The sequence below is a fragment of the Lycium barbarum genome, chromosome 5 (genome assembly GCF_019175385.1).
Source record: "Lycium barbarum isolate Lr01 chromosome 5, ASM1917538v2, whole genome shotgun sequence".
Classification (NCBI taxonomy): Eukaryota; Viridiplantae; Streptophyta; class Magnoliopsida; order Solanales; family Solanaceae; genus Lycium; species Lycium barbarum.
The window spans coordinates 405766-549944 of NC_083341.1; the positions used below are offsets into that span (position 1 = coordinate 405766).

The 144179-nt window shown below is 35.7% G+C and overlaps 9 protein-coding genes and 1 pseudogene across 12 annotated transcripts; 6 read left to right on the forward strand and 4 right to left on the reverse strand.

The window, feature by feature from the left end:
- The first annotated feature begins 323 nt into the window (after positions 1 to 323).
- On the forward strand, positions 324 to 15358 carry LOC132639993 (uncharacterized). Its single transcript, XM_060356390.1, has 12 exons — positions 324 to 480; positions 2320 to 3626; positions 4423 to 4430; positions 7394 to 7569; positions 9296 to 9356; positions 10143 to 10241; positions 11897 to 11991; positions 12632 to 12745; positions 13595 to 13662; positions 14088 to 14198; positions 14361 to 14595; positions 15097 to 15358. The coding sequence occupies exons 2-12, from the start codon at positions 2368 to 2370 to the stop codon at positions 15205 to 15207; spliced, it is 2337 nt and encodes a 778-aa protein (XP_060212373.1). The 5' UTR covers positions 324 to 480; positions 2320 to 2367; the 3' UTR covers positions 15208 to 15358.
- A 481-nt stretch (positions 15359 to 15839) lies between these two features.
- Positions 15840 to 20745, reverse strand: LOC132639994 (uncharacterized). Its single transcript, XM_060356391.1, has 4 exons — positions 20588 to 20745; positions 17202 to 17724; positions 16894 to 17125; positions 15840 to 16762 (listed from the first exon to the last, which is right to left on the reverse strand). The coding sequence occupies exons 2-4, from the start codon at positions 17670 to 17672 to the stop codon at positions 16290 to 16292; spliced, it is 1176 nt and encodes a 391-aa protein (XP_060212374.1). The 5' UTR covers positions 17673 to 17724; positions 20588 to 20745; the 3' UTR covers positions 15840 to 16289.
- Positions 20746 to 32448: 11703 nt separating this feature from the next.
- LOC132639995 (uncharacterized) lies at positions 32449 to 40266 on the forward strand. Its single transcript, XM_060356392.1, has 5 exons — positions 32449 to 32659; positions 35670 to 37703; positions 38678 to 39111; positions 39822 to 39891; positions 40025 to 40266. Exons 2-5 carry the CDS (start codon positions 35839 to 35841, stop codon positions 40086 to 40088), a joined length of 2433 nt encoding a protein of 810 aa, XP_060212375.1. The 5' UTR covers positions 32449 to 32659; positions 35670 to 35838; the 3' UTR covers positions 40089 to 40266.
- Positions 40267 to 40585: 319 nt separating this feature from the next.
- Positions 40586 to 50001, reverse strand: LOC132639996 (T-complex protein 1 subunit gamma). Its single transcript, XM_060356394.1, has 13 exons — positions 49752 to 50001; positions 48716 to 48777; positions 47651 to 47723; positions 47496 to 47563; positions 47211 to 47280; positions 45694 to 45762; positions 45546 to 45617; positions 44787 to 44860; positions 42753 to 43415; positions 42550 to 42675; positions 42347 to 42451; positions 42189 to 42263; positions 40586 to 41033 (listed from the first exon to the last, which is right to left on the reverse strand). Exons 1-13 carry the CDS (start codon positions 49774 to 49776, stop codon positions 40842 to 40844), a joined length of 1674 nt encoding a protein of 557 aa, XP_060212377.1. The 5' UTR covers positions 49777 to 50001; the 3' UTR covers positions 40586 to 40841.
- Positions 50002 to 54175: 4174 nt separating this feature from the next.
- On the forward strand, positions 54176 to 58367 carry LOC132639997 (thioredoxin F2, chloroplastic-like). Its single transcript, XM_060356395.1, has 4 exons — positions 54176 to 54330; positions 55351 to 55619; positions 57818 to 57917; positions 57999 to 58367. Exons 1-4 carry the CDS (start codon positions 54304 to 54306, stop codon positions 58131 to 58133), a joined length of 531 nt encoding a protein of 176 aa, XP_060212378.1. The 5' UTR covers positions 54176 to 54303; the 3' UTR covers positions 58134 to 58367.
- A 1808-nt stretch (positions 58368 to 60175) lies between these two features.
- Positions 60176 to 69567, forward strand: LOC132639998 (biotin carboxyl carrier protein of acetyl-CoA carboxylase, chloroplastic-like). Its single transcript, XM_060356396.1, has 7 exons — positions 60176 to 60443; positions 64942 to 64995; positions 65088 to 65224; positions 65298 to 65613; positions 65743 to 65814; positions 69072 to 69137; positions 69237 to 69567. Exons 1-7 carry the CDS (start codon positions 60252 to 60254, stop codon positions 69258 to 69260), a joined length of 861 nt encoding a protein of 286 aa, XP_060212379.1. The 5' UTR covers positions 60176 to 60251; the 3' UTR covers positions 69261 to 69567.
- A 1669-nt stretch (positions 69568 to 71236) lies between these two features.
- On the reverse strand, positions 71237 to 81462 carry LOC132639999 (U1 snRNP-associated protein usp106). 3 transcript variants are annotated; one of them, XM_060356397.1, is made up of 13 exons: positions 81180 to 81462; positions 78084 to 78136; positions 77300 to 77468; positions 77114 to 77177; positions 76567 to 76646; positions 76268 to 76421; positions 75316 to 75377; positions 75079 to 75141; positions 74128 to 74186; positions 73708 to 73789; positions 72485 to 72528; positions 72156 to 72389; positions 71237 to 71482 (listed from the first exon to the last, which is right to left on the reverse strand). In XM_060356397.1, the coding sequence occupies exons 1-13, from the start codon at positions 81324 to 81326 to the stop codon at positions 71464 to 71466; spliced, it is 1230 nt and encodes a 409-aa protein (XP_060212380.1). In that variant the 5' UTR covers positions 81327 to 81462; the 3' UTR covers positions 71237 to 71463. The 3 variants fall into 3 exon arrangements, with proteins under 3 accessions (XP_060212380.1, XP_060212382.1, XP_060212381.1); XM_060356399.1 differs by lacking the exons at positions 71237 to 71482; positions 72156 to 72389; positions 72485 to 72528 and adding an exon at positions 73948 to 73995 and having other exon boundaries at positions 73707 to 73789; XM_060356398.1 differs by lacking the exons at positions 71237 to 71482; positions 72156 to 72389; positions 72485 to 72528 and adding an exon at positions 73948 to 73998 and having other exon boundaries at positions 73707 to 73789.
- Positions 81463 to 110567: 29105 nt separating this feature from the next.
- LOC132640002 (uncharacterized) lies at positions 110568 to 118435 on the forward strand. Its single transcript, XM_060356402.1, has 8 exons — positions 110568 to 111084; positions 114020 to 114231; positions 114723 to 115004; positions 115206 to 115328; positions 116176 to 116326; positions 116455 to 116684; positions 117661 to 117697; positions 117792 to 118435. Exons 1-8 carry the CDS (start codon positions 110742 to 110744, stop codon positions 117908 to 117910), a joined length of 1497 nt encoding a protein of 498 aa, XP_060212385.1. The 5' UTR covers positions 110568 to 110741; the 3' UTR covers positions 117911 to 118435.
- A 1404-nt stretch (positions 118436 to 119839) lies between these two features.
- Positions 119840 to 126066, reverse strand: LOC132640000 (uncharacterized). Of its 2 annotated transcripts, XM_060356401.1 has the most exons (6): positions 125819 to 126066; positions 125557 to 125718; positions 122930 to 123889; positions 121385 to 121794; positions 120271 to 120340; positions 119840 to 120138 (listed from the first exon to the last, which is right to left on the reverse strand). In XM_060356401.1, the coding sequence occupies exons 3-6, from the start codon at positions 123718 to 123720 to the stop codon at positions 120075 to 120077; spliced, it is 1335 nt and encodes a 444-aa protein (XP_060212384.1). In that variant the 5' UTR covers positions 123721 to 123889; positions 125557 to 125718; positions 125819 to 126066; the 3' UTR covers positions 119840 to 120074. The 2 variants fall into 2 exon arrangements, with proteins under 2 accessions (XP_060212384.1, XP_060212383.1); XM_060356400.1 differs by lacking the exon at positions 125557 to 125718.
- Positions 126067 to 127298: 1232 nt separating this feature from the next.
- Positions 127299 to 133304, forward strand: LOC132642098 (E3 ubiquitin-protein ligase WAV3-like; annotated as a pseudogene).
- Positions 133305 to 144179: the final 10875 nt, after the last annotated feature.

Genomic DNA, 144179 nt, shown 5'->3' on the forward strand with positions numbered 1-144179 from the left:
ACAAGGGCTCTCATAAATCGCAAAGTTAAGAAGTATATTTACACCTTTTCCCTTCTTAAAATTAACAAGTTTCACCTTTCTGTTAGTCACAGTTAAAAACCTAACAGAATATTCACATGCAATTTCATGTGGATTACATTAATCGTGTAACTTTGACTAACGGAAGGATTAAACTTGTTAATTTTGCGAAATAAAAAGGGTATGTTCTGCTCATCATAATACTTTAAGGATGTAATTTAAGCCGTAGGTACAATTAAGGAATGTTTTTGGCCAAAATCGAACAAAACATATAACTAAAATGGGCTTATAATTTAGCCGTAGGTACTATTACACCCTTGAGAACTTTGTGCTCTAAATCAAGAAATTTTCATGTGTCATAAGAGATATAAACTGACAAAAAAAGATTCAATTTTTTCTCCTTTGTTTTGCTACTAAAGTTGTGTTTTTGCTGGCATTTTAGGTCATCTTTTCTCTTACAAGGTAACCAAAGTTCATGACTCTGTCTTTATTTTTTGGATTTTCTTGAGTTTTGCTGTTTTGGGTATATGTAATTAGATTCAAAGCTTTAAACTTTTTGCTTATCTGGGATTTTCTTGATTTTTGCTGTTCTTGGTATGTGTAATTAGATTTAAAGCTTTAAACTTTTTGTTTATTTGGGTTCTTTTTCTGATTAAAAATGCTGAAGAATTGTCTTCTGAATCTTTACTTTTAATTCTTTTGAGATATGGAAAACCTCAAATTTTCTGAAAAAGACATTTTATTTTTTGGATTAGAGTGAAATTGACAAACCCAACTAATTTGGGAGTGAGCAATAGTTGATTTTCTTGATTTTTGCTGTTTTGGGGGTGTGTAATTTAGATTCAAAGCTTTAAACTTTTTTCTAATCTGGTTTCTTTTTCTGATTTAAAGTGCTGAAGAATTGTCTTATTAATCTTTCCTTTCAATTCTTTTGAGATATGGAAAACCTCAAATTTGCTTGAAAAGGCATTTTTTTTTTTTGGATTAGAGTGAAATTGGCAATACCCAACTAAGTGAGCCATAGTTGATTTTCTTGGTGTTTAAAAATAAAATAAAATATATTTATAGAATCTGGGTTCTTTCTGATTGTGAATGTTGTGAAATGGAATTTTGTAGCACATCTTTTGTTATGAAAGCCGAGGGTCTATTGGAAACAGCCTCTCTACCCCTACAAAGGTAGGGGTAAGGTTTGTTTACATCCTACCCTCTCCTGGCTCCACTCGTGGACTACACTGGGTATGTTGTTGTATCTTTTGTTCTGAAAAACTTTCTTTGGTACTTTGGAATTGGCAATTTTTGTGGGCGATAAGCTTTTAAATATTAATCCTTTGTGATATAGAGAGCCTGAAATTTGCTTGAAAAGACAATTTTTTTTAGTATTAGAGTGAAATTGGCAAACCCAACTGATTTGGGAGTGAGTCGTAGTTGATTGATTAATGAATGTGGTTTTTGTTGTAACTTTATTTTTTTGCATCTACTTTCCCTTTCTTTTTAGTTGATGGTGTGTTGCCCCACATTGTGGGATTCAACTGGGTATGTTGTTGTTGTTGTTGGTGTGTTGATTTGTGATGGGTATGTCTATAGAGGGAAGATCATTTACTACTTGCTCGAACGAAATGGCAATGCTGGTCAGCAATTATTTTTGCTCATTATTATATCAAATTTTGAAGCTTGTAAGCTTGGTACTAACCAAAGCTAGAAAAGACGATATCTGGCCTTTAATTGAATTCACAAAATAGAAAAGAGATCTATGATGCCGAGTCCCCTAACTGATATCGTGGAATTTTTGTTAGTGTTAGTCATGAAGCTGGCTTCGAGAGTCTGCGACTTGCAGATCTTCACTAGCAAGTGAATGTTATTTATAAATGGCTTTGCATTGTTAAGCTGTTTATGGATTTGGTGAAAAGTTTATTACTTTGTGCCTGTAGTTGGTTTTCGTTGTTAATTTTCTCAGCATAACCCGACCCGCCGAATTCTTGCTAAGTTTGATTTCTTTGTTTGTTCTTTTATAAATTTTTAAGTACCTAATGAATCTATATATATATATATATATATATATATATCAAGCAAATCAAAGTGTTTTTGAAAATATTTTGACAAGGTTTCTATTGGTTAATTTGGGCTAAATATAAGCCCATTTTGGTTACATATCAGCCCAACTTTTAGATGGGCTAAAATGGGCTGAGCTAATAAATTGGCAGGTCAATGACCCACTCAAACTTGAACGGGTTGCGTGAGTCATGTTTTTATGTCTAATCTTGCCACCCCTAATGATATTCATAAGGTTTTAATGTTTTGCAGGTTGTGTTTCTTGAGGTTCCTTAATTTATATGCTGAAAAAGCCAAGATATGAGTGGTACTCCGAATAAAAGACCACATGAGGATGGTGGAAATGGTGGCAGTAGTAACCATAGTTACTCTTCTGCTCCAAAGTACTCACATGATGACTCCGGTGCGTTTCCCAAGGTGATGAGCTCGGGAACACCCGAATATCATGCCTCTTTTGATGTGGGCCAGAATGCTCGGATGCCGAAGATTCAAAGGACTGAATCATCACGAGATGCAGATAGAAGATCTCCTGTTCTACCAATGTACCGTGTGTCATCATGTCCAATCGTTTCACAGCCTGATCATTCTGTTGCTTCAGAAAATAGGTTGGAGCCCAAGGAAAATAATAACAAGGAGGTCAAGGTTGAGAATCGTGATGCAAAAATTGAATTAAGGGAGTTGTACCAAGGGGCTAAAGCTGACAAGGATGATAGATTTGAGAACCGAGCTGATGATGGTAAGAACATTAGGCATGATAGGGATACTTATCCTGAATATAAGGGAGATATGAAGGCAGATAAGGACAGGTTCAGTGCGGTGAGTTGGAAAGATTCTAAAGAACAAAACAGGGCGAAAATTCTAGATCCATGGAATGCGCCAAGAACCCATGGTGCGGCCGAGATAGGAAAAGAAGTCTCAAATTCTGAGAACAGGGATTTTGCTAAAGTGCGTGAAGCCGTTGCTGAAAATAAGATGGATTCAAAAGGGGATGATAAATACAAAGATAAAGATAGAAAAAGGAAAGAAGGGAAGCACCGGGAATGGGGAGAAAGAGATAAAGAAAGAAATGATTGTCGGAACAATTTACAGCTAGGGAATAGCACTTTTGATAACAAGGAGTTGCTTAAAGAGGAAAGGGAAAAGGAAAGAAATGATCTTTCGAAGGATAAGGACAGACCAAAGGACTGGGAAAAGGACCATGTGAAGAGGGAAGTAGAAATAGTCGATGTTCCTGGGAAAACAAATGAGCTAGAAAATTCAACAGTGGAGCAGAAGAAACAGCAGAAAGATGATGATAGCTGGAAAAATACTGACAGAGATGGAAGTGAGAGGAGAAAGGAAAGAGATACTGATTTGGAAGGAGAGAGGCCCGAGAAACGTGGCAGGTGTCATGATAAAGAATCAGAGGAGGGAGATTTGGATACTGAAGGAGGTGGAGAAAGGGAACGAGAAGCTTTTAATTATGGAGTTCAGCAGCGCAAGAGAATGTCGCGGCCAAGAGGGAGTCCCATGGCCAACCGTGATCCTCGTTTTAGGTCACACACTCATGAAAATGAAGGGTATGCCTTTTCCTTTGTTGATGGACTTGACACTATCTGATGCTTTACCCATAAATGATGAGCCATAGACAATCTATAGCTAACCACTAACAGACATGATGGCCCATTGCAACTCTAGATAGACGTCATCGACCCTGTCTGCTACAATCCTAGAGTTTGACGCTGTTAGAACTGTTGTATGTCAGAAAATACATGTCTTCATACATGTCTTAACTCAACGAAATTGAATAAGGAAACAGAATAGAATTTTCTATAGGATATCTTATGATATTCTGTATTAAATTTTAGAATATTAACTTACCTTATAAGCATAGAGAATGCTTACCTGTCATATTGTGCATAATTTTAGACTCTTATATATGAGTTCCTCTTGTAAATAGTTAAACAACTAGATCAATAAAATGTTTAATTTAATTTTCACAAGGTATCAGAGCCTTTATTATTTTTTCTTTCTTTATGAAGAAATTCAATTGTATTTTGTAATTCTTCCATTTCCCTGTCTTGAAAGTTCCTCCTATTAAGCACTTCAACTAGGTTTTGATGAAGCGTTTCAACTAGGTTAGCATAGACTTAATTGTTAATAAGTAATATATGGAATGTGTTTAGTTCATTTTCTTGTCTAGCAACTACAAATTACTCATTTTCTCGCCTAGCAACTTCGAATTACTAATGTGTTGAAAAACTTCCTCTAAATTATTTATCCTGGTAATTTCATTCATTTTTCCACTTTGATGATATCTGGACATAAATCTCTCTTTGTTGTGTAGTGTAACTCTTCTTCTCTCTTTTTGTGCAGATCTCAAGGTAAACTGTTGAAGTACTTATCTTGGACTTGTCTCAAATTTGTATCATCCAGGAGGGAGTTGTCCTTGTCATTCATGTTTGCAGATTTGTTGATCCTGAAAAGTTGCTAAGTTAACAAATAAGAGAAACCTTGATCCCATCTTTTATTGATTGAGATAGTTTCCATGTTAGGAATTGATGCTCTTCTGGCCGGCATTCTTCAAAATTTACCAGCTGTTTCTGCCTTAGGTTGCCAGATATGCCTATATGCAAAATCATAGGCTCACATGTTCCTGCTCTTTTGTTCCGCTTTTCATCATACTGCTTTCCGCGTCTGTCTATAGTTACATGAATCTCCTTCTATAGAAGTGTTATACTTGAATTGTTTTGAATGACTTGTTGGTCATTACTTTTCCAGTATGCAGAGAAAGGAACTCTGTAGATGTCCTGGTTCATTCTTTTCTTTCTGCATCTCGTGTGTGGCATGTAGTTTTCTTCCTTTTGGATTTACACCATTGATTGCTGGAACTTGTCTGCATAATATTTCCAGATACTCTATATAGTCTTAACTATCTAAAATTTCATATTACTTTGGTCCATGAACTGTAAACTTCTTGCCATTTGTTTGAATTCATGTAACCTTTATAACTGCCTCTGCAGTTATAAAGTTTTCTGGTGCATTAAGATAGTGATGCAATGATCAAATTTCTGTTTGTAGTGGCCAAAACAATCCGTTGTTTGATCTTGTGGGACTAGTCGAGGTGCGTGTAAGCTGGCCCGCACACCATGGCTATAAAAAAACATTCAGTAGTTTGTGACCAAATTGAGAAACTAGATTAGAGAGGAAATAGAATGACTTTGACAAAAATATCTTTGGTTCCTTTGTACTCGTAATACTCTAGAGCTTTTTGAAAACAATCCATATGTGCAATCTACGATTAAGCTAGGAACTAAAAAATGATTATACACGAAATCATGCCCCGAAGTTAACCAAAAAAATCCACCAAAACAACGAGTGGGCGAGATTTCTAACAAGTCATGGTATGATTATCTCTTTCTTTGGGAATATGACTTTCCCATCTTGTGTTTTTGCCTTTTCAATAGAAATGTGAGTTGTATTAATCTCCTTTCTAGTCTGCTATAATTACAGAGTCCTCCGTCTGTATTCTTAATCTGATGCACTAATATTTTATTACAAATTTACAAATTCTTCCCAATCCCGTGGCGAATCTAATCTAAATCGAGGAGGCCAAAAATACTGCAAAAAGATCCACGAAAATTAGTAAATTGAAAAGGTTAAGTTAGTCATAATCAAGAGAAAACGTGCTATCTTCTGTTGTGTTTTTAGGGAGAAATTAAGGAAAATGTCTCCTAATTCTTAAGTGCTGTTCAAGAAAAAAAAAATATAATCTAGAATATTAGCTTAACCTCGCACAGTAAAAAGAGGTCAGCATAGCTACTTAAGCTCAATTTGTTATCTACATTTGTATAATCTTGTTATAATGTCACACATTGTTTGAGGGAATGAACTATTGTGTGCTATGTCCTCAGGCCACCTCATGAGCTGGATTTTGCGATCGAGTTAGGCTCGAGGTTCATTTCCTTTAGATGGTATCATAGCCAGAGCTATCCCTATTGTCTACACTCCAAATGCTCCTTTGGGTGTGTGGGGTGGGGGTGGGGGGGAGGGGCTGAGAGATTGTTGCCTTCTCATATGTTTTTGGGCAACCTAATATCATGAGCGAGCCTTCGTGGTTGAGTTAGGCCCTAGTTCCATTTTTTAAAAATATGTTTGACTATTTTAAACATGAAATATTTCTATTTTGAATTGGACAAGCGATATCCACGCATTACTGTAGATTTTCTTTTGTAGTTTTTAGGATTTTTTTTTTTTACGTTGTCAAAAAAATATAGAGTGATAATTATTTCATTTCACATCAACACTAGGGAACTGGATAGTTAATTCAAAGATTCGGATAATCAGCCACACTGCGTGCAAAAACCAACTTATAACTTACAGTTGTGGTTGGACATTTGTGCAACTTGTAACACATATTCTATTAGCTGTCAAATAACATCACAGATTCGCATGTAATCTTTTTTCTTTTTGGACAATTGCTACATGTAAATTCTTTTAATTCTAGTAACATCTGCTATTTCCTCGTGTGATCCGTAGTACATCGAATGCTGAAGTTGCGGATTTGACATTCGTAACATATGCAAATTTTTCCCATCCATTAAAGTCAGATCGGCATATCTACAGATCATATTACTTATTTTCTGGCTATGGACGGTGTTAGGAGAGGTAGAGGTAGGCCGAAGAAGTATCAGCGAGAGGTGATTAGGAAGGACACGGCTCAGGTCCGACTTATTGAGGACATGACTTTAGGTAGGAGGTTATGGAGGACACGAAGTAGGGTAGAAGGTTGAGCGTTACCTTTTGAGCGTCGTCATACTAGTAGTTGTAGTATAATTCTTGTAGTTTCGTGCCATTCGATTTCTGATACTTTTGTTGTTTCTTGTACTTTGGTTATTGTATTAATTTGTGGTAGTTACGACCCCTTCCTTTCATACATCTTTATCATGCTTTTATAGTATTTTTCCATGACTCTTTATACTGCTTTGAATTGCCTGTTCTTGTGCCGAGGGTCTACAGCAAACAACCTCTCTACCTCCCAAGATAGGGGTAAGGTCAGTGTATATTCTACTCTCCCCAGAAACCACTTTGTGGGATTTCACTGGGTATGTTGTTGTTGTTGTTTGTATTGAAAATTTAGTCATCATTCATCAGTAGGTTAGGACGTTTTTCCAACTGTTTCATCCCAGTATGCTTGCTGCTGCTTTTGTACAAGAAATTGACCAATTATAGTACAATTACAGAGCATAGGTTTTTCATAGATAAGCTGACTAAATGGGATGCAAATATTGTTGTAACTTAGAATTCATGCATCATATATGAAGAAATGTTTCCTTTTTCTTTGCAGTTAAGCATGATGTGTCTGCTGTCAATTATAGAGTTGGTGAGTGCATGCAAGAATTGATTAAATTATGGAAGGAATATGAATCATCCCAAGCTGATAAAGCATCTGATAGCTCTCCAATTGATCCTACTCTAGAAATTAGGATTCCAGCTGAACACGTATCAGCTACAAATCGGCAGGTATGATTATTCATTTTCTTCTTTTTGTGTCCTTTCGAAGATAATGACTTATTAATTTAAATAATAGCTCTTTCGATACTCCGTTTAAGGGTTTTCCTTTCTGATCATTGAAGAAGAAAGGGGTTGGTTGTTGTAAGGTCCGCATACATCCTACCCTCCCCAGACCCCACTTGTGCGATTACACTGGGTATGTTGTTGTTGTTGTTGAACAAGGAAGGGGTTAGATGATAGGTGTCTCTAAATACTTATGATAAATAGATTTACGGATAAGATGTAAAGCACATACTATTGTACAAGGTTTTGATTTCTTAATTGCAAGTTTGTCTTAATAGTTAGATTTCAGAGGATATCCTTTTACTGGTTGAATCAAATCTGTTGCTTGGATCTGTGGATCTGCATTAGGAAAGTAATTGTTCCTTGGTGGAACTTGTTGGTTGAGGTTTCTATCAATGCAGTGCCTTTATCTAGAGGAAGTTTTGTTCTTCCCTCAGCAATTGTAGTTTTGGTTTAATTTTATGTTTAACTATGCACTTCTACTTCCCATGCTTCCACTTGTTGTATAAGAAACGTTTATTCATGCAATTTGACTTCCTTCAGTGTATCTAGGATTGATAATTGTTTTTATGGAAGGAGGAATACCATGAGTTTGCTTAGGTAATTTTGTGCATAATATGTGAAGAATTCTTCATGCATATGTTTGGCTCTCTCTCTCTCTCTCTCTCTCTCTCTCTCTCTTTTGATAATGATATAAAGTCGTTCATTAATAAACAACCCCAAGATGGTACCAGAGCCTCTTGACAATGGTATCAGAGCCTCTACCATCTGAGTGCAGTCTCGGACAACACGGTTATTCAAAAAAAAAAGGAGGGGCTCCTTATAGAGGAGTATAACCTAACAAGGTAATTAATTAAATATATATATCCTAAGACATCCTATATATTATTCCATAATAATGTTCTTAATTACTTCAATAAATTTAGGCATGTGTTAATGTAGCACATACATTATTATTTAGAGCCCGTTTGGAGTAAGCCAGCTAACAGTAGTTGATAAGCATCAATTGCTGAAATTAATAACAAGTAAATTGTATGTTTGGTAACAAAAATGCTTATTTATGCTAGAAAGGACTAATAGCGGAAATAGAATGGAGGAATTAGGGATTTAGTTTTGGGAATGGTACTTCAACGATTACAAAAAACAATTAGGATGAAATAGTAAAATTTTGGTTGAAGCAAAAGTGCATTGTAAGCGAAAAAGTCATAAGTTGGGGTGACCAACTTATAGCTTTTGGCTGATTTTGACTTACAAGCACTTGGCTTATAATAAGCTCTTTTGGTGTTTGTCAAGCACGTAGATAAAGCCAAAAAGTGCTTGTAAGTTGGTTTGACCAGTTTATAGGCTTAACTGAATGCACCCTCTTAATCTCTGACCATTCAAAAAATCTGTGTGCAACATTATACTGGTGATAATGGACCAAATTTAACTAGAATTGCAATAGAAGAGAGCTTGTGAATTCTTGCGCATCTCTCTCTTCCTCATTGTTCTGCGCGCATAAAACTTGTTCAACAAGCACCTTCCATCCTTTGTATGCATATTTCTGCCACTAATCCATGATACACAGTTTTGGCTAATTTTACATCGTTATCCCAGTCTTATCGCTTGCGGTTGCAGTTTGGTTTTGTCTGATCATGTTATCATTGTCATTTGAGGACTATGTCATCTGCAGGTGAGAGGTGGCCAACTATGGGGAACAGATATATATACCAATGACTCAGATCTTGTTGCAGGTTGGTCACTTGTGTTCAATAACAATAAGGCTCCATTGTGCACGTAGTATGTATAAAGTGAAGGGCAAAATAAGAAAAGCAACTTAGCTTAGCTCACTGTAGTTCCCAATTACAACTTTCTTGTTCTCCTTGTGTATTGTGGGAGCAGCTTGTGTATCAAGGAAATGCATATGCCTCAATGAGTAAAAGTCAGTTCTTTGAATCTCAGCTTTGAGAAGCTGGATTTGCCGATGTTGATTTTCCTGGCTATTCAAGAACTATGCCCCTTAGTCTCAGGCCTTTTAGGAACTGTCTGATTGAACTTAATCCACAAAAAAAAAAAAAAAAAAAAAAAAAAGGCTGTCTGGGTTGAACGGAACTGAATCTCTTGATCCATAGATCTATTCACTCCTACAGGATGCTTGTAGAGACGTGGAATTTCGAAATAGATGGTATCTTCTTTGGAGTTGGAAGGTGTATGATATTTATTTTCATTAATGTTTTGTTCAAGGAAATGTGGTTGGTTTAGGAGTTCAGGATTTTCTCAAAGAGGTCTAAACTTGTGTTCAGAACTTCACTTATTGTTGATTGTGCTGCTGGTTTCTGTTTGTCTCCTCTTAAAGAGGCAAAAATATGTGGTCATATCATATCAATAACCATCAACTTATCTGCTCGTCCATTCGGGCAAACTCAGAAAAACTGTTTAGCCTTGTACCTCACAAGAACTTCCCCATGTACTTTACCTTGTGATGCAGGGACAACATAGATTATGATATCTATTAACTACTGGTTTTCTTGTTTCTCCAGTTCTTATGCACACAGGTTACTGTCGTACGACTGCTTCTCCTCTGCTGCCAACCATTACGGAGTTACGTGCTACTATCAGGGTGCTACCTCCACAAAATTGTAAATCTCGTGAAACAACATCTTGCTTCAATAATACTATTATTAGAAAACAAAGCCTGTTCTACAAATGGTATAACATTTTAAAATTTGTCTTTTAGTAAGTTGTTTTGAACTTCCTGTAGCCCTAAATTAAGGGGAACCTTGGAGCAACGATAAAGTTGTCTGTGTATGACCTATAGGTCATAGGTTCGGGTTGTGGAATCAACCATTGATGCTTGCATCAGGGCGGCCCATCCCCGGACCCTGCGTGAATGCGGGATGGTTCATGCACCAGGCTGCCCTTTTTTCTGTAGCCCTAAATTTTACATATAGCCCCAATTCTATTTGGGTTCTCGCTGCTTTTGTTTATTAGTACCCTTAGTGTGTGATTTGGCGCCGGGAAGATCGAACATGGGCTACAACACTTTTGGGGTAGCTGAAATGATAAGGATTTCTTCCATTCATATTGATGTCTGGGATTCCAATTAAAGAATTTGATTACTCAAGGCCAAGATAATATTTATTAAAAGCTTGTGACTTGGTGAAGCTCCTTGGTTCCCCCTCCCTCAGCCAAGACAAAAGAATTTAGAAAAGGGAAGTGTACTTCATTTAAATCCTATGCCAAGTGCTATATAAATGAAGTGAATCAATGCATGATCTGATGAGAAATGATTTGTGGCCTAGTGCCTCCTTTAGTTATTGAATAGCCGTAAAGGTGCACCTATCCAGGAAAATGAAAGAACAATTGTGAAGCAGAAAATCTCTAAATTATGTGTTGCACTTGCAGAGTATTTTTTTGAATTTATGGCAATTTTTACATATCCCGTGAATCATCTAAAAAAACTTGTAGTTCTAAAAAATAAAGAATCAGTTAGGATCTTTGTTGCTCGGATTCTTCACATATTCCAATGGGTGCGTGTCGGATCCTCCAAAAGTAGGGCATTTTTGGAGGATCAGACACGGGGGCAGCAAATTTTTTGGAGAGTCTGAACAATATAGGTTTAGATAGCCTCTTGTAGGCGCAACCACAACCCCCCCCCCCCCCCCAAAAAAAAAAAAAAAAAAAACCACCCACCCAAAGGGTTCAGGATCATTTTTTTTTTTTTTCATTCTCTCTCGCTCTCTTTCCTCTTTGGTACTTACCTCAATAGTTGATTTTGAATCTCTCTGAAGATTTAAATGCAGTGAAGGCCTGGAAGTATGCATATTCTTTTCCGCAGTGTCAACTAGTTTGTCCCTTGTGGAGATTCCCCCACCGAGTTTTATACAATATTGCCCTAAACTTTCCTGGTCCCTATGTTGACGAGTTAAACTGATATAAAATCCAAGCTTCTGCAAGTTGACAAGTCGCTGATCCCTTGAAATGTGCATCTTATTTCAACAGTATTAATTGATTATGGTAAAAATGGAGAAACTATGACCCGCAGGAGTGGCCGTGTATTTGTTTGTTTGTTCTTCTTTTATGGACATCTTGGCATTCAAATCTAGTAGGCGTTATACTCTCATTATGCCATTTCTTTACTAATGGGCGAGCAAAAGGATACCTATTGACTTGCTGTTTAGAACCTTAGAATCTATAACATGACTTCTGTGAGTAAAACCATAAATCTGTTCAACTAAGTTGTTGCATCCTGATCCATTGCATTTCTGATGTTTTGTTGTTGAATTTATTGAAGGCTACATATCTACTCTGAGAAACAATGTGCGGTCACGTTCCTGGGGAGCTGCAGTTGGCTGCAGCTATCGTATTGAGCGGTGCTCTGTTGTGAAGGTGTGGATTACATTCTTCATTCCTTCCCTTACGTTCTTTCTGGATAATGAGCAAAAAAAAAAAGTATTTATTTGATAAGGTAAATAATTTTATCAATAATGGGAAGATCTCCCGTTTACAAGCAATATGCCAAAAAGTAGATAATCTACATCAAAATGTCTCTACGGACGGCACCCATTTTTCTATACAAACTGTAACCTCATGGGTGCACCAAAAAGAAACTAGAAATGAGTGGTTATTCCTCAAATGTCCATATTCATTCATTCCCCTTGAAAGCTCTCCTATTTCTTTCTTTCCACCGGACCCACATGAGTGCTAGTGGGGCAAAATCCAGGCTCTTCTTTGAATTTTCTTTCTAAATTTCTAGTTGGAGAGCGTCTCCTTAACTTTACCTACTTTCTTTATATACCACACTTTGTTTTGCCAAACTTTTAGTTTACATTAGATGATTGTATAAACTTTCTGGGATGGACTTAAATTTTACCAGCTAATCTTGTCTAGAGTACAAATTTATGCTGCTTAATGTAAACTGTTTGTATAAGGACTGAATGTGCAGATATATATATATGTGTGTGTGTGTGTGTGTGGACCTTGTACTGACTCCTGTATAACCTTTCTGATTATTTGTATTGCCCTTCAGAAAGTAGGTGGAACCATCGATCTTGAACCTTGTCTAACACAGTCCTCAACCTTGGAGCCTACTCTTGCTCCGGTGGCAGTAGAGCGCACTATGACCACTAGAGCTGCAGCTTCGGTATTGTTTCACTTAAGTTGAAGTTCTTCTGCTTTGCACAGTTGTTAATGTTTTAAGACAAAAATTCTTTGCTCACTTTCCTTCTCTGGTAGCCTGAAATTGTTTATAATGCTGCTGCTTATCATTTGGCTGATAACTCTCTGTTCTCTATAAATAGCATAATCAGCTGAAAACCATCTAGACTGTTTCTCTTTTCCATTTCTGTAGGCTACTGCTAAACCCGTTTTTACACAAACTGTCAAACGAACATCTCAATCCTATTCATTTAAATAGTCCAACAGAAAGATAAAAAGATAGTGGATTTTGGTTTATTCGTGTGAACATGATTTTGTATCAACTAATGAGGCAACTGTATCTCTAAAGAAAAGCTAAACTTTAAATGCTGAAACTTGAAAATTTCCAGCATGTATACCTTCTTGGAGTGATCCAATTACTTCTGTGATTCATTGTGTAAACAGCCTTAGTACATCACAATTGAATTCAAGAAAATAATCAATCTTTATACATCATTTTATAAAGATGCATTATGCTGCAATTATTTAGGAATAAGAGAATGAGCTCTGTCCGAACTTTGAGCTTCTGCTTGACCCAATGGTAATGAAGAACTGCAAATAACCAACTTAAAAATAGATATGATAGTCTATTTTAGGTTAATCACTGCGATCTGATGATCCTCTCTCTATTTTTTTGTATTGTTTTTGTTATGCATATTTGCTTAAGATACTGAAAAGAGAAGAAGATTTAACACTATGCCTTCTCTTTTAATTTTTGTTGTCGTGTGTTGTGGTATGTTAATGTTCCAATTAACTTAGCCATCAACTTTTTTGTTGGTCATCTCTCTCTTTGTAGAATGCACTACGACAACAGAGATTTGTACGTGAAGTGACAATTCAGTTCAACTTATGCAATGAGCCTTGGTATGTAATGATTCTCTGGATCAGCTTGCTCTTCAAATAAATGTTTTTTCCCCTTTCCTTAGATACAAAACTAGTCAGTTATGCATAGACCCTTTATGTGGTATAATTTCTGGATCAGCTTGCTGTTCAAACTATTTTTCTTCTCATTGTGGTTTTTCTGTTGGGTTTTGTTCATAACAAAAGGAGTAACTTTTAATAATTTCGGCAAATATTTTACGAGGAGAAACTTTTTCTTCTTTCGTACTTTCTATGGTTTATCTAAAGAAAGCCGGTGGTTTGATCGATATCCTTGAAGAAAAAAAGCCCACTTTACAGGCTCATTTACCTTGAAAGGTTTTCTTTTTTGATATGTTAGCCTTATGAGCTGTTGCCTATGGTTTTATCCTGTCTTCTATTTACTTACTGTTGCTCATTTCTTTCTCCAGGCTTAAATACAGTATTAGTGTTGTTGCTGACAAAGGTTTGAAAAAGGCCCTTTTTACATCTTCACGCCTGAAAAAGGGAGAAGTTCTTTATTTGGAAACTCATTCTAGAAGGTAACTGCTGGCTTCACTCTTCTCTTCATGTGTTCTCCGACAGGAGGGAAAAGAAAAATAGGAAGGAAAAGGAAAATCGATAAGGAAGTGATCGAAATGTGATCTTTACATTTTTTACTGTCTCGTTTTCCTTCACTGCCTGACTTGTTAATTAATCTGAAGGTATGAGCTCTGCTTTAGTGGAGAAAAGATGGTAAAGGCTACAACATCTCAGATGAATGAAATGGATGCTGACAAGCCTCAAACTCACAACTTGCACATGGCAAATGGAGAAAAAAATGGAGTGAATGGTGAGAATACGATGGTAGATATGTTCCGATTCTCCCGTTGTAAGAAGCCCCTACCTCAGAAACTTATGCAGTCACTTGGAATTCCTTTGCCCCTTGAACATGTTGAGGTATACATCCTTGTTTCTGCCCCTATTATATGTTAGCAATATGAATAATCTATGTTGTTCGGACTCCTCAAAAATGACGATGAATGCGTGTCAGATCCTCCAAAAGTAGTGCATTTTCTGAGGATCCGACACGGGTGCAAAACAATTTTTGTAGAGTCCGAGCAACATCTGTAAACTAGCAACACTATGTGATAATGGCTCACACTTCAGAGCGTTGCTGGGACTCTTCAGAAATGTTGACGGGTTCGTGTTGGATCCTTCAAAAGTAGTGCATTTTTGGAGGATCCGACACGGGTGAGGCAACATTTTTGGAGAGTCTGACAACATATGTATAATAGCAACACCACGTGATGATGGCTCACACTTCTGAGCATGATGAGTAGATAACGTGTGCTGTGAACACCAAGATGCTACAAACCCTTTATAAGAAAATAGACAGCTGTCTATTTTATCTGGTCTATTTTTACCTTGATTGTCTAACAATGTTGTTATTTTTGGAAGGTTTTGGAGGAGAATCTGGAGTGGGAAAACATTCAATGGTCACAAACTGGTGTTTGGATTGCTGGAAAAGAATATCCTCTTACTAGAGCACATTTTCTTTCCCCAAATTAGGCCAATGCTTTGTATGGCGAGCTATAGGTTTTGGATATAGTTTATCTAGACAAAGATGTACTGGAATTGATACTGATTGGAATCTAAATTGTTGAAGTCATGAACAATGTTATGCATGTAAGCATTATGCCTATGTTGAATTCTTCGTCCAGATTCTCTGTTTTTCCTTTCTCTTTCATTTTACTTTTCCTTGATGGTTTTCAAGTTTTACTTTCCGTTTAATCACAGTAGATCTTAAATCCCATATGGTCTTACAAAATGCAGAATCAGTATGTAAAGATGTAAAAAGAAGTGTATTCATTTTAGTTAAAATTTTCTTCCATAAAACACACAAGAAGAGACATTTTGTTGTCCCATTTCCGGATGTTCACACACAGGCAAGAGGTTTACCCAATATGAAGCATCCTTTTAGAAGTCAGTCAAAACATGTATGCCTTAAAAATCATGTTGCTCAAACTCTTCAAAAAAGCCATCAAATATCCTCCAAAATTAGTGCATTTTTTGAAGGAAGTTTGCACAAAAACTGCAAAAAGGGCCAGAAACAAGAAAGACCATGATTCAAACCAATAGCACCAATAAACAGCACTTTTTTAAAGTAAAAAACTTTTTTGCTATTATCGAGGTTGACAACGTTAAAAGATACTATCACCAATACATAATTGATGGCAGAAACAGATGACATCTCAAAATTCTGGCACAAAAGAGGAAAAAAGGATGATTCTCAAGTTGAATGATCAATGCTATCTTGCTATTACAACTTACTATTACAAAGCAAAAGATGAATGCTTCTCTCTATGGTATGCACCAAATCTACCTTTTCCCACTGATATCATATCCAATAATCTAGTCAGGTCCAAACATTCAGCATCTAGTATCTTACATATAAGGTTCTAAATTAGATTACCCCCGCTACCTGTGCTGGTGGGACGCAACACGTACCTAGTGCAATTAGTCCAGGTGTGCCGCAAGCTAGCCCAGACACCCCGTCATAAATTACAAACAAAAACAAAAAAAAGAAAAAAAAAAGAGAAAAAAAAGTAGATTGTGAATATGGGGTATAACTTTTCTCCAAGAAGCATGAATCACCACTCATCCCATTTACTGATAAAGTCATTCCACATTGCTGCTGTAATGGAATCTCTAAACGCGGAGGCACTCTGTCCTTGTATCTGAAAAGCCAAGTGTGGATCAGAATTCTCATCTAAATCAGGCAACTCTTCTACATATCTTCCTTCAATTTCTTTAAACAACCAATCACTCTTGTCCTCACGCCTGATGTGATTGTGAATAACACATGCAGCTATAACAATGTCCCTCTGTGTGTGAAAAGCATATTGAGGAGCAAGTTTGAGAATTGGAAATCTTGTTTTCAGCACATCAAAAGATTTCTGAATGGCATTTCTAAGTGATGCATGCCGGTGGTTAAATAACTCGTTTGCGTTTCTAGGCAATAGATTAGCACCTCGATATTCAGGCAGATGATACCGAATTCCTGGAAATGGAGCAATAAATCCATCCATATTTACATAACCTGTATCAACCAGATAATATTTCCCTGCAACAGGCAATTTGTTGATAAATATCAACGAGTTGTTTGAGTATGTGTAGAAAAGAAAACGAACTAAAGTAAAGACAAACTATTCTGTTAGTAAAGACAAACTATTCTGTTTACTAATTATGAACAACCTTCAGGAATTGGAGGGAAGTTTTGATCAGGATCATCTAGAACTGCTCTCAGGACCCGTGAATCTGTAGCTGAGCCTTCCCAACCAGGGTAGACAAATATAAATTGGAGATCAAATGTGCAAGCTGCCAATACATTTTGTGTCAAAATACCCTTCTTATTACGAAATCGAGATTGATCCTTCGCTGGCACATGAGCAGGGATACGCATGCCATCGATCACACCAATGCAATCCTGAAATAAAAAAATCAGGTCAATAAGTCCAATCTGCAATGAAATGGAACAAGAAAGAAAGGGGCCGGAGGCTAACCTCAAAATACGGGTAGAATCTATTACTTTCAAGGATCTGGAGAGGAGTGCTGACTGGAGGAAGTTGAAGGAACTCGCGGGATAATGACTTCACTGCCCTCAATACATTATTAAAATGCCTGCTTATTGTTTCACCAGAGTGCTGATAACGCTCTTGTATTACCCTGTTGCGTTCATTGTGGCCAATAATGTTCAAAAAAATTGCCAATTGCTCCTCTATCATAACACCAGCAGTGTCACGTAGCATGCCTCTTTGTCGAAGGATGTCACATAGCTTCTGAAAAACATGCTTATCCATCCTTAACATTTCCCGACACACATCCTCGTCGGCACTGAGCAGTTCGCTCAAGAACCCAGATCCTTTAGGAGTTGAACTACGAGAAGGCTGCCTAGTTATACTCTTATAATAGTGGTAACCAGCAGCAGCAGCAACTAATTCCAGTTCATCCAATTCTATGTCGACATCATCCATGCTTTGGTGGATATATCTCCAAATGGATTTTAAAAACTATTAAGAGAATGTCCTACATGATGTCACATTTGGTCAATGGATCGTAAATAATGATCAGATCAATTTGTTAAGCTGTCACGTAACTTAAACAACCAAGATGAAGTTTAAACCGATACATTGAAAAACCAAATGTGTGTGAAAAAACCATCAATAATGAATTAAGACTATATATACAGTCAACAATAATAACTACGCCTCAATTTTGAATAATAACTGACCATGTCTCTCTATTTAATCTGTAACTCATGTCATCATCAAACCAAATAAAAACAAATTTGAAAAATAAAAAATAATATATGTATAAAGAATAATGACAATAGTATTAAAAAGTTTTCTGTAATTTTACTCGCATATGGATCAATTAGGTCAAAATGCTCCTAGAAAAGCAATAGGTTCAAAATGAACGTACTAACAAGACTAAAACCGATTCTCAACTAAAAGATATCACCTATATGAATCCTTTTCTTCCATTGTGCCCTATCGTAAGCTAAATCTGCATTAATTCTAAGAAGTTGTAGGTCTTTCCAGACAATTTATTTCCATGTGATTTTAGGTCTACCTCGTCCCTTAACACCTTTACTCGTCATAGTTGCACACCTATGGACTGGTGCATATGTAGGTCGATGCAAGACGTGACCAAGCCATCTCAAGTAACCTTCTCTCATTTTATCCTCAATGTGTGTTACCTGCACCTTCCGGCGAATGTGATCATTTTTAATCTTAACTAAAGATACAGTCTAAATCCAAGAAAATCTCCTATGTAGAAGCCATGAACTTATTGAAAAGCATCAAGGCCTTAGATTTCACCAGTTGGCTGCACTTGAGGAAGTGTTAGACTTGGTGCTGCAACCAATGCAAACATTCTCAAGAGAGATGAGAGTTTCTCTAGCACTTGGATTCTCAATTATATCCAACGAAAAAATAGACACCTTGATCAATGGCTTTCATGAAATCTAATACTTTTACACATTTGCTTACAGCAACTCATTCCTCATAATGGCAGCTTCCACATTCTTAATTTCAAGTTTGAGGGCATTGTTATTATTATAGACCAGGATGTCAGGAAGATTGAAACACCTAAACAGGTTGCAACTTGAATCACCATTAATAGGCTTTTGCCTTCACTTACATTCATGACAAAATTATGTTTATGCAAAAAGCAAGTTCTTTAAAGGAGGATGTTTAACGAGGTTAGACAAAAGAACAATAATTTCAAGAAAGAAACAACAACGAAGAAGGTTCTCGAGAAAGAAGCAGTTGGATCTTTTGGAGACGGAAGAGAAGACATAGAGTGTGGGATGTTGCTCCTCTAGCACTTATGTGGACAGTCTGGAGAGAGAAATAGAAGAGCCTTTGAGGGTATCGAGAGAGACTTTGTACAGATGAGGAGTAGCCACTTAACCCTTATTTCTTTTTGGTGCTCCCGCGAAATTCCTGTTAGCATAGAAGATTGGGTGCTATTTCTGGAAAACCATATTTGTTTGTGAGTTTTCTACTTCTTTGGTATGCTCCTTGTAAACGGGTGTTATTCTCCCTTTTGGTTAATAAAATTTGATCACTTCATCAAAAAAATATAGCTTCACCCTTATCCAGCATTTGTAAGCAAAATAGCAGGACCATGAGGTACTTGTTTTCCTCGTAACACCACCTTTGAGCTCTGTGGATTCCTAACATCTCTTTTTATGAACTCAAAAATAGCAGACAGGGAGAGGTTATCCGAGGCCTAAAGCTAACAGGATTCGTTTACCGGAAAGAATGTGATATACTAACCAAGGTAGAGTCTTAATAAAAAAAAAACACTAACAGAGTAGAGGACAAGGAGTATCAAAATTATATCTTTAATGGAAAAATTAGCACATCTAACAGAAAAATAACAGAGCCATTTCTAAAAGATATTACTAGCATTTATTGGTACAGATCTCTATGATTTTAGCTTTTCTTCCCTTTGCCATAGCTAAATCAAGAATCAAATGAGGGTAAGATAGACTCTAAGAAGCTCTGAAGAAAAGTAAAATGCTTCCTCCAACAAAGAAGTGACACTTAAAACAACATTGGACATGGTCTCGCGCATCAGATGGTATACAGAAGACGACATTCAAAGATAACAAAAATACACCGAACAGTTTATCAACAAACAATGTTCATAGTTTTTTTGCAGAAACAGAACTCAGAAACAGCAAAAAAAGAAAAAAGCACACCTCCCTCATTTTCATAAATATGTTCTTTTATCTCACAAAAAAAACCCAATTTGCATTCCCATTTCCTTATCACATTTCATTGCCATATACAACCAACTAGATACAACAACAACACACCCAGTATGATCCCACAAGTGGGGTCTGGGGAGGGTAGGATGTATGCAGGCCTTATCCCTACCTTTGTGGGGCTGTTTGCGCTAGACCCTCGGCTCAAAAGAAACGTAATCATCGCAGGAAAACAACCAAACAGATGAAAATATGCAACAAAAAAGTACATTTAAGATAACATGAGTTATTTCAAAAAGTATCCCCAAAATCCAAAAACAATACAATTCAATGACCATAAAAAAGAAAACATTTTTCAGACACCCACTAGGCAAAAAAACAAGAATCACCCTCCCCCCACCCCCACCCCCACCGACACCGCCACCCCACCCCCACACCCACCCATGGACAAATGTAGCTTCCAACACCCCTCTTGCCTTGAATTATATCTAAAGTTAACAAATTTTTAAAGATGCAAAATTTCAAGAAAGGTATATAAATGGCATTTTGCTATAACAATCATGAATTAGAGTGTAAAAAGTGGCATATGTAAGCTAGAAAATAGCAAAAAAAAAAAAAAAAAAAAAAAAAAAAAGGAAAAAGAAAAGTAAACAGAGAAGGGTTTTGAATTACCAGAGAAGAAGATCGTATTGGAAAATCTAACTATGTAAAATTTGAAGTAAAAGAAGCAACTTTTATATGAGAAAAATCCCAACTTTCTTTGGGGTTTTAGGCCAATTGAAGGGTTTAAGAGTTGTTTTTGAGATTTTTTTTTTTTTTAAAAAAAAAAAAGCCCCAAAGGGTTCTTTACTATCTTTTTGGGTTACCTCAAAAAAAGGAAAAAAAAAAAGGAATATTTATATGTGTATTATATTTGATCGTAATAAATGACTTGACTTACTTAGATGCCTAACACATACATATATTTACTCGTAATTAATTACTGTATTATTAATACGGATAAGGCTCAAATATGCTCCTAACCTTTGCGAAATTGTACACATTTGCCCGTCGTTAAAAGGTTGGTGCAAAGATGCACTTCACGTTTTTTTTAGCCATATATGCCCTTGAGTTAACGAAAAATATTGGAGGGCATATTTGTTTAGTTTCGCAAACATTAGGGGCATATTTGAGCTTTTGCCGTTTCTGAATATTATGGCACAAATATTTCTTAGATTTTTTTGGGGAATTCACTTTATGCTAGTCAATGATTTATTGTAACTGCATTTTGAAACTTCACACTTATCGTACAACCCCTCACTTTTCTCTCTTATTCTTTCACTTGTTTATGAAATGTCAGAAGCTTCGAGTTCTTTAAATAGCTGTGGAAGGGTTTGTGGATGTGGAGTTGTGGAAGGGTTTGTGGTCGTGGAGTTACTGCACTCCATCTCACTTATGGACTTCAAATAATTCTACTAAATTTCGGTTATGCGTAAAATTCGCGAAAGGGCCAAACCACATTGAATGTTATGTAAGAAATCGTATAAATGCTTAAAATGTGATACTCTTTCTATTATTATTATCAAAATTTTGAGCACTGCGGGAGACATTTTTTCATGTGTCATAAGTCTAATGTAAGTTATCTCCTTTTTTATGTTTATGTTTTATTGCGACAATTATTACATTCATTATCGTGTAGATATTGAGACTGAGAAGACGAAATATCTAGAAAGAACTATCTAGATCATCAACAAATTGATAAATAAAAATGGTATTATCATTAGTAAAAAAAAAAGAATCTTTTGAAAAGGGGAAATGGTGCTTTTATTTGTGAAAACAGTCTTTAAAAGATGTTTGTAATTGCATCTGCTCTTTTAGTTGTATAATTTTGATGTAATGCAATGGTGGATGTATTGTAATTACAAATGTTTTTTTATGTTTTGGAATGCAATAATATTTTGTGCCATAATATTCAGGAACGGCAAAGGCTCAAATATGCCCCTAACGTTTGCGAAACTAAACAAATATGCCCTCCAATATTTTCCGTTAACTCAAGGACATATATGGCTAAAAAAAACGATAGGGGCAACCTTTTAACGACGGACACATGTGTACAATTTTGCAAAGGTTAGGGGCATATTTGAGCCTTACCCGTTATTAATATAATTCTAACCAGCTACCCCTGGAACCGCCTATTTACTATTTAGTCCATGGGACTTTCTTTCTCCTTATTTTAATTTTATTTATTTTCCTTGTGCTGGTTATTAAAAGCTTTCTTCCATGAACCTGAACCTGAACCCGTACACAGTTGAATTTTATTGAATAATAATGGAAAAAGTTCATTCCTTTAAAGTGGTTTTGCCATTGGTGGCACTGGGAGGAGTCGCCCTTTGGATAAATTATTACTACAGGAAAAGACAAGAGAGAGGTATGTGCAAATTCATACTCTTTAACAGCTTGTTTGGATGGTTGTTAAGTAGATGGTTGTTAAAGTATAGTTTCATAATGCATCGTATTGTATCATATTATTATGGTGAATATAAAGTCTTGATACATTGTATCGTTTTCCGTTATTCCATAATATTGTACTATATTTTCCGTTATTACATAATGTCGCACATCCGAAGGATAAACCTACAATATTATAGAGAAAAGTGTTCGTTATTATTAAAAAAAAAGTAGAGCAAAGGGTAAAATAAGGTTATTAAATAATAAGCAAAGACAAAATGATGAAAAAAATAAGGTAATGACGCGGCCCCGCCAAATCACCAAATTGGTAGATTCAACAATACGATACAATAAAATTTAATATTGTATTTGAAGTAATAATACAATACAACACAATAGGGGTAACAAAACCATCCAAACAAGCTGTAACTATAATATATAAATTTTCTCCTTAAAGTGGATGTTTGCTGGTGCTTTAGGTGGATGATGCAAAGAAGGATTATTTCAGTCAGCTACCAGATGATGTTTTGTCATCCGTTCTTAGAAATTTGACAGTACGCGATGCTGCTAGGACGAGCATTTTATCTACAAGGTGGAAATATGTATATGCCTGTATGCCTACATTAAAATTCAGATGCCTTAATATGGTCGAGGTTGACTCTTACAGTCACAGTTGTTGCCCTTACTATCAAAACAAATTCTTGAAAGGATTAATCCAGTTTTTACAACTCTATTCCGATCGTAGAGTGGCTCACATTGAAATGAGATGTTGCTTTGTGAGAGAGATTTCTAGTGGATTTGACCATTGGTTGCGTTATATTTCTAGATTAGGTGTTGAAACATTAGACCTTAACTTTGATTGCTTTTGTTCTTAACCCACCTGTGAATTTTCTCTTGAGATTCTCTCTCAAGCAGCCTCATTGAAACAATTTTTTTGTCCAATTGCATTGTGCTATCAAGTCCCATAGTCCGTTCTAATTCCCCGATGACCTTTTCTTTGAGGGATGTTGTGTTAGCAAGTGTACGTCAAGAGGGTATTCTGTCCTCTTGTTCGAACCTTAAGCAGTTAATTATTCAGTATTGTACGCTTCCTTATAAGCTACGACTCGCTAGTACAGTAACAACTGTTGTTATTTTGGATTGTGACGGAGGGGAAGAGATTGATCTTCATGCTGCATATCTTCATACCCTTGAGTGTATTATGAATAATTACAACAATGTAAGATTCTTATTCTCATTTGTTCCCTTGCTGGAAAATGTAATGCTTTTTATTTGTGGACCTGCTTCACTTTCATACATATTTGGTGATTTGCAAGAGATTTACTTGATCACGTTAAATCTTTAACCATCAAATCTCTTCCTTATAAGGTATTAATTTAACTTTGTCTTGTCTTCTCAAAGTTTTCAGAATACTTTGCCTTTTGATGACCCTAATCGCATTAGTTTTTTTCCCCTTATATTCTTCATTTCAGTTAAACTACTTCCCAACAGAGATGAACATTTTCTTAGGACATTAAGCTTGATACTTCATACTTGTGATCACAAATGACTCTTTTAAGATAGTCAAACTATCCCCAATCTTGGGTGCTTGTCCTCTTCTTCAATATTTGAGTTTCGTGGTGAGTTATCCATATTCATGATCTTCTTCTATTCATCTTAGTTGTGTAAGGTAAATGACAGCATAAAAAATTAATCTGATCATTATTCACGATCCATTGACCATATATATCCACCAAAGCATGGATGATGTCGCCATAGTTTGTATTTACTTTAGTTCATTTTCTTTTCTACACATACTCAAACAACTCGTTGATCTTTATCAACAAATTGCCCGTTGCAGGGAATATAATCTTCACTACAACAAATGCCATTATCAGTCACGAATTATTTTGTCACCTAAAATTCATATTTCGTCACAAAAAACATTGTGTGAAGGAAAAAAAAAAAGACGGAAAACAATTCGTCACAAATTGGGTATATAATTAGTGACGAAATAATGTGTCATGGATAGCTTAAAATTCGTGGCTAATGTTATTCAATAAATGGCGCCAGCTCAATTTTTGGAGGAAAACTTTAGTGGACAAAACTTTGCTACGAAATTTTATGGAAGAAGATGGTCTATTGGAAATTATTGTTGCTTCGGTGGTGGGGAAGGTTGGCGGCGGTGGTGATTATGGAGGTGGGGGTGGTATGGTGATGGTCGAGGCAGTGGATATGGTGGCGGTGGTGGTGGTGGTGGGGAAGGGGGGGGGGGTTTAGTTGGGTTAATTTAAGTGGGGTGGGGGAAGAGGAGCGGGTGGAGGTGGGGGGATTTCAGTTGGTTTGATTTAAGTGGGTGGGGGAAGAGGAGTTGGTTGGGAGCGGTGCATTTTTATTTTATTTTTTAAATGTATATTATTTTTATTTTATTTTTAATTGTATATATATATATATATATATATATCAGCGGATTCACCTTTTTGTGTTCTTTACTTTTTAATTTTTTTTTTTACTACGTCAGTATTTGGGGGTTATATTTAACGAAGATGAAAGTTGTTTAGAGAGATATTTAAATGCTCATAAAGTTTAGTTGTTAAAGTAAATTTTCGTATCAAGTTGGGGGAGGGGGATGATGTCTTTTGTCTATTTATTTTGGGAGATCATTCGTGTATCTTTTTTTGTTATGTGCACAGTTTATCCTTTTGATTTGTAAAACTATCCATTTATGAAAAGGTGCATGACATCATGAATGCTAATGTCAAATATCGATGAATGACATTGATGTCTTTTTATAAAAATAAGAAAAAAGATATCCTAAGTCACTTTCTTTGTAACTAATAAGACAACTTAATATCCAAAATTTCTAATTTTTAATTATATAATATCCTTTCTTATATCAGTCTGTAAGATAAATTTATGAGCTTTTTTAAAAAGAAAAAAAAATTGAGTTCCAATTAAATACTATATGCGATTTAGACTTCTTATTAATTACGTAAAACCTTACTCTTGACAGTATTTTTTTATTTTTATAAAAAAATATTAGGTACTCTTTCATGTGTTAATCATAACCATGACTCCACGATCGTAAACACTCCATTAGAACTATATATAATCATCATAGTTCGTTGGGCCTTGGGATAGAGAGCCATGTGTTAAAGGTGTTGCAGTCCTTTGTGCATATGTCTCTTCTTCTTCGTCTTCTTTTTTCTCATGGTTTATACGAGATCATTGCTTTTGTAACTTCAATTAATTTATTAGAATGCAAAGATACAAAATCAACTTGAGCGATCCGCACCAACCCTTTTTCTTACTCTAATTAAAGTACCTTTTCGATTACCTATGATGCGGAGAACACTATTCGCCCTGGTTCAAAAAAAAAAAAAAGGTGGTAATCTGAGCGTGTTCAAGTTAGTAGCGTGAATCTGCGACGTAAAAGACCCAGTTCACTGCACTCGAAAAAGGCCAGTGTCATTCATTTCTTTTCGCTCTTTTCGTTTCCGTTCAGAGCTTTGATATATGTTCATGATTCTATTTTTTATGTGTTTAAAATGCTTTTCACTTCGAGTATTTCTCATTATATATTCTTGTAAATAAGTAAATGACGAGTACTACTACATATTCTATCATGGACAACAACTAAATCACATAAAGAGCACTTCGGAGTAAAGAAGGAAAAAAAACAAAAGCCTCTCATAGACATGTTTTATAATTTATATATTAGTGAAACAGAGAATCTTAATCATGTTTTCAAACAAAATATACTTAATATAGGGCAGTAATCTTAATGTTAAAAAAAAAAAAAAAAAAAAACACAAGCATTTATAAAATTATCTTAAATGTTCTGCTCTTCTTTCTGTGTATATTGAATTTAGATATTCTTTTTCTAATGTCTTTTCTTTCTTTTTGTTTTCATGATTTACCGGAGTCATGAGGAGTTTCATTTTGAAACTCGATGCTGCTGCCAGATTTAAACTTGCATCCGCTTTACCCGTCTCTCTCACTCCCACTATACCTCCAAGATGAACGAGGGGCGATGAAGCCTCCATCCGTTATTATTCATTTATGTTCTAGTTTTTGCCTTTATTTAGTTCTGTTATACCCTTCAGCGTTCTGTTATACCCTTCAGTGTTTACTTGTTAGGTTGTGCTTTGAATATTTTGGTTCTCTTAAAGGAATAAGGCCTAGAATAGTGCTAAATTAGACCGGGTAGTTGATATAAGGGGGAAACCAATAGTTAACCTTTTTCCTATTTTAACGTCCTTTATGATAGTTACAGAGTTACAGTGTTGTGGCGTTATGAAAATTTAAGTATATATTTGTAATTTTCTTACTTCACTGGTAACTTATAATGTTTTTGATGTTCTGAAATTCAAGTATATAGTGGCAACCCTTTTTTATTTATTCACCGATAATCTTGCAAAGAAGAAAAAATGTGATTTTATTTAGACCTAATGCAAACTGGTTTTCAGAATCTAAACAACTTCTTTTGAGTTAATAAAAAATGATTTTCTTTATGAAAGTTTTCGAAATACTAATTGAAAATGGTGTTTCTTTGTTTAAGTTTAGAAATTCATTACGCTATTATTTGCAAAGTTCTCTACTTAATTACTTAGTTATGATTAACTTATAAGATATTAATAATGAGGCGTCCTAATTCACCATAAAAATAATTAAAGAATGGAGTTTAGTGTAGTATTACCTTAATTTATAATGAGGTGTCCTAATTCACTATAAAAATAATTAGATGGTGACTCCTTAAGTTAAATAATATACGAATCACCAATATGTTATACTGCGTTTTAACTCGGATAAAATGAGGTATAACACTTGAACATTCCTTCCAATTTGTTAGTGAACTGGCTGCCACACTCGGTCTTCAACTGTAACAATAATGGGAAACTTCAGCAGATGATACCAAAGAAAAGCAGAAACAGTGAAAGTTTTTTATTCTCAGATGTTCACAGATTAAATTAATTCTCTATCATCCTATTTTTACATTTTTTTTTATGATACTTTAGTTTAGTTTAGTTTTTTATTTTTGTTACGTCACTTATACTGAAAAAATAAGGGTTACATCCCTTAAATATCTCAAAATTAAAATATTGTTAGAGAAGTTTTAGACTGTTCAAATCCAAAACTCATATGTTTAGCACTTTTGATTATTTTAATTATCTTTTGTCTCAAACCATCATTTAATAATAATAATAATAATAAAAATAATAAATTACTATTATACTTATCTATATGTATATATAAAAAAAATTCTGGTCAACTTTTTATCTCTTTTTCTCCTTTCCACTCGAGTTTGGGAGAGCGAATACACTTCCCTTGTCATATCATCTTTTGAGTAGGTTTTAAATTCACTTGAAAGTTTTCTAGGGAGGTAAAGAATCACCGGTAAATTTTAATTGCTAAATTGAGTTTTCGGTACAAGTTTACGGGTGATTTTATGTCTTTTCTCAATTCAAATTAATAAGATATTAGTCATGTGTTTGTGATATATTACCTTGGATTTGTTGTAAGAAACTTTATTTACTACCATGAAGATTTGAGTACTTTAATTCCAAATTCTAAAATATTTCTGTTGTTAAAAAGGAAAAATATCTTTCACTCTGTTTTATTACAAAGATTTTATGCTTTTTTACTTTAATATTTCCTAAACAAAAACAAAATCATAAATCTACTAATAAACATGTATCTCATATAATCCTCATTAATTTCTTTTATTCTCAAATTCAAAATCATAATGAAGACATCTTACTAATCTCACTAATCATCCCAATGGTTATGACTTATGGAACAGTTTCTTTTTATCAAAAAAAAAATTAAGATATTATGATAGAATTAAATTGCCGTAGGAGTTGATCGCAGCTCTTCAAGATAAGAACAAAATAGACACTCCACCTCGACTAAGGAATCAATTAACCTTTTTATGGGGACAGTTCTTTTTCAACAACACAAAAGACATTTTGGTTAATTTTAATAAAGGTAGCATGCCAATGTTGACTTTCCAACTTCCAAGTAGGCACAAACAAATTAATTATGGCCGTGTGGGAACCCTCTTTTCCCAAGCCTCACATAAACAAAATAAAAAATAAAAATTCACGGGCAATTTGCAAGATTGTCCTTTGCTGGGGCGGTCTTTAATTTTTACCCCTCAAAATGATGGTCTTTAACTTTTGTCTTTCGAGTAATTTCTGCCTTAAGGTAAAATTCAGCCCTTAAAAGCAGAATTTGTAAATTTCTGCCGTAATTTTTTTTAATTGAGCTGAGATTCAAATTTACAATCTTGTTATATTAGGCGAAGAATAAAACTTAAAAGACCACCAATTTAAAGGTTAAAAGTTAAAGACCACCCCAAATGAAGGGCAATCCGCGCCCAAAAAAAAAAAAAATCACCAGTAGTCGAGGCATTGACATTTTTCTGTTTTTTTCACCGTTTTAGTGTCCAACTCCAAGGAAAACAATAATAAAAGGGAGAATAACACTAAAATTTTAATTTTAATTCTTTATAATATCTGATTGAGTTTGAAATGTGCATCTTTTATCAAATTATTCGTGTATATTTATAAATTTACAATAATTATTAATCGTTTCGTCACTTAATTTCTCACATGTTATGTTAAGTTTGTATTATTATTCCATAATTATATTGACAGTAATATAGTTCTAAAAATAGTTCAAATACAACATATATTTTACACAAATGGACTAAAAGCATAAATTTTGATTAATTGAAGTTCAAAAATGCTTCGTCAGATATCACAAGGATCAAAATTAGAATATACCTATACGCAACTCTCTTCGTTTCAATTTATATGACATTTTTTCCTTTTTAATCAGTAAAAAAAATGACACTTTTCTATATCTAAAAACAATTTAACTCTAAAATTCTCAATTTACTCTTAATAAAAAGATTTCTAGTCACAAAAGTTTTTTAGCTTGTTTTAGACCATAAGATTCAAAAGTCTTTTTCTTTCTTTTTTAAACTTTATATCCAGTCAAATACAGAGAGAGCATTATATTCGACGGTAATATAGTTCTAAAAAGAGTTTAAATTTTACATATTTCTTACCTAAAAGACCAAAAGCACGAATTTCAATTGATTTAAGGTTAAATATGCATAATATCATACTAAAAACATAATTTACCAAATAACGACAAAAATGCTAGTACTATATATTATCCGAATAATAAAATATCAATTTGATTGTACTTTCTTCTTCGTCTTTTTCTCTCTATTTTCTTCTTGCCGGAGATTCAATCGGAAAATTAACAAACCGTTTATGGATTGCCGGAGATTCAAATGCTTATGAGGGCAATCAGTGAGATAAGAAGCTTCTTCTTTAGTATGATCATTATTCCCCAGTTGTTTAAAGGAGAACAATATCTTTTTTTAATTGGATAATGATCATGTCACATAAAGGGGGTTTTGAAGCAACAATAAAATTATTCTTTTGTGATCTATTATAGGTTAATAAGCCAATATATTTGTGTCAGGATAGGCAGCCTACATCACATTCCCTTGGAGCAACGGTAAAGTTTTTTCTGTGGTTTGATCTATTGGTCACGGTTCGAGACGTGAAATAGCTACTGATGCTTATGTCACGATAGGTCATTTACATCACACCCCCTTAAAATAAGACCCTTTTCGAACCCTGTATGAATACGGAATACTTCATGCACCGAACTGTCATTTCAATAATTAAGTCACAACACTCTCACAAGTTCTCGGCCTCAGTGATATTTTCTTTTGTCTGTAACCTCCTTTCCCTTCTTTGTTTTTTCCACCTGCCAGTCCGGCTTTGGAAATATTAAACTCAAAGAATTTGAAGTACAATTACAATTAAGGCTCCTTACTAGGATTATATCATTATTTTTGCGGAAATTAATAAGATATGGTTGTTATGTGAGAAGAGGATAAAGAAAAGTCAATCTCCGAATAGGGAATGCTTTTTGTGATCTTACGCATGAAAAAGTCAAGTATTATGTAAAGGATGAATTATCGGAATGTTTGCTTCATGAAATGCTTTTTAGCTAGAAATTTAAGCACATATAGCTTTATTTGACAATTAGTTGGAAGCCGTTCAACATAAATAAAAGCGTTGGGTATATTAAGATTTTCGGATATGAATTCAATTCTAACTCGAAAATGCCATAAATAGGATATTATTACATAATCCATCAATAAGAGTATTATGTGTATACCGATTACTTAAAGCATTTTTTTAAATCTTTCGGTTGCATTCTATCGTACATAAAATAAGATACATATTCTTGCATTACCTATGCGGAGTTTAATAAATCCAACTACGTGTTGTATTAAGTTATGCGGCGATTATTTTTTCTTATACAACCAACCAATTAGAGAATTACTTCAATGAAATTTTATGCTAGAATTATTTTGTTAGTGTGTGGAAAACCAAACGAGCCCTTAATACCTTTTCGTAACTCCAACTTTAAAAAGGTGCATGCAAAGATGATATAGCCACTTTTCATAATGTTTTGCATTGAATGAGATCAGAAAAGGTTGTCTTTTTTTAAAAGACGCTTTAATACAATTATTCATCATCTTTTTTATCACATTCCACTGAAATTTTCACCATAAGAGTGGACAATGGACGAATAATTGAAAACCATATGATTGTTTTCTCCACTTCGCCAATTTTCACTATAAACTGAAAATATCATACTAAATTGAGTAACATATGATATGATAATCCTCAAAAACGATGTATAGAGTTTTTTTTTTTTTTTGGTCGAAAGATAGAGAATAAACACAATTGTCAACAATAATATGAAAGTGTTAAAAGTTTCGATTATTAATAGTGGGAACCCTTTAATATTCATAATCAATTTAACGTTCGTTCATAATAAAAGATTGTTATTTTCTCCATTTAGTAAAGACTATCTTTCACGTATAAATTAGTCAAACGCCAAAATGTTATTTGTCAAGAATATATTTTTCGTCATATCAAATATACTCTAGCCAAAAGGAGGATGCACCCCCATCGAATTAATGATCATTTTCTTTTCTCTCATCTAAAAATAATATTCTAAATGTTTGCATAAATAATAATAAAATTATGATCACGGGAGCTTCTGAATTGTTGAAATTAAACATATTTGAACCAATTATAAACAATATTTGATTGAAACATAATCAATAAAATTTCACACGTTTTATGTTTACAAATTCAATACTACTATATAACTTCATGGCATTTCTTCGGTACCTGTCTTCTCCTCTTCTTACTCGCTAAAAGCTTAATTTTCTTATGCAAAAGAATGAAAAACAATAATAGAGGTAAAAGCAAGAAAAAGCTTCTCACAAAAGCTAAAGTTAAGAAAAAGAAAAAGGCTTAGAGATTTTGACAATACGTTGGCCAGACATGACCTAAAAGTAATGTATGATGTTATTAAAAATAATAATTAAGTATATGAAAAGTTAGGCATTTATCCTCTCCACATAGGCATCTTAGATATGGTTTTTGGTTCCAAATTTTCCAAAAGTGTCATCACAAGTGTGCTATTACCCATCATTTCTTGTGTATAATTCCTTATTATATTGACAGTAATATAGTTCTAAAAATAGTTCAAATACAACATATATTTCACACAAATGGACTAAAAGCATAACTTTTGATTAATTGAAGTTCAAATGTGCTTCGTCAGATATCATAAGGATCAAAATTAAAATATACCTATACGTAACTCTCTTCGTTTCAATTTATATGACATTTTTTCCTTTTTAGTCCGTAAAAAAATGACACTTTTCAATATCTAAAAACAATTTAACTCTAAAATTTTCATTTTACTCTTAATAAAAAAAATTCTAGTCACAAATTTTTTTTAACTTATTTTATACCATAAGATTCAAAAGTCTTTCTCTTTCTTTCTTAAACTTGATATCCAGTCAAATACGATGAGAGTATTATATTTGACGATAATATAATTTTAAAACGAGTTTAAATTTTACATATTTCTTACCTAAAAGACCAAAAGCACGAATTTCAATTGATTTAAAGTTAAATATGCTTAATATCATACTAAAATCATAATTTACCAAATAACGACAAAAATGCTAGTACTATATATTATCCGAATAATAAAATATCAATTTATTATATTCTTCTCTCTCTCTCTCTCTCTTCTCTCCTATTTTCTTCTCGCCGGAGATTCAATCGGAAAATTAACAAACCGTTTATGGATTGCCGGAGATTCCTTTCATCCGCCGTCTCCGCCGCCGTTAACAACCGATCTCCGATCTCTTTATTCACTCCTTGGATACGATATCTCCGGTTCAGCTTTTCCTGATTTTTTCGTATTCCTAACAAGGTATATTGACTAGTTTACCCTTGGATCATGCTTATATATGTTTACTGCAACTATTTTTCTTAAATTAAAGTAGCTAAAAGTTTGAATTATTTACTGTTTAGGTTTAATAGCATTTTTAGTCCCTCAATTATTGATATAGTCTAACTTTGATCTAAGCACATTTAACCTTTTAATTGAAGGTATATTGACTAGTTAACCCTTGGATCATGCTTTTATATGTTTACTGCAACTATTTTTCTTAAATTAAACTAGCTAAAAGGTTGGATTATTTACTGTTTAGGTTTAATAGCATTTTTAGTCCCTCAATTATTGATATAGTCTAACTTTGATCTTGTGATATCTGACTAAGCATGTTTAACCTTCATATTGACTAGCTAACCCTTGGATCATGCTTATATATGTTTACTGCAACTATTTTTCTTAAATTAAACTAGCTAAAAGGTTGGATTATTTACTGTTTAGGTTTAATAGCATTTTTAGTCCCTCAATTATTGATATAGTCTAACTTTGATCTAAGCACATTTAACCTTTTAATTGAAGGTATATTGACTAGTTAACCCTTGGATCATGCTTATATATGTTTACTGCAACTATTTTTCTTAAATTAAACTAGCTAAAAGGTTGGATTATTTACTGTTTAGGTTTAATAGCATTTTTAGTCCCTCAATTATTGATATAGTCTAACTTTGATCTTGTGATATCTGACTAAGCATGTTTAACCTTCATATTGACTAGCTAACCCTTGGATCATGCTTATATATGTTTACTGCAACTATTTTTCTTAAATTAAATTAGCTAAAGGTTGGAGTTGTACTGTTTAGTCCCTCAATTATTGATAAATTCTAATTTTGATCTTGTGATATCCTATGTTACTCGGACTCTTCAAAAATGAACACGGGTGCGTGTCGGATCCTCCAAAAGTAGTGCATTTTTGAAGGATCCGACATGAGTGCGACATCATTTTTGGAGAGTCCGAGCAACATAGGTGATATCTGACTAAGTATGTTTAGCCTTCAATTAATTGAAGGTATATTGACTAGTTTACCCTTCATTCCTGCTTATACATGTTTTTTTTTCTTAAACTATTAGCTAAAGGTTGGATTATTTACTGCTTTATCAAAAGAACAATAGAAAGATTGGAGTTTTGCTGTTTCTGAATGGTATAAACGTTTTGTAATTTGTAAAAAATTACTATTAATTTAGTGAAGATGATTTTTGTTGGTCATTGATCTTTGTAGCTTTTCTTAAATTTTAGCTAAAGGGTGGATTTTTACTGCTTAAAAAAATGGTTGGATTTTTACAGCTTCTGAGTGATACAAAGTTTTTGAAGTTGTTAAAAATTGTACTCCTAAATGTTACTAAAGGTGGATTATTGTAGGACGTTAACGTTTCGAACAGGATTATATCTTAGTTATAGTTGTCCTAAAATTTAGCTAAAGGTTGGATTTTTACTGTTTAGGTTTACTAGCATTTTTAGTCCCTCAATTATTGATATAGTCTAACTTTGATCTTTTGATATCTAACTAAGCACATTTAACCTTTTAATTGGAGGTATATTGACTAGTTAACCCTTGGTTCCTGCTTATATATGTTGACTGCAACCATTTTTCTTAAATTAAATTAGTTAAAGGTTGGATTATTTACTTTTTAGGTTTAATAGCATTTTTAGTCCCTCAATTATTGATATAGTCTAACTTTGATCTTGTAAGCACGTTTAACCTTTTAATCAAAGGTATATTGACTAGTTTAGCCTTCATTGCTGCTACTGTAACTCTTTTTCTTAAATTGATTAGCTAAGGGTTGGATTATTTACTGTTTAGGTTTAATGGCATTTTTAGTCCGTCAATTAGTGATAAATTCTAATTTTGATCTTTTGATATCTGACTAAGCACATTTAACCTTCAATTAATTGAAGTGAATTGAAGGTATATTGACTAGTTTACCCTTCATTCCTGCTTATATATTTTTTTTCTTAAACTATTAGCTAAAGGCTGGATTATTTACTGCTTTATCAAAAGAACAATAGATAGATTGGATTTTTGCTGTTTCTGAATGGTATATAGGTTTTGTAAATTGTAAAAAATTAGTAGTAATTTAGTGAAGATGATTATAGTTGGGCATTGATCTTTGTAGCTTTTCTTAAATTTTAGCTAAAGGGTGGATTTTTACTGCTAAAAAAAATGGTTGGATTTTACAAAGGTTTTGAAGTTGTTAAACATTATACTTCTAAATGTTACTAAAGGTGGATTATTGTAGGACGTTAAGGTTTCGAACAGGATTATACCTTAGTTATAGTTGTCCTAAAATTTAGCTAAAGGTTGGATTTTTAATGCTTTATATCTAACCTCCAAAAAAAGAAAGAAAAGGCTGAATATTTTACTGCTGCCGAGGTTTCAAAGTAGTTAAAAAAAATTAAAATTTTACTGAAGTTGATTATTTTAGGACGTTAAGATTTCAAACAGGAATATATGTTAGTTTTTGTTTTCCTAAATTCTTAGCTAAAGTTAGGTTTTGCTGCTTCTGAATGCTGCAAAGATTCTGAAAATATAGAAAGCCAATGTTTTTGCTGAGGTGATTGTTGCAGGAGATAAGCTTTATAAAGATGATTGGTTTTAACTTCTATGTATAAGTGCAAAGGTAAATACCGTACTGCTTTAAACTGAAATTTTTGTTCTTCGAGTGTGGCTGTAGAACTTAGAGAACCAAAATAAAGTCTTAATGGGATTGAAGATCTAGAATTAATTTGTATAAAGATCGACTGACAAAAGGTCGTAAGGGGAAGATTACGTTGGCAACCTATGCTTGTGTCCTTGTGGGTTGTGCAGGCTATTTGTTAAATTGGTCGAGGTGCGCATAAGCTAGCTGTTAAACCATAGAATTAAAAAGGGAAAAAATGTAGACCGAGTCTAGAATGAATTCGGACCCTTCAAAGTTAGACATTAATTTGTAACCAGCCTTATATTCTAGTATTAGCTTTTGTTTGTAATTTAAGTTTTAATTTTCTCTGCAGTTTAAACTCTTTCAGTAAAGCTATCATTTTTTCCCAAAACCCGGAGCCGGAATTTAAGCTTGAATTAAGGAGAAGTGGTGGTGTGGCGCTTAAAATGATTTAAGTGCTTTCTATCTCAACTTAAAGATGGCTGCTTCTACTGAGTGTGACAAGCCCTCTACATAAGAAAATGTCTGGGAGGAAGGATAAGACTTCTGAGGTGTGTCAAAAGCTCAAGGAAATCCATCCATGGGCTGATGACACCTTGATTGTGGATGTCATGGCTGGCGTAAATGATTTCAGTACGGCCTTAACATTGTTGGAAGCAATGGTGTCTCCCGATAATGGATTTGATATTGACAAACCCTTGTCTGGTTGGGCTGCATTTGACCTTAATGAGAGACTGAAGCAACAAGATATTGAGCCAGAGCCTGAAAGAGAAACCTTCCCTCACTTATCCGTTCCTGCCACTTCATTAAGTGATCCATCTCAAAGCATTGGAGCAATGCTGGAGAAGCCTTTTCCATCCATGCTGGTACCATCTGTAAGTTCTCCATCTTTAATGGCTAATAAAGGGTCTGATGCAAATCTTATACAAGTTGGCAATTCTCGTCTCAGCCAGAGTGATGGTTTTATCAAAGAAAGAGATTTTCATGAGGTGTGTCAAAAGCTCAAGGAAATCCATCCATGGGCTGATGACACCTTGATTGTGGATGTCATGGCTAGCGTAAATGATTTCAGCATGGCCTTAACATTGTTGGAAGCAATGGTGTCTCCCGATAATGGATTTGATATTGACAAATCCTTGACTGGTTGGGCTGCATTTGACCTTAATGAGAGACTGAAGCAACAAGATATTGAGCCAGAGCCTGAAAGAGAGACCTTTCCTCACTTATCCGTTCCTGCCACTTCATTAAGTGATCCATCTCAAAGCATTGGAGCAATGCTGGAGAAGCCTTTTCCATCCATGCTGGTACCATCTGTAAGTTCTCCATCTTTAATGGCTAATAAAGGGTCTGATGCAAATCTTATACAAGTTGGCAATTCTCGTCTCAGCCAGAGTGATGGTTTTATCAAAGAAAGAGATTTTCATGAGGTGTGTCAAAAGCTCAAGGAAATCCATCCATGGGCTGATGACACCTTGATTGTGGATGTCATGTCTAGCGTAAATGATTTCAGCATGGCCTTAACATTGTTGGAAGCAATGGTGTCTCCTGATAATGGATTTGATATTGACAAATCCTTGACTGGTTGGGCTGCATTTGACCTTAATGAGAGACTGAAGCAACAAGATATTGAGCCAGAGCCTGAAAGAGAGACCTTTCCTCACTTATCCGTTCCTGCCACTTCATTAAGTGATCCATCTCAAAGCATTGGAGCAATGCTGGAGAAGCCTTTTCCATCCATGCTGGTACCATCTGTAAGTTCTCCATCTTTAATGGCTAATAAAGGGTCTGATGCAAATCTTATACTAGTTGGCAATTCTCGTCTCAGCCAGAGTGATGGTTTTATCAAAGAAAGAGATTTTCATGAGGTGTGTCAAAAGCTTAAGGAAATCCATCCATGGGCTGATGACACCTTGATTGTGGATGTCATGTCTGGTGTAAATGATTTCAGTACGGCCTTAACATTTGTCATGTCTGGTGTAAATGATTTCAGTACGGCCTTAACATTGTTGGAAGCAATGGTATCTCCTGATAATGGATTTGATATTGACAAATCCTTGACTCCAAAAGAAGCAGATACTCCCTCCATGCAAAAGCTTAGAGAAGTAGACACAGATACTGAAGGAGTGAAGTCTAGTAATAAGGATTCTTTTACGACCACTAGTAAATTTGCTGCTACAGACAGCATGAATCTAGACGAATTGAGCGATGCACTTGCTAAGTGTCTTCAGAGCAACAGTCGAGAACTAATGAGCAACTGTGTTTCTCATGAGAACAAACTTCATTTTGATGGAGCAATGGGGAGTATGATGTTTGTACCGGTTGAGCCTGAGTGGGAAGAGGATGATATTTACTCGATCCATCGGAAGGACGCCATGAAGATGACAAGGTAGGTTTTACTTGCACTTGTCCATAGGCGTTTACCTTTTGAATGGCTATTTCTTTGCTTCCGTGCTTTTTATTTCATTTAAGATTGCAAAGATAGTTTATACTGAAGACAAGGACAAAATATACTAGCAAAGGGTCAAGCATTGGCTGGGTTTTGTTCAGGCCAGTAACTTGATTGAGAAACCAAAATCATTATGATTTTCACCAAATGATTAAAACCCTGATTCAAAAATTTGAACCATGCCCCAATTTGAGGAGTCAAAAAGAGATAAGAAGACATCCGTGACAGGAAAAAGAATTCCAATACCCTTTCCATCTACCCCTTCCTTTCTTTTACCGATAATCGGTATTAACTCCTTTTTCGAAGTAAATAGAGAAGTAGGAAAGATGGGATGCAGACAATTTATAGCTAAAGCACAAGGATAGGGCATAGTCTAAATCCTCCACTAATTAAATATCAAAGATCTCATTCATCTATTGGTGCAGATACTAATTGGGGCAGCTAAGACTGGTACATTAAGTGTGTTTTTCACAAAAGGGTATTTAGTATCTTTTATTTTACATACGGGGGAGACAGTGGTAGTTGGTGAACGTTTCTTTTGTTCGTGATTTTTCTGTATTTGAAGTGATATTCCCTCTAAGATCCTCTGAACAAAAGATATCTTCTCAAAGCTCTGCTAGGTTTGGTTCTTAAATAAAGATAATTAATTATATCTGGCCTACTTGGAGATGGCATATTTTAGTATGAAACATTGGGAGAAATTTTAGAGGCCAAACGACTTCAACAGCAGATATCGACTTTTAAACAAAGTAAGTTATGCAACAGTATTGTGATGAAACAAATCATCTTCGTTCTTTCTTATATTATCATTGCAGCCGTAATATTATTAGAAGTTACATGGTTTTGAACGTGTTAAGCTCTTATCCTGGTTATTATTTAATCGATTCTGAAATCCTCTTTTCTTCTATAAACAGGTCAGCAGCTCAACATTCTAAGGCTGCCAGTGAGGCCTATCGCAGAGGTGACCACGTATCTGCCCAACATTTTTCTCTGAAAGCCAAAGAAGAGCGGGTTGTTGCTAACAGGTTAAATTCCCAGGCAGCAAAGAAAATTTTGATTGCCCGCAACTGTAAGAATGATCAATGGACATTGGACTTGCATGGTCTTCATGCAACAGAGGCAGTTCAAGCCTTACAAGAACATTTGCAAAAGATCGAATCTCAGATGACACAGAATCGTGCTGTCCATGTGAATCAAGTGAACTTATTCGAGTCTACAGGCCGTAATGTGAACTTATTCGAGTCTGCAGGCCATAATGTGAACTTATTCGAGTCTGCAGGCCATAATGTGAACTTATTCGCGTCCCTATTGAATAAGCAGCGACCAGCTTTCTTGGAGGTCATTACAGGTATATTCCTCTTGAAAAATGTTTCTTCAAGGATATGATGCATCCTACAAGTCAAGATGTATTCACCAGCAATATGTCTTCAATGTGGTTGTAGATATAAGTTGAGCATGTTTAAACCTGTTCTTACTCACGGGCGGAGGCACCGCTATAGTTATTGGTTCGACAGAACCCAGTAGCTTTGACTTAAGACATATATTTGTGGTAAGATTCAATTTAATATGTATAAATAATTGACCCAGTAAGCAGAAAGTTGTATAATCCAGAACCCATAAATATCATGGATCCGCCTTTGTTCTTATATCTATGTGGATGTCTAGCTCTTCACCATTCTCTCTATTTATTTAGCTCTAGGAATTCTGTAATCTGGAACCGTCATGAAAATGGTGCATTTTTGCTTTTAATAGGAAGACTGAGTAGCCTGCTGTGACTTTCTATGCTTGATAGTTGATACCTAATGAATCATATTCATGGAGCTCAATCTCTTACATGTTACCTGATCATAGCGTCATGCATATATATTAGCTTTCCTATAATAACACATACTTGTTTATATTTATCATACTTTCCAGTGTGGCATAACTTCTCATGGATCGTAGCTTGGTTTTTTAGTTTTTCAATTTGAGCCTCTTTTGCTACTAGTGCATCATGGATTGTCTCTTTGCTGTCCATTACCTGACTAGTGTGAAGCGTTGTTGTATGCAATTTCGCAGGTAAAGGTATTCATAGCCGGGGACAACCTGCCCTTCCAACGTTTATAAGAAGCTTTCTCATGGAGAACGGGTATTTTTCTCTTCCTTTTCGACATATAGGTCCTCGAAGTGCTGTTTATACGCATTTGCTAAGTCAACAGTTAGCAAATGCTCATTTTTCCCCGTCAATAACCTAAGTGAATGTTTAATATCATGTTCTGCAGATATCATTATGAGGAGAGAAGGCCTGGAGTGATCACAGTTAGACCCAAGCTCCGACCACGATAAATACATTTATATGATATATTATCTATTCTATTAACTTTATTGAGAGATCTTTAGTCTTGAACTGGTCGGAGACCAAAATCGTGCTGTGGTCATTTGTATATCCTATTGAATAAATTCATGGCCTAACATTAGTGTGTTACAAACTTACAATTATATGTTTGATCACTCGTGGACACAACTGCTAAAGTTTTATCCTCTTTCAAATTGTCAGTCAAATAAGTAAAAGTTGAAACTGTATTTGGACAAGAATTTCACTTAAAAGTAAGCTTAAATAGTTGTGAATGAAAATCATTATTTCTTCTGAAATACTCTTTAAACAATTTTTTTAATATACCACCAGTACTTCAAATACTAATGTTCAGTATTTGCAAATAATGAACTCAGCATTTGCTTCCATAGAAGCAGCTCAGTTGAATGACTTTGCCCTACATGATTTAATAACCACCACATAGAGCGTCGTTCTTCAAGACCAAAATTAATTAATAGAACCTCAAAACTGAAGAAAAATCGATTTCAAATAAACACGAATATTGACAACCAACAACTGCCACTAGTCAAAACAGCAGAAGTTACATGTCAAGCACAAAAATTTCGAACAATCCTAGTTAAAACAGCAGATGTTACACGTCAAGCACAAAAAATTCGAATGTCAGGGGTAGCATCTACTAAAGTCCCTATTAGATGACAACTTCAAATGTTTTCAGCTGCAGTCTGAATTTCCAAAGCATTCCAGTGCAGCATGGGGTGTCATGTTCATTCTGGAATTAGCTGATCATTGTCTGCATCGCCTTCTTCGTCGATTTTTGGTTTTGATGGACCTTGACCTGCTCCAGGGGCCTGCTTCTTCTTTATTCCACTCACAATATCATCAATTCTCAGAAGTAAGCAAGCAGCTTCAATGGCAGTTTTAAAAGCCTGTGCTTTTACTGCATAGGCATCCCATATCTGGATATCAAAGTTTGTCGAATTAGTATAAGATCCTAAATTTTATTACTCATAATTCTGCAGAGTTGACCGCAATAAAAATTTATTCTAACATAATGAAGAGCAAGGTTTAGTGACTCAATTATAAAGCCTATTACAAAAGCACTCTCTATTTAAAGTTAATCTCTTACTCCTCGGTTTCAATTTGTTTGTGTTACTTTTCATTTTAGTCTGCTTTAAAAAGAATGCTCTTTCCTAATTTGGCAACTCTTTAATTTCAACATCCCACATGGCATGTTTAAGACCACAAGATTAAAGGGCATTCTGTCCCGTTATACATAACTTTAGTTTAACACCAAATTCAAAAGTCTTCTTTACTTTCTTGAACCCCATGCCCAGCCAAACTACTAGCCTGTTTGGCCAAGCTTATTTTTCCCCCAAAAGTACTTATTTTTATAATAAGTGCTTATTATAACAAGTGAGGTGTTTGGCCAAGCTTTTGGGTAAAAATAAGTGCTTTTGGGGAGTAGCAGAAGCAGCTTTTCAGAAGCTAAAAAAAATATTGCCCAGAGTGCTTGAAAAGTACTTTTGAGAAGAATACACTTAGAGCCCGTTTGGATTGGCTTATATGTTGCTAAAAACAGCTTATGAGCTGTTTTCAGCTTTTTTGAGCGTTTGGCTGGCCAGCATAAAGCCATTTTATGCTTAAAATGAGCCCAAAAAAATAATTGAGCCCGTTTGGCTTAACTTATCTAAAGCAGCTTATAAGCTGTGCTGCTTTTTTTAAGCCCATCCAAACAGGCTCTTAGAAGCACTTTTTAAAAGTATAAGCATGGCCAAACACTAATTGCTGCTTAAAAGTACTTTTTAAATTAATTGGCCGAACACAAACTGCTTTTAGCCAACAGTACGTACTTTTGAAAAAAAGTACTTTTTAAAATAAGCTGAATTTAAAAGCTTGGCCAAACAGGCTATAAGACATACAGATTGAAACGGAGGAATTTCTATCTCACTATCCGATAATTTTTTAGAACCAAACATATATTTACTCTTCATTCACCTAACAAAATCTAATTTTACAACTTTTACACATACAAATGTGTACCCCAAAGTTCCTTGTCTAGTTCTTATGCGAGCAGGAGGTTGGAGTATATGAGGAAGAACTTAATATCATACCTTTCGCTCTTTCATGTCAGCAATCTCACCGGTGTTTCCGTCTATGCCTATCCATGCATTCTCACCGCTTCCATGCTATATGTATATGAAAAGAATTAGATGAAGAACACAAATATATACTAAGGCAGCATATCCACCTCAAAAATGTAAATTTGCACCTTTCCTTGAAGAGCGGTCATAGTACGAATCACATTCACACCACAGTTCTGAGCTAATGTTCGTGGTATAGCTTCAAAAGCAATTGCGGCAGCTTCATAAGGCCACTGCATATATGACAATGGAAGGATGAAAATTTTAGCATCCGTTTGCTTTTTTCAATTTCCACAAAGAGAATAGCACTAACTTGAAGAACACGACTTACCTTTTCTATGCCTTCAACAGATGAACTTTTCTGCTTTAACATGGCAGATACAGTTAACTCTGTGGCACCACCACCGGGGACCAGTTTAGGACACTTGATGATGTTTCTAGCGACAGACATGGCATCCTGCAAAAGCATATGGAACAGCTCAAAATAGTGTGATTTATAAAGATCCTGTTAAACCAGTGGAGTGGAGAAAATACCTGTAGATTTCTTTCTACTTCATTCAGTAGATCTTTGCTCGCACCCCTTAATAGTATAGTACATGCTTTGGGATCCTTGCAATCAACAATGAAAGTAAAGAATTCATCCCCGATTTTTTTCACCTCAAACAGACCAGCACCAGTACCAACATCAGATTCTTGCAACTCATCAGGTCTATTAACAATAACTGCCCCACATGCCTTGGCAATTCTGTTATTGTCTGTCTTCCTTAGCCTTCTGATTGCACTGACACCAGCCTTGCTCAGATAATGGCATGCCAGATCGCTAAGCCCCTTTTCAGTAATAACCACGTCTGGTTTGAACTTGAGTATCTGTGCACACATGTTCTCAATGTACTCTTCTTCCATTTTCAAGAGGACAGTCCAATCCTCCTCTCTAAGGAGCTCTGCATTGGTTTGGTTCTCGCCTTTCTTGTACTCTAAAGGACTATCAAGAAGAATGATGCGAGGGTTTACGATCTTTCTCCTCATTTTGCCAGGGGCAACTATATCTTTGTTCATCATTACTCCTTTAAGCACCACAGAGTCTTCCAACTGCCCACCGGGAATCTTCTCAACCTTGATGTACTTCTTGATGTCCACCTCGCGCAACCCTTGGCCGAGTTCCACGCCAACCATTCGTGTGGCATCAATTGATAAATCCTGAGATAATAAAGATCAGATGATCAACATTAAATACATGACCTGTTCAATCCTATTGCAGTAAAGGACTTCTTGAAGGGAAGACTTCTTCAATCAGAAATCCGACTATCTCTCATCAATATATTAATCAACTATGACCAGTGAAAACTTGATCTATTGGTTATCAAACCAATGTGGAGGTGCTGGAACCAAGAGATCTGAAGTTCAATTTCCATCACATTATGTCCCTCCATAAAATATGTATACACAAAATACGTCAACTATGTCTCAGTTCCAAAAATATCTCAATCAAATCACCAAAAGTAACTTCTAAAATCATTATAATAGCACGCTATGGAGAGGAAAACAACCAATATATCTATATAACTATAAGAAACATTAGTAGTCAGCTAGTCTTTTTGTTTGAATAAGTTAGTACTCAGCCAGTATTAATGATAAAAAAAATTAGCAGTCAACTAGTCATGCATGTGTTTCTTCTTGATCTTCAAACAATTAATTCTTTAATGTGGGGTAAAAGAACTCAGCATAACTATGATATTAATAGTCAAGGAGTCATATATATGCATGTCTTTCTCCTTGATGTTCAACCCATGGTTACTTTTCATGTAGGGAAATATAACTCGATAAAGATATCTACGGTTGTAGGTTGTAGTACATACATACCTTCTACAAGAAGCTATCTATACAAAATTAAGATGCAATACTAAGCCCGTTTGGCCATAAGAATTATTCACTTTATTCCGGAAATTTTTTTCACTTTTTCCCGGAATCAGGGTTTGGCCATGAGAATTCCGAATACAACTTCAAGTTGAAGTTGTATTCCGAAATACCAAAAACTCAAAAAACTTGTTTTTCAAAAAACAAATTCACTTTTTTACAACTACATTTCACCAAAAGCTACAATTTCACAAAACTATGGCCAAACACAACTCCAAAATTCCAAAAAACAGTGAAATTTTTTTTGGTATCTATGAATAAACGGGACCTAAGTTAAACAAATAATTTTTTTAGCATTTGCAAGGCTTTAGTTGATTGAAGAAAACTGAGAGCACACTACTGCATTGTTTCATTGCTAGGAAATAGTGCAGAACTAAGCTTTCTTGATTTTTTTTTTTGAGATGGTAACAGTATACTTCCTCTCTTGAATTGCAACGATTAACTTTATGAAAGAAATTCCCTAGGTCAGCAGAAAAGAGACTTTCTTCCAAAGATAGTCAGAGATATATGGAAACAGCTGTAAAACAAGTATATATGGACATTTCGCTCCAAATACCTACCTACCTTCAGATGAAAGTTTTTCAATTCATTTCTTCATAACCTTTTTTCTGGGCTGGGGGGTAGGGGTATAAGAAATAAATTACTATTACTTACTGCAATTAAATCCCCAAATTGACTAGTAAATTTTGTGCCGATGCAACTCTTCACCAGCCCCAACATTGTTTCACCTGCCACAGTTAGCAATTATTTTGAGTAATAATGCATGTTACAGAACATTTAGAAAACTTATATATGAGCTACAATGCATAAAATCTACTCCTGGAAAATATCAGCACGAAGAATTTTAACTTGCAAAAGAGCAGGAAACAACGAGAAAATCAAAATCCAAGATAAGGAGGATTAAGTTAAACGAACCGCACAAAAGGCTGATCTTAAAAGTCCCCAGAAATTTGATCATCCAACATAAAAGTAAAGCTTGTCCAGAGATGAGATTATCATACTCCAGTGCTCTTTAATTAGTAAGTGTGTAACTTCCACATACTCAATTCAATGTTAGTAACAAAAAGCTATTTCAAGAATTTATTTGAATAATGTTGTTTCTCTGCTTACGGTCCCATTTCTAGACCCATCAATCCCAGCATCCATACCAAATCAAGTTCTCTTTGGCACTAAAAAGAAATAGCAAATTCAACTAATTTCTTTTTTCCGTTTTAGCTTAATTTACCTGAAACCCAAAAGCAACTCATCATGGGGCAAAAATGAGAAATTACAAAAGATCTAGAAAAGACATCCAAAAAATTTAGCAGTCTTGTATTTATCTAATCCATTTGGGTATGGAACTACTACAATAGAGAAGTATTCACAATGAAGTTATGAAAATATAAGGAAATGTAAGAAGCAATGGGAACTTACGATCTTCAACGTCAATTGTCATTGCAATTTTGTCAAGCACGGCAATAGCATCCTCGAGAGCTTTAGCATAAGCTGGTCACAAGAGTAAATGTATTAATCTCAGAGAACTTGGGCTGAAGGATATAAAACCTTAAGGATCATCTGTTACCTCGACATATTACAGTAGGATGATACTTTTTGTCAATAAAAGCTTCCGCAACATGGAGCATCTCACCAGCTTCAAGAATATAGATAACATAATCAATATTGTAAAAAGAGTAGGCAGCTGCCACCATAGATATTTTCGATACACTTCCCACCATGTGCCAGAATTTAACTCTGTTTTATTAATTCAAAATTAATTCACGAAAAAATAATTTTAAAATAAATTAATGGTCCAATTTTCTCCTCCCATTGCCTTGAATGCTCTTCTGTTTCTCTCACGCCAAGTAGGGCCATTATTATCTGGTTTAAACTGCAATTACAGCTTGTACCATTCCAGTTCAGTCAATCAGGCTAATTGTTTACAGAACATGCACTGCTTGAGGCTTTAGAAAAGAGTTTTAGAATAGAACATACTGATGTACTTCGTTGAATTTCCTATCAGGTTGTTTGGCAGATCTAGAAAGAAAGCAAAGGAAGAAACTCTGTAGTGAATTCTCCCAGAACACCTCTTTCAAAGTGGGCAGTGGCAATCATATCAAGTTTTGGAAAGAGAAATAGTTAGAGGGACCATCCTAACAATGACCTTCCAAGCCTTTACCAGTTAGCCGATGATCAAGACTCCGCCATCTCTCAGAATTGGCAAGACAACTCTTGGCACGTTCATTTCAGGAGGAACATTCAGGATTGTGAACTACCAAATCTGCTGAATCTACATGCTATATTGAAGGACTATTCAGTCAGGGAAGATAGAGGGGGAGCCTTTGGAGCAACGGTGAAGACCGTTGTCTCTGTGTGACCTATTTCTCTGTGTGACCTATATGTCACAGGCTCTAGCTGTGGGAGCAAGTTACTCTCCCTTGTGCTCCCGCAATGAGAGTACTGGATGGCCTTGGAAGCATATCTAGAAAACAAAACTACCTACAAAGATCATAAACTCCAAAGATGGTCTCTCAACTGTAGGAGCAAGTTACTCTCCCTTGTGCTCCCGCAATGAGAGTACTGCTAGATGGCCTTGGAAGCATATCTAGAAAACAAAACTACCTACAAAGATCATTTGTTTCGGCTGGATAGCCTTAAAACTGAAGTTTGATTAACCCAGAATAACCTAAGCAGAAGAAACATCCAGATTGTCAATAGATATTTCATGTGCCTACAGCAGCACCGCCTCCCCTCCTCCTACACTGTCCAGTTGTTACAGATAGGAGCTGCGTAAAATGTTTGCTATTGATCTGAATGAATCTGGTGGCTTATCTATAAAGAATTTAGGCAAACTGAAACTTAAGATTGCTGAAACCACCAATTGTACAACCCCTCAAACAATTAAGTGATTAACAGTTGGATAATATGAATCAATTGATTAAGCTTTACATAAATAACCGTTAGATACCTAACAAATATTTTTTTTTTATAATGAACAGTTAGATACCCCATATAAAGAGGTGAGTGTGTAATGAGTTGCATGACAATGATTTAACTGATAAAACCAACCACCTAAATGACAGAAAGTTAATAGAGCCATACCAAGGACAATGACTGATGTTGTTCCATCTCCTACCTCCTCGTCTTGGGTGCGGCTTAGTTCAATCATTGACTGCAGCAGCAGAAAGATGTAACCAATATGAAAGCTTAAACAAGAAAGCAAGCACGCAACAACGTGACCACAAACATATTCCTTAGTAGGCATGTAATAAAAGATTAAGACAACCAAAACAAAAATATATGAACCAAACAATGAACACACACACACTCATGCGTGTAGAGGTCGGCAGGTGGAGAGAGAGAGAGAGATAGAGATAAAGCATATACCTTTGCTGCAGGGTGAGCAAGATCTAGCTCACGGAGAATTGCATTTCCATCATTGGTTACTACAATTCCTGTAATTATTCAATAATATTCATGTCTCACACCAAAATTACCAAGTAAGAGGACATGCCCATGACATATGTGTACAAATTTTTTACCTCCAGAAGCATCGAGGAGCATTTTTAACATGGATCGTGGACCCAAAGTAGTGCGGATAATGTCAGCAACAGCCTGGCAGCAAAACGAAACATAAGAGAACTTACGTACGTACTAACACGAGCAGTGAAAATAATTATAAACTCTGAGAAAATATACAAATATATATAATTCCCTCGTTCCCACTTTAATTTTTTATGATGGTAGTGTCCAAGCCAGCTTGCGCGCACCTCGACTATTCCACCAAGTACCCACTACCTCCCACCAACACAGGTACCGCGTAACTTTGGCCACCAAAGATTGGTAGATGGTGAGAAACCACTTGTAAGATTTGAAACTGAAGAAGGATACAAATCCCTTGTTTCTCCAATGTATTCTTTAATAATTTTTATTTTTATTTTCCATGCAGTTTGTTGTTTTAAGTTGGAAGCAGCAACTCAAAGAAATGCCTAGAAAATAGACTAGCCTCCTAAAACTTCAAGAACACCCAAAATACGGCTAAGAATTCTACAATATCTCATTCATTCCTGTATAGTGTTGATACTGCCCTAGGAAAATTATCAATACCAAAGCTTTTGAGGATTGCTTAGTCAACATAATGAGAAGAAGAAGGACCCTATATAACACACATTCAACTCAGTAAATTCCACTTTTAGGAACACCTGTCAACATGCATTTTAGTGCAACCTGCGTAGATTTGTACAAGATAACCACATTACGCAGGTTGACTGATGAAGCCACAGCAAATAAATGAAAGAAGAATATCAGCAAGTAATTAGCCAAGTCAAATCCAAGTCAGCATGGTTGAATAAGCAAGTGAACTATCCTTAAAATGCATGACAAGAACTCAAACTAGTAGGAAACAGAAACATAGCAATTTCAAAGGACCAACAATTTCTTCCTTCATTAAATTTCACAAGAAGGAACATCACTCTTTACATTAGACAAACCATTTTAACGGCTAGTAAAAACCAGGTATATCAGCAAACACATCAAACAATACAAATTCTTTTTGTGTTTACTTATTCTAATAAATAGACAGAGAAGAAATGGGCAAATAAGCACACCTTTGCAGCTTGGATATTCGCCCGCTGTACCTTGCCACCTTGCTCTCGCTTCATAGAATCCTCTGCTCAATACAACCATTGTAAGAAAAAAAACGAAACTAAAACATTAACATAAAAGCTCAAAACCTTAGCAAACACTACATTCTCAGAGACCCTTTAGAGGCATCTTACATTCTTACTCAGCCCATGTCTAAAAAATCAATCTTGCACTAAAAGACCTAGCTTTTAGGAGGAGGACATAGGTCCTAGAAAATAAAGCATTGACAAGAAATCACAAAACCAGAACAAACGCTACATCCTCAAAGACCCCTTGGAGGCATCTTATATTCTTACTCAACCCATGACTAAAAAAATAAATCTTGCACTAAAAGACCTAGCTTTTAGGAGGACATTGGTCCTAGAAAATAAAGCATTGACAAGAAATCACAAAACCATAGCAAACACTACATCCTCAAAGACCCTTTGGAAGCATCTTACATTCTTACTCAACCCAACAACAACATACCCAGTGAAATCCCACAATGTGGGGTCTGTGGAGGGTAAAATGTATGCAGACCTTACCCCTATCTCGGAATATAGGGAGGGTGTTTCCGAAAGACCCTCGGCTCAAGAGAACATTCTTACTCAACCCATGACTAAAAAATCGATATTGCACAAAAAGACCTAGCTTTTCGGAGGAAAAAATCGTGTCAATCAAACAATCAATTAGTTCAACCCAAACATGTCGGGGTCGGCTAAATATATATTCTCCACATAAATTTCAATCCACTCAACCAAATGGATCAATCTATCAATCAACTACACCTCAAACCCTAACTTTTTCGGATCTCACTACATTAACCATCAAAATCCATTTCACCCCATTTAACATAAAAACGAAGAAAAGGGTATACATACATAAATTACATTAAAATGAAAAACTATGCCTCAAACCCTAACTATTTCGGATCTCAATACATTTACCATCAAAATCCATGAAAAACAACGAAATGGGTATACATAAAATACAAGAAAATGTGAAAAAAAAAATACTTACGCATAACAACAACTGGGGCATGCATCTTGTTGATTTAAAATAGAAAACTATTTTTTGCTATTTGGGGTTTGCTAAAGGGGGCTAGGTTAAGAAGGAACACTATAGTATGATGATCAAATATTAGAGATTTCAGTTTTTTTATTTTTTCACTCAAGAATGAACACTCTCTATTTGAAACTTGTAGAAAACCCTTGAAGGGTTTTGGGTGATTATCAAGTGTGTCGCTGTCTACGTGTTTATCCTGAGTACCTAGTGATATTTTGTCACTTGGGTTTTTATACTTCGGTGTAAACTAAAAAGCCTTTTTAAAAGACAAAAAAGCCCATTACCATCAAGTTTTTTCGCGGATTGTCCTTTCTATGTACTGGTTTAATTTTGGTCTTTAATTGCCTGTCTTTAATTTTTGCTCTAACTTCTCATTTAGGTCCCATTTGTCCATAGAAATTAAAAAAAAAAATCACTTTTTTTGGAATTTTGGAGTTGAAATTGGAGTTAGAGTTGTGTTTGACTATAGTTTTTGAAATTGTAGTTTTTAGTGAAATGTAGTTATAAAAAAGTGAAAATTTTTGAAAAACAAGTTTTTTGAATTTTTGATATTCCGGAATACAACTTTAAGTTGTATTCGGAATTCTTATGGCCAAACGCTAAAAAGTAAAAAAAGTGAGAAAAAAATTCTGGAATAAAGTGAATAATTCTTATGGCCAAACGCCTACTTAATAAAAATATGTGGACCAACAAATCTTTATTCGCTGATATACGAAATTAAAGATTTTGAATTCAAACTCAGTAGAGTTTAAAACAAAAAAAAAAACGCAAGGCGAGATTTTATAGAAACTATGTCTATTCGGGCAAAGTTATCTATAAACTATGCCTTGTCTAGCATAGTTCTGTAAAAATTAAGTTATCCTATAGAACTATGCCGGAAAAGGCATAATTTCTATGTAACTTTGTCCGAAAAAGCATAGTTTTTATAAAACGTTGCCTTGCAATTTATTTTATTTTTTATCTGCTGGAGTTCGAACCCAAAATATCACGAATATTTTCGATCACTTTTTTATTACTTAAAAGTGTCGAAGGACAAAAATTAAAGACCAACAATTTGAGAGACAAAAATTAAAGACCGCCCCAAGACGGGGGCAATCGTGCGAATTGCCACGTTACCATTAGCACAAGATTATAAGTGTCGAGAAGAAATTGCACGGTTTGTCCTAAAATGGGTTGGTCTTTAATTTTTTACCTTCAAAATTGAATGTATGCCCAACGGGCATAAAATTTAAAGGCGGGGACATAACTTCTGAAATATTATAATGTAAAAATATAAATTTATACCGAATGAGGAAATTAGTTGTCTTGAGGAAAAAAAAAACTAAAGACCATCACAAAAAGACAAAAGTGCAAATGACATTGGTTATACTACGGTGTAAAATGAAAAGTCTAGACAAAGCCCATTACCATTAGCACAAAATTATACTAATCTACTCTAATTAGGAGTTTTTTTTTTCCTTGTCAAAATTGATTTGAAATGTTTTACTTGAGCTGAAGGTTTACCGGAAATAATTTCTCTACCATCACAAGATAGGAATAAGATTTTTGTACACACCATTCTTCCAAATTCCACTTGTGAAATTGTACTGAGTATGTTGTTCTTGTTCCAATAATTAAGAAATAAAATATAAATAAGAGATATATGTTATGTGTTTATTGATTTGATACAAAATTTATCGCAAAAATAAATGTGTGCCCCTAGATCTTCAAAATTTTCCATGTTATTAGTGATATTGAATTGTATTTCCACTTTTTAGTTTAATAATCATTTTTTATGAAAATTCTTGCGGCCGTAATAATGATCACCTTCTTTAAAATTCAAGGGAAAATTAGATCAATGTTATAATTGTATAGTATATTTGACTCTAACTGTTAATAAAAGGTAAATTTGGTCATTTCACAAAGTTTAACGGCATGTTGGACATTTTCTCATGTAGGTAGTGTTATTTATTTTTTTATCGGGAAAAGGTTTAAATTTGCTTTTGAACTTTGCAAATTGATCTTTCCCCTCTGTTAATAGTTGGGTCAGATCTACCGACAAAGGACTATATTTTGCCCTTATTCACTAGCGACAAAGGCTTTTCAACACGTGAACCTTTTCACGATTGAAAATGTTCAAATTTGCCTTCAAAATATAAATAATGGTCTAGGGTGGTCTCTAAATTTTGTGAAATGGTTCATATTCCACTTTCTCAATTTTTGTCCTTATCCCTCCAAATCGACTATTACCACGACAATTGGTTCTCTTTGCTATAAAACATACCACCTAAAAATCATTGTTACTCCACCATTTCACCGTCACAATACTCAAATAAAGAATAAATGAAAATTTCACATAAAAACCACTTTATTCAGGTAGTTTCTCTCTCACCTCCATCTTTATCATTTTACTTTATATAAAAGACCACCTCAACCCTTATAACCCTGTCTTGATCACTAGGATGCTGCTACACATAATTTAGGAGCTTAATATGTGTGACTGAATTTGTTTTAGTGTTAAAAATTTGATATAGAGTTTGGCATCGTTATTGATCATTTAAGAAGGATTGTTGATATGAATTTATGTCAATGAGTCTTGACATAAGTGAGAACTTAATATGGTGATGCGTGATCATTGTTTAAGTTCTATTTGTGATGATTTGAGGCATGCGGGTGGTTAATTTAAGCTTGGGGATTGAGACGTGGTTGTTGGAGTTTTTTTTAGTGCTTAAGAAGATGGTATTGTTTTTGCCGTAATAACAATATGGTTATTCAAAGTTCAAGCACAAATTTGGACCATTTCACATAGTTAAAGCTAGTTTTGATCATTTTTTATTGTAAGAAAATCTCACATATTGGAAGCCTTCGTCGTTAGTCACTAAGACCAAATATGATCAAATTTTTATAACAATAGAGATAAATTTGACCGCAACTATTAATTAATGGCAAATATAAAACCATTTAACAAATTATAGAAGCAACATTGGACTTTTGTCTTGTTTTTGGGGGAGTACGGGGGTTGCATCACAAAACTTAATAGTAATTTTAATGCAAAAAATGACATTTTTGAAGTATTATAGAAATTTTATTATTTAAATAATATTTGCTATTAAAAATCAAAATAAGAAAGATAAAGTTTCGACAGATATCTAATCTACATATAAATCTAATCTCAAACCTATACGTAAAGGTCAGTGTTACTATAAATAAAGTTAAGTTTATAAGATTTACTATGAGAAATACAATAATAATGACTTAATCTCGATTAAGCTGGAGTCGATCAGCTATATGAATCTGTGACAATCTTGTTGCTCCATGTAAGTTGATCTCTTACTAATATTATACCTAAATAAAAGCACTAGAGCAGTAAAGCTTGCTATGTTTTCTACTGGCATATAAAAATGTGACAAGACTAAAAGGCTTCAAGAAACGAAGGATCCAAAATAAATATACCAACATAGATATATTATGAACTAAGTAATTGTACTACCTTTATAGATTTTTAAATCGTCTTATATTTTGTCTACTTTTCGCTCGGTCTCCATGAGTTTAAAGAGATCGATTGCGGGTCTTTTGAGATAATTTTCTTCGATGTGATTTTATCTCTACCTCTTATGGTTGCAATACCTTCACCAATGATTTCACGCATACAACAACATTCTATCATTTTTATCCTCAATGTGTACTATTTTTACTTTTTACTCAATATAGTCAATTGTAATCTCATAGTATGATTTTAACATTCACCTTTTTCTACTACCATCTTGTGAATATGTTCAATTTTAGTAATCCAATTGTCTCTGTCATATAACATTGTTCATCTTATAACTGATCGACATCACTTATCTTTTCCTTTGTCTAGACATATCATAAGGGGTCGTTTGGTATGCGGGACGAAATAAAAAGATTATTTTATCTCATCTTCTATACAGGTTAGTAATTCCATCATTTTACTATAAATGGTGGGATAAAATAATCACGAGACTAATTAATACCCGTAACCAAACACTAGAAAAATAATCCACATCTTATCTGAGAATTATTATCCTTATCCTACCAACCAAACGACCTCTAAAAAATAAATGATGTACTAATTTATACCCATACAATACAAAATGGAAAAAATATACTTTCCACAAGAAGATAATGAGAATATAAAGCATTAATTTTTTTCCAGAAGAAAATAAATAAATATCAATTTATATGGACCAACGATTCCACGTTGCCTTTCATCATTTTGGACTCATCCATCAAATGCAGTCTCTACCACAAGATCATATCCCCCTAAAATGACCAAAACAACCTTCAATAGAATATCACAAAGACTAAATAAAATAAGAAAAAGAATATCTCAATGAACAATTTTGTAATTAAATGACCCCAATTCTTTCCTTCGACCTTCAAAGGCCTCTGCCATTTCTCACACACACTCTGCCCCCCTCCCCCCCTCTTCTCTCTCTCTACAACTTTCTCTCTCTACCTATACATACAGAGAGAGAGCTTTACATACAAACTTGACATAGCAAAAATGGCTCTACAAGTTCAAGTAAATCAGGTACCATTACTCCATTAGACGTGTTAAATGGTTTGGTTGAGCTGAACTTAAGCGGGTTGAAATGAGCTGAGTTAATAAAAAGACCCGTCAGAACTTAGAGCCCGTTTGGATTAGCTTATAAGTTACTTATAATTTATTTTTAGTTTTTTTTAAGTGTTTGACCGATCAACTTATAAGCCATTTTGTGCTAAAATAAGCCAAAAAAAATTATTTTACCCGATTAGTTTAGCTTATGTAAAGCATAAGTTGGGTTATAAGCTGAGAACTTATAAACAACTTTTTTTAAGCCCATTCAAACAAGCTCTTAGTTGAGCTGAGCTAAAAAAAAAAGAGGGGGTCAAAATCAATCCGTTCAATTCTTATTAAATTTTAATTGCTTTACTTTTATACTCCTTCCGTCTCAATTTATTTGTCTTAGTTACTATTTAGGCCTTAAAAGGATATTTTTTTGACTATAATTCTTTTCAACTACTTTTTTATATAGTTTCTAAATATGTAAATCTAGTATCTATGTCCGAATTTTCACCGAATATTAGTTAGTTTGACCCCAGAATTCCGAACTAAGAGAAATAAATGGGGACAGAGTGAGTAATTTTCAGTGTCTAATAATAAAATTATTATTTTTGTTTATTATGGCTATATACATATTAAAAAAAAAGACATTTTGAAATATTTTGATAAGATTTCTCATGAAATTCTAAATATCAGCCCAAATTTTGATTGGCTGAAATGCGTTGGGTAGAGTTAATAAATAGGCGGGTCAATAAGCTCAAACTTAGGCGGGTTATGATTTTAATTTCATGGACTAATTTTGGGGATACTTACATAAATATACACTTCGGACACTTAGTTTACCAAACATGGCCTAAGTATACACTATACACTTCGCCGGTATAGATAGTGTATAGGAATGTATATTATATGTATATGTTATACACTACTACTGTGTGCTTATTTTGTAAATTAGATGACGGAATGGTATTTGAATGTAATTTTCCCCTAATTTTGCCACCTCTACAGGTACCACTGAAGCCATCAATGGCGCCATCGTGGAGGTTCAACAAGCAATCAGTGGTCTGCGTTGCAAGAGATTATGGTTTTTTCTCGGGTAGTGTTTTGAGGAACAGAGGATTGAGCTCACCGAAGGTGAAGTGTAGTAGTAGCTCGGATGCTACTGTTACTACGACTGCGACGGTGGGAGAGGTGACGGAAGTTTGTAAGGATACCTTTTGGCCGATTGTTGAAGCTGCCGGTGATAAACCTGTTGTAGTTGACATGTACACACAGTGGTAAAATTACATATACTCTCTCTTAATTGTAATTTATTATTAAGTTAAGGGGTCGTTTGGCAGCTGGTTAGAGTTATGCAGGTATTAGTAATATAAGGATTCGTTATGCGGGAATCTGTTGTATTATTTCATGCAAGGATTAGTTATGCGGTGTTTAGTTATTCATTTATTAGTGATTCCATCACATAGACAGGGGCGGAGCCGAGTGGTGGCTAGCGTGTTCACCCGAACCTCCTTCGGCCATAAAATTACCATGTATACACAAGGTTAAGATTATTTTTTATGTATAAATAGTAGATGTTGAACCCCTTTGGCTTCCTTGTTTCTTACTCTTTTATATTTTTGAACCCCTTAGTGAAAAATTCTAGCTCCGCTACTGCACATAGATTCCCTCATAACCTATACATGTATTATGCGAGTTTCTAAATTGCAAAACGAACACCTTATTAGATGTGCTGAATTTTATACATAGCAATTAAAAATGCTACCGAACATGGTATTAGTTATAAAACCGTCATACTAGATATGTACACACAGTGGTGAAGTTACATATACTTCCTATTTCCAATAGATTTATAACATTAGTGCTTAATTGTGATTATTACTACGATGTCGTGGTAATTGTGATTTAATATTTTCTGATGCTTTTTTTGTTTCTGCTCAATATTAGTGTAGTCCTGATAACTCTGCCTTTGTGAACTTCACAAAGCTGAATTGAGATTCTATTCACGTTCCTGAATAGAACAGAATAGATTGTAAATTAATGAATAGAACAAATTAGATTAATAGGATCCATGTGGCCCGACGCAAGTCCATTTGGGGTTAAGGTGTGGTGGTTGATTGATAGAATCCCTATCTGCTTAGAAGGAATGCAGTTGCCAAGTCAATAACCAGATATTCACGAGGAAATTATTTGAACTAAAATGGTGCTGGTTTCATGTCACTAGTTGGAAAAATAAGGCAGTGAAAATAGAACTGATTGATGAGAATTCTGCTTTACTACTGTAGTTTTGGGAGATCCTGGAGTAGGAGAATGGATTAAGATGCATATAGTATTCGGTTTTCAAATTGGTAGTATCTTGATTGTATGGTTCTATTTGTGGAAATCCTGTTTGAGAGATGAACCCTGCTATTGGACAATTTTGGAGAGGAAGTTTCCAAAATCCCATGGTTGGCTTGGATTAGCCCAAGTAGTCTCACTTCAATCATTCTTTCCTAAAGTAAAGTGACCATTGAAATCAATGTCAATGGATAGTTCAGAACAATTATGATCTAAGTGGAAAATGAACTTAAAAACAGTACGAATGGGCTACTGTCACTTTGCTTGTCTTTCACTAAATATATTGATTTCTTGGCTAAAGGAATTTCACTCTACACTGCTTTCTCATGACCTTATGGCATGTATATGAAAATCTTATCTAGCTGTCACAGGAAGAATGTTAACAGGCAGTTCTGTAAGTTTCTGTTGTTGCCAAAATTGTTTCCAAAATGGGACAGATTCTACCAAGGTGGGTAGTTGGTGTTAATTCACACAACTGAAGTTGCTCACATCCATAGCTCTACACCCTGCAAATGAAGCTACACACCCTCCACTTCTTGTGCCAACAGATACAGATATAAAGGGAGAACCAAATCACTGCAAGTTATCTTGATGTTGATCATCATCAAAAGAATATTTATGTATTCATCTGAAAAATAAGTAGGCGGGCATACATTCTGAATTACCTTTGTGCTATGAGTTATCGCCTTATAGGTGTCAAGACCTATACTTTCAAGCATGTGGTCTATTCAACTTTGAGTAACATAAGTTTTGATCAAAATGACAATTTATGTTGAATTGTACTACAAACGGAGCAACTGTGGCAGACTATAATGCTATAAATAGTCAAGTGATTGGAGGACATGTTTTCATGCTTTCAAGTGTAGGGTTTAAAGAGTGATCTATGACTCTATGTATAAGGGGATTAATCATGTCCTCCTGTACTTTCCATGCACTGTCACCTATCTGATATGTCGTTACATGATTGAATGTTTGTTTTCGTTACATGATTGAATGTCTGTTTGAAGTTTGAACTGGTTGTTTTTGCACCTCATTTTATCATCAATATTACTTGGTCACTTTTGTGCCTCTGGGAACAGCTTTGCTACAGGGTCTTCTCCCTTTTCGTCTTGGTTTTCTGATTTCAATCCACCTGCAGGTGCGGTCCTTGTAAAGTGATCGCTCCAAAGTATCAAGAGCTATCGAAGAAATATGACGATGTGGTCTTTCTGAAGCTGGACTGTAACCAAGATAACAGGGTATGTATTCTTTAAACCCCCTCGTCTAAGCAATAAACACATACACACACCTGAATTGATCAATGTGAGAATTTTTGGCAGCCGCTAGCCAAGGAACTAGGCATAAAGGTGGTTCCGACATTCAAGATTCTGAAGAACAATAAGATCGTTAAAGAAGTCACTGGAGCAAAACTTGATGATTTAATAGCGGCGATTGAGGGTGCTCGGTCAAGTTAATATTCTTTTTCTATTATTTCTTCTGTTCGTTTGTTTATAATGAAGCAGATAATATGTCTATCATGTCGTAATTAGTTCTAACTAAATTCAGTGTATAGCTGTGGATGATGAACTTTCATTAGAGAAGTTGGAAGTATTGTACTTGTATGCTGCAATAGATATTGTCTTTAAATCTCTCAATTGACAATGCTGTATTTTGCCTCGGAGAGTAATCAAGAAAGCTAAATATCCGTATTCGTATTTCACATTCTATTATGGAAAAAAATAAATACATAGATTCTGACATAAAGCATGCCATAAAATGAGAAGTCTTGTTTCATAGTTGAGCTAAAAATAAGTTGTCGTCCATACCTTATTCTCGGTTCCTTTATTTCATAACCAGAGCTCGGTTAAGAAAGAGATAAGAGGCCTTTATGGAAAGTGGTCAGAAATCCATAAGAGAGTTCAGGTATGAAATTATAATAGTGTTGACATTTCAAAAGAGATTTAACTCGAGTTCACAACCTTTTCTTTTCTTTGAAATCAACTTGTAATATATTTGTTTGTTATGTAATCTCAAATATTTACATATTACTTTTGAACAAACAAGAAAACATAAAAAAAAAAAGCCCAACTCCACTAATTTTGTGAGTTTGAAAGCAAAATCTGAATGATGTGGTTCTTAAATTATTAATAAATTTTGCTATTGGTCCTTGCGATATATGATTTGGCATATTAACCTCTTATTAATAAAAATGTGTATATTTGGTCCTTAATGTGAAAAATTATTATTATATTTGACTATTTATAAACTATATTACTGTCAAATATGAAGTAACAATATAACTTCAACATATTACATACATAATTAAGTGGCGAAACGATTAGTATTTATGGTAAATTTATAAATATTCATAAGTAAGGAATACAAAATACATAATTCAATTAGTTGAAGGTTTAATATGCTTAATTATATATTAGGGACTAAGAGCCCGTTTGGATTGGCTTATAAGTTGGCTTATAAGCTGTTTTCAGTTTTTTTGAGTGTTTGGCTGGCCAGCTTAAAGTCATTTTATGCTTAAAATAAGCTCAAAAAAATAATTGGACCCATTTGACTTAGTTTATCTAAAGCAGCTTATAAGCCAAAAAAAAAAAGTTGGACTACCCCAACTTATTTTTTTCAGCTTATAAGCTGCAAACAGCTTTAAGCTGTAAGCCAATCCAAACGGGCTCTAAAACTAAAATTAATCAATACCAATGGACCAAAAGTAATATTAACAACCAAAAAAATCAATTTCTTTCATGTGCCACGTCATCCAAATTTGGTCCTCCAAAGGGCCCACTTGCTGACTTGTCTAGATCAGGCTCTTCTAAACCCAAAACGACATCGTCTAAAGCACTTCCCTCATTATCTCCACACTCTCTATCTCTCTTCTCTTCCCTCTATCTGCGAGCAAAATGATGACGTCGTTCTGAACAACAGCAAACCCTTTGATGGGTTGGGTTTTAATTTATTGGGATTTAATTTGAGAGAAATAAATATCTGCTTAGTCGACATGTAGGATAATACAAAAGTTGGATGGAAAAAGTAAATATATCAAAAAAAAATAAAAATAAATAAATAAGGGCAAATATAACTTATTTGAGAGTATAGTATAGCAAATATGACATTTCCGTATATTATGTAGGCGTTTGGTCATAGATATAAAAAACAAATTCACTTTTTTTGGAATTTTTGAAGTTGGAGTTGTGTTTGGTCATAGTTTTTGAAATTATAGTTTTTGGTGAAATGTAGTTGTAAAAAGTGAAAAAAGTGAATTTTTTTTGAAAGATAAGTTTTTTGAGTTTTTGGTATTTCGGAATACAACTTCAAGCTGTATTCGAAATATTTATGGCCAAACGCCCAAAAATGAAAAAAAATTTCGGAAAAAAATGAATAATTTTTATGACCAAACGGCACCTTAATTTGTCACTTGATCTGTACACTCCTAAAGGGGCCCACATGCTGACTTGTCAAGATTAGACGCTTCTAAACCCAAAACGACATCGTTTAAATCACTTCTCCATTATCTCCAACACAACACTCTCTTTGGATTCATCGAGCACACTCTGTTTCCCTCTCTTCTCTCGGCGAGCCAAATGACGACGTCGTTTCAAACAACGCCGACTGCCACGTCAACGCCGGCGTTATTTCCTTCCAAAAATGCCCCGAAGTCATTGACTTTATTACCATTTTGCCATCATCATCATCATCATCGCCATTACAATCATTTACATAACAAAGTATCATCACGGTTCTCTATTACGCCTAAATTCCAATTCTCTTGTAAGGTATTAATATTTCTATCCACTTTTGCCTCCTCATTTTACTGATAATAGCTTTTTGGTTCATAAGTTATAGTTATATTCTGATTTTAGTCCTTGTTATATATGACGAAACACATCTAACCTTATATTAATTGAAATGTGTGATAATAGCATTTTTTGGTTTCTAAATTATAGGTATATTCTGATTTTAGTCCTTGTGATAACTGACGAAACACATCCAACCTTATATTAATTGAAATGTGTGATAATAGCATTTTTGGTTTCTAAATTATAGGTATATTCTGATTTTAGTCCTTGTGATAACTGACGAAACACATCCAACCTTATATTAATTGAAATGTGTGATAATAGCATTTTTGGTTTCTAAATTATAGGTATATTCTGATTTTAGTCCTTGTGATATCTGACTGACGAAACACATCTAACCTTATATTAATTGAAATGTGTGATAATAACATTTTTGGTTTCTAAATTATAGGTATATTCTAATTTTAGTCCTTGTGATATTTGACGAAAAGCATCTAATCTTCAATTAATCGAAAATGCCTGATTTTCGTCCTTTTACACAAGAATTCTGTTGTATTTCAACTACTTTGAGAACTATATTCCATCAAATATGGAGCAATAATACTAATTTTATTCTGTCAAATATGGAGTAATAATACTAGCTCAACATAGGGATTACAACATTTTTGGTCCCTAAATCATAGGTATATTCTGATTTTAGTCCTTGTGATATCTGACAAAACACATCTAACCTTATATTGATTGAAATGTGTGATAATAGCATTTTTAGTTTCTAAATTATAGGTATATTCTTATTTTAGTCCTTGTGATATCTGACGAAACACATCTAACCTTATATAAATGGAAATATGTGATAATAGCAATTTCGGTTTCTAAATTATAGGTATATTCTGATTTTAGTCCTTATGATATCTGACGAAACACATCCAAACTTATATTAATCAAAATGTGTGATAATAGCATTTTTGGTTTCTAAATTATAGGTATATTCTGATTTTACTCCTTGTGATATCTGACTAAACACATCCAACCTTATATTAATCGAAATGTGTGATAATAGCATTTTTGGTTTCTAAATTATAGTTATAATCTAATTTTACTCCTTGTGATATCTGACTGACGAAACACATCTAACCTTATATTAATTGAAATGTGTGATAATAGCATTTTTGGTTTCTAAATTATAGGTTTATTATGATTTTAGTCCTTGTGATATCTGATGAAACACATTTAATCTTCAATTAATCGAAATGTTGTGTTTTAGTCCTTTTATGTCAGAATTCTGTTGTATTTGAACTAGCATTTTTGGTCCCTAAATTATAGGTACATTTTGATTTTAGTCCTTGTGATATCTGACGAAACACATCCAACCTTATGTTAATTGAAATGTGTGAAAATAGCATTTTTTATTTCTAAATTATAGGTATATTCTGATTTTAGTCTTTGTGATATCTGACAAAACACATCTGATCTTCAATTAATCGAAACGTGTGTGTTTGTAGTCCTTTTATGTATGAATTCTGTTGTATTTGAACTACTTTGAGAACTATAAACATATCTAACCTTCAACTAATCAAAATGTGTGTTATTAGTCCTTTTATCTAAGAATCCTGTTGTATTTGAACTTTTTCCTCCTCATCTTACTTTGTTTCAAGGGATAAATAGCATTTTTGGTCCCTAAATTATAGTTATAATTATGATTTTAGTTCTGGTGATATCTGACGAAACACATCTAACCTCCAATTAATCGAAAATGTGTGTTTTTAGTCATTTTATGTAAGAATTCTATTGTATTTGAACTACTTTGAGAACTAAGCATTTTTGGTCCCTAAATTATAGTAGGTATTTTCTTATTTTAGTCCTTATTATATCTGACGAAACACATCTAACCTTCAATGTAAGAGTTCTGTTTTATTTGAACTTGAGAAATATATTACCGTCAAATATGGAGTAACATAGTTATGTTCGATTCTCCTATAAGGTATTAATATTTCTATGCTTTTTTGCCTCCTCATTTTACTTTCCTTCAATTAATTTTGTGTTTACAACACTCTCATTATGGAAATATGCAAGATTTATTAAATTATCAACCTCAGCTTCACCGGAGATTTTTAATGCCAAAAATGCCCTAAAGTCATTGGCTTTATTACCTTTTTGCCATCATCATCGCCATTACAATCATTTACGTAATAAAATTATCATCACGGTTCTCTATCACGCCCAAATCCTGATTCTCTTGTAAGGTATTAATATTTCTTTGCACTTTTGCCTCCTCATTTTACTGATAATAGCATTTTTGGTCCTTAAATTATAGTTATATTTTGATTTTAGTCCTTGTGATCAGGAGGTCACGGGTTCGAGCCTTGGAAACAGCCTCTTGCAGAAATGCAAGGTAAGGCTGCGTACAATAGACTCTTGTGGTCCGGCCCTTCCCCGGACCCCGCTCATAGCGGGAGCTTAGTGCACCGGGCTGTCCTTTTTTTTTTTTTTTTCTTTTAGTCCTTGTGATATCTGATGAAACACATCTAACCTTATATTAATCGAAACGTGTGATAATAACATTTTTGGTTTCTAAATTATATGTATATTCTGATATTAGTCCTTGTGATATCTGACGAAACACATCTAACCTTATATTAATCGATATGTGTGATAATAGCATTTTTGGTTTCTAAGTTATAAGTATATTGCTGCCATGTGACCAGGAGGTCACAGGTTTGTGCCGTGGAAACAGCCTCTTGCAGAAATGCAAGGTAAGGTTGCGTACAATAGACCCTTGTGGTGTGGTCCGGCCCTTCCCCGGACCCCGCGCATAGCGGGAGCTTAGTGCACCGGGCTGCCCTAAGTTATAAGTATATTCTGATTTAAGTCCTTGTGATATCTGACAAAACACATCTAATCTTCAATTAATCGAAATGTGCGCGTTTTTAGTCCTTTTATGTAAGAATTTTGTTGTATTTGAACTACTTTGAGAACTATAATAAATATTCTAATTTTAGTCGTTGTGATATCTGACGAAACATATCTAACCTTTAGTTAATCAAAATGTGGTGTTTGTATTCCTTTTATATAAGAATTCTGCTGTATTTGAACTTTTGCCTCCTCATTTTACATTGTTTCGAGGGATAAATAGCATTTTTTGTCACTAAATTATAGTTATATTATGATTTTACTCCTTGTGATATCTGACGAAACATATCTAACCTTCGATTAATAGAAATGTGTGTTTTTAGTCCTTTTTATGTAAGAATTCTGTTGTATTTGAACTACTCTTACCTCCTCATTTTTCTTTGTTTCAAGGGATAGCATTTTTTATCCCTAAATTATAGGTATGTTTTGATTTTAGTCCTTATGATATCCGACAAAACACATCTAACCTTCAATTAATCGAAAATGTGTGGTTTTTAGTCTTTTTATGTAAGAATTCTGTTGTATTTGAAGTACTTTGAGAACCATATTACCGTCAAATATGGAGTAATAGCACAAGCTTAACATAAACACATCGGTAATTGAGTGGTGGAACGACCGTCCCATTATGGAAATATGCGCGATTTGTTAAATGTATAAATTTTTGGAAAAAAAAAAATCCACTTATAGATATAGTTATAGTCAAAGGTAATGTGTGCTTCTGCACTCTCACGTGATCTGAGAACCTACTTAAAAGAAGTGAATTTTAAATGCAATGAATGTTAGCAAATTAATTGGTGTAAAGGTTTCATCTTTAGTAAATTTGTGTGAAGGTTTTCTCTTTTTATGCTATTCTCTCTCTCTCTCTTTTTTTTTTTTTTTTTTTTTTTTTTTGAAATTGGTTCTCTTTTCCTCTTTGTTGTTAATATTGAGGAGAAAAGAGTACTAGAGAATTTTATTATTGATTTTGCCCGGGTCAAGGAAATTGACAAAGTAAACAGCTACAAAAACTATTTTAGAATTGTTTCATGTTTTGAGAAAACCTAGCATATTTTGAAAAATAATTAATAAAAAGGAAGAAGGTGAGCCTTGGAGCAACAGTAAAGTTGTCCCGTGCGTCCTATAGATTGCGGGTTCGAGCCGTGGAAGTAGCTACTAATGCGGTAGGCTCTCTACATCACACCCCTTGGGGTGCGGCCCTTCCTCGGACCCTGCTAACGCAGACTGCTTTGTGCACCGGGCTGCCCTTTTTTTACAAAAAAATTATTAATACAACTGAAGAACATCACTTTTATTATTGTTTGAACATTGTCATTGCAGCAGCGTCAGAATCTAAACATTTACAGTCAGTGGATACAAAATGTTTCCTACATACATACAAGCATAAACTTTTTCGCATACGTACTAATGATCGAGCCAAAGCAATGGGTCCAGTTGAATCCATTCAACCACTATGGACGAACCAAAGTGCAAATCTCCATTTCCCAAAGATGCCTGAGATGTTTGGCCATTTTTATTAGTACCAGAGAAAGAAGACTGTTGTGGCTATAACTTCTTTTTTTCGTAGGGTCTGCATTCTAGTTGGAATCATTCAGCTGTAGGAAGAGCCCAATTGAATGAGGTATGATTTTTTCAAATGGTTTTTTGGAGCATATTCTTTCAAATGTTGTGTCCTTCGTGAAAAACCTTTTGGATCCATCTGTTGCCTTCAAGGTTGCTGTTGGTGGATCTTCAAACGATGCAGCTACTCCATCAGAAGAGGTGAAATCACCAAGTGAAACTTCATATGCAACTTCGGTGTCAGAGGAAACAATATCTAACTTTATTAGCCAAGTTTCAAGCCTTGTCAAGTATGCATTCCATTTGTTTTCACATCTCTGCAGACTTTTTATGAATAGTCATGATGGTCTGTCCTTTGCGCAGGCTAGTTGATTCTAGGGATGTTGTGGAGCTGCGGTTAAAACAACTTGATTGTGAAATTTTAATCCGTAAGAAGGAGGCCCTACCACAACCTCCTTCTCCTGCTCCTGCACAAATTCCAGTTTCACAATCATATCATGTGTCATCTGTACAACCTAGCGCACCTCCTGCACCTGCAGCTGCTCCTCCTCCAATTCAAACCCCTGCACCTCCTCCAGCCGCAGCAAAGTCAGCTGATTCATCTCTTCCACCGCTCAAATCCCCAATGGCAGGGACATTCTATAGAAGTCCAGCACCTGGTGAACCAGCATTTGTGAAGGTACTCTATATCCGTCTTTTATGTAATAAGTTCAAATGTCGAAACCTGAAAGATAAAAAAATAATTAAAGATTCTGGTTTGATGTGCTCTCTCTAATGCATTTGGTTTCCATGATATGCATTACGACAGGTTGGAGACAAAGTGCAGAAGGGTCAAGTTCTTTGCATTATTGAGGCAATGAAATTGATGAACGAAATAGAGGTAACTTTTTCCTTTTTCTATTGCCATTTCTTGCTATATTGTTCTCTTGTACTTATACGAGACCTCTGTTTCATGACTTCTAACTATTTTTAAGTATATGCATCTGCTGTTAAGTTGATGACAAAAAATTGTGTTCTTACCTGCACAACTTTTAGAAAGGCATTGAACCAAACTGACATCATGATTAGCAATTGTTTGCGCATCCATCAAAGAAAATATTTATTGCTTCTGTGCTGGTTTTTCCACTGTGGAATCAAAGTAGCATCAATGCATCATAACAGTAAAAAAGATGCAGGAACAAAGATTGCATTTGGCTTCTAATGTGTAAACCTGCTTTCAACATAGACAAACAAGAAATGAGGTCTCCAAGAGGATGACCTAATGGTTGAGGCATGAGAGATCCCAGCCATTCTAGCTACCACATTTGTGTGACCCCATGCTCCAGCCGTGTGAGTAGGATTACCTTGGCAACCTAAACTTGTGGGCGGGCCAGGCTGCGCGATGGATTAGTGGGGGTGTGCACAAGCTAGCTTTAGACAAAAAGCTTTGGGTTTGTCATTGTACCATCTAATGACCCCTTTCCAAAAATGATGTCCATTGGTTTTGATAGAGCTTGCAATCTATGAAAGAAAAATAAACAAGAGAAATATTAAGTATCTTGAAATTATATGTTTCTAACTCTATTAGTCCAGACCACTTCCAAGTTCCAATATATATATTGGGCAAAATATATGTTTCTAGTCTACCAAACAAATTAAGAAATTTTTTCTTAGATTATTTAATGATATCAGTAGAAGTAGTAAAGGAAGATGCCCAAAGGATTCTGAGGCTTTCAATGTATGGTGCGCAGGCTTAGATTTGTGTTCTTGCAGTGTCACTTCTGGACTTGTGGACATCGTGTTGTTTGGGGATACTGCATCCTTATACTTTGTTGATCTTTTTCTTTTCGATCATAAACTTAGGGGATCTAGTTTGGACATGTAAGGTTTGCTATGAAATGTACATAATGTATGGGAATACCTCTTTCTACGGTTGAGGTTCATCTGGTAATTGGGATAGCAACATTTAATAGTCATTTTAGACTTAGAAACATCCTTTGGTGTTATCCTAGATTATGTTCTTTAATTTATTCTAAAAACCCCCTCTGTTTTTTTATTATTTATTTTGGTACTGCATTATTCTCTTCATTTTTATGTATTAAATATATGCTTTCTTATTAGCACTTCAATTTAGAATACACTCAACTTTATTCTAAAGTTCCCCTGATTGGGGCTATGAGTGATATTGTAGTTTCACAATTGTCATAGAATTCAAAATGGAAGAGGGATTAATTAGCAATTGGCATCTGTTAGAGGGATTAGTAGATCAGTGAGGTCTTCTTTTCATAAAATGAGTAGAGTATGTGTCTTAACTGGTCACCAAGGTCCTTATGGTAGGAAGTGAACAAAGTTCCTAGCAATTAGCTAGTCAGCTCAGGAAGCCACAGTTAAATAAGTTGAGGGGCGTTGCTGTTCCTTGAAATGGTTGAAGCTGGTGGATTTTAAAAACAAGAGAAAAATCTAAATCTTGTTAGAGAACCATCACCTCTTTATTTTATTTTTTGAAAAAAAAAAAAAAGCCTAGGAGTGTATGTGGAGCAGACACTGGTCTGCCAAGATGGCATTCAGTGTTTATTATCGTGTAACTATTCTGGGAATCCCTAAGATCATATATTCCATAACCCCCTCTCCCTTCATTTTCTAACATGTTAGAAGTTTTATCTCTGCTGAAATTGTCATGTAGATGATCTCATACCAGTTTCAATAAAATGCTCATAAATACAGTTTGTGCTTTCTTACAGTGTGCAAATATGTCGAGGGGTATAGGCTATGTTGCTCGGACCCTTCACTTTTGCCGCCGTACCCGTGTCCAACACGACACGGGTTTGGGTACGGAATTCGTGTCGGATCCGGTCAATAGAGATCGGATACTTTGACCGAAATTCATGACCAAATTAAAGAAAAATTTTGAGATTATGATTTCTCAAGATAACAAAAAGTAGAGATTTGAAGACATGAGATGGCATACCTTCAATATTATGTAGAAAATTTAACTAGTTTCTCGGAGCACATAGTCTAGCACCTAGTAGAATGGAAGATTGAATCACATGTCTGGTACAAACTACATGTAGGTGCTTCCACAAAAAGCTCTCATAATCTAGGCATATTCTTGTAGCTATATTATTAGAATTTTGAATTATTTTTGCCGAATCCCCGCACCCGGATCCGTACCCACGAATCTTAAAATTTAGATCATGCCGAGTCCGACCTCTAGATCCATACCCGTATCCGACACCCGCACCCGAGTCCGAGCAACATAGGGTATAGGTCAGTAGTATGTCTATCTGCTAATGCTTTTAGCATATTTATCAACATCGAACCTCTAAACAAGTGGCAGATATTTCATGTTTCCTTGCCCTCATGTTGCAAACAAATCCATTCTTATCATCTTACCTTATCAAAAAAATGTTGCAGAGAAATCCTTTCTTGGCGACCTGATGCAATTTTGTGGAAAGTGGAAACTAGTGGTAGTTATGACTGATGTCGCTAATTTTGCCTGTGCTATTTCACTATGGACTAATAGCTACATAGAAGTTTGTTCCTTTGTATGTGATACTCGGCTGACATCAGAGAGTTGCAATTATGGTAGGAAACCTTGGGTAATTCTGTTGAAGCATTCAGTTGTTGCTTCGCTCAAAGACAACATTATGTCCATTAACTCCCTGAACTTGCCTCCTACTTTTGCACTATCCTCGGCTTTCTAGCTCCATAGAAACCAATTTAGGATCAAACATGTTTTTTAATTTTAGTTTGTTATTGTAAAGAAAATAGGCATGGGCCTGACTAAATCTCAAAAGCTAGTTTAAGAGTTGAGGATTGCACAACATCATATAAGGAAACAATAGCTCATTCCTATAATAAATGTAGGACATTCTAACACCCTCCCCCCGCGTGCTCAAGCTCGGTTAACTGGAGCATGAATAACGTAAATCAGGGCTCGACATTAGTTAAACCTAGGAAAAGGTTTGAGTCTGGCTGGGCTCTGATGCCATGTCAATGAAATGGACCTTGCCGCTAACTCAACCTCTAAAATTAGCTCATGTGGTGTGGATTCACCAAGACCATATAAGATTACAACATTCGCTCAGCCAATGTGGGGCAATTTTAAAAATTATCCTTTGCTAAACTTGACTGCTATGCTCTATCTGTCTCCTTCAGGCTGATCGGTCAGGAACCATCGTTGAGGTTGTTGCTGAAGATGCAAAACCTGTTAGTGTTGATACTGTGAGTTTCTTGACTATCCTAATCCAACTATTCAGTTTATCTTATTATTTACGACATAATACCATTTCCTTCTAATTTTCTATATTTATCTCTCTACAGCCTCTGTTCGTCATCAAACCATAGAATTGTTCGAGCGAGACACGGTAAACATTATGCGGAGAAACTTGGACGGTGTTTACTTTGGTTTTGTGAAATCTTGCAGTATTTAGTATGTTTACATGTTGCAATGACTGGTAGTGATGGAATAGATGATTCTTGCTGAAACTCATTAGGAGAGTTTATTTAATGTGAGGTATTCTTTTGCATTTTATGGACAGTGGCTTGTTTTTTCCTGTCTTTTAACATATCATGTGAGGTTTGTGCCTCAAAAACAATCTCATCAAGTTGAGGTAATTAAGAAATTAAGGATTGTATGCAGTTGAATTATTCAGCCCTGGTCTTTTCTTCACTGTTTAACCATCTGCCTGGAAAAAAAACCGTAGCAACTGGCTATTGGGCAATTTGCACGATCTCCCTTGAAAGGCGCTGGTCTTTAATTTTCCCCCCTCAAATTGCTGGTCTTTAATTTTTGCCTTTCGCTTAAAATACCTCGAGGTTCTGGGTTCGAACCCCGGCTTAGGAAAAAATAAATTTGCAAGGCATGGCCTCACGAAAAAGTTTGTCTTATGCGGCAGAGTTTGCCTTAAGGCATAACCAAAGTCTGCCGAAAGATACAATCACTACAAACTGCTACTATATCTGATATAGTTAAACTAGGGACTAAAACATTTTGGATCAGACTACTGAAAATCGGTGTGGGGTGTTTTTGGCAATTGTTTTTCTTCCTTGATATTTCTAAAGCCATGAGAAAAATGATAAGGCTTTGGACCACGTAAATCCAAGTTTTCTAAAGAGCTCAAGTTTTATTCACAGACCGCGTATAAAGTATTTTCATCAGGTCATTCAAAAGATAATTATATGTAATCCTTTATGAACATTGAAATTTATAATCTTGAAAAGAAGACAAGTACGTGCTATATAGATTAATGTTGAACGAAAGCAAGGATTTCTTTCTCTGCGTCTGCTGCTATTGATGTGTCTACTCCCATTGACTCTTTTTGAGTAAGATCAGTAGGCGATAAGCTCACATCCGGCTCCATAGAAGGAAAGAGAAAATCTTAACAGTTACATCCAATCACAAACTACACGAAAGTTTTCCCTTTTTTATGGAGATTTACCGATCACAGTGATGCACAGAGGAAGAGAACGAACTTCATATATCCCTTTTCTACTCAATCCAGAAACAAGATCGGACGCTATCCTGGTTGATAGGTAAATTTCTTTGGACTGGTGGTGTATGTAAGTTGAACAAACTAGTATGTTAAGCATCAAATATAACCTGATGAAGATGATTCTTCACCTGTTATTACGCGTCAAACTATACTAAAAGCGTAAATACATATCAAACTAAATTAATAGCGTAAGAAATATTTGCACCTATACTAATGGCGTAACAACACATCAAACATTCAAACTACATTAATAGCGTAAAAAAAGGTACACCACAAGATATTCAAGTCCATTTGTGAGAAGCTGTTTTGATTTCTTTAGAGACTTCTCTCAAAATATTTCCAGAAAAATATTCGAGCACCTTTTGAATGTACCCTAACAGTTGTCTATACGGAAACAGTCAATTAGATTTCTTGATTATTGGTTCGTGTATCTTACACTTGAATAGACAGAATGATAAAGAAATTATAGGTTATTCGTATAATATATTTTCAAACGTCAAATAACTCTTATGACTTTCATTTTTTGGGGCGAACTTTGTTATTCTACAATAAGGCATCACCCCCCCGCCCCTAAAAGAGAAAAAAGGGGACCTAAGAAAAGAAAAAAAGAATGTCGGAATTGAATTACTTCGTTATATTTTCGTTAGGTACTCATTAGTGACATGCCAATCAAACACAATTTTCCCACAAATAAATTGCCCCATCAAAACACATTACGGCCAAAAACAACCCTGGGGATGTTTGTTTTCCTGTTCTCCTTGTCAACTGCTTTAATTTAATTTTTAAATGAGTTCTGATCTCCATATGAGACGCAATCTGAAAGGGTGGTACACAATAAAAAATTCAAAACTTTGCATTGTCACAACACTAGCTAGAGCATAAAACGTACATGCAGTTTTAAAGATCAAATATCAAACTTCACCTACCCCTGCAGAATCCGAAACTGGAATAAAAACGACAAATATATGACATCGTCTCCTAGATACTACAAAGTACCAAACATCCACCAAGTCGAGACACAACATTTCAACTCTCCATGCCACAGCAGCCGTCACCTAGTAGCGATCGTAACGCCTGGAGAAAGAAAAGAAACAGTCAATATCGAATCCCTATTACCTGCAACGGGTGCACTCAAATTAGAACTTTTCTCAAATGCATACTAAGAAGAAGACAATAGTGAGTGCATCACAAAAAACATACCCAGTATATTCCCACAGGTGGGGTCTAGGGAGGGCTGGGTGTACGCAGAACTTACCTCTACCATTGTGGGGTAGTGACTAGTGAATGCACCAAATACCTATATTTGCTAATCAAGGTGATAACTCTATTGACACTACAGTTGTTCACGTATACAATCAATTTGACATTGCAAGTGCCTCCAGTCAAAGGAAGTGGACTCAAAACTCATACGGTTCTATAACATAGGCTAGAGCATATTTGCTGAATCCGAAAGATCCAAATAACATACCCGTGGCATAAAGTACTCCATGTATTCCAAGGCTTTCCACTACAGATTCATTGCTATGCCATGGTAATTAGCTATTTTGTGATTTGCCCAAATGTTGAAGTGATGGATAATTGAAAGTCAGTGCTGCACAAGTTAGGTGCTTCACATTGCTTAAGCAAACAATGTACACTCGCTACCTCTATCTTAAAGACCGTTTCTTCACAAAATAAACACATATATAATGCAATATGCTTAGCCCAAAAAAAAAAAAGAAGAAAAAAAAAGAAAGAAAGAAAGAACCTGTGGCGATCATAATCCCTTGACTGTTCTCTCGACCGTTCTCTTGACCGTGACCGTGATCTCCTGTGACTTCTCGAATCATAGTTCCGAGAGCGGTCTCTGTTTCTGTCACGCTCGCGATCGTAGCTGCGATCTTTACTCCTGCGATCATGATCTCTCCCTGCTTCACGGTTATCACCTCTATCCCTGCTTGATTCTCTATCAAGCCGTTCCCTGCTTTTCCTTTCTTTAGATCTGCATAATAATATTGAACACTTGAAATTATAGTAAAAGCAAAAGTAGATACAGTAAAGAATGCTGAATAAGCATTTCACAATACGAGATCCAACCTCCTATCTTCTTCTATGGCCTTCCGTTTCTTGTTTCTTTCTTCCTGGAAATTCATCATTAAGACAGCACAATTGAAGCATGTCACGAACTCCCACAGTTGCACCAATGAGATTACAATGAACACATTTTCAAAGAACAAACTTGCGAAGTACAGAATGATAAGCCCTATTTTCTTCCCCCCTTTAATCGACAAGTCAATTTCAAGTGGAAGAAAAACTTAAATCAAACATCGACCTAACCCAAGTCTTACCCAGTAGCATCCTCATCAGTACAAATTTTATAAATGAATCGGGAACACACACATTAGTTCTTATGCTTCAGCAATGAAAAACAAAAAGATACCAATTCTTCAAACAGGAAAGAAAACAAACTTAATTCCCTAGCAAATAATTGTGAAGCATATTCACATGCTTTATATAGGAGAACATTAGAATAGCAAAAATTGAATAGCTAACAGATATTAGCAGCTATAAATTATCGGCACAAAACAAAGTTTCATCCTTATAACACAGGGCTGGACAATATAGGAGTTTCACTGTATTCTGTTCATAAAGGAAGATACAGAAAATGGGAAGACCTAAAATTACAGATAATATTTTCATGCATGCATTAAATAATTGATTCTACTCACCTTTGTGATGAGGATCTCCTTCATAAAACTACCAACTCTTTCCAGCTCTTAAAGAAAATCAAGCGGAAGTCTCTTATTCAACCATTCTACCCGGTCTTAAATTCTACACTAAAACGGTTCCATCAAATATATTTGTAACTCTATGCACACCATTCATATGTCATTATGAACCTCAAATTAAATCTGAGGTGATATGAGGAAACTTATTTCCATATGAACCCTGACAAGATCAGTAAAAGACAAGATACACTCTTCTCTGAGAATAGAAAAACTCCAAATAGCAATAGGGCATACATTTAGTGATTTAGAAAGTGTCTACATAAGAAACTGAAACATTAACCCAGGAAAGAAATAAAAAAAAATTCAAATTACCAATTTAGGCACTAAAAATAAAATGAGTTCAAAATTCTAAGCAGACGAACAGCTCTGCAGAAGCCAGTAAATCAGGGATCATCTTATGCAACCAGATAAATGATGAAACAAGCACATATATCGATAAATATCACATAGCAAAGTGCCTGTCATACTTCCAATAACAGAACCTGCGCTGCAACATTATAAGGAATCTGCAAGTAGATATCTTATCTTTACCTGAAGTTCAGCTAATTTCTCACGGATTTGCATATATCCCAAATGAAGCTTTCCTCCAAAATGATCAGCTAAGCGACGATCACTGGAAGGAAAAGAAAAGTAAGAATAACCAGATTTTATAAGTACTCTATCCAATAGCTCTAAGAAACAAAATTGTGTAGATAATAGCAAATGAAGTTGCCCCCATAACTTTCTGGCTAAACATAACATGATTGAAAAATTAACACAGAAAAGACGCACATTATTTAGCGGCAAAAGTTTATCCTCGAAAAACTGGGCCCAAAAAGCCTGCTGGTGACAAGGAGTACAATGGCCATGTCAAAAACTGAAGCTCACAATACTTCAAAGTAGCTTTTTGTTTTCCCTAAAACAGCTACTTGGCAAATATTCCAAAAGATGAAACGGAAAGGGAACATTTACCTGTCATAAACACTTAAGAAAGCTCCACAAATATCGCAGACGCGGAGCTTCTGATCAGTCTGCAAAAGTTATAATTTACATGTCAGGGATAGTAAATTCATATCAAGACCACATCCTGAGATTCATCAGAGCAGGAATATATGTAAGAACAGCCACAGACAGCACCCTTTGCAAATTCTGTCTGCTCATTCATATACATGTGCCCTATTGAGGCAGTAATTTGGGTACTTCAAAGTGCAGCTAAAACACACTCCAGTTCTTTATTTAACTTAGGTTCTTAAGATATTCTTGAGAGTTCGTCTGTTTTAACAAAATGCTAGCAAGCCGTTTCATTAGCATCAGGAAGTATGAAGATAGAAGAGAGTGTTTTAACAAAATGCTAGCAAGCTGTTTCATTAGCTATGAAGATAGAAGAGAGCTTCTTCTTCTTCTTCTTCTTCTTCTTCTTCAATGCTAGCAAGCCGTTTCATTAGCATCAGGAAGTATGAAGATAGAAGAGAGCTTCTTATTGACTTGTTAACAGCTAGAAAAGGCTCCTTATGCAGGCTTAGGCTACGAACAATATGGTAGGTAATCATTCTCCAGGCTTTGGAAAATAAATTGTTGCCATCAAAACCTCAGTATAGTATTACACAATCGAAAAAAGAGGGGTTAGAATTCTTTCTTCCAGAGGTCGCTACTAAATTGGCAAAAGAATGACAGAAAACCAAGATTTATAGAAGGGTGTTGGTAACTATAAAGAAGATGGTGTCAAGTGTCAGGCAACATACAGGAAGAACCTATTACCCACTACCCAACCATGCGTTCAAAAAATAATCACATTTTGGCCCTTTTTTGTTTCAAGGGATCATCTGAATAAATTTTAAAATAAGATTATCACTCACTTAGATTAAAATAAGGAGAAATGACAAACAACAAATAATGGTTATCAGAGCTAGAAAAATGACTTACAATCCGCACATCAACTGCAGTGTACTTTGAAGAATCCTGAGCAGGTTCTTGCCTCACAGGCAGCTGAATGAAGTAGATAGGCATATCAAGTAGAGAAGTGTTAAATGCAGTCGAACTGGAAGGGGAAGTGTTTTAAGCCCAAAAACAACAACAATAGAGAAAGATAACATGGGCAAATTGAACACTAAAAAGGTATGATCAAGAACAATTGAAGTACAGACAGAACTGTTTGGCAACCTTCTTAAGAGCTTCCGCCTCTTCCAATGCTTTCTGAGCTTCATCAACCATCCCTTGTTCACCTAGATACCAGAGTAGATGGAAAATTGTAAGATAAGAAAGAAAAATTTGAGCAAAACCAAACCATGCTATACAGCCCGCCTTTTTTTAATAAATTAGGTAACTTCAAAAAAATTAAGTGCACCAAGATGGTACGAAAAAACTGTAAAAGGTGCATAATTCAGCATTGAGCTCCCAAAAATTTGGGTATATTTTCTTTGCCTAGATAGAGCAGATATATAAAGTAATCCTGGTGTAATACATTTTGAGGCTCAAAACACAAAAATGCTTTCCGTCTTTGCTTAAATCAGTTCTATGACAACTTCTATTAATGCAGTCCTTTACTAATCAGAGAATATGTGCAGATGATTTTCTCTTTGCCTCCCATTACATGCATTTTCATCAGAAAATTGAGCTCAGAGTAACAAATCATACATAGAGATTTGACAATGATCCCTCAATAAGGAAGCCAAATAAATTGGAATGGACATAGATTTATTTCAAACTTTTGCAGCAGAATATGGTTTCTCTGATATCAAGGTACAATTGTCCAGCAATGATGTTAGAACAAATCTTTTCATATTTGCAGGTAAAAGCACAAGCATCATCTCCCACTTCAGTCATATAATCACCCTGCCATTTCCCATGTATTTACCCATGACAATCTCAAGGTTGTATTAAAACCCAAGCTTAACTCATTATTTTTTCCTGCTGTTAGTTTCCTTTTCGACTGCGCATAAGTACGTGCATGGACATAAACCAAAATAATGAGAATACTATATCCAGAAAGAGTCAACATAATAGATTAATAGAGCATATCAAAAGTGAATTATAATTCTTGCAGAAGAAAAAGTGGAAGAGTTGTAAAGCAACGCCAATTTAGAGCTATATAGAAATTTAGATTTCAACATACCCAGATCTTCTGCTTTCTTCAGTTTCTCATTTATCATTTCCTGTATACGAGGATCTGGAGTAGATGCAGGCAAGGGTGCTAACTGTGGAGCATTCTGAAGTGGCTGCGGCAAAGATGCTCGATCTTTGTTGAATGCATCCAAAAGGAGCATCGACTGCCATTGGATAAAAGAAGACAGCTATGAGTTCTGACCAGAAACACTACAACCATGTGAACGATTAAGTACAGCAATGTCATTAATTTTCGCCTATGTTGACTAATTGGCAAAGTCATTCAATGTCTCTAAATTCCCCTGATACCTGTTTGTCGGCTCTCTTAGTTCGGAGCTCTTCAACCTCTTCCAAAGCTCGAATTTTCATATCTGTCTTGCCTTCAAGATCTGCAAAGAAGTTAGATTGTTCAAGAACTTGGCCAAATCAAAAAGAAGCTTTCAGCTTTTTTCATCAGATAGAAAATTCCATGAAATAGTAGCACTTCACACATTTTGTTCCTCCAAAACCTCAGTTTGATCAAATTTACCATGACTCATATGTTGAGTTCGTATCACACCAACCTAACAATGAAACTAAAACCCATTACAGCTTTAAAATCCAGACGAAGTGACTATGAATCTTATCACCAGCAATCATCAAGTCTAATTTACCCCTTAAACTCTGTATGCTAAAGCAGTATATAGATTAGCAAGCCAACTCATCATTTTTGTGTAAATGCAAAAAAAAGTAAAATATGAGCAACCTTATAATGCCAAATAACAAATCAAAACTACATAGTCATGCTTGCGCGACTTGTTGAAGGTACTTTCACCCAGCATTCAGGTATAATCAGCAAAATCTAAAAGTAACTTACCGTGTACATCAGCTTCTTTCAACTTCTCTTTAATTTGCTTTGACAACTCATCAATCTCGGGCGTCTACAATTTAGGGAGTTGAAAACAATTGTAACAAGGATAGCATACAAAGGAAGGGCAAAGAGGAAGTGCCAGTGACCAGCAAAAGAAAATAATGAGCTTGGAGACCAACACTTAACAATTACCAGGGTAACTTCAGATACTGATATGGCAATAGCAGCTTTGGCATCCTCCTCATCAAGCCTTTTAAGGGCTCTAGTTATTTTCCTGTCACACTCAACAATCAGCCTATCTATTAAATCCTCCAAGTCCCGGTCATAGTTATCCTGACCTTTTGCTTTTGCTTCTTCATATCTTAGACAAGTTAAGGTAGGACAAGAGGTACTGGAGTTTTACTGATTGAAGAAGCAATATTGATCAAAGAATACAACATCTCTTGTGCATTTATTTATTTATTTTGATAAGGATGTCTTTATCCATTTCTCTCTCTTTTTTTGTGGTTTAGATAGGATTGCAGGGGTTTGTGACAGGGAAGGAAGGCAATGATCTTCAGATGAAATCCTTGTTAAAAACTACCATCATACACTTGACAGACATCAAGTTGATCATCACTTCCAGCTACTAGGTAGCCTGTCAGTCCCAATTAACTTTTTTATGACCGAGAAATCCGTCCGAGTCCCCGGTAATATTGTAAGCTGTAACAGCTTCTATCATCATAAGACCTTTTTTTTTTTGACAATATCATCATTAGACCTTTAAAAAGGATAGTTATCCATTGAACTGTAAAAGGATCATCAGCAGGCTCTGACAACAACCATCCTATCCGGCATATTATCAAGACGAGAAAAACTGCTACTTTTACTTAATATCCCAGAGCCTTGCCGTGCTACTAATTCTCCAAGTTATTATGGGCACAAAACATGAGTACCGAACACTGAAAATCAAAATATACACATCAAAGAAGGATACTCTTTTCTTAGCTGCAACGAATGCACCTTAGGGCATGGCCCCATATCCATTTTCTGCACAAGAAGAAAGAAATTAAAACAAAAAATCAGTGCACAAAATATATAACCAAACAAGGAAAATGAAGAGGAAGGCGATTTGGGACAAAACTGAACCACTCCGCCCCCCCAAAAAAAAGGATTTCCAATAGTGTATCCTTTAAATTCAACAATATGGATAGCATGTAGTTTGACTCTCTAATGCTGATCGGTTTCGCCTTATCAAAAAGTATCGACTAATTTCACTTGACAAAGATTGTTGCCATTAATACAGCTTGATATTAGATGAGAAATATTATCATTTTTTATCCTACAAGTATTGAGCGATACTGATTATTAACTTGTATTTTCACTGGCTCGCATCTTCATACTTGTAAGTATTTTCCCAAGTAGGAATCAAGAACAGGATTAGCTTATGAGAGTATGGGTGATGACGAGAAAGAAAGTCTAAGAGGTACTTTTCCAATCTCACGAATTTATGGAGCTCCAATTAGGCAAAACATCACATTGACAGAGTCAGGTGCCCTGCACTGATGCGAACACTGAATGACAACTTTCTCAATGAAGTCATCTACCACAGGCTCTTAAAGGGGTCACAGAGTTCAGACATCTTCCCATATGGAACCCAAGAGCAGTGTTATCAAAAGCGAAAAGCGCAAAAAAGCTCCAAGGTCAGCGGGGGCTTTAAGCGCAAAGCACAAATAATGTGTGGGCTTTAATGAAAAAAGGCGCAATGGTGCAAAAATAAAAAACATATATATGTTTAGCCCAAGACTAGTAATAATAAACATGAATAACAAATATATGGACAAACAAATTGTAAAAACATAACAATAAAGTGAAATATCAATTATCTAGTGTCATCTCTTCAAGAGAGGCTCATTGGCAAAGAAAAGTATGTCTTAGAGCACTGAAGCGCACATAAAGCGAGGCGAAGCACTCAACATGTTTTGAGCCTCGCTTCAGGGCTTAAAGCGCGCCTTTGACAACACTGCCCAAGAGCTCCAAGGAAGGGTTACTCTTCACGTGGTTGACTGCTAAAAGGTCAATTCTAACGGGGAAAAGGAAGAAGAAATAAACACAGCAGTCGGTACCGAATGGGCAAACTATAGGGATTGAATCACCTGGGCTTCCTGCCAATTTTATTTCAAAATATATCCAAAATCTAAGGTCCTTAAACAGCAGAGAGCTCCCAATGCCCATGTTTGAATAAAGTTTTTTCAACCAAAGCGTCTTAGAGCCTGTTTGGATTGGCTTATTTTAGGTGCTTTTAAGCCAAAATAGCTTTTAAGCACTTATGTAGTGTTTGGGTAAAACTAAAAAAGTGCTTTTAAGCACTTATTTTTAAGTCAAATTGACAAAAGTAAGCCAAAAGCCATAAGCTAGAATTTCTAACTTATGACTTTGGCTTATAAGTCAAAAGCCATAAGCCCATCCAAATGGGCTCTTATTATGATTTCCCCCACTTTGTGAGATTGCACTGGGTATGTTATTGCTGCTGTCGTCGTCTTATTATGATTTCATTTCAGCGATTATAAAACAAAACAGCTGTTTCAATTCCAAAGCACCAAAAATGCATAGTCTACTCATGCAAACATAGATCAAGGAGTAAACTAGACTAGTTCTCCTTTGGTGTCCTCTAAGTCAAACCATTTCTAGGCACACAAGCAGCTGCACAAATGCAAGGGGAAAGCTGCACATAGTATGCATTCACTCTACCACTACCCTGCAGTAGTCCTATAACACTTCATTGTATAAGGTAAGATCTCTATCGAGCAACAATGTTTCAATCTATTGCTTCAAACACCTTTTGACGCCAAAATGTTTTTTTTTTTTTGAACTATCAAAAATTGAAAATAAATAACCTAGGGATTCAAATACAACCACACATATGAGGACACATGTAGACTTAGAGATAGAGAGAGCGGTCCCTTGCATTATACATTCACTCTTGTCTATCCCGCAGTAGCCGGACAACACGTCATTGCACAAAATAAGATCTCTATAGAGCAACAACGTTTCAATCTATGACTTCAAATACTTCTCAATGCCGAAATGAGTATTTTTAATTGTCAAAAAACGAAAAACAAACAGCCTAGGGTTTCAAATACAAACACACACATATGAGGAAACAGGTAGACATATAGATAGAGAGAGCGGTCAATACTATACATTCACTCTCCCCTACCTTGCAGTAGTCCTATAACACTTAATTGCACAAAGTAAGATCTCTATATAGCAACAATGTTTCAATTTACAACTTCAACTATTGTTCGACACCGAAATGAATTTTTTTAATTATAATAAAAAAATAACCTAGGGATTCAAATACAAACACACACACACACATACGACGAACAAGTAGCTTATAGATAACACTTCATTGCACAAAGTAAGATCTCTATACAACAACAATGTTTCAATTTACAACTTCAACTATTGTTCGACATCGAAATGAATTTTTTTAATTATAATAAACAAATAACCTAGGAATTCAAATACAAACGAACACGTAGCTTATAGATAACACTTCATTGCGCAAAGTAAGATCTCTATAAAGCAATAATGTTTCAATTACAACTTCAACTATTTTTCGACGCCTAAATGAACTTTTTTAATTATAAAAAAAAAAAAAAAAAAACTAGTGATTAAATACAAACACACACACAAAACAACGTTTCAATATACGATTTCAACTGTTTTTCAACACCGAAATGAAATTTACTAATTATCAAACAAAAATAAATAAATAAATAACCTAGGGATTCAAATACAAAAACACACACAACAACGTTTCAATCTACGACTTCAACTATTTTTCGACGCCTAAATGAATTTTTTTAATTATCAAAAATAAATAAATAAATAACCTAGGGATTCAAATACAAAAACACACACAACAACGTTTCAATCTACGACTTTAACTATTTTTCGACGCCTAAATGAACTTTTTAATTATCATTAAAAAAAAAACGCAAATAAATAAATAACCTAGAGATTCAAATACAAATACACACACATCTAATTGCTGTGAGAGATAACGGTGTTAAAAGTAACGTACAGTGAGCTGGAAGAGTTCGTGAGGGCATAAACCGGCGAGAAATAACCGGCAAACTTCACGGTCGAAGTACTTGCGATCCACTTCCGTTACATCACCGTTACGGTTAGCTCCCATTAACACATCTAATTGCTTCCTTATGGCGTCCATTTATAGATGAACGCTTTCAAATTCGCTTCAATTTAAGCTCAGGTTTGCTTTCCTCTCTCTCTATCTATCGATGGAATGGAAGGGTTTTTTTTTCGTTCCAGTTCTCACACTGTGTTTTTTATAGGGTTTGGCAATTTGGTCCTTTTCCATTTTATTACTTTCTTATATACAGTAAGGTATCAAATATTTTTCATTTTATTTAAAATTTTGAAGTTGTTATTATTTTTTGAGGGCCACACTTTTGTAATCCAAAAAAAAAAAAAAAAAAATTGGAGCAAAACTAACCCATTAAAAAAAAAATCAAACTAGGCTTCACGCACAGATTCTCTGCGTGAAAGGGCCAAAGTGTACATTTACATTTTATCCCTTTCACGCACAGAATCTGTGCGTGAAACCCTCCCTTGCCTGAAAACCTGAACCAACCTTTATTCTTTCTATTCTCTTTCTCAAAAATTAAGGTTTTTTGCGAACTTTGACAGAAGGTTAGTCACGTTTCAAAACACCGGAATATAAATATTTTATATAGAACTTAATATTTTTTTTAGTGTACAATAATCTCATTACCTCAAGTATACATATACATTTTGATTGTCGTTTTAGGGGTTGTAAAGTGCTCCGAAGTACGTTTGAAAACTTGTTATATTTAGGTTTAAGTGCCACATTTTATAGGGTGCAGATTTTTTATGTCTTTTTTATTTTGTTATTGTATTGTGTAATCCGCACTTTTTAAATGTGCAAAAATAAATATATTATTTAAAAATAATTCATCCAATACGAGAGGTTCATAATAGTTGAAAAATATTTCATTCCATTAGCAATGAAATACATCATTAAATTACAATAGACTTAAAAAAAATCGAGTTCTAGACACTCTTCTACTTCCAGATCTGCTGCCACCACGAGAGTTTTGCCCACATGAACGCTTATCATGCCCAAATTGCTTACATGTCGAGCACTTGCGAGAGTAAGTCTTTTCGCTAACATCCATTTGATTGTGATAACGGGTTAGCTTATTTTTTCCCAATTTACGGATATGGTTCTTGTTCGCAATCATAGAAAACGGCGCGGCTAGCCAATAAGCTTGATCACCAAGGGGACGGAATATGCTTTAAGGCATTTTACGACCTTATATTCCTCCGCCACATAATCATTTACATTTCTGGCCATCCTCTCAAAGCACCTGACTGCATGAGAACATGGCATGTGGTACGTTTGCCACTTACCACAAGTGCATGATTGTGTACGCTTAGTAACGATATGTTTGTTTCCTCATTTGCCGCCACAATAACCCATTCTAACTTCATATACTCGTTGAACGACGTCATATTCGGTCATTTGGTGACCCTCTGCCTTTCTTCTATAGTGCTCCATTTTTTTGTAGGGCTTTGGCATCCATGTTCCCTCGTCGGCTAATATAGCTATGGCCTGCCTTGTCCTATCCACAAATCGCTCCACGACCTGCCTGAAAGTTAGTCTTACCATTGCGGTGACAGGTAGTCCTCGAGCAGATTTGAGGAGTCCATTGAAAGACTCTGAGCTGTTCATTGTGAGCATGCCCCATCTCCTTCCTCCATTAGCATAAAGAGTCCATTTTCAACTTCTAATTTCATCAACCAGCATATGCCTCTTCACTCACTTCCCTTAGCAGCTCCATTTTTGCAGCCCATTTTCTTTATTGATGTTGCATCGCAGCCCCCTACATCAATTTATTTACAATGCCATTTCCAAACTTTATTTGCAAATTGGCCTTTAGGTGCCTTAAGTAATATCGATGGTAAGCATGTGGAGGCTGCCACCCTTCCATTGTACGCATATTGTGCAATATGCCTTTATGACGATCCGATAGGACACATATGCCCTGACGACCCTTAATAACATAAGTTTGTAGATGAGTCAAGAACATCCCCCATGTTTTGTTGCTCTCGTTGGCGGCAATTGCGAAAGTAAGAGGGAATATTGACCTATTGGCATCCATACCTACTGCAATTAGGAGATTTTAATGTCATATCGGTCATACACATGGGTCCCATCTATCGATATCACATTCTTGCAGTGAGCAAAACCATCAATACTTGGTTTGAATGCCCAAAAGACGAAGTCGAAAATTCTGCCCTCTAAAAGCCGCCACTGTACAACAATGCCAGGATTAGCATATTGTAGAGCTGCCATACACCCCGGCAACGCCTGAAAAGAGGATTCCCAAGTTCCAAAGATCGTTTCAAAAGCACGTCGACGCCCGAGAAATCCCTTTCTCTTACTTATCATTTTACCATATTTTGAGTGGACCATGCCAATACAAGTTTTGATAGGCATCCTGCATAAGTTTAAACAAACAACATTTAGCAATGATATTTTAATTGCTATAAGATATATAATGTAAACCGTCAGATAAATTACCTTGGAGTTTCCTCAATGTGTTTAAGTAACACATGAGCAATCATGTTTATATCTAGATTACAATGATCTGCTCGACTTTTTCCCATATCACAAGTGTGCTTCGAGTGGCATTTTGTGATTTCCCACAGACCATCCGGCTTAGCAATTCCCCGAAGCAACCACCGACAGCCTTGAGTATGTCGCCTACAAATCAACCTCCATACCGATCTGTTTGAGTCATCAACCTTAAACTCCTTCGTACCCTGTACACAATACATTCTGACAGCCCGTTGCAACATCTTTTTTTATATGAACTGCATTCCCTTTGCAATGACGCATTCATCAGTCATGGGATTTTTTTGTTCAACCATGTTTTTGGTGACTTTGATAATCATCTCTTGTGAAGACAAATGCATCCTTACGACCTTGGAGACTGTCAAGATATGGAATATAGTCAGAATGCCATTGCATTGCGCTGTCAGGAATTGGGTTTTCGGCCATCGGAGGTGGTACGTGATGTTGAGTTGGTTCGGGTTGGTTTTGGGGACTACAATGTGTATCTTCATCCCCTTCACTATGTTCATCGTCGGTTACCTCTGCATTATTAGCTGGTTCATCGCCATCACTATCTGATGTATCCATATAACTTGGACAATCAGCGCCATCTAAGAAAGGCCTCCTCCTACACGATAAAAAGCATATGTTAAATTCCAAATTCACAAATATATATATTTAGCATCTAGGAGATGAACCTACACATACTGATTATGAGCATGGTGTGGAGAATGATCAACTCCACCAAACTGAGAGGACTGCCTTTCATCCACAGTTGGTACCACTGGCGAATTTTGGTAATAATCAGCTGCACCGAACTGGGAATTATTATAATAATCAGCTCTACTGAACTGAGAATTATTGTAATAATCCGCTCCACTGGACTGAGAGTTCTGATAATAATGACTTGCTCCACTAAATTGAGATGATTGCCCAATATTACTCGTATCAGGTCTATAACCCCTACAAAGATTTAAAAATGGTTATTTATCAATACATACAATAAACACGTGCTACTGCACAAAATAATAATATAAGAATGCATATTTACCAAGTTTGATTAAATTGTTGGGTAAGATTTTCGAGCAGCACTTGGCCACTCAAAATACCCCCGTAAGAACTAAAATCTCCATACGTGTTAGCTTGACTGGGCTGTTGTTGCGGGACCTCTCTGGGTATCTTTTCAACATACATCTCCAGAACATTAAGGGCAACTAAATGTTTTAATTCTTCTGGCGCATTCAAATAATCCCTTAAAGAATCATCATCATTGATATAATGCCTACCATAAAGCACTATACTATTGGAAACTGATTGTGGATATCTGCCTGTTATAGAGATTTCATACTCATCTGGACTAATCTTCATTTTTTCACATATGTAAGTGACTAGTGATTCATAAGACATTTCAAGTGGAAATTTAACATGAACGTTTGGTCTTTTATTGTAACGAACTGTACTATTGTCATCAAGGATAATACCATCCCGATGTATTGAAACCTTAACTGGTGGAATATCTTGAGCCATTTTTTGTATGACTTAAGATAGGTTTTTTTGAAAGAATTTAAGAGACTTAAACTTATGAAATTGAAGAGTTTTTACCTCGTCCAACATTCTTCTTAAAGAGATTCATATTCACCCCTATTACGCAAAAGAACATTGCGTAATATGAATTTAATTCAAATAAACGGTCAAAAATTCAGCATTGTGTTGTACAATCGGTCCTTTAGGTGTCATAAAAAAGCTGAAATTGCCATGCATGGTGTGTTGTCAAATCATGTCCTATTGCGCACAAGAACATTGCGTAATATGAATTTAATTCAAATAAACGGTCAAAAATTCAGCATTGTGTTGTCCAATCGGTCTTTTAGGTGTCATAAAAAAAGCTGAAATTGACATGCATGATGTGTTGTCAAATCATGTCCTATTGCGCACAAGAACATTGCGTAATATGAATTTAATTCAAATAAACGATTAAAAATTCAGCATTGTGTTGTCCAATCGGTCCTTTAGGTGTCATAAAAAAGCTGAAATTGGCATACATGATGTGTTGTCAAATCATGTCCTATTGCGCACAAGAACATTGCATAATATGAATTTATTCAAATAAACGGTCAAAAATTCAGCATTGTGTTGTCCAATTGGTCCTTTAGGTGTCATAAAAAAACTGAAATTGGCATGCATGATGTGTTGTCAAATCATGTCCTATTGCGCACAAGAACATTGCGTAATATGAATTTAATTCAAATAAACGGTCAAAAATTCAACATTGTGTTGTCCAATCGGCCCTTTAGGTGTCATAAAAAAGATGAAGTTGGCATGCATGATGTGTTGTCAAATCATGTCCTATTGCGCACAAGAACATTGCGTAATATGAATTTAATTCAAATAAACGGTCAAAAATTCAGCATTGTGTTGTCCAATCGGCCCTTTAGGTGTCATAAAAAAGCTGAAATTGGCATGCATGATGTGTTGTCAAATCATGTCCTATTGCGCACAATAACATTGCGTAATATGAATTTCATTCAAATAAACAGTCAAAAAATGCAGTATTATATATAACATGATTGACAAATAACTAGTATTCACTTTAAAACGAGTTATCATGACATTCTACAACCAATTTGGAAATCTTGATTCTATTACATGTTTTACCCCAGCAAAAATATTTGAAGCAATAGGTAGGATATGGGAAATAGATGATGATGATTTTCATTACTCAAATAACCCTAACAAAAGATTCAATCAAGAATACAATAAAACAACGAGAGAGGAGTGAAATTGGCGTGTTAGGGAGGCTGGAGCATTAGAGCAAAAGTTAGCTTCAATACGGCTTAAACGCCCAAAAAACGTGCTATGTCAATGCCTCGCGGAACTCTACAAGAGTTTAATTTTGCTCTTAATCGTTTTCGCGAAGAGAACAATCGGATGCAAATACGTTACCATAGGGTAGAATATGGTATACACGGTAGCACAAGATTTAGATCCAAGTGGGATTCGAACTGTGAAATGTCCGATGAAGATTAATATTTTTCTTATAATAAGGTAAGTAGGTAGGGTCATAAATACCCCCCCCCCCCAGGGTACTTGGGGGTTTGCAACTATATAAGTATCCCTTTCTTTTGTTATTAGACTACACCATATTCAATGTCGAGTAGTAGAAACTCAGCTTGGTCTTTACTCCTTCCAAAAGAACCAAATAGCAGTGATGATGAGAGTTCAAATCATAGCAGTTTTTTGAGTAATACTAGTGATTTCAAACTAGAAGAGCTAAATCTGCACCTTTTTGTAGAGCGAAATGATGATTTCTGCAGTGTGAAGTATTCAGATCCGCGGGAATATTATTGCGGTTTACGCCGATAATGGTCACATCGGATTGCCGAATCAGAACGTCTTGTTCGTGACTCGAAAAATCTCAACGCTCCAATCCCAACAAGGTACTCACTAACTATGCCTCGAGTAGGTCCAGCAACTTGCGAGATGACCGTACAAAGGATTAGAGAAGAAAACAACAGAATGCTGCAAGACGTTATAGATTTTACATGCTAAAGTTGGCTGAAGAATAAGCATCATCAACCGGTAGAGAACTAACATCTCCTGAAAAAAGATGTGTGTTAAGAGACCGCTAATGTCGTTCTGAGGATGATATCGAGGACTTCTATTCTGATGACGATTAGGGTCTATTTAGGCTCACTGTCTTAGATTATGGGTCATTTAAGTTTCGGACTAAGGCTGTTAATTTGTATTTTTATTTTATGATGAAGTCAACAATTTGAATTAGTTTGGTATGTGTTTTAATTTGCTTTTATTGTTAAGGTCTATTATTAATTGACAATTTAACAAAGAAACACAACTAAATTAGTACATAAAGGGTGCGGATTACATTTGTTACACCTCAGAAAATTTTCCGTTGGTACGTAAGTGAACGAACTAGTAGGGAATGGCATTTGATGACCCTAGTTGAGATTTTAAAGATGTTAGAGATGAGGGAAGAGGATTGCCAAGAGAAGGAAAAAGTATTTGATAAGTATCGGAAAGGAATTACGAGCAACGAGTTAGCAAGGACTTAATGATGTTTGGGAAAGGGTTATAATGTCCCTTAGATCGATAACGAAGTGTTGAACAAGTGTTAAGAAGGTTCCATAAGGATCGGAGACCAAACGAAGTGACGAGAATAAGTTCAGTGGACTGATGGGTTATACGGACCGTATAATGTTTTACGGACCGTATAATGGACCGTAAAACCATCACAGAAGAGGTCGCTCGCTGGTGAATTTTTACGATCAGTTATACGGAGCAAATTGAGAAATCTAGATAATGTAGATGAATAATGGCTATCGTATGATATTGTGAATGTATTGTTGGCATTTGGGAGTTGAATTACGATATGGACAAATGTTGTATAAATAGAGGAGATGCTGTCCGATTTTCTCTAGCCTTAGCCATGTGTGCTAGTTATCGATTCTAATGATGGTATGACCTTAATGAAGGTAGAAACGTGAGCATCGAAGGAGTACGTGCAAGTGTAGAGTAGTTCAACGAAAAGGTATGTAAGGCTAACCCTTCTTTCATAAGGCATGGTTCTTTGGCCAAATTTCTAAATCCTCTATACGAGTATGTTGTCTTCAAATGATTGATCTTCCGAGCTCGTAAGCTTACGATCCTTGATACGTACTACGATTGCACTACGCTCCTCGCACGACGAGTAAGCCTATGATATAGACGTAGCGATAATGATGATGATAGTAATAATGATGCTAGAAATGACGATGATACTAATAATGATGCTAAAGGTGCCTATGGGCTATTATACTATGTGTGCCTATGAAGGGCTATAATGAAACCCCGAGCTTATAGTGCCGGGTATAATGTATGTATATATATATGTATGTATATGATTACGTAACGCGCGCATACATCTGCAGATAGTACGGATAACCCTGAAGCCTTGGTAGGGCCAGGTAGATATAACCTTGAGCCTTGGTTGGCCAAGTATGTATGAAACACCGAACCTTCGTGGTCGGGTGTGCTATGTATATATGTGTGTATGCTATGTATATGACATCATTAAGAGTACGAATATGTTATGTATATGAGATGTAATTGATTATGAGAGTAATTAAGTATGGATATAGATGTATGTACGCGGATACGCAATAGAAACGGAATGCCCCTATGAAAAGCAAGTAAGTGCCATGATGATGATATTATTGTCTCCCCTCCTATGTCACTTCATATATTGTGTAATATGCTTCTATATTGATGCTGATCATGCTTTACATAATCAGTACATTCTTCGTACTGACGTCCTTTTATTTGTGGACGCTGCGTCATACCCGCAGGTGCACAGGGAGACAGGCTTGATCCATAGCTGCTTGTTCAGAGATCACATAGCAGAGCTCCATTTCTTTCGGAGCCATAACTTTTGGGTACTTATTCTTTTGTGTATATAATTGTGGGCATAGCGGGGTCCTGTCCCGCTCATGTGTTATGTCATACTCTTCTTAGAGGCTCGTAGTCACGTGTATGTGGTTAGATATGTCTGGCCTTGTCGGCCTATATTTTGTATATCATTTTGTTGGCCTCGTCGGCCCATGTACATTGTTGTGGCATAGATGCCTATGGTGATTAAAGATGTTGTCGTTGTTGACACCCAATTTTGTCCCGTCTCTCCTTCAAAATACATGTTTACGCTTCTAATATTTTTGGAAAATTAAAAATATATATTTGTATTTTTTACTATAATTATTAGCCTCTTATCAATACCGGCGTTTCGTTATTCTATTACAGTTACTAGCTATCATCATCATCATTTATCATTTATTATTATTAGTATTATTATTATTATTACTATTATTATTATTACTATTATTATTATTATTATTATTATTATTATTATTATTATTACTATTATTATTATTATTATTATTATTATTATTATTATTATTATTATTATTATTATTATTATAATTCACAATTTTTATCATTTTGTCATTTTACCAGCTTACGCACACGCATCGCATTTATCTTTGCATAATTAAATAATAGTGTTTATTTACTGTGGATTTTTGAAATATTATTGCACGGCTATTACAACGCCATTTTTTATCTGAGCACTAACAATTGCATATTTTATATTAACACAAGTTATTTAAACAGGTCTTTTATTTAAACGTAGTAGCCCAACCCATACTATTTTCGGACCAATTCATAAATCAGTCCACATTTTAATTTACCTAGCCACATTTTAAATACCCCAGCCCATATATTTTCAGCCAACCCAGTCCATTAAATCATTCCCCGACCCAGAGGCCCATACCCGCTTTATTCACCCGGCCCAATCCATTTATTTTTGACCTAATCCTCTTTTCCTTTCATTTTCTTCACCCGCTCCTCCCCCTTCCCCGTTCCTCCTTCTCTCCTCCATCTCCCTCACCTGCCATCTCCACCACGCCCTGTCCCCCACGCCACTGCCACCCCCACACCTTCCTGTTCCCCACTTCGACCTTGTCCCCCCGCTCCTCTCTCTCCTTCTTTCGAACGGAAACCCGAATCCACCCTCTAAATAGCGGTGGGTTGGGATCTGTTAAAGAGGGATTTTTGGATGGGGAAAACCCCCAAGAACTAAGTTCTCAGTCACACAAAAACTCCTTGAGAATTTGAGTCTTTTAGCCTGAAAAACTCCATAGAAACTGAAAGCCTTCGTTTTGTCGCTAAAAAATCCCCTAAGCAAAATTTTAATTTTTATCAATCTCTTTTATTTCTGGGAATTGAATTTTGAAGTGTTTGAGTGTAGATCGAAGATTCACACCCACTTCGCTGCACTCGAAGAAGGTAATTCTCTATTTTTTAATTTATTTTTCGCACTCGCTGTTGCCCTGTGTTATTTTGGTTGTTATTCTAAGATTAGAATATTTTAGTTTAAATAAGCTAATTTTGTTTGACATACAAGTCGGTTTGCAGGTTTTCTTTGTCGATCTGTTTGTATGATTAAGTATGATAATTTGGTTTAGTTTGCTTAAGTATGTAAGCAACTTTTATTTAGTCAATTAATTTCGGTCTGATAGCTCAGTAGGTGTTTATGTATTCATTCAAGATTGTTGTCTCAATTGGCTTATGTTCTGTTTAGCTTAACTTAGTAGCATTATGCATATTCCCATTTTAATTAGTTTAGTTTAGTTTTAGTAGTTAACATGCTTAAATAGTCATGTTTAATGTGGTTTAGTTTCCGGGCTGTTAGCTAGCAGAATCTGTCTATTCATGATTTAACTCAATTCAGATAATTTTAGTCTTATTAGCATGTTTGTGTTCATATGTAGTTCATGTGAGTACATTGAATGTTCAAGCCTTTGTATAAATGAAATATACATTCCTGTTTTCAGTTCTCTTATCCTTCCCTCTGATAAATAACGTAGCTGTGAGATTGAATATTTTGTCGGAAGTCTTAAATGAACGAAGAATTTGATAATGGCTTGAACATATTTTCATTTAGGAATAAGAAAATACCTTGGCCCTTTGGTAATCTGCATACATAAGTCTGAATCTGTCCATTAGGAATTTGTTTACTTATGTAAGTGTTAGTTTGATCATATTGTGCTGGTCTGGGTATCTTGTTTAGTCAGAATTACTAAAATGTTTATGTATCTTGTTTGATTGGTTTACCTGTTCCGTATGTGATTTGTATGTAGCTGTTTGGTATTTGGTAGTACAAAGTCGCGTGTATGTCCGATTGCTATTTAATGGAGTTATTATCCCAAAATGGTATTTAGAAAATTAAGTTTTGTTAAACCCATGATGAATTGCATACCAGTTGGTGTAAGTCTGTCTGGCTGTGCCCATGAAGGTCAAAGACATGTGACTTGAGTTATTAAACTGATCAAGGCTTTTGAATGCTCTTTTTAATGACTCTGTGACCTGTGTTGTTAATTTGCTATTGTCTTTAGTGCCTAAATATCTCAGAATACATTCTTTTAAATGGGTAAAGGTATTCAAAGTTCATTCTGCCCCTTTCAAAACTATTCTGCGCTTTGTCGAGATTAGTTAGCGAATGTTTGAAGTTCTGTTAGGCGATTGAAGTATGATGATTTCCCTGTTAATGTGTGAATTCTGGAATTTATTTCCTCCTTAAGCAAATATGGCTAAGACATTTTCATACCTTCTTTCTTTCCCTTAGGATTAAGCTTAAAAGTTAAGAACTGGTCTTATACATGTCTACTTGCACTATATCAACCTTATTCGAAATCTGCTGATTCTGTTTGCCTCACTTGTATTATACCGCGACCCCATTTTTCTTAGTATATTCTGCAGTTCCCAGATATCTGTCGTGTGCCAAATTGAATATGAATTTAGTATGTATATCAGGCGGATATTCGCTGAATGTCATATCCTTTTTTTGTGCCTTTTGTATACCTTGGAATGATGTCTTAAAATGTCAACCAGTTGAATTTTGCTGTTGTTCTAGCATTCTGTGTCATCATATATAGTATATTACCAGATGCCCTTAGTTATTCAGTAAGGGTATTGGCATCACTGTTTTTTTATTTTAAATCCCCATGACTGGGCAGTGTCCAATTTTCTCATTCTGGGAGGCTATAATATGCATGGTATCCTGATTGAACCCTTTGAAGATTTTGAGACTTGCTGAAAATAACAATTGTATGCTGAAATGATCCTCTTCTGTTATGTATAATCCTATCTTTATCCACTAATATCACTTAAGAGTATTATAGGGATCAGTTAAGTATATATCTCTATGTACTACTTGTTTAAACCGAAAATTGTGATATTGTCATATTCCATTGAATTACCTGTAGGGATTATGTGGGCTGTTGTTTGATAATGGGACAATGTAAATAACCTATCTTGCATTTTTAATGTGTCATCTGTTTGACCAGTGTTCTCCTGGAATGTATATTTCTTGAGTGTGTGTTTTCCCTTTTTGTTACCTTAATCTTTAAGCCTGATGTTTTGTTCTATATGGCCATCTTGACATATATATGTTTTATTTTGTAGTTGACATTTACTTCACTGTTCATGATAGTAGTTGTTGTAAACATTGGCTTATTGAATTGGTCATATAGTCGAGAGATTGCTAGTCTCATTCTGTGTGTTGTTTGAATTGGTTTAAGTCCTTTTTCTTTCCTCCTTATCTCTATTTCATTTTTTTATTTTTATTTTCAGATATACATAATATATACACAACCTACTGATCTATTTCGAGTTTATATTTTGTATGCTTGACCTTATTCGTTGATTGAATATTAATCCTTTTCCTTTCATTTTTTTTTCATGCATGACCGTCATATACGAGTCCGAGTGACTCGTTCTTCTTCCACATTCGGTGTTGGACTAAAAGCCCAACGAAATCCTCTCGAGTCGTTCTCCATCAGTCCATCCGCAACAGCATATAGAAATTATTATTGGGTCAAAGCCCATACAGCAGCAGCCAATCCGCAGCAGCAACATAAAATTTATTGGGCCAAAGCCCAATAGCATGAATAGTTCGCAGCATGTTGGGCCTTGAATGGGCCAGATCCATTTAATTTTTTCTTTTCTCTTTTCCTTATTATTATTGTTGTGCATTTTTATTTGCTTTGTATGACTAATATCTCATCTTGTTTTATTTCCTTAACTTAGATGAATTTTAGTAAATTAGTGGGTTTAACTTTAGTATAATGGGTAGTAAATTTAAGAGAGATATTAACATTAATTTCATAAGTATCACTCCTTTCTTTTCATGTTAAAATCATTTACAATGTCTAATATTTACTTTATTTAAAAAATTGATTTGCAAAATAGAATGATTATATATATTTTAAATGAAGAGAATCATATTTTATTCTTATTATCTAAACATTTCAAAACGTCATTAATATGCACTCAAGTATTATTTTTATAAATAACTCTTCAAGTTTGAATCAATCACGTCTATTTAAAACAAGTCTAGATTTCTTACACTATTATACGGATATAATGTCATATTGGCTAGGTTTTCTCTTAAAAGCTTCTATTTATATACAAATCATTATATTTTGCAAGTCTCATTTTTACAATAAAAATTATTATTTTTCAAGCTTAACAACATTTATAAGTTTTATTTTTTTTAGTGGACTACTATGTATTTCTTCAAGTGAGTTTAAATAGCATCATTATGTTTTCCTTTAAAAACCTCAACAACATTTATAACCTATTTTTCTTAAGATTTAAGCATTATATTTAATCTGAATTAATTAACCTAAGTTTGGTCGGATAACCGTAAGTTAACGGATTCTAAAGGATGTCTAACCCCTTCCCTTTAGGATAATATAGAGCCCTTACCTAGAATCACACTGGTTAAGCAGATTATTAACGGAGGTTTAGTTTTAACTTTACCTTAGTTAACATTTAGGTGTCCTAATTCACCGTTAAATTAATTAGGTGGCAACTCCTTAAATAAAACAAATAGGAATCACCAATATGTTGTACTCCTAAATCAATCCGGTTAAAACGGGGTATAACAGTCGTCCAATGGGACTAGCATGATTGATGCTTAGAAATGTATGATTAATGATGTGACTCACCTAGATGCAAGCCTAAGTGTAAGCTAAGAGGTGCCCGGGTGGGCTAGCACCGGGTGCTCGTCGCGGTCCCCTTGTCGGGTCGTGACAAAACTGGTATCAGAGCAGTTTAGTCCTAGGGCGTGTCTACGAGCCGTGTCTAGTAGAGTCTTTGTTATGGGTGTGTTGCGCGCCACACTTATAAACAAGAAGCTGCGGACATTTTAGGAATGAATGACCTTCTTTCTTCATCAGAATCGTGCGATAGAGCTATGATGTAAGAACTTCTTGTTCCAAGTTCCTTAATTGTATGTTGTGTATTTTAGAGATGCCTAAAAAGAAAAAGGCTACAGCAGCCCAAAAGGGCAAGACGGTGGCAGAAAAGCGGGCTAAAAGAGCGCCGCCACCGGTAGTAGAGGCAAGTGAGTCTCAGAGTGCGGCTCAATCCCAGCCCTCCCAGACAGTGCCCATTACTGAGGAGCGAGAGAGAGCTCCAGCTCCTCCACCGGATGCTTTAGGCCAAGATGTGAAAGAGGCCATTAATTTGTTGACTCAATTAGTTGCGGCCCAGACTCAGAGACAAGGTTCAGGGCAAGGCGACAGGGCTGTTAGTGTAAGGGCCCGTGACTTCATTACTTTAAACCCTCCGGAATTCTTTGGGTCAAAGCCAGAGGAGGACCCTCAGGACTTCATTGATGGTATGTTGAGGACGCTCCGATTGATACATGCTTCAGACACCGAGTCGGTGGAGTTAGCGTCATATAGATTGAGAGATGTCTCGATCCAGTGGTATACGGTATGGATGGCTTCACGGGGGGCCAATGCACCTCCCCCGGTATGTCAAGAGTTTGTTGATGCTTTTCTCCGTCATTATATGCCTCCAGAAGTTCGGCGAGCTAGGGCTGATAAATTCTTGAACTTGAGGCAAGGTAATATGAGTGCCCTAGAGTATAGCCTTCGTTTTAATTCATTGGCTAGGTATGCTTCGGCCATGGTAGCGGATATGGGTGATCGGGTACACCGATTTGTAAAGGGCCTAGGGCCACACTTGATGGATAAATGCTTGACTGCGTCCCTTCAGGACGGTATGGATATTGCACGCATTCAGGCACATGCCCAGAACTTAGAAGAGAGCCTACAACAGTGGAGAAGTAAGCGTGAGCAAGATCGGGGACATAGCAAGAGGGCTAGATCTTCGGGTCCGACCATCGAGTTTAAAGGTGGGCACAGACAACAGTTTCCCAGGCATTCAGGCTATTCTATGACCAGTGCACCTCCACGGATTTCAGGCCAGAGATTTGATAGATCTACTCATTCCGGGCTGAGTCAGAATTATTCAGGGTCCAGTTTAGAGGTGATTCAGACCAGTCAAGGCCACCCGCACCACGATGTTCCCAGTGTGGGAAGTTGCATTGGGGTCAATGCCGATCAGGTTTAGATGTTTGCTACTCATGTGGCCAACCAGGCCATATCATGCGTGATTGCCTCTTAATACATGGTAGAGGTAGGACCCAGCCATCAGGGTCGGTAGCGGATCTTCGGCATCTGTACGCCCTACGGGGCCAGGTTCACATGCTCCAGTTGGCCATGGTAGAGGCAGAGGGAGAGCCCCCAATTCTAGCGGTCCTCAGCACCGTATTTATGCTTTGGCTGGACGCCAAGATCTTGAGTCTTCTCCTGACGTGGTCACAGGTATATTATCGGTGCTCTCTCATGATGTATATGCTTTGATTGATCCGGGCTCCACATTGTCATATGTTACTCCATATATTGCGGGTTGATTTATAGTCGAGCCGGACTCGATCAAACCTTTTGAGGTGTCTACACCCGTGGGTGAATCGGTAATAGCTAGCCGAGTATATAGAGATTGTGTAGTTACAATTTGTGATCGTCGTACCATGATTGATTTGCATGAGCTAGAAATGGTAGACTTTGATGTCATTATGGGCATGGATTGGTTGGCTTCTTGTTATGCCAATGTTGATTGCCGAATGAAAATGGTTCGTTTCCAATTTCCGGGAGAACCAGTCTTGGAATGGAAAGGGAATACGGCGTCACCAAAAGGTAGTTGTATTTCCTATCTAAAGGCAAGGAAGATGATCACGAAAGGATGTATTTATCATCTAGTGCGAGTTCAAGATATAGAAGCTGAATCGCCGACTCTTCAGTCAGTTCCCGTAGTGAATGAATTTCCGGATGTGTTCCCGGAAGAGCTTCCAGGCCTTCCTCCCGAGCGGGAGATTGATTTTTCCATTGATGTGTTGCCAGGCACTAAACCTATATCTATTCCTCCTTATAGAATGGCACCCACAGAATTGAAAGAGTTGAAGGAGCAATTGAAAGACTTGCTTGAGAAAGGCTTCATTAGGCCTAGTTCATCCCCATGGGGAGCACCCGTATTGTTTGTCCGAAAAAATGATGGCTCCTTGAGAATGTGCATTGACTATCGGCAATTGAATAAGGTGACGATTAAAAATAAATATCCTCTCCCGAGGATTGATGATTTATTTGATCAATTGCAAGGTGTCAAGTGGTTTTCAAAGATTGACTTGAGGTCCGGGTATCATCAAGTGAGAGTTAGGGAAAAAGATATCCCTAAGACAGCTTTTAGAACAAGATATGGTCATTTTGAATTCCGGGTAATGTCATTTGGGCTAAATGAATAATGTGTTCAGACCCTTCCTGGATTTATTTGTGATTGTATTCATTAACGATATCTTGGTGTATTTTAGATCCGAGGTAGAACACACGGATCATTTGCGTACTGTCCTTGGAGTTCTTCGAACTCGAGAGTTATTTGCAAAGTTTTCCAAATGCGAGTTTTGGTTGAACTCGGTAGCATTTTTAAGGCATATCGTTGCAGCCGATGGTATTCGAGTGGATAGCCAAAAGATTGAGGCCGTGAAGACTTGGCCAAGGCCCACAACTCCTACGGAGGTTCGTAGCTTTCTGGGCTTAACAGGTTATTACAGGAGGTTCATTTAAGGTTTTTCTTCTAATTCTGCACCACTCACGAAGTTGACCCAAAAATCGGCAAAGTTTAAATGGACAGATGCTTGCGAACGTAGTTTCCAAGAGCTAAAGGGTAGATTGACTTCTGTCCCAGTTTTGACACTCCCAGAGGGATTTAAGGGATATGTCGTTTATTGCGATGCTTCAGGTTTTGGGCTAGGCTGTGTATTGATGCAACATGGCAAAGTGATTGCGTATGCTTCAAGGCAATTGCGGAAACATGAGCAGAATTATCCTACCCATGATCTAGAATTGGCCGCGGTGGTTCATGCATTAAAGATATGGAGACATTATTTATATGGTGTCCACGTGGATATTTACACGGATCATAAGAGCCTTCAATATATCTTCAAGCAGAAAGAGTTGAACTTGCGGCAACGACGATGGTTAGAATTGTTAAAGGACTATGATGTTGAAATTTTGTACCACCCCGGAAAGGCAAATGTTGTGGCTGATGCTCTTAGCCGTAGGTCGATGGGAAGTCTAAGTGATGTACGACCAGAGAAGAGAGAAATGGCCCGTGAGCTCCAACAGTTAGCTAACCTAGGAGTCCGAGTAGTGGACTCAGATAGCAAGGGCACTACTATTCAGAATTCTGCAGTCTCGTCGCTAGTAACAGAGGTTCAGGAGCGACAATATGAGGATCCCATGCTAATGCAGTACAGAGATACACTCCCTCAGAAAGAGGAGTCATCATTTGACATTTCAGGAGACAGAGTTCTCCGATGTAGAGGAAGGTTATGTGTTCCCGATGTGGCAAGTCTACGCCACGAGATATTGAGAGAAGCTCACTGTTCCCGTTACTCCGTCCACCCAGGAGCGACGAAAATGTATCATGATCTTAAGTCTATGTATTGGTGGAATGGAATGAAGAAAGATATAGCGGAGTTTGTAGCTCAATGTCCTAATTGCCAACAAGTGAAAATCGAGCACCAAAAGCCGGGTGGATTGTTGCAAGCTATAGAAATCCCAACTTGGAAGTGGGAAGTGATTAATACGGATTTCATTACAGGCTTACCCCGTTCTCGACGTAAGTATGATTCCATATGGGTGATTGTTGATAGACTCACAAAGTTAGCTCATTTCTTACCGGTCAGGACGACCTATGTGGCAGAAGATTATGCAAGGCTTTACCTTAAAGAGATAGTGAGACTCCACGGCGTTCCGGTATCTATTATCTCCGATAGAGGGACTCAGTTTACTGCTAAATTTTGGGAGTCTTTCCAAGAGGGTTTAGGGACCCGAGTTAGCCTTAGCACGACATTTCATCCACATACCGATGGACAAGCTGAACGTACTATTCAGACTCTTGAGGATATGCTATGGTCATGTATGATAGACTTTGGAGGAAATTGGGATGATCATTTGCCACTCATTGAATTTGCTTACAATAATAGTTATCATTCTAGCATCCAAATGGCACCATATGAAGCTTTATATGGGCGAAAGTGTAGATCCCCAATTGGTTGGTTCGAAACAGAAGAGGCTCAGTTGATAGGGCCAGACTTGGTTTAGCAAGCCATAGAGAAAGTCAAGCTCATACAAGATCGATTATTAGCGGCTCAAAGTCGTCAAAAGTCCTATGTGGATAATCGCCGAAGAGACTTGGAGTTCGAAGTGAAAGATTGGGTATTCTTGAAAGTGTCGCCGATGAAGGGCGTTATGAGGTTTGGCAAAAAGGGGAAGCTTAGTCCCCGGTATATTGGGCCTTATGAGATCGTACGAAAGATAGGCAAAGTGGCCTATGAGTTAGATTTACCTCCAGATTTGGAGTCAGTTCATCCAGTTTTCCATGTCTCGATGCTTCGGAAATGTGTTGGAGATCCTACGAGGATCGTCCCAGTAAATGATGTTCAAGTGACCGAAGGGTTAACTTATGATGAAATACCCATTGCCATATTAGATAGGCAAGTACGGAGGCTTAGAAACAAAGAAGTGGCTTCAGTTAAAGTTTTGTGGAGAAATAACAATCGAGAGGAAATGACGTGGGAAGCAGAAGAAAGTATGCGATCCAAATACCCACATTTATTTCAGCCCTTGGAAGAAGTCCAAGATGAGACGTCAAGATCCTAAGGTATGTATGCTTTCCTTTTATGCTTTTGGGTCGTGTGTGGCCAAATTTTTATGCTATTATGTTGTGGCCCTGTGAGGCATCGATATTATGGGTTGTTGTGACAGGGGGATAGTGCCATATTGTAGGGGAAACTCTGGCAAAAATTTTATAGAATTCCCGAACACTTTAAAATTCGAGGATGAATGTTCTTAAGGGGGGAAAAATGTTACACCTCGAAAAATTTTCCGTTGGTACGTAAGTGAACGAACTAGTAGGGAATGACATTTGATGACCCTAGTTGATATTTTAAAGATGTTAGAGATGAGGGAAGAGGATTGCCAAGAGAAGGCAAAAGTATTTGATAAGTATCGGAAAGGAATTACGAGCAACGAGTTAGCAAGGACTTAATGATGTTTTGGGAAAGGGTTATAATGTCCCTTAGATCGATAACGAAGTGTTGAACAAGTGTTAAGAAGGTTCCATAAGGATCGGAGACCAAACGAAGTGACGAGAATAAGTTTAGTGGACTGATGGGTTATACGGACCGTATAATGGACCGTAAAACCATCACAGAAGAGGTCGCTCGCTGGTGAATTTTTACGGTCAGTTATACGGACCGTATAATGGACCGTAAAACGTTCACAGTGAAGGGTGAAGGAAAGACCCATCTCACGGTCAATTATACGGACCGTATAATCATTATACGGACCGTATAGTGAACCCGACAGATCAGTTGAATATTATTAAATAAGGGACCAAGTTCATGAAATCATTTCAACATTTAGTCCCTCTCTCTAAAACATCTCTCTACATTTATTATACAAGTTTTCAAGGATCATAAGCCATCAATAACATCAAACAAGTGAATCAAGAGTAAGAACCCATCAAAGATCATCTAAAGTCAAGAAATCCAAATGGAGGAAAACTAGGGTTTTCGCTCAAGTGGAGTATTATCAACTAAGGCTTGCTCCTACAACATCTAAGGTAATATTCATGATATTTATATGTTTTTTAAGGTATTTGAGCGTTAAAATACTTGGATTTTAGAAGAGCATAGCAAAATAGGTCATGAATGATGAATAGTGACGTTTTGAGGACATAGCTTGAATTGAATCATGTTTGTTGTTGTGTTGTGATATGAATGTGTTATAAACGACGTTAAGATCATGAAACAGACATTATATATGAATGGACGAGGTCAAGGGTTATGACCATGAATATGGGTGAACTAGGAGCAAATTGAGAAATCTAGATAATGTAGATGAATAATGGCTATCGTATGATATTGTGAATGTATTGTTGGCGTTTGGGAGTTGAATTACGATATGGACAAATGTTGTATAAATAGAGGAGATGTTGTCCGATTTTCTCTAGCCTTAGCCATGTGTGCTAGTTATCGATTCTAATGATAGTATGACCTTAATGAAGGTAGAAACGTGAGCATCGAAGGAGTACGTGCAAGTGTAGAGTAGTTCAACGAAAAGGTATGTAAGGCTAACCCTTCTTTCATAAGGCATGGTTCTTTGGCCAAATTTCTAAATCCTCTATACGAGTATGTTGTCTTCAAATGATTGATCTTCCGAGCTCGTAAGCTCACGATCCTTGATACGTACTACGATTGCACTACGCTCCTCGCACGACGAGTAAGCCTATGATATAGACGTAACGATAATGATGATGATAGTAATAATGATGCTAGAAATGACGATGATACTAATAATGATGCTAAAGGTGCCTATGGGCTATTATACTACGTGTGCCTATGAAGGGCTATAATGAAACCCCGAGCTTATAGTGCCGGGTATAATGTATGTATATATATGTATGTATATGATTACGTAACGCGCGCACACATCTGCAGATAGTACGGATAACCCTGAAGCCTTGGTAGGGCCAGGTAGATATAACCTTGAGCCTTGGTTGGCCAAGTATGTATGAAACACCGAACCTTCGTGGTCGGGTATGCTATGTATATATGTGTATATGCTATGTATATGACATCATTAAGAGTACGAATATGTTATGTATATGAGATGTAAATGATTATGAGAGTAATTAAGTACGGATATAGATGTATGTACGCGGATACGCAATAGAAACGGAATGCCCCTATGAAAAGCAAGTAAATGCCATGATGATGATATTATTGTCTCCCCTCCTATGCCACTTCATATACTGTCTAATATGCTTCTATATTGATGTTGATCATGCTTTACATAATCAGTACATTCTTCGTACTGACGTCCTTTTGTTTGTGGACGCTGCGTCATGCCCGCAGGTGCACAGGGAGACAGGCTTGATCCATAGCTGTTTGTTCAGAGATCACATAGCAGAGCTCCATTTCTTTCGGAGCCATAGCTTTTGGGTACTTATTCTTTTGTGTATATAATTGTGGGCATAGCGGGGTCCTGTCCCGCTCATATGTTATGTCATACTCTTCTTAAAGGCTCGTAGTCACGTGTATGTGGTTAGATATGTCTGGCCTTGTCGGCCTATATTTTGTATATCATTTTGTTGGCCTCGTCGGCCCATGTACATTGTTGTGGCATAGATGCCTATGGTGATTAAAGATGTTGTCGTCCAATGGGACTAGCATGATTGATGCTTAGAAATGTATGATTAATGATGTGGCTCACCTAGATGCAAGCCTAAGTGTAAGCTAAGGGGTTCCCGGGTGGGCTAGCACCGGGTGCTCGTCGCGGTCCCCTTGTCGGGTCGTGACAACATTATAGGGGAAAAGGAATAACTAGTAAAAAACATAATTCATAAATATTAAACTTAATAAACAAAATACATATAAATAATGAACAACAACAACATAGCACAAATAATCTTCCACAATTTAAGTTTTTCTTACAAAGTTATTTTCCCATGTTGAGTCTCTCTAAGTTTAGCCTTCAGCAAATTTCGTTTTTTTGGGAATCGGTGAGCAACACCTCCAAACCTTCAATCTTTTCTTTAGCTTCCACATGCTTAAATTGCGAGTCCAACTTAGCGGTATCTCTAGCGATACGTGAAGTCGCGGTATCTCTATCCAAAACTGGATTTTTAAACTTTGCCGCCACCGTTTTATCCACGTAAATGCTATCTCGAAAGTATTTGCAACCGCCCATATCCTATAAACATTACAAGAAAATCAGTTTTTTAAAGTAAAATATATGAATAACGTGAAAAAAAAACACTAAAAATGTAAAAACACTTACTTCGGGCACTTTACAACACCAAAAACGGCGACCCGGGTTATCTTGGGTCTTTGATGTTTTTAGTTTACAGTAATAACTGCATTCGCAAATATCGGGTTGTATAGCAAACATTGAAGTTTCAAAACTTTGAGACGTGTTTTTAGAAGTGCAAAAGTGTGTTGAAAGGGTGAAGATGGAGAAAATGAAAGAGAAGAGAAAGAATAAAGGTTGGGTCGGATTTTTAGGCAAGGGTTTCACGCACAGATTCTGTGCGTGAAAGGGATAAAATGTAAATGTACACTTTGGCCCTTTCACGCACAGAATCTGTGCGTGAAGCCTAGTTTTTTTTCTGGGTTACAAAAGTGTCGGACTCGTATTTTTTTCGTGTTCGGCGCAAGCGTTAGAGCCAAACTATCTCTATAATGGCTGTATTTATCTAAAAATTTAATGGTTACTATAGGAAGGTATTATTATATATGTTTAATAGAATCAAATGATTAGATCTCATTTAGTTGTTATAAATAAAAGTACGCAAATAAATATTTTTCTGTACTTTTTATGTTACGAACGAAAATAACATACTCATTAATTTTAAAATCTCAATTGATTTTGATATCTAATTAGCTAAAAGTAGAAAAGACTAATAAATTATTGATAAATCCATAACTAGTGTATCATACCGATAAAGAAGTAAAATCTAAGGAACATATGCATTTAAAATTAGTTGAGAATTTAAATAATTCAAGTTTGATGTAAGAATTCGATAATTGTAGGTTGTTTCGTAAATTTCAGTCTCTTAGTGATAATATAACGCTTGAATTGACGAAATTTTTTGTCTAAACTTTCAACAAAAGGGAATTAATATATAACTTTCCCTTAAAGGCTGTCTAAGAGCTTAACATGTGACTCTTCTATCTCACTATGTGCCTGACATTAACGAACAGTATCATAGATATTTTATATTTACTTTTACACATAATATATTTCTTAAAAAATGTTCTTACATAATATTTGAGTATGACTGTTATAGAGAGGTAATTTTATAAAGAGTATACCGCTAGAATGAATGTCACTGTTGTTATAGGTAGAATGTTGTTATAGAGAAGTAAAATATAACATGAAAAATCGATTCCGGAGAAAATCAAACAGTTATAAGGAATTGTTGTTATAACGAATGACAATTATAGAGAGGTTTGACTGTATATATGGATTCGCGCCGCATAGGGTCGGTCTATTTATGGGGGAAGCGCTCCATACCGGAGCGATTTTTCCATACTCAAACTCGAGACCTCTGGTTTAGGAAGGAGCAGCCCCACATCGTTTGGTTAGTTATTTGGATGTTCTAAAAGTGGAAAAAAGTGAAAACAAGGCTTTAGATGTTTTCCAAAATTCAAATACAACTTGTGAAGTTGTATTTGAAATTTTCATGGCCAAACGTTAATTTTCAAATAAAGTGGAAAAAAGATCAGAAAAAGCAAAAAATTCTCATGGCCAAACGGGTCCATATTGTTGTAAAATCAACCTAAAAGAGCTAGTACGTATATCAAAAGATGAAAGCAAGAACAATAAAGAGATAAAAAGAGACAAGAGAAGAGAGCTTTATTATTCATCCAAGTATGTTCAAGTGTAAGTACATCACTTATTATATCCCTATATATACTACTACATGGAGGATAGTCAAAAGGTGTCAATAAACAAGATAAAAACTATGAAGGTTATGGTGGAAGATCATGGAGGTGTGAGAATTAATATTTACACAATGAAGATAGGAGGTGGGAGATTTAATAGCTACATCATGGAAAAAGTAGTGGGAGTAACTTATTAGGAGTTATGGATATCCACTATAATATACATAATATTTCATAACACTTCCCTTGGATGTCCATAGATAATAGCTAATGTGCCTCGTTAAACCTTACTAGGAAAAACCCAGTGGGAAAAATCATAGTGAAGGAAAAGATTACACATATCTTCTAATACGCATTGCTTGCTGCCTCGTTAAAAACCTTGCAAGGAAAACCCAGTGAAACAAAACCTTGGCTAAGAAAAAAGAGTACAGCGCGTATTATACTCCCCCTGATTAAAATATCTCTTCATTTTGGGAGACGACGCACCCAAATCTTGTATACCAGCTTCTTAAATGTATAGGTTGGTAAGGCTTTAGTGAATATATTCGTTAAATTATCAATCGAGCGTATCTGTTGAATATTTATTTCACCTTTTTGTGGAAGATGTTGTCTGGAAAAGAACTTTAACGAAATGTGTTGTATTATGCCTCCTTTGCTATATCCCATTGTATCCACCACATGAGAATACATACATTTCCATACAATAATGTCAGGATTTTTGCGAAAAATCTTATGCCACAAGGCTCAAGCCGTACTTTATATTTATGGCTTTTATTTCTCATTTTACTTTTCGCACAAGAACCCATTTGTACCCCACTGACATCATACCTTAAGGTCCTTGTACTATAGGTCCAAAACATCACTATTCCAAGTGAAACAAAATATACTTTAACTGCATACTTTATTTGGCCAATCATTATATTTGTCCACATTCTTTGACATATTTGAATTCAAGATCCTCATCACCATTATAATGTTGAGCGCTACATTATTTCAAAGATACCGTCGACAATCATTTGATATCGGTTCCAATACGACATATTTTATCGAGATCTCTTTATTTTTCATCATTTTCAGGTACCTGAACCTAACCAAAGGTTGTATGAAATATTATGTCATAGTGTTATGTTAAACCACTTGCCTCATTAATATGACCATCTCGATCATTTGCTCCTCTTGTTCTTCAAGGAGTTTTATCTTTGGAACCCGTCGGCCTATCGTCACAGACTTTGTCCTTTAAGAACTTTAATTCTAATTGGAATTGGAGCATTTGCAACTGGAATATAGTATTCACTTTTGGGTGAGTAAATGAGTCTGACAGTTAACTTGAATTATCCCTTCAACGAAAATCATACCAGTGATAATTCATTACATATACCTTATTTTCCAGCCACTTATCATCTCTCCCCCTAATGTTAGGAAATCTAACATTTACCTCCTAACATTATTTGAGGACCCATCTTTATGCGTTGTGGTAGAGTAATCTAATCGTATACCGCACATTCAAATTTTTAAATGAGAATTATTTGGTTCCTGACCCTGAACCAATTATGATGGGGGAACTTTTTATAACTCGTTGACCTGATGCGTACAAATGCTGCTACATATTACATAACACAGCTCATACCAAATTTTTATTTGGGAGATTTGTTCTCATAGCCAATTGTTTAGCTATAATTGGAGGCATACAATTTCTGCTAAATCAAGTTGGATATAAACCAGCATTGTCAACATAATTTCGTAGTTTGGAACTGTGCTCTTAATTTATAAATTGAGCAAACAACCTTGCAAAAATCAAATTGCAAGTTGATACCAAATGAACATGTGACCATAACAGAGACGCCTCTATTAAAATCAAACAATAGTAAACGGTCAACATGACAGATGACTGGGCGCATATACATATATATATATATATATATATATATATATATATATATATATATATATATATATATATTCACCTTTTATACGTTCCAAAATTGGGGGATCAATCCCAACCTTAGCTAGTAAAATAATCAATTTGTCTTCATGAGAACAGTAACACAAGAGAATTATTAAAGAATCTTTATTTTCTTCAATATATAAACCACATGAATTCTCAATTATTTTGTATCACATTTGAACCGGATGGCCAATCGGTCATGCCAACTGATAAAATCACTAACCCTTTTAATTCATGTAGCATGTGATTCCATCGTCATGCTTATATTTGTGTAGCTCAAACAGGAGGAAAAGACGGATAACCTTTCGCATAAATATTTATAATCCTCTTCGATTGTAGTAATATGAAGATATTAAATCTTCTCATAATTTTTGGTCTCAATATAATTCATCTTTGGCCAATATCTTTGAAACTTTAAAAGTTTCTTTTGAGACTTACTACAACACCAATATTATGAACAATTTCATTCCTTCGGTAGTAACAAATTAGCTTTTCCAGAGCTCCCAATTAATTAGGTACTACCACATATTTCATAATACCATCCAAATGGTGAACATCTTCTTTTAGGGAGTAATTGTCATTATGGTCAAATCCTTTATAGGCAAGATTTATTTCTTGCTATTACCCTTTGACAATTCATGGTAAGGCATACCACAATATTCATGACGTATTAAAAATATGTGACCAATGACCGTTATGCCAATATATATAAAATTTCTTTATTTTTCTCGAACCTCCTGTAGAGACGAGTTGCGGTATTCACCCAACCATATATGAGCACATCCTTATCCATAATGTATTCACATTTCACTTTCAAAATGGGCGAGCATTCACGATGCTAATCACAAGTCACAATATTTTGTTCAAGGAACGGACTATAGTCATATATATGCGCTTCATAAATTTTCATTATAATCCTTGAACGTCAAGTTTGTGTGTCAAGCTTTCTTACCCTCTTCTGTTTGCATGATTATTCTTGTTTCATTTTTACAACTTTTTATGATGTTTTCTCTTGCAATTGTGTTAACACATATTCATTTCCCTCAGTTAATCTGTAGGTGTTTGACTCATTTTCATTTGTTTTTCCTTATTTAGGCAGAACTTTCTTAGCAATGAGCAGAATTGCAATTTACTGAATCGTAGTTAGAACCTTCAAAGCTCATGTTTTATACTTCCTCCCTGCTTTTATCTGAAAAACTTCTATTCATCCAAAAACAGAATATGTTTTGTATTGTTGAAAAGGATTGTCCCATAAAAAGGTGAACTGATTCATTAATCGAGATGATATGTCTGTTTTGTTCGAGCAATTCCCTTATTTTGGGGTGGTCTTTAATTTGTGCCCTGCAAATCGGTGGTCTTTAATTTTTGCCCTTCGCTTAATACCATGAGGTTTGGAGTTCGAACTCCGGCTTAGTCAAAAAAAAAATCGCAAAGCAGAGTTTTGTAGCAAAGTTAGGCCTATTCGGAAAAAAGTTAGGCCTCAGATAGAATTTTGATGGCAGACAGTGTTTTGCAAGCCAAAGTTAGGCCTCAGGCATAGTTCCGGGTTCGAACCCCCTGCTGCAAACTCTGCCCTCATCGGGCATAACCTCTGCCTTGCGAATTTTGTTTTTTATTTTTTATTTTTATTTGAGCGGGGGTTCGAACTCGGAACCCATGAATTTTTAGGCAAAGGCCAAAAGCTAAAGATTTCAAATCTAAGGGGCAAAAATTAAAGACCAGTGCTTTTGAAGGGCAATCCGCACAAAAAAAAATGTTTTGTTCTTACCTTGGAGAGCTGCGATCGACTCCTTCGAATGACAATTTAATTCTATCATAATATCTTATTTTTTTAATAAAAAAAAGTTGTTCCATAAGTCATAACCATTAAGATGATTAGTAAGATGTCTTCATTATTAATTAAAGATTTTGAATTTGAGTTTTGAGAATAAAAGAAATTAATGAGGATTATAGTGGGACAGATGTTTATTAGTGGATTTATGATTTTGTTTTTGTTTAGAAAATATTAAAATAAAAAAAGCATAAAATCTTCGTAATAAAATAGAGTGAAAGATTTTTTTTATTTTTTTTAACAATAGAAATAATTTAGAATTTGGAATTAAAGTACTCAAATCTTCATGTTAGTAAATAAAGTTTCTTACAACAAATCCAAGGTAGTATATCACAAACACATTACTAACATCTTATTAATTTGAATTAACCTTCCTCCTTATAAATAATAAAATAACATAACTATCATATTTTTGTTGTAAACTTTAAGCTTAGTGTTTTGTAAAATCCTTGTCATTATAAATAAGAATGTTATTATAGTATGGAAAAAAAGATGGTATAATATTATATCTTGTTTAGCATGTATCTGTTTCCCATATCTTATGTTGTGTTTTTAGGGAGAAATTAGGAAAAGTGACTGCTAATTCTTAAGTGGTTGTTGAAGAAAAAAATTATAATTGAGAATATTAGCTTAAGAGGTGGCACAACAGTCCCTGATGAGACAACATGGACGGTTGAATAGGTACTCCAACACAAGCCAACATCACTGACACGAGGCAGCAAAAGGTGTTATGTATTCGATTGTTCCCGAACACAGATAGACCCAATTGCTGGATCTCGGAGGAGGAGTATCAAAGAGCGTCTAGAAGAATCGCGCCATATAAGTTAATCTACCGTGTGTCCGAATATACACGGAGAGGGATTTGCTCTTCAAGGAGAATATATTTGGGCCTAACATATCTTTTCTGATAGAACCAGTACCGGGCATCTCGGCGAGGGAGTATGAAAGAGTGTCCACATCAATCCTGCAACATAACAATAATAGGCCATCTAACATGGTTAAGTTACTTCCTAGGATCCCCTTTGATCCTAGGAGGACGAACCCTAAAAAGAGGCAGATTTGGAAATCACTTGCACGTCCGTTGTTGACATTGTCAGGGCTAGTTTTATACGGATACACTGTCTATGCCCTGACATCCATAACAGATAAGGGCATAGACGCTGTCAACACAATGTCTTCTACCATGAAACAAGTTGGAGCACCTGTGAAAGACTGGATTGACAGTGGATGTGAGATAAATGTCCACTGGTTGTTTAGATATCTTTGTGTTTTTGCTTTTAGTTTTATGAATGACTGTTTAGTATACATTTGAGAGTAAATTCCTTAAATGGTAACCATGTATTAAGAATTACCTATAAATATCACTTTTATTTTTTTTAGGTAGAGGTAACCATTTACCTCTCTGTCATTCTCTGTCGCCAGCCCCTCACACCTCCTCACCGGAGCGTTTGTGCCTCCTCTGGACATGTCCGACTCTCTATATTCTCCCATAATTGCATAAGCAATCCCCTAAATTTGTCAGAATATTTCATTTAGGCACTTCAACTAAGAGCTTTGACCTATTAAACACCTGAATTATACTCAAAATGTCTCAATTTAATCCCCATTAATTCATCATTCATCAACAACCACATTACAACAATGAAATCCACATCAATTTCAAATTTCAGAACTTTCTCGAATCTTCCATCTCGGCGAACTCCACTCTCACCTCACCGACGCGTAGCTGAAACGCTCCTTTTATTACCGGAAAGTGTAGGTAGCAGTACTAGCAGCAAAGCTAGAAGTACAACCTCTGTTTGTTATAGGTTATACTATCTCTGCTAGCTACAGTGATAATAAGGAATAAAGTTTTTCAGTTAGCTCTAATAATATTAGGATGTTAACTTAATTACCTAATAAACGAACGAAAATATTTTAGGATATTAACTTAATTAACTAATAGTGAATGAAAAAGATATATCTTACGCGGTTAACCTTAACTACATATAATTGAATGAAAACACTTCGATCTTTTTTCTTCTAAAATTTGAGCCGAAAGTATATAACTAAAATAATTTATTAGGAGTTAGAATTGTTCAATTAATATAAGGAATATAGCTTTTCAGTTAGCTCTAATAATGTTATGATGTTCAGTTACTTACCTAATAGACGAATGAAAATAACATTTTTTATGATGTTAACTTAATTACCTAAAAGGCGAATTGAAATGATATACTTTACATGGCTAACTTTAGTTAGCTAATAGACAAACGGAAACACACCGAAAATTTACAAACGAAAATGATATATTTAGCGCGATCAACTTTAATTAGCTAATAAACAAATGAAAACACAATCAGAATTATATATTTTTTACGGGATTAACTTTAATTAGGCAATAGACGAATGAAAACACACGCTAAATTTACCGAAAGTATTTAATTGGAACAATTTATTAGTAGTTATTTGTTCAAATGATATAAGGCTAGGCCTACTTTGAGTTGTTCAATTGATATAAAGTTAAAATTTCATTCATCATTCATCAACGATCACAGTTTTTTCTTGTTTTATCCTTAAAGTTAATTACTCATTTTCAAATCTATTGGTATAATACAACAATTAATACGGATATTATAATAAAGCACTGCTCTCTATATTCTCCCATAATTGCATAGGCAGTCCCCCAAAACCTGTTCGAATATTTCAATTAGGCACTTCAACTAAGAACATTGACCTATTAAACACCTGAACTATTCTCAAAATGTGTCAATTTAATCCCCATTAGTTCATCATTCATCAACAACCACAGTTACAGCAATGAAATCCGCATCAATTTCCAGCACAACAGATTTCAGAACTTTCTCGAATCTTCCGTCTTGCCGAATTCCACTCTCATCTCATCGGCGCGTAGCTGAAACGCTCCATTTAGTACCGGAAAGAGTAGGTAGCAGTACTAGTAGCAAAGCTAGAAGTACAACTAAAACCTTCATTCGTTATACTATCTCTGCTAGCTATGGTGATAATAAGGAATATACTTCTCCAGCGAAGGCATTAAGGAAGGTTCTAGAATCACCGGGAATTCATCAAGGTCCAGCTTGTTTTGATGCTCTTAGTGCTAAGCTTGTTGAGCGAGCTGGATTTGATTTCTGCTTTACTACTGGTATGTCTCTTTGTACCGCTCTTTTCATCTTAATTTAAGTATCTTACTTTACTTTTTGGTCTGTTTTGTCGTTGGCTAGTAGTAGAATTAATAGTTTTTTTTTTTTGGATCAGTATTATTTGCATGTTTCGTGTTCTTAATTTTCTATTACTATTTGCTGTCTCTTCTGCTTTAGTTTTCTTGCTATCCTGATGATTGTTCATGCTTTACTTGAGCTGCTATCGGAAACAACCTCTCTACCCCACAAAGGTAGAGATAAGTATGCGCATACTCTACTCTCCCCCCAGACCTCACTTGTGGGATTACACTGGGTAATGGGTATGTTGTTGTTGTATACTGTTTTGTTGTAGTTACTGTTTCTTTTTTCGTATTTGACTTGCTTTGTTATTGCATTATTCTGATGTCGAGGGGTAAAGTCTGCATACATTCTACCCTCCTCTGACCCTCCACTTGTGGGATCACACTGGGTATGTTGTTGTTGTTTTTTTTTTTTTTTACTTTTCTTTTTAGTCTGTCGCAAAAAGAGCGTCTCTTTCTATATTTAGTAAGTTTTCAAATTCCGACAATCTACACGTCAAGTCTAAGATCACACAATATTTAAAGGACTACGCAAAATTTTAATTTATCAGACCACAAGATTCAAAAGTGTCTATTTGTTTCTCAAACTGCGTGCCAAGTCAAACTGAGACACTTAAATAGGGAAGGAGTATGTTTAAAGTCCTTTTTTTTCTTTTACCTATTTGGTTGTCTCGATTTGTATACTCCTTGGAGGCAGTGGCAGAGTCAGGATTTTCGTTTAGGGGGTTCAAAATATCAAGAAGTAAACCATAAAGAAGCCAAGGGGGGTTCAACATCTACTATATATACATAACAAATAATTTTCACTATATATAAACAAAGTAATTTTTCACCGAAGGGGGTGATGAACCCCCTCATTCCTGCTTGGCTCCGCCACTGCTTGGAGGAATGTCATTCAATAGACCATGCTTTAGTTTCAAACTAGTTGCGATAGGCTATAAAGAGAAACTTACATAAATATACCCTTCAGCCATCTAGTTTTCCAAACACACTTCGGCTGTATAGGTAGTGTATAGTTAGGTACAGTTATGTATAGGTAAGTATAGTCTATGTATATGTATATGTATATTTTGTATAAATTATAAACTACCTATAACACTCTGTACATATGTTGTAAACTAGATGGCTGAGTGGTATTTGGCTGAAATTTTCCCATGTCTCTTTGTACTACTGTATGTTTAAACCCTTTTTTGCTTTTACCTATTTGATTGTCTCGATTTGAGTACTCCTTGGAGGAATGTCATTCAGTCGACCTTGCTTTAGTTTCAAAGTAGTTGCCGATCGGCTATAAAAATCACTGTGTAAATTCAGAGGATTCATGTTAATTTGACTATTTTTGAGCTAGCTGTTGACGTACTACAATGGTCCTACTTTATCCGGGTTTGGGACTGGCTATAGTTGTGGAGCTCTCACAGGGGGTGGGGTTTCAGGAGGAGGTTGAACAAAAAAAAAAAAAAAATTGAAAAACTTTGATCAAATATGCAAAAGAATGTGCATAATTGATTGTTGCTGTAGTGCTGCAATTGAACGTTGGTATTAGTATAACTATTGGAAATGATATTGGCAGTTCCGTTTGCTTGATACATACTCAAGAATAATGTGATCAGCTAGATTTAGAGTGCTGGATCTATTAACGTGTAAAAGAGAATCCGATTTTCACCACTCTGATTAGTGGTAGCCTATTCAATCCAAAAAAAAGTGTTAGCCTATGCGACACTGAAGACTCCAAAGGAGGAGACGCGATGTCGTGTCAGATAGGACGGTTGAGATATTAACGTGTAAAAGACAATTCAATTTTCACCATCTCTGAACTGGATAAAAGCATAATGAAGGTGCAAATTTGTGTTGGCCTATGGAAAGCTGAAGATTCTAAAGGAGGAGACGCCATGTTGCGTCAGATGGGACACTTGCAACCTGATTTGTGGGAATAGATAAAAGTGATGGATTTGGTGTTATCAGCCTATTGTATTGGTAATGTTGATGTTAATATGACTATCTTGTTCGGACCACTATGAAAGGAATATTATGGATATTGTAGACAATAGGTTGACCCATTAACCTCTTGGCTGCAGAGCGATTTTTCTGACATCTTTCAAAGCGGACATGCATTTCTCATGATAGAGATGAGCAGATACCAAGTGAAAGTCAGGACTTCACTACAATTTTTTTCCTCATGTTGAATTCATGAAAAATCTGTGGCAAATTTTCTTGTTTACATGGGAACTTATTTTTCACTTGTTAGGTTGATGGAACTTTTTCCAGTAAGGAATAACTCAAGTTGTGTGTCAATACTCAAGCAACTTAATTGAAAAATCTCAAGTGGTAATGCAGGGTGTGAAAAGAGCAGCGTCCTCTCTATACTCCCTATACTGTTCCATTTGTTCTTCGCTGTATAAAACTGCCTTCCGTGGATAAGAAATGCCCAAGCCCATATAACAGGAGCTTGTATTGTAACAAAAGTTTCTTTCTTTTAATTAGCTAGTAAGTTATGAAGCCATGAAACAAGCCCAAAGGCGAGACTCTCTGCTATAAAGTTATTTCCGGAACTAGAAGAATTTCTAAGCTCTTTAGCCTCAGTTCTTGTTAGGTTTATGCATACTACCTGGTATATAGCTCCACGTAATGTTGTTAGTTAGCCCAAACCCTTCCACTATTGGGGGAGCTTGTGGAGGCATTGAGGTGTGCCTAGTCTCTACAGACTATAGGTACTGGAAATTTAAATAAGGCTTTGTATTAGAACTTATCAATGTATTAATTTTTCATTCTTCTGCTTTAACTAAGAATGAAGTTATAGTGAGTTTGCCAAATACTTCTCATATGTTCTTTTCTTTGCTAATATCTGGAAAACATCTTTCAGGTTTTGGAATATCAGCCGCACGGTTAGGATTGCCAGATGCAGGACTAATTTCTTATGGAGAGATGGTGGCTCAGGGTCAAGAGATCACACAAGCAGTGTCCATACCAGTAATTGGGGACGGAGATAATGGATATGGTAACGCCATGAATGTCAAGAGAACTGTGAAAGGATATATTAGAGCAGGTTTTGCAGGAATAATCCTTGAAGATCAGGTTTGTGTGTGTCAAGCTTTCTACCCTCTTCTGTTTGCATGATTATTCTTGTTTCATTTTTACAACTCTTTATGATGTTTTCTGTTTCCACCTCTTGCAATGGTGTTAACACATGTTCATTTCCCTCAGTTAATCTGTAGTTGTTTGACTCGTTTTCATTTGTTTTTCCTTAGTTAGGCAGAACTTTCTTAGCAATGAGCAGAATTGCAATTGACTGAATCGTAGTTTTAACCTTCAAAGCTCATTTTTTGATACTTCCTCTCTGCTTTTATCTAAAAAACTTCTATTCATTCAAAAACAGAATACTTTTTCCTTGTTCTTTCTTTTTTTTTTGGCTTCACAAATAATTACTCCCTGTTTTTTGTTCTGTTGTTGAATTATGCAAACAATTACTGCTTTACATTATATAGTTGAAAATCTGTATTTGTTATGAATCTCCTTTCCCCCACCTCCACCTTGTTTTTGGACTTAATCGCGTATCTGTTTTGAAGGTTTCTCCCAAAGCATGTGGTCATACACGTGGCAGGAAAGTTGTTTCGAGGGAGGAAGCAATAATGAGAATAAAAGCGGCTGTTGATGCTAGAAAAGAAAGTGGATCTGACATTGTGATTGTGGCACGTACTGATGCACGCCAAGCAGTCTCCTTCGAAGAAGCCATTCGGCGGGCCCGTGCTTTTGCTGATGCTGGCGCTGATGTTCTGTTCATCGATGCTCTTGCTTCCAAAGAAGAGATGAAAGCATTCTGTGATGTCTATCCACTGGTTCCGAAGCTCGTATGCCTTCTTTCACAGATTTTGCATTGACTAGCATGTTTATATTGTTCTAATATCGTCTTTATGCCTTTGTCGTCTCAGAATGAGTGATTGTGATCAATCTTGTTCATGGTCAGGGCTTTGAGTTTTGTTATGCTGGAGGAAGTTTCTGCATCCTTTTGATGTAAAATTTTCTGATAAAGCTTATATAATTGCGTCTAGGCAAATATGCTTGAAGGTGGTGGTAAAACGCCAATATTCACTCCTATTGAACTTGAGGAACTTGGATACAAACTTGTGGCATATCCACTTTCCTTGATGGGGGTATCAATCGGTGCAATGCAGGTAAGATTTTGTAATATATTTTCCTACAGAATTCTTGTTTATTCATTCAGGTTCAACAGTTAGGTGCATCCTGGAGTGTACACATAAAAAAACAATACACTTGCTGGCTATAGATCAAACCAACCCAGAAATTTCTTTCCCAGCCTATACAGCAAGTTTGACGGTTATCCCATGAGAATAGCTTTTATCACCTACCGCCAAACTGCCCCTTCTGCTTCCCTACTTGAGGAACATTTTTTCTTCTTTCTTTGCCCCTCTTTTTGTTTTTATTTTAAATTTTGCGAGAGGCTACATAAGCAGCAGAAATTACTTGCCACCAAATTGTTTTCTTGAGAACAAGGTACATAAGCAGCAGATTATTATGCCGTGAGAGCTATAAAGCTTAGTAAATGTTTTTGTAGTTTGTGGTTTAGAGTGTGCGAAACAATCAAACCCCTATCTTTCCCGATTTCTCTACCATTGAAGAAGTATATGGTAACTTGTGAAGAGATGGCTTTCTTTAAAGGACTCTTTATAAAGGCAATTGATGTTGTATTTAGCTTGCTTTGTTCTATATCTTTAAATCAAACACATCTTTCTGAGCAGTCAGTCATTGGTTTTTTAGTATTGTTTCTATTTTCTATTTGTTTCTTCCTGCAATTTCTCCGGAATGTAGATAAAACAAGACTTGAAGCAGAAATAGCAAGATTGCTCCCTACACAATCAGCTTTTAGTTGAAAAAACTATTCCTTCACTTGCCAACGACTGGCTTGAGTTATAGACCCCATGAGAGCTTGCATAGAATTTTTCTGCTGCACCACATTTACAAAAAGAAGTTGATCTGTTAACTCATTACTGACATATTCAGGATGCATTATCTGCCATTAAAGGAGGTCGGATACCATCGCCAGGTAGCATGCCTTCATTTGAAGAGCTAAAAGAAATCCTAGGTTTCAATACCTACTATGAAGAAGAGAAGCGTTATGCAACAACAGGCAGTCAACTTCCTTCTCGGAAAGGTGAGCAATGTCGTCAATATAGGCTTTCTAAATATTTGAAAAGTCAATTTGGATTCAGATCTTGTGCAGATCCTTTTTAATACTGATCCAAAGACAGAAGTTACTCTGCTTTACATTTTAAATATCAGGCGATTTCTCATCAAGCAGCATTGAGTATGGTATTCAACCCGGCATCCAAGCTGATAGAGAACTGAGTAGTCAAATACCAGAGAGTCCTGTTGAGGTATTGATTCCTGAGGTGTATGACAAATTTTCTGGAGAGGGTGCGAAAGGAAATTTCTCAGCGGCCTGGTCTCGGAAATTAAGAGTAAAAATAACTGGAAAAGATGGATCTGAAAAGCTAGATATCAGAATTCCTGTAAGTTATACTCTTAAGCTATTTTTTTTTTTTTTTTGTCTTTCAGCTATTACAAATTTGAAATTAGTGAGCTAAATCTATTTACAGTAAATGTTTAAGAGAATATTTAACGGTTTATAATGCATGCCGAAGGGGTTACACTAGCATTAACATAGTTGATATTGTCTTAAGGTTTAACAATGAGTATTTAAAAGAGCAACTCTGAATTTCTCTAAGATCAGTTAGGTAAATCATTTTGAGGACTTGTTTATTTAAGCCTTGCAATGCTAACATCCATAGTCTACTTATTAAAGAAAAAGAGGTTAACATCCGTAGTCTGCCCACTGAAATTGTTCTGCTGGACTCAAGCAAGGGCTTTTATCACTTCAACAGGCTTAGAGGTATTGACTCTTTGGCAGGCCGAGAATTAAGTAAAATGCTTTAAATTCAAGGGATGCCTTCTTATCTACGCTATAAGCTATGGGAAAGAGACTCTCGGTTTTGGTATCAAATATAGTGAGTTCTAGATTCCAAGTTTCAATATGTGGCCAGTATCAAGATTTAAATATTTAAGAGCAAATAATTCCGTAGTTTTGAATAACTGATCCCAAACCATGTTTCAACCATTTTGTTGGAGCCCTTTTTCTCTGTTGTGGGGTGGGGGGTATATAATCACTTGTGCAAAAACAGTGAGTTCCTAAGAAGTGCACCAGAGCCATTTCTCAACTGAGGAAGGTTCAACACATATGCTTAAACTTTGGAACCTTTTCATTGTTTCATTTATGTTGCGATTCTTGTGGGAGGTATCTACAAGAGAATTTATGAGGTACCTGTTTCATTCAGTTTAGAGTTATGTTTGCGTATCTTCAGCATTTTGTGCTTTCTTAAGGTTCATATGCATGATCAATCCCTGACGTATGGAACTGTATGCTCATTATTGCATCAAGTTTGTTGGTTTTTCCAATATTTTGCACACTTAATCATCTCTTTTCCTCAGGCTGGATTTTTGGACGGAATCACAAACGTAGTTCCAGGTATATTTGTTCTTTTAAGTTGTTGGTGATGTCTTTTGAAAGTCAATCTTATGAACAAATTGCTGAAAAAGTGAATGTCTTTTTCTCTATACAGACTTGGTAGGTGTAAATATCAAGTCTCTGTTGGATGAGGCTACTTTAGAAGAGGGAGGGAAACAATTGTTGGATTTTCAGGATACAATGGGTGACAGGATACAAGTTATTTTGGAATAAGGGAGCTGTTGTTTCTTATTCCTGTATTTTCCCAACTAAAAATCATTTTCATGAATAAATCTATGGCAATCAAAAAGAATTTGGTGATTATATGGTAAGTGTCATGTATATCCTTGGCCCTAGGGATTTGGTCTAGTGGGAAGAGCAGAACGCATGGTATACGGTTTAGACGCACGTCAGAGGTGCAAAATTGCTGCAGATAAATGCTTGTATTTAGGTGGAAAAAATAGAGGGATGGTCTCATTATCCACCAAGTTTCGTATTGTTCACCACTGGCCCTAGGGAATTTCTCGACTATAAAAAAAGAAAAAATATTTTAGCTTGTATGAGCTCTCATATATTTGTTTCACTTCACCTAAAAGAAGAGTACAGTATCGATGCTGATTCCGATATCTCAATTCTCAAGTGTTCTTGATTTGTTGCATATTGTTATTGACTCACTGTGATCAAATATTGATGTGTGATGACAAACAAAACCTTGGGTATAGATGCATAATATTATACAATGATTCTACCAAGTTAAAATTCTTTGATCAAAATAGATCTGAATTATTAAAACACTTTGTCATATCGTACGGATTGAGCATTTATCATTGTTTATTGTTTATACATATTAAAATGAACGTCTTCTCATTACCGATGTGCTCCTATTTACCTATTCTATGGGACTGATGCAGCAGAAATAAATAAAAAGGGGTGTCCTAGTCTTTTTAATTGTTACGGAATGTGAGCTTTGGTAGGGAGTGTCTTATCCCGAAAGTGGACTTCTTCTGGAAGCCTAAAGGGCACATTTATGTGCCAAAAATACCAAAAGGGGTTGGCTTCTCCGTGATAAACCAAGAAGGATTTATCGTGGAGTACCCCACGTTATGCAAATAAAATTAACGCTCCCCGGTCTATTTGTTAATATGTCCGTCTATGTCGTTAATATTTAAAATATATATATATAACGCATGAAGTGGGCTGGTTCACGTTTTACAAAAATAACTTTTTTAAAATGTGGACCAGTACACGTTATGCAAAAGTTATTTCTCGGCCTCCAACTTTAATGACAATGTTATATATTAGCATCACAACTTTGAAGTGATATTCCAAATCAGCTTTGGTTTATATATATATAAGATGGATGACATGGAATATATATCTAGGAGAACATAACTACGGTGATAACTTTAAACAATAATGGTGGGTTTTTATCTCTCCTTGTTTGGAAATATTTCTCTTTATAATATAATAGCCAAACTTTTGATCACCATATGTTATTTCAAATTTTATATTGTCTAAAACTATAAACTATATTTCTCTTTATAATAGTCAAACTTTTGATCACCATATGTTATTTCAAACTTTATATTGTCTAAAACTATAAACTATATCATCAGAGTAGTGCATGTGCAAGTAAGACTTATTTTTGCATAGCATGTACCAGCCCACGTTATGCAAAATTTATTTTTGCAAAATGTGTGTTGGTCCACGTTTTGCAAAAGTTATTTTTGTAAAACGTGTACCAGCCCACTTCATGCGCTATAATTTTTTTTTTAAAAAAGCTTAACGATATAGATGGACGAATTAACAAACAGACGGTGGGTGTTTATTTTGTTTGCATAACATGGGGCACTACACGATAAACCCTTTTTGGCTTATCGTGGAGAAGCCAACTCCTTTTGGTACTTTTGGCACTTTTGGCACATAAATGTGTCCCTTAGGCTCCGGACTCAATTGGTTTAGTCGAGTCTTAAAGCGGGTATCGGACATCAGATGAAAAAAAAGAAGAAGAAGACATCTAATAAAAAGAGCTTACCATTTTATACATTATCAGATCAATTAAGGATTACAATAAGTAACTAATCATCATAAATAGAACTAATTTTTGGAAAATAAGACAGATAAAATGGCCCTTTCTTTTTCGATATGTATGCTTTCGAAGTCTGACTCTGAACTCAAAATTCTGATTATATTCAATGTTTAAATACATTTCCTCCATCAAACCGATGAAAGGTTGTTCAAACATATAATTGAAGTTTGTAACACATTAATGTTAGGCCATGAAATTATTCAATAGGATATACAAATGACCACAGCGCGATTTTGGTCTCCGACCAGTTCAAGACTCAAGATCTCTCAATAAAGTTAATAGAATAGGTAATATATCATATAAATGTATTTATCGTGGTCGGAACTTGGGTCTAACTGTGATCACCCCAGGCCTTCTCTCCTCATAACGATATCTGCAGAACATGATATTAAACGTTCACTTAGTTTATTGACAGGGGAAAAGATCAGCATTTGCTAACTGTTGACTTAGCAAAATGCGCATAAACAGCACTTCAAGGACCTGTCAAAAAGGAAGAGGAAAATACCCGTTCTCCATGAGAAAGCTTCTTATAGCCATTGGAAGGGCAGCTTGTCCCCGGCTATGAATACCTTTACCTGCGAAATTGCATACAACAACGCTTCACACTAGTCAGGTAATGGACAGCAAAGAGACGATCCATGATGCAGAAGTAACAAAAGAGGCTCAAATTGAAAACTGAAAAACCAAGCGACGATCCATGAGAAGTTGCCACACTGGAAAGTATGATAAATATAAAGGCATAATACATAAGCAAGCCCTTAAATTTGGCCTCAGCTCGCAAACATGCCCTCCAACTTTAGGTGTGCACAAGTAGGCACCTCAATTTGTATAAAGTTGAAGATGTAAACACAAATGCTGACGTGACATTGACTTGGCACTTACGTGACCCTCCAATTTTTATGTGACACGTCAGCATTTGTGTCTACATGTTCAACTTTATACAAGTGGAGGTGCCTACTTGTGCACACCCAAAGTTGGAGGGCATACTTGCCGGCTGAGGCCATGTTTAGGGCTTGTTTATGTATTATGCCTATAAACAAGTATGTGTTATTATAGGGAGATAAATATAAACAAGTATGTGTTATTATAGGGAAGGATTATAAGATAATTTATAGGCATGACACTATGATCAGGTAACATGTAAGAGATTGAGCTCCATGAATATGATTCATTAGGTATCAACTATCAAGCATAGAAAGTCACAGCAGGCTACTCAAGTCTTCCTATTAAAAGCGAAAATGCACCATTTTCATGATAGTTCCAGATTACAGAATTCCTAAAGCTAAATAAATGGAGAGAATGGTGAAGAGCTAGTCATCCACATAGAAGTAAGAACAAAGGCGGATCCATGATATTTATGGGTTCTGGATCATACAACTTTATGCTTACTGGGTAGATTATTTATACATATTAAATTGAATCTTAACACAAATATATGGCTTGAGTCAAAGCTACTAGGTTCCCATAACTACAATGGTGGCTCCGCCCGTGAGTAAGAACAGGTTCAAACATGCTCAACTTATATCTACAACCACATTGAAGACATATTGCTGGAGAATACATATTGACTTGTAAAATGTATCATATCCTTGAAGAAACACTTTTCAAGAGGAATATACCTGTAATGACCTCCAAGAAAGCTGGTCGCTGCTTATTCAATAGGGACCCTTTATTCTCATTCTCCACATCAATACGGCCTGAAGACTCAATAGAGACAGCAGCTGCAAAGCTGGGTTTCAAGTTCACTTGATTCACATGGGCAGCACGATTCTGTGTCATCTGAGATTCGATCTTTTGCAAATGTTCTTGTAAAGCTTGAACTGCCTCTGTTGCATGAAGACCATGCAAGTCCAATGTCCATTGATCATTCTTACAGTTGCGGGCAATTAAAATTTCCTTTGCTGCCTGGGAATTTAACCTGTTAGCAGCAACCCACTCTTTTTGAGCTTTCAGAGAAAAATGTTGGGCAGATAAGTGGTCACCTCTGAGATAGGCCTCACTGGCAGCCTTAGAATGTCGAGCTGCTGACCTGTTTATAGAAGAAAAAGAGAGGATTTCAGAATCGATTTAATAATAACCAGGATAAGAGCTTAACACGTTCAAAACCATGTAACTTCTAATAATTACGGTTGCAATGATAATATAACAAAGAACGAAGATGGTTTGTTTCATCACATACTGTTGCATAACTTTGTTTAAAAGTCTATACCTGCTGTTGAAGTTGTTTGGCCTCTAAAATTCTCCCAATGTTTCATACTAAAATACGCCATCTCCAAGTAGGCCAGATATAATTAATTATCTTTATTTAAGAACCAAACCTAGCAGAGCTTTGAGAAGACATTTTTTGTTCACAGGATCTTAGAGACAGTATCACTTCAAATACAGAAAAATCACGAACAAAAGAAACGTTCACCAACTACTACTGTCTCCCACGTATGTAAAATAAAAGATACTAAACACCCTTTCATGAAAAACACACTCAATGTACCAGTCTTAGCTGCCCCGATAAATAGGACCATTGTTACCCCTGTAGAATTTTACATATATTACCCAATAAGTATCTGCACCAATAGATGAACGAGATCTTTGAAATTTAATTAGTGGGGGATTTAGACCGTGCCCTATCCTTGTGCTTTAGCTGTAAATTGTCTGCATCCCATCTTTCCACTTGCTTCTCTATTTACTTCGAAAAAGGAGTTAATACCGATTATCGGTAAAAGAAAGGAGGGGGTAGATGGAAAGGATCTTGGAATTGTTTTTCCTATCACGAATGTCATCTCATCTCTTTTTGAGTCCTCAAATTGGTGCATGATTCAAATTTTCAATAACTAGAATCAGGGTTAATCATTTGGTGAAAATCATAATGGTTTTGGTTTCTCAATCAAGTTACTGGCCTGAACAAAACCCAGCCAATGCTTGACCCTTAGCTAGTATATTTTGTCCTTGTCTTCAGTATAAACTATCTTTGCAATCTTAAATGAAATAAAAAGCACGGAAGCAAAGAAATGGTCATTCATTCATTGCCGAGGGCCTGTGCACCCCCGGGATTAGTCGGGGCTCAAAGAGACCCGGACACCCGGTGCTTAATCAAAAAAAAAATGGTCATTCATTCATATTATCATTCAAAAGGTAAACGCCTATAGACAAGTGCAAGTAAAACCTACCTTGTCATCTTCATCGCGTCCTTCCGATGGATCGAGTAAATATCATCCTCTTCCCACTCAGGCTCAACCGGTACAAACGTCATACTCCCCACTGCTCCATCAAAATGAAGTTTGTTCTCATGAGAAACACAGTTGCTTATTAGTTCTCGACTGTTGCTCTGAAGACACTTAGCAAGTGCATCACTCAATTCGTCTAGATTCACGCTGTCTGTAGCAGCAAATTTACTAGTAGTCGTAAAAGAATCCTTATTACTAGAATTCACTCCTTTAGTATCCGTGTCTACTTCTTTAAGCTTTTGCATGGAGGGAGTATCTGCTTCTTTTGGAGTCAAGAATTTGTCAATATCAAATCCATTATCAGGAGATACCATTGCTTCCAACAATGTTAAGGCCGTACTGAAATCATTTACACCAGCCATGACATCCGCAATCAAGGTGTCATCAGCCCATGGATGGAATTCCTTGAGCTTTTGACACACCTCAAAAAAATCTCTTTCTTTGATAAAACCATCACTCTGGCTGAGACGAGAATTGCCAACTTGTATAAGATTTGCATCAGACCCTTTATAAGCCATTAAAGACGGAAAACTTACAGATGGTACCAGCACGGATGAAAAAGGCTTCTCTAACGTTGCTCCAATGCTTTGAGATGGACCACTTAATGAAGTAGCAGGAACGGATAAGTGAGGGAAGGTTTCTCTTTCAGGCTCTGGCTCACGATCTTGTTGCTTCAGTCTCTCATTAAGGTCAAATGCAGCCCAACCAGAAGTCTTAGCCTTCCTCCCAGACATTTTCTTATGTAGAGGGCTTGTCACACTCAGTAGAAGCAGCCATTTTTAAGTTGACATAAAAAGCACTTAAATCATTTTAAGCGCCACACCACCACTTCTCCTTAATTCAAGCTTAAATTTCGCCTCCAGGTTTTGGGAAAAAATGACAGCTTTACTGAAAGAGTTTAAACTGCAGAGAAAATTAAAACTTAAATTACAAACAAAAGCTAATACAAGAATATAAGGCTGGTTAAAAATTAATGTTTAACTTTGAAGGGTCCAAATTCATTCTAGACTTTTTTTTTTTTTTTGATGAAATAAGTGGTCAAATTCATTCTAGACTTGGTCTACATTTTTTTCCTTTTTAATTCTATGGTTTAACAGCTAGCTTATGCGCACCTCGACCAATTTAAGAAATAGCCTGCACAACCCACAAGGCCACAAGCATAGGTTGCCAACGTAGAGCCCGTTTGGATTGGCTTATAAGTTGCTTATAAGCTGTTTTCAGCTTTTTTTGAGTGTTTGGCTGGCCAGCTTAAAGTCATTTTGTGCTTAAAATAAGCTAAAAAAATAATTGGGCCCATTTGACTTAGCTTATCTAAAGCAGCTTATAAGCTGAAAAAAGCTTATGAGCCAAAAAAAATAAGTTAGACTACCCCAACTTATTTTTTTTAGCTTATAAGCTGTTTGCAGCTTATAGGCATAAGCCCATCCAAACAGGCTCGTAATCTTCCCCTTACGACCTTTTGTCAGTCGATCTTTATACAAATTAATTCTAGATCTTCAATCCCATTAAGACTTTATTTTGGTTCTCTAAGTTCTACAACCATACTTGAAGAACAAATATTTCAGTTTAAAGCAGTACAGTATTTACCTTTGCACTTATACATAGAAGTTAAAACCAATCATCTTTATAAAGCTTATCTCCTACAACAATCACCTCAGCAAAAACATTGGCTTTCTATATTTTCAGAACCTTTGCAGCATTCAGAAGCAGCAAAATCTAACCTTTAGCTAAAAATTTAGGAAACCTAAAACTAACATATATTCCTGTTAGAAATCTTAACATCCTACAACAATCAACTTCAGTATTTTTTTTAACTACTTTGAAACCTTGGCAGCAGTAAAATATTCAGCCTTGTCTGGTTCTCTTTTTTGGGGGTTGGAGATAAAATTAGTAAAAGTCCAATCTTTAGCTAAATTTTAGGACAACTATAACCAAGATATAATCCTGTTCAAAACCTTAACGTCCTACAATAATCCACCTTTAGTAACATTTGGGAGTATAATTTTTAACAACTTCAAAACCTTTGTATCACTCAAAAGCTGTAAAAATCCAACCATTTTTTTTAGCAGTAAAAATCCACCCTTTAGCTAAAATTTAAGAAAAGCCACAAAGATCAATGGCCAACAATAATCATCTTGACTAAATTAATACTAATTTTTTACAACTTACAAAACGTTTATACCATTCAGAAACAGCAAAACTCCAATCTTTCTATTGTTCTTTTGATAAAGCAGTAAATAATCCAACCTTTAGCTAATAGTTTAAGGAAAAAAAACATGTATAAGCAAGAATGAAGGGTAAACTAGTCAATATACCTTCAATTAATTGAAGGCTAAACGTACTTAGTCAGATATCACAAGATCAATAATTGAGGGACTAAACAGTCCAACTCCAACCTTTAGCTAATTTAATTTAAGAAAAATAGTTGCAGTAAACTTATATAAGCATGAACCAAGGGTGGTTAACTAGTCAATATACCTTCAATTAAAAGGTTAAATGTGCTTAGTCAGATATCACAAGATCAAAGTTAGACTATATCAATAATTGAGGGACTAAAAATGCTATTACACCTAAACAATTTTTATGGGAACCCGCAGCCGCAATCCTTCGGGTGCGCACAAGGTAAATCTAGCCCCTGTGCAATAGCTCTCAAACCACACAGGAGAGGTAACCCGTGCAACGAGCTCGGCCCAGAAGGCAAATCCCTTGTTGTGTAGGCAGGGCTATTAAACCTAAACAGTAAATAATCCAACCTTTAACTAATTTAATTTAAGAAAAATAGTTGCAGTAAGCATATATAAGCATGATCCAAGGGTAAACTAGTCAATATACCTTCTTAGGAATACGAAAAAATCAGGAAAAACTGAACCGGAGATATCGTATCCAAGGAGTGAATAAAGAAATCGGAGATCGGTTGTTAACGGCGGCGGATGAAAGGAATCTCCGGCAATCCATAAACGGTTTGTTAATTTTCCGGTTGAATCTCCGGCGACCGGCGACAAGAAAGAGAATTTGAAAGGAAGAAGAGAGAGAGAGAAGAAGAATTCTAGTATAATCAAAATTGATATTTTATTATTCGGATAATATTTAAATTATTTTTCAAATTGTAAAATCGCGATTAACAATATAAATTTAACATAACATATCAATAAATAATAATTCATGCATCCAATTTATATGATAGTGTTTGACTGAGAACAAAATTTAAGAAAGAAAGAAAAAGACTTTTGAATTTTGTAGATTAAAACAAGCCAAATAAATTTTTGTAGCTAAAAATTATTTTATTAAGGGTAAAATGAGAATTTAGAGCTAGATTTAGGAAACTTCATTTTCACGTGAAACCCAGAATTTGACATTGTAAATTCAACTCTTGGCCGAATAAAAAAATTTGTCATTTTTTGTTTAAGGGTAAAGACGGAAAAAATTAATCAATATATGCATTGGTATCCTAATGTGACATTTATTATGGGACAATTTTTTAACTAAAGTGATGCTTATTATGAGAGTAATGGTTAGCTATGCCTAGTAGATTTTTCAATACTTTACGTTAAGTTCACAAACGGCGTCCATAAGGAGTGGTCTTGAGTTTTTGGCCTCGCTTAATAATTTTTTTAAAAAATAGCCCTCGCTTCAGAAAATTTGCTACACAAGGCTTTTGTTGCCCATTCGGATTCCAGCATAAGGTGGGGATATAAATTATCACTATTTTTTTCAAAATACTAAACACACAAAACCCTGTTTAGACCTTAAAAAAAAGATAAAAATGAGATTATTTTTTAATACGGAAGCAAAATTAGACTAGAAGCCTAATGAAAAGTAAAGTTTGTCAATTTTGCACAATACAATGTCAAATTTAATCCGTTACAAATCAACAATAATGACAACTCAATCTCAAAGAAGTTGAAATTGGCTATATAATAGCTTGTTTGGTCAAACTTTTAAAATTAACTTATTTTGAAGAATATTTTTTTAAAAGTACTTTTAGCAAGAAGCAATTTCTGTTGAGTCAATTAATTAAAAATAATAATTTTAAGTATCTATTAATGTTTGGTCAAACGTTTAAAAAGTATTTCTAAGTTTATTTTTTCAAAAAAGTGTTTTTCAAAAAAAAGCTTAAAGTTTTTTTTTTTTAACTTTTGAAAAACATATTCTGCAACTTCTCAAAAAACACTTATTTTTCTCTTAAAAACTTGACCAAACAGATTATAAATCCTCATCATTCCATTTAACCTCAACTCAAACTATTAACACGTCAAACAAAAATAAAAGTCAAAATAAGTCAAATTTAATCACTTACAATTATTAACACATCAAACAAAAAAAAAAGTCAAAATAAGTCAAATTTAATCACTTACAATTATTAACACATCAAACAAAAAAAAAAGTCAAAATAAGTCAAATTTAATCACTTACAGAAAGAAAAAAGATTTACATCTATGAGGTTTAGAGTGATGTGGTATCTACAGGGTATTGGACCTTTTACAAATCTCAATAAACTAAAGTCAAGAACATCAACCCCCCAACATCACATACAAAAAAACAAAAACAAACAAGCAGTTCAGATCTCTGGTCCTTTCTTCATCAAAAAAACACCTTAAATATCCATATTATACTCCTCCTCCTCCTTCCTTTTACTCTTACATTTTCCATTTCCCCATTCATAGCTGCCCACACACAAGACAAATAAAATAAAAATCAAAGTCTTTGAAATCTGAATAATGGTTCTTCTATATCATTCTATATAACTCTTTCTTCTTAAACCCCTCTTCTATTTTCTCATCCTCACATTTTTTCTTGGTTTTTGAGCCCCACTTATCTTTCTGCAATTCGAACAACCAAAAGAGCTTAAAGATTGCATTTTTTTTGCAAAAAAGACTGCTTTTTTGTCTCTCATTTATGGTGTTAAGTCAAAACTAGCAAAATCATTTAAAAAAAAAAAAGTGAAAAAGGAGTCTTTTCCCCCCCTTTTTAGTTCTTTTGGTGAGAACTCATTTAAGGGAGAGGTGATTCTTGAATATTTTTGATAAGGGGTTTTAGAAATTTTACTTTTTAAGAAATGGTGAGCAAATTTGGAGCTTAAAGATTGCATTTTTCTTGCAAAAAAGACTGTTAAGTGAAGAAAAAAGAAAGTGAAAAAGGGGTTCTTTTGGTGGAAAACCATATTAGAAATAGGTGATTCTTGAATCTTTTAGATAAGGGGATTTAGCAAAAAAAATGGTGAGTAAATGGGGGAAAGTGAAGTTGGCTCTTGGTTTGAATCTTTGTGCTTATGTTCCTTAAAGATTATAATAATGATAACGATGATGATAGTGTTGATAATAGCTCAATAGTTTCTGAATCGGAGAGGCACTCCGGCGACTACAAGTAGATCTTCTAAGGTTTGTTTTTTACCTTCTTTTTTTCCCACTCTTTCAGTTTCTTGATCCTTACTTGTAGTCCTAGTATTTCTCCAGTAGTTTCTTGCCCTTCAATTTCTGTTACTATTATTTAGTGTCACTTGTTCATGGCTTAGCATACTGTTTTGTTGTAGCTATTGCTCCTTTTTCCTATGTGACCTGCTTTGTTATTGCTTTATTCTGAGCCGAGAGGTCTATCAGAAACAATATCTCTGCCTCCCGAGGTAGGGCTAAGGTCTGCATACACTCTAACCTCCTCGGACCTCACTTGTGGGATTTCACTGGCTATGTTGTTGTTGTACTCTTTCAGTTTCTTTATATTTTGAATGCTGTATATAAGTGATTACAGTGGGTATGTTGTTGTTGTTGTATGTAAGTGATTGCAGCTCACAAAGCTGTGAACTTGGAAGGAAAAGAGATTAAATAAGTAGTAAAAATTTGAAATTAGTGTTTGGATGGTTTTTTTTTTTTTCACCCTTTCATTTTGTTTATGGTTTGAATGGATATGCAAGTGATTGTAGCTGACAAAGCTGTGAAATTGGAAGGAAAAGAATATATAAGAAGTAAGAATTTTGAAATTAGTGTTTGGATGTTGAGGAAAACGTGGAAAATTTAAAATTATGTAGAAAATCTGGGTCTTTCATTAATATATGAAGTGTTTGGTGGGTGATTCTTTAAGTTTTTTTTTTTCCACACTTTTTTTTTGGTTTTTTATATTTTGAATGGCTATATAAGTGAATGTAGCTGATAAAGCTGTGAACTTGGAAGGAGAAAAATATATGCAATAAGTAAAAATTTGAAAATTGGTGTGTAATAACTCCGAAAACGTGAAGGGAAATTTTTAAAATATGTGAAAAAAATTTGGGTCTTTCATCAATCTATGTAGTGTTTGGTGTGTAATGACTCCTAAAAGGTGAAGGAAAGGGGTGGAAAATTAGTAAGTATTCTGTAACTAGAGAAATTGGTAAAAATGGAAAATTCATTTTAAAAAAAATAAAAATAAATGGGTTATTAATTTGTCTGGCATGGCATTTAAGGAAAGAACATAGTATCAATTAAGTTTCTTGTAACTCTTTCTTTTTTCATTCCTCTCTCATATTTTGAATTTATTTCTGCTTTTTATGCTGTATTTGGTTGCTTATAATTCATGATAACCAAGAAAAGCTCAATCCTTCATATTGTCTAAATTTGTGGAGTGGCCAACTAAAGAGCACTAGAAAGAAATTGGGTGAAACTAGGTAATTCTAGGACATACTATTGTTGTTTTATGAGTTTTAATTCGACTGATTGTAGATGCTTTTGTGTAATGGAATACCTGTCTAGTTTATTTGGTAATAATTGTTATTATCCCGTTGAAGTTTGACTTTGCAATGGTGTAGCCGATCGTTTTATTTCTGCTTCTGTTGCTGCCATATGTCTATGCAAATTGTTTGAAATTACTGACCCGAGCACCAGTTCTCATTTTTGTTACTTTTCAGGTAGAGCAAACGGTAGACCAATTCCAAGTGCTTGTTATGTAATTAGCCATAGTAGTTCTTCTCCTTTTTTTTTTTTTTTAATAAATTGAATTAGCCATAGTAGTTCTTTTCACCAACTTTAGAAAGGAAAGCAACTGGTTGAGCAGCTTCTGTTGACTATTCTTCAACAAAACCATCAAGTGAAACTTGCTCCGCATGTCCGTGTATATGTGCGCGCGCATTTTATGCATATATTTATATATTTGTGGATTTCATTTTGTATCTTGAAAATCAGTTCTTCAGATTTTGGTGTATATTTTTCAACGTAAGAAATGAACACTTCCAAGATCTGGCCTGCAATTTGTCATAAGGGTATTTTTCCAGATCCCTATTAATTATCATCTATCTTTTAGTGATGGCTTTTTAACTTAATCTTTGCTATGCATCATAAAATTGACAAGTTTTCCCCAACATAAGAGAAAACAAAAAGTTGCTTTTGATGTTTTCATAAACATGTATTCGTATGTGTTTGCCACCGGCATGACCTCTTGTTTGTATCTTATTTGAGTTCAATGTTTATTGTATGGACATACTCTTCCATTTTCTCTTGAGCACAAATTATGCTCGAGACATTATTGCCCAACTTGATATCCATTTGGAAGCTGTTTGTTTTAGTTTTTCTGCTAAATTCTTCTGTTCCGTTCCTCGTTATTCTATTTGCCGTCATTGACTCAGTCATAAGTTCCTTCACAAGGTAGGGGTAAGGCTGCGTACTCACAACCCTCCTGAGACCCCACTCGTGGGATTTCACTGGGTGTGTTGTTGTTGACTTAGCGATAGGATTCCTTATTTTGGTCTACTGATACACTGGAGAAGAAAACAATACTCTAATAAATAGGAATCCAAATCCGTTTCTTCAGGATTGGTATTCAATTAATGTGGTCCACCTACTCACAAAATTTCATTTGTGTGATATTAATGATGTTTTTGGACTTCACTAAAACTGGAGTATATTGCTATAGTAGTTCACCTCTAGTGTATGCGAGTGAGTAAATATCAGCTTGCACTCTTTTGCCTCATAACTCTGCTTTATTCACTTTATTTTCTACTAATATAAATTTGTTTAGATGGAACCATTTGCTTTTACTTGCAAAGTATGTTGATCAAATTGGTTTATCATTCTTTTTGGTTGCCTCACCCGTTTCTTTTCCACTTTCAGAAAACGTGCTCAATATGTTTGGCTTCAATGAAGAGAGGGGATGGCCATGCTATATTCACCGCTGAATGTTCACATTCAATTCACTTCCAGTGTATTGCTTCAAACGTGAAATACGGAAACCAAGTTTGCCCAGTTTGCCGAGCAGAATGGAAAGAAATTCCTCTTCAGTTTCCCAGCCTGGATCCTCCTATCGGCCGAGCTAGAGTCAATCCAGTAGACTGTCCCCAAAATAACGCTCTAATGACCGTAATACGTCGTTTACCAACAACCCGTCCAACACCGAATCGGTATATTTCCCCATTATTTCAAGCTCCCGAGCCAGCCATCTTTGATGATGATGAATCTTTGGGTCATCAACTCAACTCTACTGAGACAAATGCCTCCGATAAGAGCTCATATGAGTCTTGTGACAACGGGAAAGTAAAGATTGAAACTTTTCCCGAGGTTCCGGCTGTCTCGAGGTACACTGCTTGTGATAAATTCACTGTGTTAGTCCAGCTGAAGGCTCCCTGTTCAGGCAAAAAAGAGGTAAATCTGTCCTTGGTTTCCGAAACGCCTCGTGCTCCTGTTGACCTTGTCACAGTTCTTGACATAAGTGGAAGTATGGCTGGGACTAAACTTGCACTACTAAAAACGAGCTATGGGTTTTGTGATACAGAATCTCGGTCCATATGACAGGCTGGCAGTAATTGCCTTCTCTTCAACAGCTCGCCGCCTCTTTCCTCTTCGTAGGATGTCCGAACCTGGACGGCAGCAAGCACTGCAAGCTGTAAACTCATTGGTTGCATTTGGAGGGACGAATATTGCTGAAGGCTTGAGAAAGGGTGCCAAGATAATGGAAGACCGTAGGGAAAAAAACCCGTCACTAGTATAATATTATTGTCTGATGGTCAGGACACATAGTCAGTAGTAATTCTGGTAGTACCCAGTAGCAGCAACCTAACTACAAGTTGCTTCTACCTTTGTCCATTCACGGCGGAAATACTTCTGGGTTCAAAATACCAGTACATGCTTTCGCATTCGGCGCTGATCACGATGCTTCATCAATGCATTCGATTTCAGAGATTTCAGGAGGAACGTTTTCGTTTATTGAGACGGAAGGTGTGATACAGGATGCTTTCGCTCAATGCATCGGTGGCCTTCTGAATGTTGTAGTCAAGGAGCTTCAGGTAAGTATCGAGTGTCTTCACCCACGCGTCCGTCTTAGCTCTTTAAAAGCTGGAAACTATCAGACTCGCTTATTGTCCAATGGACACATGGGAACCATCGATGTCGGAGATTTATACGCCGATGAAGAGAAGGATTTTGTGGTTTCGATCAATATCCCTACCGAATTTTCGTGTGCAGAAAAATCATTGTTAAAGGTTAAGTGCGTATGCACGGATCCTTTCACGAAGGAGAAGGTTTCCGTTAAAAGTGAAGAACTTAGGATCAAGAGACCTAAAAAGGCTGGACAAGAGCGTGTTTTAATTGAAGTGGACAGGCAACAGAACAAGCTCCGAGCTGCCAAGGCAATGGCACAAGCGCGAGCAGCCGCTGAGAAAATCGACCTAGTTGGCGCGACTTCCATCCTAGAGAACTGCAGAAAGTTGTTGTCAGAGTCGGAGTCTGCTAAATCTCATAATCGGCTTTGTGTCGCACTCGATGCTGAGCTCAAGGAGATGCAAGAGAGGATGGCAAGCAGACACGTATACGAAGCATCAGGAAGGGCATATATCTTGTTGGGTCTGAGCTCACACTCATGGCAAAGCGCAACAGCACGAGGCGACTCTTTAGATGGTTCGAGTCTCGTCCAAGCCTATCAGACCCCTTCCATGATCGAGATGGTAACTCGGTCTCAGGCTACATTACTGGCTAGCCCACTTGTTCGACCAGTGTGGTCATTCGCATCACAACCAAAGCCTAGATAACTCAATCTCAGGCTACTTTACTATCAGTTTTTGGAAGGCTGAGAAGTTTTTAAAAGTAGATATATTCATGTCTATTCTTGTAAAGGAATAAACTTCAGCCAAGTAAAATCGGGGAAAGGTGCAATATAATTTTGGGAAAAGGGATGTTGTAAAGGCAGACTGGTTAGGTTCTTATGACTTTTTTGGTCTTGTTTTTTGGTGTTTGTTTTGACTTTTTGTTGTCGGGGTGTGGTGTACTGTGTACATAAGGAGAGATGGCTTATTTCTCTGGTAAAAAGGGTATAAGTTCTTGGAGAACTGTCATCTATATAAAAATCCTGCAAAGTGATTCTTTTCTATGACTTTCTTGATTATTCCCTCTAATTGCCTTTACTTTCTTGATTATTCCCTCTACTTGCCTTTTCTTTACTTTCTTGATTAGCCATTGAAGTAGCTTTGATAAATCAAGAATTTGATCTTAAAGTGACTTCACATATTTTGTAATAACACTTGATAAAGAAATTATTCCCTCTACTTGCCTTTTCTTGATTAGCAATTGAAGTAGCTTTGATAAATCAAGAATTTGATCTTAAAGTGACTTCACATATTTTGTAATAACACTTGATAAAGAAATCGAAGAGCATATATGCCCTTAAGATATTAAATTTAAAAGAGAAAATCTGAATTTTGAATCTTTTTGAGAAGCCGTAAAATAATTAAAGTTCCTATTAATGGAGAATATTGAAAAATGATTCTATTTTGGTAAAATAGAATTTTATGTGGCGTGACATGTAAAGTAGGAGAGAAGGGGAGTTTTGTGTGGTTAGTATATTTTGAGAAAATAGTAATACTTGGGTGATATTGTAGTCCTAACAAAAATAAAAGTGATATTTATAGGTAATTCTTAATACATGGTTACCATTTAAGGAATTTACTCTCAAATGTATACTAAACAGTCATTCATAAAACTAAAAGCAAAAATACAAAGATATCTAAACAACTTAGAGAAACCAGTGGACATTTATCTTACATCCACTGTCAATCCAGTCTTTCACAGGTGCTTCAACTTGTTTCATGGCAGAAGACATTGTGTTGACAGCGTCTATGCCCTTATCCGTTGTGGATGTCAGGGCATAGACGGTGTATCTGTATAAAACTAGCCCTGACAATGTCAACAACGGACGTGCAAGTGATTTCCAAATCTGCCTCTTTTTAGGGTTCGTCCTCCTAGGATCAAAGGGGATCCTAGGAAGTAACTTAACCATGTTAGATGGCCTACTATTGTTATGTTGCAGGATTGTTGTGGACACTCTTTCATACTCCCTCGCCGAGATGCCCGGTACTGGTTCTATCAAAAAAGATTTTGTAGGCCCAAATATATTCTCCTTGAAGAGCAAATCCCTCTCCGTGTATATTCGGACACACAATAAATTAACTTGTGTTGCATCTGTTAGGGCATGATTACTAGGGACATGGAGTGGTGTGGCACCCCTTAAGCTAATATTCTCAATTATAATTTTTTTCTTCAACAACCACTTAAGAATGAGCAGTCATTTTTCCTAATTTCTCCCTAAAAACACAACATAAGATATGGGAAACAGATACATGCTAAACAAGATATAATATATTACCATTTTTTTTTCCATACTATAATAACATTCTTATTTATAATGACAAGGATTTTACAAAACATGAAGCTTATAGTTTACAACAAAAATATGATAGTTATGTTATTTTATTATTTATAAGGGGGAAGGTTAATTCAAATTAATAAGATGTTAGTAATGTGTTTGTGATATACTACCTTGGATTTGTTGTAAGAAACTTTATTTACTAACATGAAGATTTGAGTACTTTAATTCCAAATTCTAAATTATTTCTATTGTTAAAAAAAAAAAAATTCACTCTATTTTATTACGAAGATTTTATGCTTTTTTATTTTAATATTTTCTAAACAAAAACAAAATCATAAATCCACTAATAAACATCTATCCCACTATAATCCTCATTAATTTCTTTTATTCTCAAAACTCAAATTCAAAATCTTTAATTATAATGAAGACATCTTACTAATCATCTTAATGGTTATGACTTATGGAACAACTTTTTTTTATTAAAAAAATAAGATATTATGATAGAATTAAATTGTCATTTGAAGGAGTCGATCGCAGCTCTCCAAGGTAAGAACAAAACTTTTTTTTTGTGCGGATTGCCCTTCAAAAGCATTGGTCTTTAATTTTTGCCCCTCAAATTTGAAATCTTTAGTTTTTGGCCTTTGCCTAAAAACCCATGGGTTTCGAGTTCGAACCCCCACTCAAACAAAAATAAAAAATAAAATTCGCAAGACAGAGGTTATGCCCGATGGGGGCAGAGTTTGCAGGGGGTTCGAGCCCGGAACTATGCCTGAGGCCTAACTTTGGCTTGCAAAACACTATCTGCTGTCAAAATTCTATCTGAGGCCTAACTTTTTCCCGAATAGGCCTAACTTTGCTACAAAACTCTGCTTTGCGATTTTTTTTTTTACTAAGCCGGAGTTCGAACCCCAAACCTCATGGTATTAAGCGAAGGGCAAAAATTAAAGACCACCGATTTGCATGGCGCAGATTAAAGACCATCCCAAAATAAGGGAATTGCTCGAACAAAACAGACATATCATCTCGATTAATGAATCAGTTCACCTTTTTATGGGACAGTCCTTTTCAACAACACAAAACATATTCTGTTTTTGGATGAATAGAAGTTTTTCAGATAAAAGCAGGGAGGAAGTATAAAATTTATGAAGCGCATAGATATGACTATAGTCCATTCCTTGAACAAAATATTGTGACTTGTGATTAGCATCGTGAATGCTCGCCCATTTTGAAAGTGAAATGTGAATACATTATGGATAAGGACGTGCTCATATATGGTTGGGTGAATACCGCAACCGTCTCTACAGGAGGTTCGAGAAAAATAAAGAAATTTTATATATATTGGCATACACGGTCATTGGTCACATATTTTTAATACGTCATGAATATTGTGGTATGCCTTATCATGAATTGTCAAAGGGTAATAGCAAGAAATAAATCTTGCCTATAAAGGATTTGACCATAATGACAATTACCCCCTAAAAGAAGATGTTCACCATTTGGATGGTATTATGAAATATGTGGTAGTACCTAATTAATTGGGAGCTCTGGAAAAGCTAATTTGTTACTACCGGAGGAATGAAATTGTTCATAATATTGGTGTTGTAGTAAGTCTCAAAAGAAACTTTTAAAGTTTCAAAGGTATTGGCCAAAGATGAATTATATTGAGACAAAAAAATTATGGGAAGATTTAATATCTTCATATTACTACAATCGAAGAGGATTATAAATATTTATGCGAAAGGTTATCCGTCTTTTCCTCCTGTTTGAGCTACACAAATATAAGCATGATGATGGAATCACATGCTACATGAATTAAAAAGGTTAGTGATTTTATCAATTGGCATGAGCGGTTGGTCATCCCGGTTCAAATGTGCTACAAAATAATTGAGAATTCATGTGGTTTATACATTGAAGAAAATAAAGATTCTTTAAGAATTCTCTTGTGTTACTGTTCTCATGAAGACAAATTGATTATTTTACTAGCTAAGGTTGGGATTGATCCCCCAATTTTGGAACGTATAAATGGTGAATATATATATATGCGCCCAGTCATCTGTCATGTTGACCGTTTACTATTGTTTGATTTTAATAGAGGCGTCTCTGTTATGGTCACATGTTCATTTGGTATCAACTTGCAATTTGATTTTTGCAAGGTTGTTTGCTCAATTTATAAATTAAGAGCACAGTTCCAAACTACGAAATTAGGTTGATAATGTTGGTTTATATCCAAATTGATTTAGCAGAAATTGTATGCCTCCAATTATAGCTAAACAATTGGCTATGAGAACAAATCTCCCAAATAGAAATTTGGTATGAGATGTGTTATGTAATATGTAGCAGCATTTGTATGCATCAGGTCAACGAGTTATAAAAAGTTCCCCCATCATAATTGGTTCAGGGTCAGGAATCAAATAATTCCCATCTAAAAATTTGAATGTGCGGTATACGATTTAATTGCTCCACCACAACGCATAAAGATGGGTCCTCAAATAATGTTGGGAGGTAAATGTTAGATTTCCTAAAATTAGGGGGAGAGAAGATAAGTGGCTGAAAAATAAGGTATATGTAATGAATTATCACTGGTATGATCTTCGTTGAAGGGATAATTCAAGTTAACTGTCAGACTCATTTACTGACCCAAAAGTGAATACTATATTCCAGTTGCAAATGCTCCAATTCCAATTAGAATTAAAGTTCTTAAAGGAAAAAGTCTGTGACGATAGATGGACCGGTTCCAAAGATAAAACTCCTTGAAGAACGAGATGAGCAAATGATCAAGATAGTCATACTAATGATGCAAGTGGTTTAACATAACACTATGACATAATATTTCATATGACATTTGATTAGGTTCAGGTACCTAAAAATGATGAAAAATAAAGAGATCTCAATAAGATATGTCGTTTTGGAACCGATATCAAATGATTGTCGACGGTATCTTTGAAATAATGTAGCGCTCATTATAATGGTGATGAGGATCTTGAATTCAAATATGTCAAAGAATGTGGACAAATATAATGATTGGCCAAATAAAGTACGCAGTTAAAGTATATTTTGTTTCACTTGGAATAGTGATGTTTTGGACCTATAGTACAAGGACCATAAGGTATGATGTCAGTAGGGTACAAATGGGTTCTTGTGCGAAGAGTAAAATGATAAATAAAACCCATAAATATAAAGTACGGCTTGTGCCTTGTGGCATAAAGATTTTTCACAAAAGTCCTGACATTATTGTATGGAAATGTATGTATTCTCATGTGGTGGATGCAATGGGATATAGCAATGGAGACATAATACAACACATTTCGTTAAAGTTCTTTTCCAGACACCATCTTCCACAAAAAGGTGAAATAAATGTTCAACAGATATGCTCGATTGATAATTTGACGAATATATTCACTAAAGCCTTACCAACCTCGACATTTAAGAAGCTGGTATACAAAATTTGGGTGCGTCGTCTCCCAAAATGAAGAGATATTTTAATCAGGGGGAGTATAATACGCGTTGTACTCTTTTTTCTTAGCCGAGGTTTTGTTTCATTGGGTTTTTCTTGCAAGGTTTTTAACGAGGCAGCAAGCAATGCGCATTAGAAGATATGCGTAATCTTTTCCTTCACTATGATTTTTCCCACTGGATTTTTCCTAGTAAGGTTTAACGAGGCACATTATCTGTTATCTATGGACATCCAAGGGGAAGTGTTATGAAATGTTATGTATATTATGGTGGATGTCCATAACTCCTAAGAAGTTACTCCCACTACTGTTTCCATGATGTAGCTATTAAATCTCCCACCTCCTATCTTCATTGTGTAAATATTAATTCCCACACCTCCATGATCTTCCCCCATAACCTTCATAGTTATTATCTTGTTTGTTGCCACCTTTTGACTATCCTCCATGTAGTAGTATATATAGGGATATAATAGGTGATGTACTTACACTTGAACATACTTGGATGAATAATAAAGCTCTCTTCTCGTCTCTCTTTATCTTTTTATTGTTCTTGCTTTCATCTTTTGATATATTGTACTAGCTCTTTTAGGTTGATTTTACAACAATATGGACCCGTTTGGCCATGATATTTTTTTGCTTTTTCTGATTTTTTTTCACTTTATTTGAAAATTAACGTTTGCCCATGAAAATTCCAAATACAACTTCACAAGTTGTATTTGAATTTTGAAAAACATCTAAAGCCCTGTTTTCACCTTTTTCCACTTCTAGAACATCCAAACAACTAACCAAACGATGTGGGGTTGCTCCTTCCTAAACCAGAGGTCTCAAGTTTGAGTATGAAAAAATCGCTCCGGTATGGAGCACTTCCCCCAGAAATAGACCGACCATATGCGGCGCGAATCCATATATACAGTCAAACCTCTCTATAATTGCCATTCGTTATAACAACAATTCCTTATAACTGTTTGATTTTCTCCGGAATCGATTTTTCATGTTATATTTTACTTTTCTATAACAACATTCTACCTATAACAACAATGACATTCATTCTAGTGGTACACTCTTTATAAAATTACATCTCTATAACAGCGATACTCAAATATTATGTAAGAACATTTTTTAAGAAATATATTATGTGTAAAAGTAAATATAAAATATTTATGATACTCTTCGTTAATGTCATGCACATAGTGAGATAGAAGAGTCACATGTTAAGCTCTTAGACAGCCTTTAAGGGAAATTTATATATTAATTCCCTTTTGTTGAAAGTTTAGACAAAAAATTTCGCCAATTCAAGCGTTATATTATCACTAAGAGACTGAAATTTACGAATCAACCTACAATTATCGAATTCTTACATCAAACTTGAAATATTTAAATTCTCAACTAATTTTAAATGCATATGTTCCTTAGATTTTACTTCTTTATCGGTATGATACACTAGTTATGGATTTATCAATAATTTATTAGTATTTTCTACTTTTAGCTAATTAGATATCAAAATCAATTGAGATTTTAAAATTAACGAGTATGTTATTTTCGTTCATAACATATAAATACAGAAAAATATTTATTTGCGTATTTTTATTTATAACAACTAAATTAGATCTAAACATCTGATGCTATTAAACATATATAATAATACCTTCCAATAATAACCATTAAATTTTTAGATAAATACTATCATTATAGAGATAGTTTGGCTCCAACGCTTGCGCCGAACACGAAAAAAATACGAGTCCGACACTTTTGTAATATACGAGCCCGCTCAATTGGTGAGAGGTGTCTCCTTTGGGAGAATAAAAAGGGGGGAGGTCACGGGTTCGATACCAGCCGCTGCAGCGTATATCGAATTGTCTGTTGGCACCTGCCCATACAATACCTGAGTATGCATGTCATGTATGTATGTATGTACGCATGTTCATGGGGTCAGTATGGTTAGCGCCCAGCTGTACCCAGGGGTTCACAGTATGGTTAGCGCCCAGCTGTGGGTCCTCACAAAAAAGGCGACTTATGTTTGAGGATCCGCAGGTGTTACCCATGCATGATGCGGGTTGCCCTCCATGAACATGCGTACATGACATGTAACACTCAGCCATTGTATGTGAAAGAGTGCTTAGCCAGTTCGCACACTCTGCAGAGCTTCGAACCCGCGACCTTGCAGTCACTTTTGTCTACCCCTTACGGTAGCGCCTCTTACCAGTTGAGCTGCAGCTCAACTGGTGAGAGTCGTCTCCTTCGGGAGGACAAAAGGCTTGAGGTCACGGGTTCGAAGTGTTGCAGCACGCAGCGAACTGGTGTGATTTCCTGTCCATACAATACCTGAGTATGTCAAGCATGCATGTCATGGAGGGGGGCCGCAAGGGGTCTACTCACCGGTCCTGGGCGATCCAGGCGGTGGGGTCCTTACAGTAATCCAGAAAAAAAAAATTGGAACCAAACTAACCCATTAAAAAAAAACCAAACTAGGCTTCACGCACAGATTCTGTGCGTGAAAGGGCCAAAGTGTACATTTACATTTTATCCCTTTCACGCACAGAATCTATGCGTGAAACCCTTGCCTAAAATCCCGACCCAACCTTTATTCTTTCTCTTCTCTTTCATTTTCTCCATCTTCACCATTTCAACACACTTTTGCACTTCCAAAAACACGTCTCAAAGTTTTGAAACTTCAATGTTTGCTATACAACCCGATATTTGCGAATGCAGTTATTACTGTAAACTAAAAATATCAAAGACCCAAGATAATTCGGGTCGCCGTTTTTGGCATTGTAAAGTGCCCGAAGTAAGTGTTTTTACATTTTTTAGTGTTTTTTTTCACGTTATCAATATATTTTACTTTAAAAAACTGATTTTCTTGTAATGTTTATAGGATATGGGCGGTTGCAAATACTTTCGGTGGGAAGATAGCATTCACGTGGATAAAACGGTAGCGGCGAAGTTTAAAAATCCAGTTTTGGATAGAGATACCGCAACTTCACGTATCTCTAGAGATACCGCTAAGTTGGACTCGCAATTTAAGCTTGTGGAAGCTGAAGAAAAAATTGAAGGTTTGGAGGTGTTGCTCACCGATTCCGAAAAAAAATCAAATTTGCTGAAGGCTAAACTTAGAGAGGCTCAACATGAGAAAATAGCTTTGAAAGAAAAACTTAAATTGTGGAAGATTATTTGTGCTATGTTGTTGTTGTTCATTATTTATATGTATTTTGTTTATTAAGTTTAATATTTCTATGAATTATGTTTTTTACTAGTTGTACCTTTTCCCCTATAATATAATCCGCACCCTTTATGTACTAATTTAGTTGTATTTCTTTGTTAAATTGTCAATTAATAATAGACTTTTACAATAAAATCAAATTAAAAACATGCCAAACTAATTCAAATTGATGACTTCATCAAAAAATAAAAATACAAATTAACAGCCTTAGTCCGAAACTTAAATGACCCATAATCTAAGATAGTAAGCCTAAATAGACCCTAATCGTCATCAGAATAGAAGTCCTCGATATCGTCCTTAGAACGATATTAGCGGGCTCTTAACACACATCTTTTTTCAGGAGATGTTAGTTCTCTACCAGTTGATGATGCTTATTCTTCAGCCAACTTTAGCATGTAAAATCTACAATGTCTTGCAGCATTCTGTTGTTTTCTTTTCTAATCCTTTGTACGACCATCTCGCAAGTTGTTGGACCTACTCGAGGCATGGTTAATGAGTACCTTGTTGGGATTGGAGCGTTGAGATTTTCCAAGTCACGAACAAGACGATCTGATTCGGCAATCCGATGTGACCATTCTCGGCGTAAACCGCAATAATATTCCCGCGGATCTGAATACTTCACACAGCAGAAATCATCATTACGCTCTACAAGAAGGTGCAGATTTAGCTCGTCTAGTTTGAAATCACTGGTATCACTCGAAAAACTGCTATGATTTGAACTCTCATCATCACTGCTATTTGCTTCTTTTGGAAGGAGTAAAGACCAAGCTGAGTTTCTACTACTCGACATTGAATATCGTGTAGTGATACGCTCAAATTATACCTATTAATGGCGTAAAGCGGACGTTGTCAAATATAGTAACCCAAACAAGGTTGGGGTCGAATATCACAGGGAATATGGAGAGGAAAGGGTACTAATTGTATGCGATACTAGTCTTTAAAGGCTTTAATCCTATTCCGAATGTTTTGAAAAGAGATTTGGTTTGTATCCGCTATTTTGAAGTGTTTGGAATTTGTTTGGATTTGGAGAAACAAAGTTGTGTCCCCGCGATGATTAGATATTATGCTATGGGTGTCAATATGATATATTTCTAATGGGTCGGAGTTATGTATGCACTTAATCTCTAATGCACTTTCTAATATTTTTCAATAGTTAGAATTTTTTTTTTTTCATGATTTTCCCAAATGCAGAAAAGTTGTAAATAAGATTGATTAACTATGCCAAGTAGAACTCATCTTATCCCTAAGCGAGTCCATTAAACGAGGGTTAGCGCCTCGAGTCCTTGTTATATATTTCGAATCACACCCTAGTTCATCTTTCCAAATAAAGTAGGGTTTGTGCATGAACAAGTGTTTGCAACCACTAATGAACAATGAATATGAGAAATAATAAAACACATCACAACCCATTATATATATATATATATATATATATACAATGTTAGACACCCATTACATAGCACCCATCATTTTGGGTCCACAACTTTGATTAAAGAAACTATTCACACATTATGGTCTCAAAAGTAGTAAGCAATAAATGAGACATAAAGCTTACAAAGTGTAATAAAGATGATGGATAATGGAATCTTGTTGTCTTCACTAAGCTCCAAAAGGGGAGTATTCAATGCTCACCCACCAATGGAACTTTGTTCACGTGGTTACAATAAAAATCTTCTGCCAAAAATAACCTAAAATGTTCTTTAAATAGGCTTCAAAAAACGCACAGCAGCAACTGACAAAATTGCCCCCGATAGCAAGATCGACGGACCGTCGATCATTCGACGATCCGTCGATTTCTCTATCCTTGGTACCTTCAGCCATGTGTTCCATCCGACGGTGCCGTCGACTAGTTCGATGCTCCGTCGAGTATTCCGTCTTTCTCTCCTCTTGTTGAGAGATCCTGCTTTATAACACAAACGACGAATCGTCGATCAGTTCGACGCTTCGTCAATGCCTCCGTCCTTCGTCGTCTTCAACTTTGTCATCACTGGAAAATCGAGCTTATCGATGCTTCAAAGGACGGTTCGTCGGCTGATCGACGGAACGTCGATTTTTCATTTCTGGCCAATTTTTCTTTTGTTCTTTACTTTTTGCTTTTGGCCATTGTTTTCCTAAAACACAACAAAACATATTAACGAGAACCTACTTGAAAACAACCAAAATTCATAGTAAAAAGGCGTCGAATGTGCTACAAATCCGCGACACATCATGTAGTCTAATAACAAAAGAAAGGGATACTTATATAGTTGCAAACCCCCAAGTACCCTTGCTGTTACTGCTGTGTCCTCAAGAGCAGGTAATGTAGTGCCATCTGTTAGGGGATGATTACTAGGGACATGGAGTGGTGTGCCACCAGCCACTTCGTTGTTACTAGTTGTTGTCACCATGAACAAACCACACAGACAGAGCATAGAATCAGTCCCAGTAATATAGCCGAAGTTCTGCAAGGATTACGAAAAGAGAAAGTGAGAAGCAGCATAAACAGATGATGGTATCATCAACAGGAATATGACTATCAGAATATAAATATCTGATCTCTATCTTCTCAGCTGCTTCACAGATCTTGTCAAAGAAAGACAATTTACCTTGGGCTCCTTATTCTTTTGCCTTACACTGTCAAGCAGAACATTGACAGCCTGAACATTCAAGTTATACTTCTTGAATATTGCAAAAGCTTCTTCATATAGCTGTGCTTCAACAGCAACCTCCCCGACTGCAGGACCACAAAAATTATCAAGTCCGTTGACATAATCCATAACTCTAGATGGATATTTAAACGAGTGACTTGAATCGTGAGCAAACAGCGACTATATATACATTAACGATCTGTACTGTTTCTACCCCCGAGAAAAACATAATGCATCGCAACAAGCAAAATCCAGATTTACAGTAAACTAGCACGAATTTCGAAGCTCAACAAAGTTGCTGT

Excerpts from the sequence above, each read along its gene's own strand:
- LOC132639999 (XM_060356397.1), bottom strand. The coding sequence starts at position 81,326 with ATGGACGCCATAAGGAAGCAATTAGATGTGTTAATGGGAGCTAACCGT. Across the intron at positions 76,647-77,113 it reads GAAAGAAGCTGATGTACACG|ATCTTGAAGGCAAGACAGAT; the intron begins GTAAGTTACTTT and ends ACTTCTTTGCAG. Across the intron at positions 75,378-76,267 it reads GAAGAAAGCAGAAGATCTGG|GTGAACAAGGGATGGTTGAT; the intron begins GTATGTTGAAAT and ends TCTGGTATCTAG.
- LOC132639995 (XM_060356392.1), top strand. The coding sequence starts at position 35,839 with ATGTCTGGGAGGAAGGATAAGACTTCTGAGGTGTGTCAAAAGCTCAAG. Across the intron at positions 39,112-39,821 it reads TTTCTTGGAGGTCATTACAG|GTAAAGGTATTCATAGCCGG; the intron begins GTATATTCCTCT and ends GCAATTTCGCAG. Across the intron at positions 39,892-40,024 it reads AGCTTTCTCATGGAGAACGG|ATATCATTATGAGGAGAGAA; the intron begins GTATTTTTCTCT and ends CATGTTCTGCAG.
- LOC132639993 (XM_060356390.1), top strand. The coding sequence starts at position 2,368 with ATGAGTGGTACTCCGAATAAAAGACCACATGAGGATGGTGGAAATGGT. Across the intron at positions 11,992-12,631 it reads AGCGGTGCTCTGTTGTGAAG|AAAGTAGGTGGAACCATCGA; the intron begins GTGTGGATTACA and ends ATTGCCCTTCAG. Across the intron at positions 14,199-14,360 it reads TTGGAAACTCATTCTAGAAG|GTATGAGCTCTGCTTTAGTG; the intron begins GTAACTGCTGGC and ends ATTAATCTGAAG.
- LOC132640000 (XM_060356400.1), bottom strand. The coding sequence starts at position 123,720 with ATGTCTGGGAGGAAGGCTAAGACTTCTGGTTGGGCTGCATTTGACCTT. Across the intron at positions 121,795-122,929 it reads GACGCGATGAAGATGACAAG|GTCAGCAGCTCGACATTCTA; the intron begins GTAGGTTTTACT and ends TTCTATAAACAG. Across the intron at positions 120,341-121,384 it reads TTTCTTGGAGGTCATTACAG|GTAAAGGTATTCATAGCCGG; the intron begins GTATATTCCTCT and ends GCAATTTCGCAG.
- LOC132639997 (XM_060356395.1), top strand. The coding sequence starts at position 54,304 with ATGGCTCTACAAGTTCAAGTAAATCAG. Across the intron at positions 54,331-55,350 it reads TACAAGTTCAAGTAAATCAG|GTACCACTGAAGCCATCAAT; the intron begins GTACCATTACTC and ends CCACCTCTACAG. Across the intron at positions 57,918-57,998 it reads ACTGTAACCAAGATAACAGG|CCGCTAGCCAAGGAACTAGG; the intron begins GTATGTATTCTT and ends AATTTTTGGCAG.
- LOC132639994 (XM_060356391.1), bottom strand. The coding sequence starts at position 17,672 with ATGGATGATGTCGACATAGAATTGGATGAACTGGAATTAGTTGCTGCT. Across the intron at positions 17,126-17,201 it reads GATTCTACCCGTATTTTGAG|GATTGCATTGGTGTGATCGA; the intron begins GTTAGCCTCCGG and ends TTTTTATTTCAG. Across the intron at positions 16,763-16,893 it reads CTTCCCTCCAATTCCTGAAG|GGAAATATTATCTGGTTGAT; the intron begins GTTGTTCATAAT and ends TGCCTGTTGCAG.
- LOC132640002 (XM_060356402.1), top strand. The coding sequence starts at position 110,742 with ATGAAATCCGCATCAATTTCCAGCACAACAGATTTCAGAACTTTCTCG. Across the intron at positions 111,085-114,019 it reads TGATTTCTGCTTTACTACTG|GTTTTGGAATATCAGCCGCA; the intron begins GTATGTCTCTTT and ends AACATCTTTCAG. Across the intron at positions 115,005-115,205 it reads ATCCACTGGTTCCGAAGCTC|GCAAATATGCTTGAAGGTGG; the intron begins GTATGCCTTCTT and ends AATTGCGTCTAG.
- LOC132639996 (XM_060356394.1), bottom strand. The coding sequence starts at position 49,776 with ATGCATGCCCCAGTTGTTGTTATGC. Across the intron at positions 47,724-48,715 it reads CGAATATCCAAGCTGCAAAG|GCTGTTGCTGACATTATCCG; the intron begins GTGTGCTTATTT and ends TTTTGCTGCCAG. Across the intron at positions 42,676-42,752 it reads AAGTAGAAAGAAATCTACAG|GATGCCATGTCTGTCGCTAG; the intron begins GTATTTTCTCCA and ends ATGCTTTTGCAG.
- LOC132639998 (XM_060356396.1), top strand. The coding sequence starts at position 60,252 with ATGACGACGTCGTTTCAAACAACGCCGACTGCCACGTCAACGCCGGCG. Across the intron at positions 65,614-65,742 it reads GTGAACCAGCATTTGTGAAG|GTTGGAGACAAAGTGCAGAA; the intron begins GTACTCTATATC and ends GCATTACGACAG. Across the intron at positions 69,138-69,236 it reads AACCTGTTAGTGTTGATACT|CCTCTGTTCGTCATCAAACC; the intron begins GTGAGTTTCTTG and ends ATCTCTCTACAG.